General features: G+C 36.3%; 6 protein-coding genes across 9 annotated transcripts; 3 read left to right on the top strand and 3 right to left on the bottom strand.

Moving 5' to 3' along the window:
• Positions 1-1237: 1237 nt before the first annotated feature.
• Positions 1238-25362, bottom strand: LOC117337849 (TBC1 domain family member 20-like). Of its 2 annotated transcripts, XM_033898975.1 has the most exons (10): positions 25176-25362; positions 23704-23883; positions 23381-23461; positions 5752-5846; positions 5165-5256; positions 4941-5042; positions 3769-3910; positions 3279-3466; positions 2836-3015; positions 1238-2772 (listed from the first exon to the last, which is right to left on the bottom strand). In XM_033898975.1, exons 1-10 carry the CDS (start codon positions 25243-25245, stop codon positions 2769-2771), a joined length of 1134 nt encoding a protein of 377 aa, XP_033754866.1. In that variant the 5' UTR covers positions 25246-25362; the 3' UTR covers positions 1238-2768. The 2 variants fall into 2 exon arrangements, with proteins under 2 accessions (XP_033754866.1, XP_033754867.1); XM_033898976.1 differs by having other exon boundaries at positions 1238-3015; positions 25242-25362.
• Positions 25363-25574: 212 nt separating this feature from the next.
• On the top strand, positions 25575-52993 carry LOC117337851 (diacylglycerol O-acyltransferase 1-like). Of its 2 annotated transcripts, none has more exons than XM_033898979.1 (16): positions 25575-25695; positions 28836-28923; positions 32710-32750; positions 32965-33050; positions 41887-41939; positions 43317-43419; positions 43732-43872; positions 45404-45469; positions 45672-45775; positions 46525-46563; positions 47255-47341; positions 47574-47686; positions 47855-47920; positions 49058-49145; positions 49468-49530; positions 49840-52993. In XM_033898979.1, exons 1-16 carry the CDS (start codon positions 25592-25594, stop codon positions 50002-50004), a joined length of 1407 nt encoding a protein of 468 aa, XP_033754870.1. In that variant the 5' UTR covers positions 25575-25591; the 3' UTR covers positions 50005-52993. The 2 variants fall into 2 exon arrangements, with proteins under 2 accessions (XP_033754870.1, XP_033754869.1); XM_033898978.1 differs by lacking the exon at positions 25575-25695 and adding an exon at positions 25722-26732.
• A 2394-nt stretch (positions 52994-55387) lies between these two features.
• Positions 55388-72939, bottom strand: LOC117337850 (SUMO-activating enzyme subunit 2-like). Its single transcript, XM_033898977.1, has 18 exons — positions 72789-72939; positions 70177-70260; positions 69682-69752; positions 69192-69256; positions 68857-68957; positions 67937-68058; positions 65037-65104; positions 64045-64169; positions 62541-62640; positions 61590-61732; positions 60192-60285; positions 59725-59837; positions 59006-59161; positions 58442-58499; positions 58147-58185; positions 57778-57883; positions 57350-57474; positions 55388-56957 (listed from the first exon to the last, which is right to left on the bottom strand). The coding sequence occupies exons 1-18, from the start codon at positions 72930-72932 to the stop codon at positions 56779-56781; spliced, it is 1893 nt and encodes a 630-aa protein (XP_033754868.1). The 5' UTR covers positions 72933-72939; the 3' UTR covers positions 55388-56778.
• A 5158-nt stretch (positions 72940-78097) lies between these two features.
• Positions 78098-82506, top strand: LOC117337509 (neurotrypsin-like). Its single transcript, XM_033898519.1, has 8 exons — positions 78098-78231; positions 78935-79079; positions 79333-79508; positions 79773-79911; positions 80163-80353; positions 81346-81484; positions 81761-81953; positions 82331-82506. Exons 1-7 carry the CDS (start codon positions 78123-78125, stop codon positions 81939-81941), a joined length of 1080 nt encoding a protein of 359 aa, XP_033754410.1. The 5' UTR covers positions 78098-78122; the 3' UTR covers positions 81942-81953; positions 82331-82506.
• Positions 82507-82509: 3 nt separating this feature from the next.
• On the bottom strand, positions 82510-103832 carry LOC117337508 (ubiquinone biosynthesis protein COQ9, mitochondrial-like). 2 transcript variants are annotated; one of them, XM_033898518.1, is made up of 9 exons: positions 103731-103832; positions 96204-96336; positions 90572-90717; positions 89509-89656; positions 89269-89353; positions 88888-88992; positions 88606-88761; positions 83068-83121; positions 82510-82771 (listed from the first exon to the last, which is right to left on the bottom strand). In XM_033898518.1, the coding sequence occupies exons 1-9, from the start codon at positions 103774-103776 to the stop codon at positions 82727-82729; spliced, it is 918 nt and encodes a 305-aa protein (XP_033754409.1). In that variant the 5' UTR covers positions 103777-103832; the 3' UTR covers positions 82510-82726. The 2 variants fall into 2 exon arrangements, with proteins under 2 accessions (XP_033754409.1, XP_033754408.1); XM_033898517.1 differs by lacking the exons at positions 82510-82771; positions 83068-83121; positions 88606-88761; ... (3 more) ...; positions 90572-90717; positions 96204-96336 and adding an exon at positions 99514-102142 and having other exon boundaries at positions 103731-103792.
• A 7928-nt stretch (positions 103833-111760) lies between these two features.
• LOC117337863 (carboxypeptidase B-like) lies at positions 111761-122769 on the top strand. The gene is made up of 10 exons (XM_033898998.1): positions 111761-111871; positions 115830-115914; positions 116138-116356; positions 117369-117470; positions 118024-118131; positions 118549-118659; positions 120371-120455; positions 121312-121511; positions 121845-121929; positions 122210-122769. Exons 1-10 carry the CDS (start codon positions 111792-111794, stop codon positions 122395-122397), a joined length of 1263 nt encoding a protein of 420 aa, XP_033754889.1. The 5' UTR covers positions 111761-111791; the 3' UTR covers positions 122398-122769.
• The last annotated feature ends 16506 nt before the right edge of the window (positions 122770-139275 follow it).

Below are 139275 nucleotides of genomic sequence, written 5' to 3' on the forward strand. Positions count from 1 at the left end.
CATCAAGCCGTTCAGAAGTACTACTCTGACTAGGATTTATATAATTATGTATCTCTTATCTGCTATATTTGCCCTAGTAGGCCCTGCCCCTATGACTCCTGGGAGGGAGAAGGAGGGGAATAAACCTTAAATCAAAGGATGCTTCAGACCATATTTGGACAAAGACTTTTCATTCCTTCAGAAGAAAAAGGAATCGATAATTATTTCTTTATATTTCTCCTATTGGGTCCCATCCATAAGGCCCCTTGGGACCAGACCAAACGTTTATACAAAATCTGTTCCCTTTCAACCAAGGATGCCTCGGACCAAACTTGGTAAAAAAAAAAAAAAAAAAAACCTGTTGGGTCCCACTCTCAGGGCCTTGTGGAACCACCTCCATTAATAAATATTGTTTATACAAATCTGATTCCCCTTCAACCAACCATTCTTAAATGACCATAACTGTTGAAAGGACATAATACAATACTAAACTAAAGCAACCCTTCACCAAGGATGCTTCAGACCAAATTTGGTCAAAATCCACTGTTGTTCACAACCAGTAGGGATTTTTAGAGCAGTAGATGTGGACAGTGGATGACGGACAGCCACACCATGATTAAAGTTCACCTTTGCTTCAGACTAGGTGAGCTAAACTTTTGAGGTGTCAAAATCTACTTGTCCCATGGCATGGTTATTGAAACATTCTTGGCATGGTTATTGAAACATTCTTAACATGTTAACTCCCTCTCTGACAGTTACCTTAAATCATTGAAGTTGGTCAGTATCATTTATAAGTTTTCTCAAAATCAACTTGAGACATAAACGAAATACTGCATGGTTGAGTCAATCAATCTAATACAACAAAAGCTGAATTAATTATACTATTAAGGGAAAGTCTGCCACTAGGCCTGTCTCCATAATCAAACTGGTCAAGTTCAACACCTGTTGTTTTTACATCCCTACAAAGCCAGGAGTCTGAATGTCTCCCCTTGTATATTATATTGTGTATTTACACCAATTTGTAGCAAGACTGTTGTTACAAAATAAATAACACACACACACCATTTTCCCTAATCCTTTTACCAAAATGCTAAGATGAAATAAGTGTAGAAGGGGAGGTAATGCTTATATAAATAAATTAAATGATTATATTTGTGACACAGACATGAAGTACAACTATACCAATGTAATATTAATGCCTCATGAAAATGGGGAATACAATGTTTTATCTCCTATTAAATATAAGCAAAAACAGATAGTTACGCATGATCACAGTTTATTATTACCATTAAATACGACTACAGCAAGTCTACAAAACAATTAGTTTTACAGTTGATTTTTTTTATCAAAGTAACCTCATCCAATTTTCATCAAAATCAGTGTCTACAGGAAACCACAGCAGCCGGTGATTAATTATCAACAGAACATGATGACATTACCTGGTCCTATGTCCCATTTGGTCTGGAGGTCTAGACAGATATACATGTATTTTACATGGGTGCACATACACAAAGAATATTTCTTCAAAGCGATACTGTATCCTTCAAATATACACACAAAAACACAACACATTATTTTAAAGACATTTTTATAGTACTTATTAAAGCTATAGCTGTTCTCGTGAATTAAAACAGTTGTGAATAGGTGTTTATAAAACACATCGTGTGTATGGATGAAAGTGGTGGAATTTCAAAATACTGAAATAGCTGTTTATACAAAACTTTAACATTGACATGCATGTATATAGGGGGAAATAATTCAAAAATAATGAATTCAGTATTAATACTTAAAAACTTCACCCATGTGTATGTAGCTGGATCACACTTTTGGACCTGATCTACTATCATCAATCATCAGGATTAGAGTAACTGCTTTGTATCAAAACCTGTTTACCTTGGAGGACATCTCGGACATAAACACTGTTTGAAATGACTCAAAAAATAAGAATAAACTAAGATTATTTCACAGAAAAAAAAGACCAACAGTTACTCCTTGCATGTGAAATGAATGTGTATGATGTATCTATCACATAATACCACCCAAACAGTTGCTTGACATGTGTAAAAAATAGTGTCAGTTTGGTCGACTCGTTGATTACAAACTCATTATGGTAGAAAGCAGCATGAACCAGGAAAATACAGGGGGGATTTAGGACTGTTTACTCTATTGGCTATACATGTATTCACCTATCTCTCCTTCCATTCCCACCTACCAGTAAATCACAGAATTCACTGACATGGCTAGGAGCGAATGGTCGATTATTGTCAAGAATTACATGGCTATAACAGCATCAACAAAAAAAAAATTTAGCAAATGACTCACAAATTCAATCATAAGGAAAAGAAACAAACATATAATAATAAAAAAACAATGAAATATCAAGTCATAGCCCTAAAAGTTGGACTATACATCACTAGATAAGAGTAGACCATAGACTATAATTCAACATTGTCAAAAGATACAACTGCCAACACAATAATCATATAGCAAGTTGAACACATGGTTGTTATCTCAAAATCGGGTGACCTAAATATCTACTTCACAGCTCTCAAGTGGCCCACATGTTCCATGCAGCTGACGACAGCAGTGCCACAACTACGAATCACCACTCGCGTGTGGCCCACATGTTCCATGCAGCTGACGACAGCAGTGCCACAACTACGAATCACCACTCGCGTGTGGCCCACATGTTCCATGCAGCACGACAGCAGTGCCACAACTACGAATCACCACTCGCGTGTGGCCCACATGTTCCATACAGCTGACGACAGCAGTGCCACAACTACGAATCACCACTCGCGTGTGGCCCACATGTTCCATGCAGCTGACGACAGCAGTGCCACAACTACGAATCACCACTCGCGTGTGGCCCACATGTTCCATGCAGCTGACGACAGCAGTGCCACAACAACAAAGGCTGTGACCCTAAAGTAACCTCCTCCAACATCGGGTGCTAGGTAACGCCAGAACCAGGAACCTTCTGTACCCCTCCTTGTCGCATATTTCTGTACAGATTTCTTACCCGTCACAACCAACCTGCAGACAGACCAATAAACAACATTTAAAGGGAGACAACTTGTGCATGATTTATAATAAATGTTCTTCTTTTAGTGGTTTCATGCTTAATATTTTGTATAAATCATTACTGTAATAATGGAAAGGTTTCTGCATGATGTTTTTTCAACAATGCACTAATCAACTTTCAAGTAAGAGTAAATTTGAGCATAGTAAAATAAGTACACCCTGTATATATCTATGAATAGCTGTGGAGACTGATTACTGTGTGCTGAGAGACTTACGCTTTTCTCTTGTAGGAGTTGACGGCTTCATTGGCCAGCTGAGTAGGTGGGTACTGGATAAACAGGTCACCTGCTTCTCGAATCAGAAGCTCAAATGGTAAATTGTCCGGAATCTTAGACAAAAGTCCATGTAACACACACATATCACACTCGCTGGACAAAATCTCTTTCTCACGGTACAACACAATCTGTAAAGATGGAAAAGCTCAGTGTTAACACTATATGATACAACACCAGTAAAGGTCCTCTTTTCTGGCTGGACCATTTTTAGCTGATCTAGTTTAATGAAAGAAGTTGCAAACTTGAGTAGCACAAACAAACCAAGAAAATCAGCTTAATCAATAATCATGAATAAAAACATAATTCATTTATCACACAACTGCCTTTCATCATTTTTTTCTATGTTACATAAAAACAAAATTAAGATATAAATGCACTATTACATAAACTCAGAAATGTTTGTAGCTGATGGACTCATATATATACTTACAACAGCTGCCAGGTATATGGGCATAAGAGGGTGACATGCAATGAAGAAGTCGTACAACCGTACAATGTGGCGCAGGTCATCTAGTACATGTCCATACCATGTGATCAACCAACTAAGACTGAACACGGACCCAACCTCTGACCTGTACAAACAATATAGATCATGTGATCAACCAGCTAACATGAACACAACTACCAACCTGTATAACAAATACATACAGGTTACCACATGACTAACCGACTAAACAGGAACCTGACATCAGACCTGTACAAACAATATATCTCACATGACTAACTAGCAGACAGAATATGGTCCTGACCTTTGACCTACCGTACTTTGGGATATTTTGGATGTGGTTATATTTTGGTTTATTTGGCGCCTGGGATGAATGAGCCAAAATCAAACACACCAAAATTTCAAGAAAAAAATTGTCTGAACAATATCCGAATTATATCAACTGTCTTTCCGTTCATTTACTACATACCCATTATATTACTAGCTTCCACGATCTGTGTTGATGTGTGTTGGAATATTGTTTTTTGATAAAAACGTGTAAATAAAGGTATGTTTCATCTTAATGTGTCATAAGATTCATTCACGTTGTAACTACTATACATTACAGCAGCTGTATTAGGGTTACAGAGATGCTTTATTTTCGTAAGGATCTGGAATCAGAAATCAATATGTAGACTTTCGTAGCGTAATGAACAAATATATCAATTGCATTACTACAGGTAAGTGCCAAAATTTAACACACATGATGGTAAAGGCCAAAATTTGACACATCAATATTTAACCACTCTATATATTTTGAGCAAAAAACGCCAAATTTTGGCAATGCCAAAATATCCCAAAGTACGGTATATACAAACAATATGTATCACATGACCAACCAGTTAAGACCAAATATGGACCCCAGACTTCTGGTCTGTACCCTGGCTCCCCTCTCACCTATAATTAAAACTACATGTATATACATTGTGTGTTGATCACCTTAGAGAAATGTTGAACCCCACCCCCTCCCCCTTCCGTATTGGAAGTATGCATGTGATCGATCAGGTATACACTAACACAGACTCAATGTTTGACCTATAGAGAATGTCAAATGATCAATAATATACAAAGATGTAAGTATTGGAGTAATCTTAGTAGGTAACATATGTCTCACTTACTCCTCCATAAAATCCCGCAGCTGTGGTTTAGATTTGCCAACAATAGGATACAGGTAATTCAATATATGTTTGGTCCTATCCATGTTGGAATCCATGAAGTCCCTAGAAAACACAAATAAATATTACAGACCATAAAATTCAGACGAAAAAACAGACAAAATTATGTATTTATCAGACATTTGAAGTGAACTGTTGTAGAGTTTAATAAGAACATGTTTACAGACCTGAGATGGTTCACAGATAACCATTCCATGAGGGCAAATGCTACATCCTCCCCAGCAACCAGCAAGAATGTCACACAGATATCATGGTAACCCTTTCAAGAAAATAGAATCATTTCCAATGTGATATATGAACCTTCAACCCGACTACAAAATAATGACTCCAAGAAGACGATACCCTATGCATTCTGCAATACTTTATGTTGCATTAAAAAATTGCCCCCAGAACTGAAATAGATTTTATCTCTTTCATCACTACCTGCTTTAGGCTTCATATTGTTCCAAATGATATACATTTCATCACTTTATATGATGTTTCACTCTAATTATATTTATTTATTATACTTTTAATAGATTTTTTTTTCTTTTGGGGGATTTCAGATTAAGCAATTAGCCTATGTAGTGCAGTGTCACCACAAATACAAATTTACAACAGTATTATTTGTAGGAACTAGAAACTCAATTATTACAGTATTAGAATATTGGATTTGCTGAGTAATTAATGCTTCTTGAGTATTACAGTAGTTGCAGCTTCTAAGACTACAGCTATGATTTATAGTATCATTTTCAAGGGTTATGTGTGAACTTACCTGATAGTAGTGTAATTCAGGGTGTTTGACCAGCACTCTCATGATGAGGTCCACTAGTTTATCCTGTAGTGACATCCGATGTTCCTCCTCCATACCTAACAAAATATATCAACATACATTGAACCTTCGTAAATACCATGGTAATCTAATACAACTTATTAGGATACATTGTACTCAGACTAATCTGCTCTCTACGTGTATACTTTTCCCTCCTTTCTTCTTTTCCTCTAAATAATCTGATATCAAGAACAAGTGGAGCATACATATGAAGTTTGAGAAACATCCCTTCAGTTCTTTTCAAGAGAAAAGAGAAAATAAACTTCAATTATCAAAATCCAAGATGTCCACCAGTCAGCCATTTTGTTATACATGTACTGATAAAAAATCTAAGTTAAATTGGCACAACTTAGGGACCTGAGTCAGGGAACCTAATCATCACATTTGAGAAATATGTCTCTGGGTCTTTTTATGAAATAACAATAACAATATTCAATTATTAAAATCCCAGAAAGCCACCTGTCAGCCATTTTGTTTTGTTTTTTGACCAAAAATCTAATACTGATTTGGCACAACTAGGAGAACTTATGGATTATGGACTCAGGGTGATTTGTATAGCCCACCATCTCATGATGGTTGGCTAACAAGAATTGCACATAATTGTATATCTGGCTTGTCCTTCATTGTCAATGTAGTAGCTTTTATAAGCAGACACCAAAGTTCATTAAATTTTTTCAGTATTTTTCCAAAATCAACCAAAATACATACTCCACATAAAAGTAAAGAAGCACCCTGTATACATGATAGATGTGAAAATATTGATGCATTGCAAAACAAATATCAAATTTGTAAAATCACTTACCGTATTTGACCTAATAAGGGCGCAGGGCGCGGGTAATTGACAGTGGGGGCGCCCTTATTTAAGAATAGTTATTCTTAAGTTTTATGAAACAGACTATACCTTATAGCAGAATACCCAAGGCTGTGGAAACGGTAAAATATTCAGTCATAAAAATATTCCAGATGAATATATCTATTCATTATCATATATTAAGCTTGAATATTCCTGTAAATTTGTAAACGATGCCAGCTGATCTTTAGACCAGAGAAAGTGTGTTCCACCATTTATGTTCAAATGAAACTCTTTTGTGTTGAGTATCTAATTTATAGGCACAGGTGATTTCCCAGATCATATCAGACATCGTTTTCTTTGACCTAATAATTGATTTGCAATGTCTTTTACTAGCTTTCTGTTCTGAACAAAAGTTATTTATCAACAAAAATGAAGTCTTTTACTTTATCTTCAAATAAAGATGGTAAGTTATTATTTGTATGTATGTTTAGTTTCGGGTGCTCTTTGCACTGACATGTCATCTGTAGGAATAGACAAAATGTGGCGAAAACTTGTGTTCCAGTTACTTAATTTGCTAAAGAAAATTGAACACTTAAAGTAGCAAAACTTTTCACATGAATTATTACTTTTGAATACCATTTTGACACTCAGTCAAAGATTTATTTCCTTGAAAAAAGGTAGGGACGCCCTTATTAGGGTAGGTGCCCTTATTAGGTCAAATACGGTATTCTCAAAATTCACCTATGTATGTCCTTTTAGCCAAAATAATATCACACTCTCTCTGTAAAATGAGATATGATAGAATTAACCCAAAAATATAGCAAAATATCAAAATTCAGGTAATCTGTAGGGTGTGATGAGATGTTCATATTATAATGCAACTATATTCCAGGTTTGGTTGAACTGAGCTAAAGACAAAAATTAAATGTCCAGATTACTAGCATCCCTGATTTTCAGAGTCACTGGACCACACATTCTGGATGATATTCCATATATGAAGGCTGTGTTGAGATTTCCATTATGTTATCTAACGATACACCAAGTCTGGTTCAAGTTGGACTTTTTGAGAAAGAGATCTAAACGCAAAACTTCAAAGTGAAATGTTCACATTGTGCTGGAATATTCTCATTTTGATAAAATAGCAGGACCATCTCAAGACCATTGTAGCTAAGTTTGAGTTGAATATCACTGGTGAAACTCGAGAAGAAGTTTGAAATAGGCGTTGTTCAGGAAAATCATGATTGTGCAATCATGTTACAAAATGGCCGCCGTGGCTGCCATGTCAAAGTTTTTACGAGGCTGAAAAATAACAACACTTTGTTGGTTCCCTTTCCTTAACATCCTCACCAACTTCAAGTGGAACTGGGGAAGAAGTTCAAAAGGTGATTTTCAAGGTGGCTGCCATGATTGGGTGTAGAACTTGATGATGTGAATTAAATATGGCTAATATGGTGTGAATATGAACTAAATCTGTTCAGTGACTCAGGAGATATCTGACTATATAGATATAGACTAACCACTGATGTACTAAAGAGGTGGGGCCGGGGGTTAAATCACATGTTTATTTAATGTTAGTTAAGTGTTTGTCACAGAATTTATATGAAGTCAACAGTTTTTCAACAAATGTCTACTTGAGAACTAAGCAAATGATGATAAATGTCTAAATTGAGGAGTGGACAAATCGAAGGTCAACTCTGGTGAGAGAACTGAATAGCACCTGTGGATTGGATCAAATGAGTAAGACCACCGGTCAATGCAGTTCAAAAACATGTCAAGGTCCGATTATGTTCCTGTGTCCAGTAAATACAGTTGTCTCAAGGCCACTGTGGCTAACTGATAAAGACATACCTTACACAATCTAACATCTAGTCCAAGGAAGGCATTCACAAATATGTATGATTTCTGATTACTGTGTGGATTTAACTTTTAATCTCTTGTCACCTTATTTATGGTCAGCTCATGTACCAGATATATAGGCTATTTTAAGAATGTCATGTGTGTAGACATGATTATAATTACTAGCCTTTTTAAATCAGATACAGGTGTTAATTAAAACGACACCTAGCTTCTAAATAACTACATTTTTGTAGTTATCAAAATAATTATTTTACATCAACATATTATGTACCTCCATTGGTCGGCTTTTTTTTTTTACACATGTATACAATTACAATTATTAATTTCACCCCACAATATATTTCACAGGTCAGAAGTAAATGTTGTTATAAAGCACATGTTCTCACACCCAGAGGGTCATCACACTCTTGTTCAAATATTCTTCAAGAAATATACAAATATCAACTTTATTTAATTTACTGAAATCAGAAAATTTGGGAAGCACACATGGATGTCTAAGTATGAGAGGAAATCTGACTGGAGAAAAGTCATATAGTTGTACCATTAGGGATGTCCAACCAGGAAAATGAACTATAGATTTGGTCACCTGATTAGCAGGCATGTGTGCTAAATATAAATACCCAAGGTAGCAGCATCATGTAACACCAGCTCGCCCCTGAGATCAAAACCAAGGCATCCTCTTGATTTTCAGCAATTTCAGAAGTCAAATCACTATTTCTCAGAAATATGAAGGGTCAATACACATATCAAATAGCCATGTCCCTCGAATCTTAAAGACTCACAATCGATATCATTTTGGGGAGTCAAAAACATATACTTCATCTACTGGATGCCCTGAAAATTTGTATGTATGTAAAACCTTTGTACCTAGCAGTCTAGTGAGTTGCCCACCAGTTGTACCCTTGGGCTTAATTACAAATTATGTATTGCAGGATAATCATGATAGGAAATTGATTTTCTCCAGTAATAAGTCATGTATACTTATATAGGGGCTTGTCATGCATACGGTACTTCTGGGCTTACTATGTCAATGTATTGCAGAATAATGATGATAGGAAATTGATTTTCTCCAGTAATAAGTCATGTATACTTATATAGGGGCTTGTCATGCATACAGTACTTCTGGGCTTACTATGTCAATGTATTGCAGAATAATGATGATAGCAAATCAGTTTGATTTTTCACTTATTTTTCCTGAAAAACTAATAACTTTTCGAATTATTGAACTCATTAGATACTTTATTACATTGAAACTCTTGTATGTATAAATAGATCCTCTATCTGTACAGACCAAAATACCTTCATCACTGATAACCAATAATTGATGGTCTGGCAGTTGTCTGTCACAACATCTTACATTAGTACTCTACCTACGTGTCTGTCACAATCCTCTATCTATACAGACCAAAATACCTTCATCACTGATAACCAATAATTGATGGTCTGGCAGTTGTCTGTCACAACATCTTACATTAGTACTCTACCTACGTGTCTGTCACAATATCTATGATCCTCAAGTCAAGGTCAAAATTTGGCAGTAGTCCAACCATTCACACACCCAAGGTCAAACAGGAGCCCAAAACAACAGACTTAAATCAAGGCCAGAACTCAATGATAGACAGACTTAAAAATCTACCTGCCTGAAATTATACACCCAAGGTTGTGTAATACATGTACTTTTAAATCTTGTTATCTGAACAGCATTTCACACTAAATATGAGCATAAATATCTCGGGATTCTTGGTATGATATTTTTCTTAGTAACATGATTATATAGTGACTGCAGTGCCATGATTTTTTGGGATATAGCCTATAGGCTTCCTCATTGAGATGTTCACTGTAGAACTATGAAAGACAACAAGAGGCCCAATGGGCCTGTATCGCTCACCTGGATGGCTCTACAGCAACTTTGAAGTTGATTGAGGTCATTTCTACAGATACTATGCTGATTAACACTTTATTCAAATATCAGAGTAGGATAGGTTTATTCATGTCAACAAATTTTCTAGTCCTTCATTCCAGCATATCATCGGCCTAATATCAGGTCTCGAAGACTCTTTTCTATCGCAAAATCATTGTTTACAGTTTTAAGCCTATTTCACCCCTTTGACCTTGAATGTAGGTCAAGGTCATTCATTTGAACAAACTTGGAAGCACTTTACTCAAGCATGCTACAGGCCTAATATCAAGTCTCTGGGCCTCATGGTTGTTGAGAAGAAGTTGTTTGAAGATTTTAACCTTTTTGACCCATGTGACCTTGAATGAAGGTCAAGGTAATTTATTTGAACAAACTTGGTAGCCCTTTACCCTAGAATGCTATAGCCTAGGCCCAATATCAAGTCCCGGGGACTCTTGGCTATTGAGAAGAAGTTGTTTGAAAATCATAGCCTTTTTGGCCATGTGACCTTGAATGAAGGTCAAGGTCATTCATTTAAACAAACTTGGTAGCCCTTTACTCTAGCATGCTACAGGCTAAATATCAAGTCCCTGGGCCTCTTGGTTATTGAGAATAATTCGTTTGAAGGGCATAGCCTATTTGACCCATGTGACCTTGAAAGAAGGTCAAGGTAATTTATTTGAACAAACTTGGTAGCCCTTCATCCTAGAATGCTATAGGCCCAATATCAAGTCCCTGGGACTCTTGGCTATTGAGAAGAAGTTGTTTGAAAATCATAGCCTATTTGGCCATGTGACCTTGAATGAAGGTCAAGGTCATTCATTTAAACAAACTTGGTAGCCCTTTACTCTAGCATGCTACAGGCCAAATATCAAGTCTTGGTTATTGAGAACAATTCGTTTGAAGGGCATAGCCTATTTGACCCATGTGACCTTGAAAGAAGGTCAACGTCATTCATTTGAAAAAACTTGGTAGCCCTTCACCCCAGCATGCTACATGCCCAAAATCAAGTCCCTGGGCCTCTTGGTTATTGAGAAGAATTTGTTTATTTTCATTTCATGGATTTTATTGACAAAGGAAGAATCCTGAAATATTTTAGAGAAATTGGTTCATAGTTCATAGAAGATATGAAAAATTGTCAAAATTGTTTATGAATTGAGGAAACAGAACACTAGCCTACAACGGACAGCACACCATGCCAGACAGAAAGGAATCTAGACAGGTAATTTGATACTAGGACTTATGTGGCCTAAAAAGTTTTATCTTCACTGACTGCATCCTAGTTATGTCACACGTGGGCAGACTGTCTAAAGACTGTTGATCAACAACTTAACAAGCTTATCTAATACCAGGGTACATGATCCTCACCACACAGTGGTCACTATAGTAAGTCATGTTACCTAATACACGATCCTCACCACACAGTGGTCACTATAGTAAGTCATGTTACCTAATACATGATTCTCACCACACAGTGGTCACTATAGTAAGTCATGTTACCTAATACATGATCCTCACCACACACAGTGGTCACTAAGTCATGTTACCTAATACATGATCCTCACCACACAGTGGTCACTATAGTAAGTCATGTTACCTAATACATGATCCTCACCAAACAGTGGTCACAAGTAAGTCATGTTACCTATTACACGATCCTCAACACACAGTGGTCACTATAGTAAGTCATGTTACCTAATACATGATCCTCACCACACAGTGGTCACTAGTAAGTCATGTTACCTATTACACGATCTTCACCACACAGTGGTCACTATTATATAATAGTAAGTCATGTTACCTAATACATGATTCTCCCCACACAGTGGTCACTAAAGTAAGTTATGTTACCTAATACATGATTCTCACCACACACAGTGGTCACTATTATATAATAGTAAGTCATGTTACCTAATACATGATCCTCACCACACAGTGGTCACTATAGTAAGTCATGTTACCTAATACATGATCCTCACCAAACAGTGGTCACTAGTAAGTCATGTTACCTATTACACGATCCTCAACACACAGTGGTCACTAGTAAGTCATGTTACCTATTACACGATCCTCACCACACAGTGGTCACTATTATATAATAGTAAGTCATGTTACCTAATACATGATTCTCACCACACAGTGGTCACTATAGTAAGTTATGTTACCTAATACATAATCCTCACCACACAGTGGTCACTATAGTGTCATGTTACCTAATACATGATCCTCACCACACAGTGGTCACTATAGTAAGTCATGTTACCTAATACATAATCCTCACCACACAGTGGTCACTATAGTGTCATGTTACCTAATACATGATTCTCACCACACAGTGGTCACTAAGTCATGTTACCTATTACACGATCCTCAACACACAGTGGTCACTATAGTAAGTCATGTTACCTAATACATGATTCTCACCACACAGTGGTCACTATAGTAAGTCATGTTACCTAATACATGATCCTCACCACACTCACTATAGTAAGTCATGTTACCTAATACACGATCCTCACCACACAGTGGTCACTATAGTAAGTCATGTTACCTAATACATGATCCTCACCACACTCACTATAGTAAGTCATGTTACCTAATACACGATCCTCACCACACAGTGGTCACTATAGTAAGTCATGTTACCTAATACATGATTCTCACCACACACAGTGGTCACTATTATATAATAGTAAGTCATGTTACCTAATACATGATCCTCACCACACAGTGGTCACTATAGTAAGTCATGTTACCTAATACATGATTCTCACCACACACAGTGGTCACTATTATATAATAGTAAGTCATGTTACCTAATACATGATCCTCACCACACAGTGGTCACTATAGTAAGTCATGTTACCTAATACATGATTCTCACCACACACAGTGGTCACTATTTAACAAATATTGCATGGCACTGAGGGCAATATGGGAGTTTATGGACTGGTCAGTCACCCAAATATATGTATATGGACCAAAGCGAAGCTGAGGTACATATACATATATTTGGGTGACTGACCAGTCCATAAACTCCCATATTGCCCGAAGTGACATGCAATATTTGTTATATTATACCGAATATGACCAACATGACATGGAAAAAATAAACAACAAGTTTCTATCACTGCCAGACGCCATTTCGCTCAGTGTCTGAAATGATGACGTCATAATATGACGACGTCAACTTGGTATTATGACGTCATTTTCATATAGCGTCGGCCCGGAGTCAAGGACTTCGGCCCTTGACTCCGGGCCATATACTATATATGGACCGGAGCAACTACTAGACTCAAACAGGCACTTAAATGAATGAGGTATAATATTATATAATAGTAAGTCATGTTACCTAATACATGATCCTCACCACACAGTGGTCACTAAGTCATGTTACCTAATACATGATTCTCACCACACAGTGGTCACTATAGTAAGACATGTTACCTAATACATGATCCTCACCACACAGTGGTCACTAAGTCATGTTACCTAATACATGATTCTCACCACACACAGTGGTCACTATAGTAAGTCATCTTAATTAATACATGATTCTCACCACACAGTGGTCACTATAGTAAGTTATGTTACCTAATACATGATCCTCACCACACAGTGGTCACTATAGTAAGGCATGTACCTAATACATGATTCTCACCACACACAGTGGTCACTATAGTAAGTCATGTACCTAATACATGATTCTCACCACACACAGTGGTCACTATAGTAAGTTATGTTACCTAATACATGATCCTCACCACACAGTGGTCACTAGTAAGTCATGTTACCTAATACATGATCCTCACCACACAGTGGTCACTAGTAAGTCATGTTACCTAATACACGATCCTCACCACACAGTGGTCACTATAGTAAGTCATGTACCTAATACATGATCCTCACCACACAGTGGTCACTATAGTAAGTCATGTTACCTAATACATGATCCTCACCAAACAGTGGTCACTAGTAAGTCATGTTACCTATTACACGATCCTCAACACACAGTGGTCACTATAGTAAGTCATGTTACCTAATACATGATCCTCACCACACAGTGGTCACTAGTAAGTCATGTTACCTATTACACGATCTTCACCACACAGTGGTCACTATTATATAATAGTAAGTCATGTTACCTAATACATGATTCTCCCCACACAGTGGTCACTAAAGTAAGTTATGTTACCTAATACATGATTCTCACCACACACAGTGGTCACTATTATATAATAGTAAGTCATGTTACCTAATACATGATCCTCACCACACAGTGGTCACTATAGTAAGTCATGTTACCTAATACATGATCCTCACCAAACAGTGGTCACTAGTAAGTCATGTTACCTATTACACGATCCTCAACACACAGTGGTCACTAGTAAGTCATGTTACCTATTACACGATCCTCACCACACAGTGGTCACTATTATATAATAGTAAGTCATGTTACCTAATACATGATTCTCACCACACAGTGGTCACTATAGTAAGTTATGTTACCTAATACATAATCCTCACCACACAGTGGTCACTATAGTGTCATGTTACCTATTACATGATTCTCACCACACAGTGGTCACTAAGTCATGTTACCTATTACACGATCCTCAACACACAGTGGTCACTATAGTAAGTCATGTTACCTAATACATGATCCTCACCACACAGTGGTCACTATAGTAAGTCATGTTACCTAATACATGATTCTCACCACACACAGTGGTCACTATTATATAATAGTAAGTCATGTTACCTAATACATGATCCTCACCACACAGTGGTCACTATAGTAAGTCATGTTACCTAATACATGATTCTCACCACACACAGTGGTCACTATTTAACAAATATTGCATGGCACTGAGGGCAATATGGGAGTTTATGGACTGGTCAGTCACCCAAATATATGTATATGGACCAAAGCGAAGCTGAGGTACATATACATATATTTGGGTGACTGACCAGTCCATAAACTCCCATATTGCCCGAAGTGACATGCAATATTTGTTATATTATACCGAATATGACCAACATGACATGGAAAAAATAAACAACAAGTTTCTATCACTGCCAGACGCCATTTCGCTCAGTGTCTGAAATGATGACGTCATAATATGACGACGTCAACTTGGTATTATGACGTCATTTTCATATAGCGTCGGCCCGGAGTCAAGGACTTCGGCCCTTGACTCCGGGCCATATACTATATATGGACCGGAGCAACTACTAGACTCAAACAGGCACTTAAATGAATGAGGTATAATATTATATAATAGTAAGTCATGTTACCTAATACATGATCCTCACCACACAGTGGTCACTAAGTCATGTTACCTAATACATGATTCTCACCACACAGTGGTCACTATAGTAAGACATGTTACCTAATACATGATCCTCACCACACAGTGGTCACTAAGTCATGTTACCTAATACATGATTCTCACCACACACAGTGGTCACTATAGTAAGTCATCTTAATTAATACATGATTCTCACCACACAGTGGTCACTATAGTAAGTTATGTTACCTAATACATGATCCTCACCACACAGTGGTCACTATAGTAAGGCATGTACCTAATACATGATTCTCACCACACACAGTGGTCACTATAGTAAGTTATGTTACCTAATACATGATCCTCACCACACAGTGGTCACTAGTAAGTCATGTTACCTAATACATGATCCTCACCACACAGTGGTCACTAGTAAGTCATGTTACCTAATACACGATCCTCACCACACAGTGGTCACTATAGTAAGACATGTTACCTAATACACGATCCTCACCACACAGTGGTCACTAGTAAGTCATGTTACCTAATACATGATCCTCACCACACAGTGGTCACTATAGTAAGACATGTTACCTAATACACGATCCTCACCACACAGTGGTCACTAAGTCATGTTACCTAATACATGATCCTCACCAAACAGTGGTCACTATAGTAAGACATGTTACCTAATACACGATCCTCACCACACAGTGGTCACTAAGTCATGTTACCTAATACATGATTCTCACCACACAGTGGTCACTATAGTTTTAAAGTTATGTTACCTAATACATGATCCTCACCACACAGTGGTCACTAAGTCATGTTACCTATATACACAATCCTCAACACACAGTGGTCACTATAGTAAGTCATGTTACCTAATACATGATCCTCACCACACAGTGGTCACTATAGTAAGTCATGTTACCTAATACATGATCCTCACCAAACAGTGGTCACACAGTGGTCACTAAGTCATGTTACCTAATACATGATTCTCACCACACACAGTGGTCACTATAGTAAGTCATGTTACCTAATACATGATTCTCACCACACAGTGGTCACTATAGTAAGTTATGTTACCTAATACATGATTCTCACCACACAGTGGTCACTATAGTAAGTTATGTTACCTAATACATGATCCTCACCACACAGTGGTCACTATAGTAAGTCATGTACCTAATACATGATTCTCACCACACACAGTGGTCACTATAGTAAGTCATGTACCTAATACATGATTCTCACCACACACAGTGGTCACTATAGTAAGTCATGTTACCTAATACATGATCCTCACCACACAGTGGTCACTATAGTAAGTTATGTTACCTAATACATGATCCTCACCACACAGTGGTCACTATAGTAAGTCATGTTACATAATACACGATCCTCAACACACAGTGGTCACTATAGTAAGTCATGTTACCTAATACATGATCCTCACCACACAGTGGTCACTATAGTAAGTCATGTTACCTAATACATGATCCTCACCACACTGTGGTCACTAAGTCATGTTACCTAATACATGATCCTCACCACACAGTGGTCACTATAGTAAGTCATGTTACCTAATACATGATCCTCACCAAACAGTGGTCACTAGTAAGTCATGTTACCTATTACACGATCCTCAACACACAGTGGTCACTATAGTAAGTCATGTTACCTAATACATGATCCTCACCACACAGTGGTCACTAGTAAGTCATGTTACCTATTACACGATCCTCACCACACAGTGGTCACTATTATATAATAGTAAGTCATGTTACCTAATACATGATCCTCACCACACAGTGGTCACTATAGTAAGTTATGTTACCTAATACATGATCCTCACCACACAGTGGTCACTAAGTCATGTTACCTATTACACGATCCTCAACACACAGTGGTCACTATAGTAAGTCATGTTACCTAATACATGATCCTCACCACACAGTGGTCACTATAGTAAGTCATGTTACCTAATACATGATTCTCACCACACACAGTGGTCACTATTATATAATAGTAAGTCATGTTAAATTACCTAATACATGATCCTCACCACACAGTGGTCACTAAGTCATGTTACCTAATACATGATCCTCACCACACAGTGGTCACTAAGTCATGTTACCTAATACATGATTCTCACTACACACAGTGGTCACTATAGTAAGTCATGTTACCTAATACATGATTCTCACCACACAGTGGTCACTATAGTAAGTTATGTTACCTAATACATGATCCTCACCACACAGTGGTCACTATAGTAAGTCATGTTACCTAATACATGATCCTCACCACACAGTGGTCACTAAGTCATGTTACCTAATACATGATTCTCACCACACACAGTGGTCACTATAGTAAGTCATATTACCTAATACATGATCCTCATCACACAGTGGTCACTATAGTAAGTTATGTTACCTAATACATGATCCTCACCACACAGTGGTCACTAGTAAGTCATGTTACCTAATACACGATCCTCACCACACAGTGGTCACTATAGTAAGTCATGTACCTAATACATGATCCTCACCACACAGTGGTCACTATAGTAAGTCATGTTACCTAATACATGATCCTCACCAAACAGTGGTCACTAGTAAGTCATGTTACCTATTACACGATCCTCAACACACAGTGGTCACTATAGTAAGTCATGTTACCTAATACATGATCCTCACCACACAGTGGTCACTAGTAAGTCATGTTACCTATTACACGATCCTCACCACACAGTGGTCACTATTATATAATAGTAAGTCATGTTACCTAATACATGATTCTCACCACACAGTGGTCACTATAGTAAGTTATGTTACCTAATACATGATCCTCACCACACAGTGGTCACTAAGTCATGTTACCTATGACACGATCCTCAACACACAGTGGTCACTATAGTAAGTCATGTTACCTAATACATGATCCTCACCACACAGTGGTCTTTATAGTAAGTCATGTTACCTAATACATGATTCTCACCACACACAGTGGTCACTATAGTAAGTTATGTTACCTAATACATGATCCTCACCACACAGTGGTCACTAAGTCATGTTACCTAATACATGATTCTCACTACACACAGTGGTCACTATTATATAATAGTAAGTCATGTTAAATTACCTAATACATGATCCTCACCACACAGTGGTCACTAAGTCATGTTACCTAATACATGATCCTCACCACACAGTGGTCACTAAGTCATGTTACCTAATACATGATTCTCACTACACACAGTGGTCACTATAGTAAGTCATGTTACCTAATACATGATCCTCACCACACAGTGGTCACTATAGTAAGTTATGTTACCTAATACATGATTCTCACCACACAGTGGTCACTATAGTAAGTTATGTTACCTAATACATGATCCTCACCACACAGTGGTCACTATAGTAAGTTATGTTACCTAATACATGATTCTCACCACACAGTGGTCACTATAGTAAGTTATGTTACCTAATACATGATTCTCACCACACAGTGGTCACTATAGTAAGTTATGTTACCTAATACATGATCCTCACCACACAGTGGTCACTATAGTAAGTTATGTTACCTAATACATGATCCTCACCACACAGTGGTCACTATAGTAAGTCATGTACCTAATACATGATTCTCACCACACAGTGGTCACTATAGTAAGTTATGTTACCTAATACATGATCCTCACCACACAGTGGTCACTATAGTAAGTTATGTTACCTAATACATGATCCTCACCACACAGTGGTCACTATAGTAAGTTATGTTACCTAATACATGATTCTCACCACACACAGTGGTCACTAAGTCATGTTACCTAATACATGATTCTCACCACACAGTGGTCACTATAGTAAGTCATGTTATCTAATACACGATCCTCACCACACAGTGGTCACTATAGTAAGTCATGTTACCTAATACATGATCCTCACCACACAGTGGTCACTAAGTCATGTTACCTAATACATGATCCTCATCACCACACAGTGGTCACTAAGTCATGTTACTTAATACATGATCCTCACCACACAGTGGTCACTAAGTCATGTTACCTAATACATGATCCTCACCACACAGTGGTCACTATAGTAAGTCATATTACCTAATACATGATCCTCACCACACAGTGGTCACTAGTAAGTCATGTTACCTAATACACGATCCTCACCACACAGTGGTCACTATAGTAAGACATGTTACCTAATACAAGATCCTCACCACACAGTGGTCACTAAGTCATGTTACCTAATACATGATCCTCACCAAACAGTGGTCACTATAGTAAGACATGTTACCTAATACACGATCCTCACCACACAGTGGTCACTAAGTCATGTTACCTAATACATGATCCTCACCACACAGTGGTCACTATCGTAAGTTATGTTACCTAATACATGATCCTCACCACACAGTGGTCACTAAGTCATGTTACCTATTACACGATCCTGAACACACAGTGGTCACTATAGTAAGTCATGTTACCTAATACATGATCCTCACCACACAGTGGTCACTATAGTAAGTCATGTTACCTAATACATGATTCTCACCACACAGTGGTCACTATAGTAAGTCATGTTACCTAATACATGATTCTCACCACACAGTGGTCACTATTATATAATAGTAAGTCATGTTAAATTACCTAATACATGATCCTCACCACACAGTGGTCACTAAGTCATGTTACCTAATACATGATCCTCACCACACAGTGGTCACTAAGTCATGTTACCTAATACATGATCCTCACCACACAGTGGTTACTAAGTCATGTTACCTAATACATGATTCTCACCACACACAGTGGTCACTAAGTCATGTTACCTAATACATGATCCTCACCACACAGTGGTTACTAAGACATGTTACCTAATACATGATTCTCACCACACAGTGGTCACTATAGTAAGTCATGTTACCTAATACATGATCCTCACCACACAGTGGTCACTATAGTAAGTCATGTACCTAATACATGATTCTCACCACACACAGTGGTCACTATAGTAAGTCATGTTACCTAATACATGATCCTCACCACACAGTGGTCACTATAGTAAGTTATGTTACCTAATACATGATCCTCACCACACAGTGGTCACTAGTAAGTAATGTTACCTAATACACAATCCTCACCACACAGTGGTCACTATAGTAAGTCATGTACCTAATACATGATCCTCACCACACAGTGGTCACTATAGTAAGTTATGTTACCTAATACATGATTCTCACCACACACAGTGGTCACTAAGTCATGTTACCTAATACATGATTCTCACCACACAGTGGTCACTATAGTAAGTCATGTTACCTAATACATGATCCTCACCACACAGTGGTCACTAAGTCATGTTACCTAATACATGATCCTCACCACACAGTGGTCACTAAGTCATGTTACCTAATACATGATCCTCACCACACAGTGGTCACTAAGTCATGTTACCTAATACATGATCCTCACCACACAGTGGTCACTATAGTAAGTCATATTACCTAATACATGATCCTCACCACACAGTGGTCACTAGTAAGTCATGTTACCTAATACACGATCCTCACCACACAGTGGTCACTATAGTAAGACATGTTACCTAATACACGATCCTCACCACACAGTGGTCACTAAGTCATGTTACCTAATACATGATCCTCACCAAACAGTGGTCACTATAGTAAGACATGTTACCTAATACACGATTCTCACCACACAGTGGTCACTAAGTCATGTTACCTAATACATGATCCTCACCACACAGTGGTCACTATAGTAAGTCATGTTACCTAATACATGATCCTCACCACACAGTGGTCACTAAGTCATGTTACCTAATACATGATCCTCACCACACAGTGGTCACTATCGGAAGTCATGTTACCTAATACATGATCCTCACCACGCAGTGGTCACTATAATAAGTCATGTTACCTAATACATGATTCTCACCACACAGTGGTCACTAGTAAGACATGTTACCTAATACATGATCCTCACCACGCAGTGGTCACTATAGTGTCATGTTACCTAATACATGATCCTAACCACACAGTGGTCACTATAGTGTCATGTTACCTAATACATGATCCTCACCACACAGTGGTCACTATAGTGTCATGTTACCTAATACATGATTCTCACCACACACAGTGGTCACTATAGTGTCATGTTACCTAATATATGATCCTCACCACACAGTGGTCACTAAGTCATGTTACCTAATACATGATCCTCACCACACTCACTATAGTAAGTCATGTTACCTAATACATGATCCTCACTACACAGTGGTCACTAAGTCATGTTACCTAATACACGATCCTCACCACACAGTGGTCACTATAGTAAGTCATATTACCTAATACACGATCCTCACCACACAGTGGTCACTATAGTAAGTTATGTTACCTAATACATGATTCTCACCACACAGTAGTCACTATAATAAGTCATGTTACCTAATACATGATCCTCACCACGCAGTGGTCACTATAGTGTCATGTTACCTAATACATGATCCTCACCACACAGTGGTCACTAAGTCATGTTACCTAATACACGATCCTCACCACACTCACTATAGTAAGTCATGTTACAAAAGTTATAAGATATTGGCCATGGTCACTCCTTACAATCTGTACAAGATTTAAAGCTTAATACATTCCTACATGAAAAACAGAGCGCAGCTTAAATATATACTGTACCTGTACCTATTCTGGAACAATGTACAAAAGATATATAAACAATCGATATTAAAACCTTCAACACAAATCGGTAGATACATAGCCAAAAATGAATTCAACTGCTAATTGTAATGCTTTGAGTGGAGCATTGAGCTTAATTGAAGGTTTTCAAAGATTTTAACTCGTCTGACTACTGTGACCTTGAAAATTGAACAAAGAAGGTAGCCCTTTACACCAGCATGCTACAATATCATGACCCTAGACATCCCCTGCTGACTGATTACATTTGTTTATCTATACTAGTTTTAAATGGTTCCATAGTTGTCAGTATAAGTGGTTTAGAAATGTTCTCATAAAAGTCCCCATACAAATAATAGTCAGTGCAAGCAAATTAGCGATAAACCTCATAAATCATTATTGGTCATGAATATACACCTCAATTTTGACATGAAAGATAAAGAAATGACCTTCAATCTGAGCTACAATGTAGACATTCTAGTCTAGACAGGTTTTTTTTATCAATATCTGATAACATACATATATAGATCATCCCTCTGAAAGTACAAATGATACAATTTAATCGGTCTGTCTGTTTTTATTTAGTTCAACAGCCAGATGACAACATCAAACAGGCGTATCACATATCAAGGTGAATAAACATAACTTTATATGTTCTTGCAAGTCAAACACGAATATATATACTATAATGCTCCAGACAATATTTCCTCAAAATCCATTCAGTTGTTCAGGATGTATCAATTTAAAGGATTTTCCTCGATTTCCCTTCTTGGACTCTGTCCCTCCAGCCCCAAGAGAATCACACCCTCTGTTTATACAACAGTAGATCTCCTTTACCCAAAAATGCTCCAGACCAAATTTAATTAAAATCCATTCGGGACATGCGCGTAGCAATTTAAAAGAAATGTTGACAGATGACAGATGCTGCACCATGGCATAGGTTCTCCAGATCCAGTCCTTTGCGCCAGGTGAGCTAAAAAGAGTAGGATAATGATGGCCTACCTGGTGGAAACCTTTTAAGTGTTCTGTTGACATCCAGTACAACTTGATTGTAGTCTCTGTGACCATGTAGTATTTCTGTGTCTGTAAATACATTATTCAAATGATCACATACTCTGTGTTTTGCTTCCGTCTTTAAAAATAATACTAAAAACTATATTTCTGTTTTCCAACCGGCAGGATTTCTGATCGGGGACAGATTTCCTTATGTGCCCTGCAGAGAACAACCCATATGACAAATTTGGATGTTGTGCTAGCTATATATGCAGGCTAATAGCAAAAACAAAACAGAATCAAAGCTTGTGAAGTGAACAATTCAAGCTTACCTGGTGTTGGTGTAATGTTATCCACATCTACACCCAGAAGTTTAGGCCAAGCCTTTTTACGAATATCATCACTAAGAAGTCCTCCCCACATGATGGCAAGGTTCTTGAGCTGTCTGGTATCCACTGGGTTGGCATCCATAGCTTTTTGGATGAGTTTGATTTTGTGACGCCTGTTGAAACCTATTTTAAACAATGAGTTTTTACTGAATAATGAAAGTGAACATTTTTAAATAGTACTAAAGGATTATTATATTGCATGCATCATTGAGATATAAATCAGGGCAGTATTAAAAACTGTTTGCTTCTTTACCAACCCACGCTAGAAGGTCACTGGTGTTGTGTAGGTAGGTAAGTGATATATTTTATTTTTTCTTGCTCAAAGGAAACAATTACAGGTACTGATTTCTCTTCCTAACAATTACAAGTACTGATTTCTCTTCCTAATATAAACATGTATAAAGATATTTTAGTAACATGTAAAATGTACTATATGAAGGCAAATCATAAACAATAAAACAGAAATGATAAAAAATATTCATAGTTTTTTTGTTTGGGGTTGAAATATAGACAAGGAAACTTGACTTTGATAGTACTAATTATAATTCCTTGAAAATCAATGGTCAAAAGAACTTCAGGGTTTACACAAAAATACAGGGTTATTATAGTGTTGGCAGAAACACAATTTTTGGGTTGTTTTTTTTTTGTTTAGTTTTTGATGGGCCTTGGTGTGTTCTTCCTAATATTATGGCGTATGGACAAGATTATCCTGTGGAGGGGGCTTTGACATTTATAATTTCATAAATCAAATAATGAATCTGGAAGAGTCAAAATGCCAGGCACAGCTTGTGTTGTGTTCAGTGTTTAAATATAGTCTTTACGTGTGACTCATCTAAAAGAAGACATAATCAGGGAGGAGGATTAAACATTAGAATGTATTGTTGTACGCTAAGATGACACATCATATCATACCTGTGATGTTGTGATTTATGATTTAGACTCTTTGGTTTGTTAGAATTAAAGATTTAGACTCTTTGGTTTGTTAGAGTTAAAGATTTAAACTTTGGTCAAGATCCCATGCCCCTTATGATATCGATATATATATCTATATGTATGTTGTGTGTGTGAGAGAGAGAGAGAGAGAGAGTGCTTGTGTGTAACGAATATATTGTTAGACGTGCTTGTGTAGAACTTATTATGCCCAGGTAGACAGCGACCCTTGTGGGGGCCTGTTCGTTTATGCGGACAAACCGGTTGCGTTTTTAATTTACACGTAATATTTCGGGCTTATATATTGACGGATCTGCATATACAAGTGTATGTGAATACAGGCATTGAAAGGTTTTCGTCAAAGCTTGTCTAAAAAAAGAAAGAAAAGGCATCCGTCCTTGTCTCATAAAGGCAACTCCGACCTAGTCCAACCGGTCCAACCGACAAACGAAAACGGCTGAATCTGTATGACGTTGATATCTTACTTTTACATCCATCGTCTTCGGTCTTTTTATCAACATCATGTTTGGTGTCGGTGCTATCTAACGTACCCATTCCAGTATAGCGACTTCAACATATCTGACAAAAATGTGGTTCATTTCCTTGATCTAGTCATATTTTTCTGAAACGTTCGCCCTAAACGTTTACGTTGTAGACTCGGTAGCAGACGGTTCGTCGCTTAAACCAGTAAAAATAATTATAGTTGACATACTTTCTGTCACGTTTTTTTGTTCCGTCAACGGAACATAAGACTGTTTAAAATTATTTTGAAAAACGATGTTAACAATAAGAATAATTATTATTTTCTATAGATAAAAACATTTATAATTATAATGTTTTTTGTTTATTTTTGAATGATTGAAGCGATTTGTTTACAGGTTCTTTTACTTCCGGGAACAAGATGGCAAGTCCAAAGACGAGAATGCGTCGAACAATAAGTTGTAATCATGTAGAAGACATGAATAAAAATGAAGTTAAAGAAAGATCGAACCAATCAGATAAACCGTGAGTTTATTTTTCATGTTTGTTCCTCTAATCTATGTATAAAGTGTCTACAGAACAACGTGCTATTACCGTGTGAGTTCATGCGTGTTCCACGTGATTATAGCATGACGTTTAGTCGTGTTTTGGAATTGTAAGTCTAATGCTGACGTTTCATTGGCTAGCCGTTCTGTAAATGAGATTGAAGTGTTTACATATCCAAGTACAGGTGGTGCAAGTAAGAGGTCAAAGGAGACTCGGATTGAAGATACTCACAGTTGATTGCATTTGAGTCTACCTGAACCTATACTACGACCCCCTATACTACCTGTTTCCGAAATCGCATGAGCCAGAAGCATGCTGTAATGTTTTGCACGGACCGGCCTATTTACGTTCCCGGTACAATGCCGCATATATAAACGTTTGCTTCTTTGACAGAGCTCAGTGTGACAATGGACTGTGGTACTACAACAGTCAATTTTTGTGCATCTGATACAACACTGAAAATTTAATTCTGGATTTCAAGTTTAGTGTGTGTATAGGGACTTGTCCTGGTGGTAATCAGTGACATTGCTGTACATATTTTGTTTTGAATATATTTTACAAACCAAAATGTTGATTGAAGGAGTTTTAGATGAGGCTATTTCAGATGAGGCTTCTGTAGGCACAGATTCTGGGCACTCTGAAGCCATTGGTAATACAACTCATTTCAGAAAATCCAATGGCAGTAATGTAAATCAGAAATTAAGTAATGAAAAGACTGAACTGATCTTTTCAAAAAAGGACAAGCATTCTGAATCAGAAAATGACACTGAGGAAACTGAGTGTTGTAGTAAATGTCAGTTAAATCAAAGAAAGACTAGGCCAAGAAAACATTCTAGTGATTCTGCGTATTCAGATGTCAGCACATGTAGTGAACAGAGTGGTAAAGATGAACTAACTGGTAAAGGAACTTTATATTCACCATCTAAGTTGAGGCGGTTTATGCCAATATGGTTATCGGAAATACTTGACGAACCTGAATATACTATGGAATCTAAAGATAAAACGGAGAAAGATCAGTAAGTACATCTTATGCTTAAGTAAGTACAGAACTTTTTTTTACATTAAGCTATAAGGAAACATATAGGATAAGGGTTGATGCACTAAAGCTTAAACGTGAATGCATCATTTTTCTCGGACACATTTGTTTAAGTATACAATATAGTGCCAAATAGAAAATGTTACATGTGCATTTACTTTCCAATTAACATACATGTATCTGATTCGATAAATCATTTAGGTGAGATTTATCGTTTTTATTTTGCTACAGTAACTGTCGTGAATAAATACTAAACATACACTAAATAAGGTTCTTCTTTATTATTTGGGGGCTCCGTCAATATTGACGATAACATCATTTGGGTCCTGATGCAGGGGGATGAAAAAGTGGTTATTGATACTGCATTATTTTTTTTTGTTGTTATACAAATACAACTGACATCAGAAGTATTTAAAAAGTACAAGATTTTGAGAAAAAAATGTATTTCCATTTTCAAGCTGATGCAGCAGAATGGTATTGATTAATATGTTTGGCTGGAATATTGTTCTGTTGTTTAGTGAGTTGTTTTCAGCTGTAATCAATGAGTTGAACTAGTACTGGTGGTAGGGTTTATCGTTTTAAAAACAGACTAGACATTTTTGAAAAAGGAGGCTCCAAATATTAATGTACTAGATTATGACCTTTTATCAGATTGGGAACTCCCAAGGAAAATTCAGACTGTCTCAATTTTGCGAGACAACTTAAATTTGTATTTTAGAATATATGTTATTATGATTAAGTTTTGCATATATAAAACATAGAAAATTAGATTTTGGTATATTTGATTGATAACTGCCCCTTTTGCTTATAAAAAGCAATTATTGTTAGAACATTTTTTTTTTTAATTTTCACCAATTTCATAAAATCAAAATTTGCTGTTGTTCAAACAGAAGCTGTATGTAATTAGTGAAAGAGGTACAGTTATCAATAAAATAAACCAAAATCCTAAAATTTGATGTTGTTTCGTAAAATGGAGACCGTCTTGACTTTCTGGGAGAGTTTCCAAACTATTTATATATTGTGCAGTGAATGTGATATTGCATCAGTGAATAACTGTCAAAGTGCACAAATATCTGACTTGATAGGATATCGATGTTCATCCTTAATTAGATTTCAGGATATGCGTGATTTCCAGTGCTTCCTGTTTAGACAGAGGATGTGCCCCGATACAGTAAATATGTTAAAAACAGGCCACTGGTATTACTTACAAACCTACTGGTGAATGTTTTTAATATTTGGCTGTTATATATTGTTTAACAGATTGGGCACATGTTGATTTATTGCTATTATTGCTATACATATATATCACTATGGTAGCTATTTATTGCTATACCAAACTGATGAAAAACATGATAAAAATGTATGCACACAAAACCAACACCTGAAACTTGCTTGGGATGTTTATAAACATTTGATTATGATGCAATCAATTTAGAATCAAAGCAATTAGGCTAATAGTACAATTATTTACCTAATTATCAATATCACTATTGATAGAAGCTATAGGTAATAAATTGACATATTCCTGACCTGTTAAATGTAAGATTTTTTTCTTTTAGAATTATGTTTGATATATGAATTTAGATGCAGTTAATATATCATAATGGGATTAATTTTCAGAACTCTTAGCTTGGGTACAATTTAAATGTTACTATATACTATTTTAAGTAAAAGTTGTAGTGCATATAGCTGTCACTCTGATTTCCACTGACTTTTGAAATAATTTATCTTCTGCTCAGTAAGATAAAAGTAATAATAATGAAATTGATGATGTGTTACAATTTGATGCCCTATAGCTTTATATACTTTTTGTAGATTTTCCTGTATACACTTTGCACATTTGTGTACAATTTCATTGACTCATGCAGGGCTTATATTTTAAGTCACTACATATATTGGATCTTTCTGTACATTTGTCGATAATTAAAAGTAAAGGTTTTGCTAATGTTTCTACCTGATCACTAATAGAAGAGTTAAAGATGGAATTTTACAAAAAATATATGTAACATTAATTTGATAAGTGGTTAATCTGCAAATTGATTTGTATTTTTGGGTAAAAACATGCTTTGAATTACCTCCACAGAATCCACAGACATGCTGACTCTCTATTTAGTACGGCCAGTGGCTTCACCAACTATCGGGGTCTACTTAACCTATGTATTCTACTGCTGGTAAGTTAACATTACTGCTATAATTAATCTAGAAAATCCACTTGGTTCATTTTTTCATTTACAGTTTCATTTTCAACTTCAATACTGCAACATTTGATCCATTTTAAGAGTTGGTAGAGAACATAAATGGCAAATTGTATGGATGAGGGGAAAGATCTATCCACATGTATGGCTGAAAGGAAAATTTTACTTCATGTATGACAGAAAAATTGTACCTTCAGATATATCCATGGTTAGTGGGAAAACTGTGGGAAATTGTACCCTAGCTCAGATAGGGTAACAGGAAACTTGTACCTTCAGATATATCCATGATGAGTGGGAAATTGTACCCTCAGATCTATATCTATGGTGAGTGGGTAATTGTAACCTCAGATCTATATCTATGGTGAGTGGGTAATTGTACCCTCATATCTATATCTATGGTGAGTGGGTAATTGTAACCTAAGATCTATATCTATGGTGAGTGGGTAATTGTACCCTCAGATCTATATCTATGGTGAGTGGAAAATTGTACCCTCATATCTATATCTATGGAGTGTGGGAAATTGTACCCTCAGATCTATATGGTGAGTGGGTACCTGGTAATTGTACCCTCAGATCTATATCTATGGAGTGTGGGAAATTGTACCCTCAGATCTATATGGTGAGTGGGTACCTGGTAATTGTACCCTCAGATCTATATCTGTGGTGAGTGGGAAATTGTACCCTCAGAGATATCCATGGAGTGTGGGAAATTGTATCCTCAGATTTATATATCTATGTTGAGTGGGAAATCGACCCTAAGATATATCTATTGTGAGTGGGAAATTGAACCCTGAGATATCTCCATGGTGAGTGGGAAATTCTACCCTCAGATATATATCTATGGAGTGTGGGAAATTGTACCCTCAGAACTATATCTATAGTGAGTGGGAAATTGTAACCTCAGATATATTTTCGGTTAGTGGGAAATTGCAACCTCAGATATATCTTCGGTTAGTGGAAAATTGTACCCTCAGATTTATTGAATTTGGAGTTATAATAGCACATGTACAGTCCTCAAACTAATTAGGTTCTCATATAGAATTTTCCTTTCCATGATCACGGTCTGCATTTTATTTACCATGCTAGTCATGAAAATAATTTTCTGTCCACTCATCAGACCCTTCTGGCTTCATATAATTGTCTTCACTGCTACTCATGTGGATAGTGTATCTTTATGGTGAAGTTGTCCCACTACCTAAGTAAATTGTTTATATGTAGGAGTCTGACTCAGTCACATCAACTAGATGTTTTATGTATGGTGTGACTGTCCCACTACCTAGATAATGTTATATTTAGGGGTGTGACTGTCCCACTACCTAGATAATGTTATATTTAGGGGTCTGACTGTCCCACTACCTAGATAATGTTTTATTTAGGGGCCTGACTGTCCCACTACCTAGATAATGTTATATTTAGGGGTCTGACTGTCCCACTACCTAGATAATGTTTTATTTAGGGGTCTGACTGCCCCACTACCTAGATAATGTTATATTTAGGGGTCTGACTGTCCCACTACCTAGATAATATTATATTTAGGGGTCTGACTGTCCCACTACCTAGATAATGTTATATTTAGGGGTCTGACTGCCCCACTACCTAGATAATGTTTTATTTAGGGGTCTGACTGTCCCACTACCTAGATAATGTTATATTTAGGGGTCTGACTGTCCCACTACCTAGATAATGTTTTATTTAGGGGTCTGACTGTCCCACTACCTAGATAATGTTATATTTAGGGGTCTGACTGTCCCACTACCTAGATAATATTTTATTTAGGGGTCCGACTGTCCCACTACCTAGATAATGTTTTATTTAGGGGCCTGACTATCCCACTACCTAGATAATGTTATATTTAGGGGTCTGACTGTCCCACTACCTAGATAATGTTATATTTAGGGGTCTGACTGTCCCACTACCTAGATAATGTTTTATTTAGGGGTCTGACTGTCCCAATACCTAGATAATGTTTTATTTAGGGGTCTGACTGTCCCACTACCTAGATAATGTTATATTTAGGGGTCTGACTGCCCCACTACCTAGATAATGTTATATTTAGGGGTCTGACTGTCCCACTACCTAGATAATGTTTTATTTAGGGGTCTGACTGTCCCACTACCTAGATAATGTTATATTTAGGGGTCTGACTGTCCCACTACCTAGATAATGTTATATTTAGGGGTCTGACTGTCCCACTACCTAGATAATGTTATATTTAGGGGTCTGACTGCCCCACTACCTAGATAATGTTATATTTAGGGGTCTGACTGTCCCACTACCTAGATAATGTTTTATTTAGGGGTCTGACTGTCCCACTACCTAGATAATGTTATATTTAGGGGTCTGACTGTCCCACTACCTAGATAATGTTATATTTAGGGGCCTGAATGTCCCACTACCTAGATAATGTTGTATTTAGGAGTCTGACTGCCCCACTACCTAGATAATGTTATATTTAGGGGTCTGACTGTCCCACTACCTAGATAGTGTTATATTTAAGGGTCTGACTGTCCCACTACCTAGATAATGTTTTATTTAGGGGTCTGACTGTCCCACTACCTAGATAATGTTATATTTAGGGGCCTGACTGTCCCACTACCTAGATAATGTTATATTTAGGGGTCTGACTGTCCCACTACCTAGATAATGTTTTAAAGGTCTATACAAAATTATCATTATTTGTATTACTGTTACTGTTACTGTTACTGTTACCATACTATATTGTGTTACTATTATAGTAGTCAGCATTTATACATATATATCTGGAGCAAGGTTAGGTCCTGTATAAAAGATTATAATACACTTATACAATAGTCATGTACATATACCTAACTACCAAGGTAAAGTTCCCTGTGTATATATACATACATCTACCTACTGGTATGTACAGCTAGCTATATAGAGGAACTGTCAGCTTAACACTACTCTACTTACTAATAAAACAAATGCTTTATTTAATGTAAAATCTTTGAACCAAGTCGGTTATTAAGGAAAATTGTTAAACTGTTACAATTGACGTTAATTTTAATTGGTTATATAATATTATATTTTGTCAATAACACAGTGTTGCTGACAGTATCTATAAAGTTTGGTTTTGTATTGACATTGACATTGAACTCCTGGCCAACATTCAAGTTATTCTAAATCTTGTTGAACTTGAAATAAAACCAGTATCACCAGCTGCTGTCATACTTGGGGTAGTGCCAACCCTCGTTGGGTTAATGTACTTGTCACCAAGATAGTGTCCTTGAACTAAACGTTTAAAAGCACCTGTACATACAGAAAGTATTTGTTTTAGTTACAGGTATCCCCAAGTTTTATATGTAATCATATAACTATTTGAAATTAAACCTAAGAGTTTGTTTTATTAGATGTAGTTATTATAAAGACATTCATAAATTCAGCTGTCTTTGCATGTGTGAAGATTGATGTGAAGTCAATTTGTATACAAAATGTAAGTGATACCTTTCCCTAGATAAATGACTGATCAATGAGAGGTTGTCTGTAGATTGATCAGACTTTCTTAAGTAAACCCGTATGAGACCTGTATAGTAAGAATTGTGTTCCGTGGGACCTGTATAGTAAGAATTGTGTTCCGTAGGACCTGTATAGTAAGAATTGTGTTCCGTAGGACCTGTATAGTGAGAATTGTGTTCCGTGGGACCTGTATAGTAAGAATTGTGTTCCGTAGGACCTGTATAGTGAGAATTTTGTTCCATTAGTTATCCTTTATATTGTATGATCGATATTTACATTTGTTTACAGGTTTTGGCAAACACAAGACTCTTCTTGGAAAACATTTTAAAGTAAGATTACTGACAGTCAGTCGTAAGCTCATAATGTTTCATCGTAATTGTTCTCATTGAAATAATACAGAGTACAGAGAAAATCTCTCAACTTCGTATTTCATCATTTAAATATCTAATGATATAAAATATAACTAAGTAAAGGAATCACAATATCGGCCATGCTAGATTGGTACATGTATTTATATAATTTGTTTGTTGACATCTTTAACAGATACGGGATCCTGATCGACCCTCTAAAAGTCATACAGTTGTTTCTGTCTCAGCCCTACAGCTGGCCCAACATCTGCCTTGTCCTAGGTACGTCAATGTCTATATCAATTGTCATGTCACTGGTACCCAGAAAAGTACTAATTTCCTCGTGGAATGCCTAATAATTAGGCATTCCCGATTATATTAGGCATTCCACGAGGAGATTAGGTACAAAATGAGGAAATTAGAACTTCCACGAGGATTTTAGGCCTAACTGAGGAATTTAGGCATTTCGTGAGGAGATTAGGTATAAACCATGAGGAAATTAGGCATAACATTTTTAAACGTACCGGTGTGATCATGTCACGCACCAACGCCCACACAGCGTGGGGTAGCCTTAGGCGAGTGCCGATCAGCCAGTGTTTACCTGTGTTCTGGTCTGACATGGTCACTCTGTCAGTAGGCCTATTATACGTGTAGCTTGATGTTTAGTGTAAAGTCATCACATTTATGTCATCACATTTATGTAACAGTGTCTTATTTTATGTTTCAGGTATCAACAGCAGTCGGAAAGAAATTCAAGTGTATTATTAAACATTAAAATTCAATCTAAAAAACGATCGTGTTCAATTTTTTTCTAGTTTGTTTGCATGTTTCATCACCCGGCGGTCATTACGTAAAATTAAAGATTATAGAGCTTAAGTGGCTTCAACACGGCCCTGTATTTAATTGATTTTGTCATTGAAATATATCATAGCACTCGAAAATGATTCACCTTTGAAGCGATCATTTTGGCCATACGATGCTACGGTCGTAGATTTATGTTGTTTTAATGTTTACCGAAGGCCGCCCTAGAAAAAAAATGAGAATAATCATAGACATCAACTCCTTCCACATTGATTACTCCGTAAATAAGGTGTTGTTTAATCGTTTTGTTTCAATATTGCAGCGTTATGATACCGTATAGATTCCGAAGTAAATTGTTTGTTTACACGCATCAACTTCACGTTCCGAGTCTCAGAGAGCCATGCGGTAATCGATAGATCCCGATAGATGGCGCTTAACAAGAAAAGGTAACTCTAAAGTCATACTTCACGGAACATATGTTTTACTGTACTGTACATACTTCAGGAATAAGAATAAAAACAGAAAATTCAAATACAAATCGTTTGACTTTTTGTTGTTGTGTCCGACCGGACATGTCAACGATCGCATCAAGCCTATACGGGTAAGTTATTGTGTATGTGATTGTATTATATTTGCTTTTCAGAAATTGGACGTATGCGGTACTGCACATACAGACATTCAGAAATTAGTGTCGTTTTATGACCGACACACTTCGATACATGTCCGGGTTATGTCATTGTGCTTGTGTATATGTTTATCTATATTTAATTGCTTAAAAACAATAATAAAATGTGCGTTGTTTTTGTTATTTTATATATAGACAAATACTATTGGTCGAGACCAAATATTATTGAATTAACAAATTAATGAATATGACTGATGTTAAAAAACTAATGAAAATGTGTATTTTTATCAGATTAATTAACAACATGATTCGTCCTCCTTGATAAATAAGAATGAAAATAATTTGTTGAGAAACAGTGCCCTGTATCAACTACGAACACTACTTTAATTGTATATATTATATTGTAAATATGTTTTTCTCTATACATCATGTCAATATGTGAAAAGAGAATAAAATGAATTTGAAATTTAAAAAAAAATTGTTATTATGAGCGACTGGGCATGTCAGGTATACAGGTAAGAGAATTCATGATCACTGTTCTCCGGCAGGCTGACGACGACCATCTGTCAGAAATTGTCCGTCCGTCGTCCAGAGCTACGTTATCGCAGGTAAGTGTGTGTTATTCAAAGGACATACATATGTAATACACGATTCAATATTTTGTCAATCACCAATTAATGTATATTAGTTATGTGTTTACAATTTCTTACTATAAATCATTACTATAAAAAGGAACGCGGCATCATTTTTTTTCTAAAATAATTTGCGATTTTATTCGCAAATTGGTATTCAAATAAACATACCAACAATGAATCAGGTCTGGATACTGGTTTGCGAGTAAAGACGATACACACGTACAGTAAACTAACGCATTATCTGCTTTTAGTCATGAAGGACACTTAATTCATTCAAAAGGTAAAACATATATTGTAGATTAATTATGATGTACAATAGACTAAATATCTCCAGAATGAAAAATCGGTGTTGGAACTTACAATGTACTTCTACAGAAACATATTTTCATCCCGTTTTTAACATGTCATGGTCTCATGGATTGCCGACGATTAAATGGCTGAGAAAGATTCATGTAAAGGTGATTTCCAAAAATTATAACATTATTGATAGTTTGCGTACAGGTACATATCATAGTTACTTATTAAAACAGAGACATATATAGATGTTTATCGTGCAAATGCCACCGCAATGTCGGAATACACCCACCATATATATTTTCGCTGTATACGGCAGTGACGGAAAACAGTTGTATTTTGGAATCTTAGCACGTGCGTAAGTTCGACTGAGCTACTTGAAAGTGAAACTACGTTTAAAAGGCGAACATATTTCAATCATTTTTGACACCATTTCACTTCAAAATGATGACTTTTGATGATTATTTTGATGACTGCTGTAGGATAAATAGAATACATGGTCAGTGTCTTAAAATATCAGCTGTATTTTTGGCTCGGGACAGAAAGACAAAAGTGGTCTTTATTTACCCTCGCCAAAATACAGCTTATATTTTAAGACACTGACCATGTATTCTGTATGTACATAAGTCTCTGATTAAAACCATAGTTTTAACTTGGTTGTTTTTATGATGAAAAAGTATAGGCCTACAATTAAGTTGACCGTGACTAATTACGATTAAAACTAAAACTTATTAAACTCGCAACAATTAAAGTGTATGTGTTTTTGTGTGTGTGGTTTTTTTTTTAATTGTATACATATCGTGAAGTGATTGGGATCCGTGAGATTTTACGTTTCATTGATGTGTCGTAAGTGATGTCTTCTCTTAAAACCGGACTAAAATGATATACAAACATGTTCGGAGAATTACGTAAATACCAGGTGTGAAATAACGGCTCACAAACTCGTCACACACCTGTCACTGCACCACAGGTGTCCGTGATTTTTGGCGGTTTAATCGGCACGTGCTAATAATTGCTTGTTAGTACGTACACGGAGCTTGAAGGAAATGCATATATTGTTCAAATCAAACAGATATATATTTTTTAATTCAGTGAGTTTCGAAGATTTGCCTATAGAATAATTAACCTTAATTGGCTCCTTCATATACCCAAAACTGAGAAATGACAATATTTTATTCTCATAAACATATAAAGTTTAGAGAATTACATTTGTATATACATACAAAATTTGTACAGGACATATGATATAATACATCGATACATTTGTTAAGCAAGAGATTATGTTAAATATTGTTGAGTCGTATACTTGTTTCTTTAATTGATTTCACAAGTGATTTCAATTCATCGTCTACTACAAAATTAAAAAGTGTATTAAATTTTAATGACAAGGTATTTCATAATAGTATCTAAATACATATTTTTTTCTGTTTAATGCTATTTGATGATACAATTTAATAGGTAATGGAATTCGTCTCCTATTTCATTCAGGTTACGAAGACTACAGATTCTATTTTCTCTTAGGATGTTATTCCATCTTCTGTATTCGATTGGTAATTAAATGTTACAAATTCGAAATTTACAATAGGAATAGGCTAGCTTAGAAGGGAGGTCAAGTAGATATGTTGAAAAATTACTCTCGCTGTTTTGGCAAGAAAGAATTTAAGTTCTTCAACATTTTTTTCACATCATGTTTGAAATTAATTTCAAACTTCTATTATGAATGTATTGTCACAGTAAAACTTATAAAGTTCGAACCATAAATGGCCATTCTGAATTTCTCTTCTGTGTCAATTGAACAATGTATTTTTATATATACCATCCGAAGGATATTATGTAAGTCATTACATGTTATAAACGGCCCGTTATAATAGAACATTATTCAAATGTTTGACAAGTTATAAACAACCCGTTAAAACGGGAAATTATTCAAATTTTACATGTTATATATGACCCGTTATAATAGAAAATTAGAAAGATGTTAATGTTATATACGGCCCGTTATAATAGAAAATTATGTCTCTGGTTTCGGTAGCACTTGTTATTAACTTATATATATATTACTCGCAAATATAACTAAAAAATTAATCAGCACTTGCATGATTTTTTTTGTCTAATTCGCATTGATTGCAGGTATAAGTTGGATGCTTCCATGATATTTATATAATTACAGGCTAAAGATCACGATAAATTGAACAATCAGTTGGATATTTAAACAATATTTTATCTATTTGTATATGCAGTTGGATATTTAAACAATATTTTATCTATTTGTATATACATGTATATAAAAACACATTGTGCAATTGACACAGAAGAGAAATTCAAGCATGAGCTCCACTATGGTGCGAACTCTATAAGTTTTACTGTGACAATACATGCATGATATATAGAATATAATTATAAAAAAAAATAATCTAGTTCAGAAAATACCACCAAATTCCAAAATAATATCTGTTCCATTGAAAGGACATCGGATTTACTATATGACTAAGTCTGTTCGACACATATATGTAGGAGGTGTGGCGGGGTATAGCAGTTAAGTATGGGGTTTCAATACAGCCCCGATATTAATGTTGAGTGTGATAAAGTTATTTCTTTTATAATTCTTATAAACGGATATAGGAGAGAAATACGTTTGAAGTTATTTCTTTTATAATTCTTATAAACGAACTTGTGGAGGGAAATGTGAATATTATTTATAATTCTTATATAACGGACAAACATGTAGTTTTTAAATTTTGGCAGTTAAATCATCAGTGACCAAATCAGTGACAGTAACCGATACGTCAAGGTACGGCGCCACAGGACACTCACTAGGTGGTACTGGTACATACTGTAATTGATCGGCATATTTCAAAATCATGTGGCGTGCGAACACCTCGCGGGACACTCACCTTGCATTTAACTTCGCCTGTACAATCAAAATCAAATTTTGCATGTTATAGGTTCTATGTTCATCTGCATGATACAGAAAATATAATCTTAAAATATCACTTACCGAATTGCAGGGCGTGCAAAAAACCTCATAGGACATTAGGTGGACCGCTAATTTCTCAATGCCTACTGAGTACGAATTCAGTACGGAATTATGGCTAACTCGTACCCTTTCCAACCCGTACCCAAACAAACTCGTACCCAAAATTGGCGGAATCGCACCCAACGTTGGCGGAATCGTACTTAAAATTGGCGGGCTCGTACCCAGGGAAATTGGCGAAGTCGTACCCATCTTACAAAATTAATTTAAATGAAAATGACGTCCTTTTAATGAAAAATTGTATAGAATTAAATACATATATCGGTGTCCAGTGACTTTTGCACGCCCAGGAATTCGTTAATTAATATGTTTAGAGTATTCTTTTTCTGTAACATACAAATTGTACTTCTATCTAACATCGTGCGACATTTCATTGCAATCGGACGAATGTATATCGATGTATTTTGTGAATCCAGCCTTCGGTGATCACTTCACTGTCCGTGGGATATGTTAATTACAGAATTTCAAATCTGAAACCTGAAATACAATACTTACAAAATCTTATTATTTCATCATGACCATGAATACATACATACAGTTTCCAAGTGATCAATAAATGCATTAATATTGAATATAACAATCATTGAGACAAGTGATCATCTGACACGACAGATCATCTATCCGTGACTCCGCCCACCTGCGGTGTAGTCTAATTGGATTAGTTTATATAACTTTGGCGCCTGTCTAGCTGTCAACTAACCCGCGTCTCCGCCTACTTGTGTTCATTGGAAGACGGTGACAGGTGACGAAATCTGTCAATAGGCGGAGTCACGTAACTAGCAAATTAGGTGTCGTGCTGTTTGTCCCACATCATCAGTTTGCTTATGTCTTTTCTAATATAAAAAGAATATCCTGTTGATACCAGAAACATAAAAAATAACGTTAGTTTAATACCGAATGTAATATTCTCCATCTTGTACTGCTGCAACAACACGTGTACAAAAATGACCGTTTGTTGCCCGAGTGAAACTACGTAATACGTACGATTGGCGTTTTGAAATATTAGGTTGTGCATTTTCAATTTTTTTCACATTTCGTGAAGAGAGGTCGGCCCTGAAAAGGGCCGTTTTCAGAGGTACTGGTCGTTTACTGTCGGGACAATGCGGTAGGGTAAATTTTATCTAGATCCCAAGAAGATGCTTCTAATCACACTGGTATCAGCCCAATAAGGTCGGATACAAAATAAAATCAGCGGCATTTTTATGTTAGATATTAGGAACTTAAGATTTTTAATTGCTCTGTCCGTGGTTACACAAATGTAGGAGTATGGTATGTCCCTGCATGTACAAATGGCACGAAATATCATCATTTATTTCAGTAAATATTAATCGACCTTTTTTATTATTTAATACGGATCTCGTGTCATGATTCACAATTTGTTTACAGGCTCTAACTTTGAAATACTGCAATACAATTTGACAGGCTATATTTGTATTCGACATAAAAGGGTCTATGAAATAAATAATATATTGAATTAGTTGTGAAGTCGTCATTTTTAACGTGCGGACTCCCCTGTACATTTTTTTACGCTACATAAATGTTTTTTTTTACCGTACCGTACATCAAAGAAAAAAAAATAGCCGTACATAAGTGTTATCCGTGTTCATTTTACGGAAAATGGTTTTGCTAGTGCGCGGTTTTAGTTTACACTGCAATAGCATGTACGACACGTGTTTTCATTACACACACATCATTTTATTTGCCGGTTTCTATTAAAAAGGACAACAACAAAAACAAACAAAAAATTGGTCGTTGTTCATTTTGTCAGATTGAAATCATAGCTGGCTGGTTTCATGTACATACGTGTAGTGTATGTTTCTACATAGATCGTATGTACCTAAAATAACGAGATACATGCTGGAATAGATAAAAACATTTTTATTATCAAACAAACTTTAATATTCTTTATTATTTTAATTGAAAAAGAAGGGTACGGGTTCGCCAGTTTTTGCGGGTACGTCTTCGCCAAAATTTGGGTACGGGTTTGTGGGTAACGTTACGACTTTGAATTGGTACTAGTTAACTATCTCCCTTTCTGAAAAGCAAATGTAACTCTATGCTGCATACAATAATTCATGCATACACAAAAACTTACCTCTATAGTCTTGATGCGATCGTTGACATGTCCGGTCGGACAAAATAACAACAAGTAAATTCATTTGAATTTTGTTTTTATTCTAGAAAATCTAATTCCTGAAGTATGAAGTATGACATTAGAGTTAACTTTCCTTGTTAAGCGCCATCTGTCGATCCGGTGATAAACATATACACAAGCACAATGACATAACCCGGACATGTATCGAAGTGTGTCGGTCATAAAACGACACTAATTTCTGAATGTCTGTATGTGCAGTACCGCATACGTCCAATTTCTGAAAAGCAAATATAATACAATCACATACACAATAACTTACCTGTATAGGCTTGATGCGATCGTTGACATGTCCGGTCGGACACAATAACAAAAAGTCAAACGATTTGTATTTGAATTTTCTGTTTTTATTCTAATTCCTGAAGTATGTACAGTACAGTAAAACATATGTTCCGTGAAGTATGACTTTAGAGTTACCTTTTCTTGTTAAGCGCCATCTATCGGGATCTATCGATTACCGCATGGCTCTCTGAGACTCGGAACGTGAAGTTGATGCGTGTAAACAAACAATTTACTTCGGAATCTATACGGTATCATAACGCTGCAATATTGAAACAAAACGATTAAACAACACCTTATTTACGGAGTAATCAATGTGGAAGGAGTTGATGTCTATGATTATTCTCATTTTTTTTTCTAGGGCGGCCTTCGGTAAACATTAAAACAACATAAATCTACGACCGTAGCATCGTATGGCCAAAATGATCGCTTCAAAGGTGAATCATTTTCGAGTGCTATGATATATTTCAATGACAAAATCAATTAAATACAGGGCCGTGTTGAAGCCACTTAAGCTATAATCTTTAATTTTACGTAATGACCGCCGGGTGATGAAACATGCAAACAAACTAGAAAAAAATTGAACACGTTCGTTTTTTAGATTGAATTTTAATGTTTAATAATACACTTGAATTTCTTTCCGACTGCTGTTGATACCTGAAACATAAAATAAGACACTGTTACATAAATGTGATGACATAAATGTGATGACTTTACACTAAACATCAAGCTACACGTATAATAGGCCTACTGACAGAGTGACCATGTCAGACCAGAACACAGGTAAACACTGGCTGATCGGCACTCGCCTAAGGCTACCCCACGCTGCGTGGGCGTTGGTGCGTGACATGATCACACCGGTACGTTTAAAAATGTTATGCCTAATTTCCTCATGGTTTATACCTAATCTCCTCACGAAATGCCTAAATTCCTCAGTTAGGCCTAAAATCCTCGTGGAAGTTCTAATTTCCTCATTTTGTACCTAATCTCCTCGTGGAATGCCTAATATAATCGGGAATGCCTAATTATTAGGCATTCCACGAGGAAATTAGTACTTTTCTGGGTACCAGTGTGTCAGTACATAGTATTATTGTGAGTATCTGCTATTTAAAAGGACTTGTTCATCACTCTACAGTTATTTTTTATCTTGGCATCATTTATTCATAAAAAAACATGATAGTAGATTATAAACAAAATCTAGGAGTAATATAAGCATTGTTTAATTAGGAAATATTTGGAAATCTAAACATTACACGTCCATGTCTGTTGATAGATATAACTGAATGTTCTATTTGTAGGTGCTGGGATCTTCACATTGGTGGCCTTCTACACAGAATCCTTGCTGGCCAAGGTAATCACAAGTGATGCATATATAATATATATATATAACATGCTGACCTTCGCCTGTCTACCTGGTACTTCTGATATCAGTGATCAAGTGTGGTTTTATAATGGTCTTATAGTTCACCTCAGGTGACTCTGTCTACCTGTACTATCGGGTAACCTTCACCCCACCAGGTATACTTAACAATATATACCTTGGCCTGATAGCTATACCATGTATGGGTAGTCGCATGACTAACATGTAGTTATCAACAGGACGTGACTTCCAGATATGGCCACTAGCTTTCTCTTATCAGTTGTACATAATAGCAAAGATCTGTAAATATATTTTTCAATTTTCAAGGAAAAGGGAACATTAATTACCGATATGAATGGACTTCTATTTCAAGATTCAAGTATTTGCTTCCCTAATACCTTGTGTCTGTGTAAAGACTAATTAGTTAGTTACTGGTTTACTGCCAACATGACTCTGTCCACGGCTTGGCTTCGTCTCACCGACTGTAGTCGGTGTTTTTTCAGCATAGGAAAGACATGATTATATCCTATACCTACATGTACATGTATCGGGCTGAATTGGCAGCACATGCAGGTTGTAAAAATAATCTAATAAATTGGTTAAGGCTAGTCCTAAAGGCCTTTTTGTAATCCATAAGAAATCCAGATTTGGATTAAGCAATGGTTTGGAAAGCCATACCAAATTAAAATAAAATGTTGGCATGCTCACATATCTAAATTATGTAATCTTATCTGGCTAATCCTTGAACACAGATGTTATCTTGGACACTTAGCTGTCTCAGATCACCGGTAGGTACTGTGTACTATAACAGATCACCGGTAGGTACCGAGTACTATAACAGATCAACGGTAGGTACTGTGTACTATAACGGTGCACGTACCAATAGCAGAGAGTAATGTCCAGTCTCTTAGACCAGATAAATAATTGTGTGTACACAATATAATTGTTAATGTTCAGACTAAGAATATGTTATGATTACACACAATGGTAAAGAATTGCAATGGAAAATATCAGTAGCATATATATTACAATATATATTACATGTAATATTATTAATAAAAAATAAATAACTCATTGTAACGTCATAAGTCAAATGAACCTGTGAGTAGGTGCAGTGCTGTATGGCATCAACTTTTGCATTTAAATGAACTTTTCCATTAACCCATAGGCCAACACTTACAGTAGTCACAATAATTGTATGAAATATGCTTGGGTGATAGATTTTTGACTTTGTTTGAATTAATGATCTTATCTATTTTGAAGGTCACAGGTCAAATGTGTTTCATTTTCAATATTAGAAAAAAACTGATGTGTTATATTAACAGGAATATGTGTGATATTTACAGGAGTCTGTGTTGTATTTGACAGGGGTATGTGTCTGAGAAGTTTGGTTTCCTTGTAAATGCCATCAATCTAAGTCTGCTACTGATCATCCCAGCTGGTGTGATACTTTACCTACATCCATTCCCAGGTATGCCTGTAACCATGGTTACCATGTGAGATTTCTGGTAGACTATAACTAGCTATGTCTGACAGTGTCCTTTGTTACCATGATATTAATGCTAGACCATTCATATATACCTGGTACATCTGTGTCCATGGTAACCATGGGATACCATTAGAAGACCATATCTAAGGCACAGGTATGTGCATTTGTTTCTGCATTAGACCATGTAAGAAAGGGGTTAGTGTTAAGTTTCTTTAAAAAAATTTTTTTTCTTTCAGAATCTGATTTTCATGTTTGATGTTGTTCCTTGTGACATGAATCTTGTTTATTCTGCAGCATTTTCCTGCATGACTTGTGGGATATATACTGTGTCGTTCCTCAAACTTGTGTCCTACGCCAGTGTTAATAAATGGTGTCGCCAGAAAAAGGGGGAGACAAAGAAAATGAGACGTAGCAGGTCTATTTCAGAAAGTCCAAGTAAGTTTTCAATAACATATCGTATCCATATGACACCAACTTGACCCATATTAGATCCTAAAGTGTGTTTAGCCCACATAACATAATTCTTGTTTTTGGCAATGCATATTTTAGATTTGTAGATTGAAAATGAAAAATAGTTTTTGTACATTTATTAATATATACTTTTCTGACATGCTCTAGACTCTTTCTGTACAGTTATTATGACAGTGATAGATGTAAGTAATAATCTACACCAAGGCTGTGATACTGGGGTAAAAATCTGTGTCAACACCAAGGCTGTGACACTGGGGTAAAAATCTGTGTCTACACCAAGACTGTGACACTGGGGTAAAAATCTGTGTCTACACCAAGACTGTGACACTGGGGTAAAAATCTGTCAACACCAAGGCTGTGATACTGGGGTAAAAATCTATGTCTACCCCAAGGCTGTGACACTGGGGTAAAAATCTGTTTCTACACCAAGGCTATGACAGTCGGATAAAAATCTATGTCTACACCAAGACTGTGACACTGGGGTAAAAATCTATGTCTACCCCAAGGCTGTGATACTGGGGTAAAAATCTGTGTCTACACCAAGGCTATGACACTCGGGTAAAAATCTGTGTCTACATCAAGGCTGTGACACTGGGGTAAAAATCTATGTCTACCCCAAGGCTGTGATACTGGGGTAAAAATCTGTGTCTACACCAAGGCTGTGATACTGGGGTAAAAATCTATGTCTACCCCAAGGCTGTGACACTGGGGTAAAAATCTATGTCTACCCCAAGGCTGTGACACTGGGGTAAAAATCTGTGTCAACACCAAGGCTATGACAGTCGGATAAAAATCTATGTCTACACCAAGACTGTGACACTGGGGTAAAAATCTGTGTCTACACCAAGGCTGTGATACTGGGGTAAAAATCTATGTCTACCCCAAGGCTGTGACACTGGGGTAAAAATCTATGTCTACCCCAAGGCTGTGATACTGGGGTAAAAATCTGTGTCTACACCAAGGCTGTGATACTGGGGTAAAAATCTATGTCTACCCCAAGGCTGTGACACTGGGGTAAAAATCTATGTCTACCCCAAGGCTGTGACACTGGGGTAAAAATCTGTGTCAACACCAAGGCTATGACAGTCGGATAAAAATCTATGTCTACACCAAGACTGTGACACTGGGGTAAAAATCTATGTCTACCCCAAGGCTGTGACACTGGGGTAAAAATCTGTTTCTACATCAAGGCTGTGATATATATATACTGGGGTAAAAATCTGTGTCTACACCAAGGCTATGACACTCGGGTAAAAATATGTGTCTACATCAAGGCTGTGACACTGGGATCCAAGGCTGTGACACTTGGGGTAAAAATCTGTGTCTACATCAAGGCTGTGACAGTCGGATAAAAATCTATGTCTACACCAAGACTGTGACACTGGGATCCAAGGCTGTGACACTTGGGGTAAAAATCTGGGTCTACATCAAGGAAATACAGTGCCTTGCTTGGTGTAACCTGTATATTGATAACAACATTTTGTTTGGTCTACAGAGAATGGTGTCAATGGACAGGTAGCTACAATCATCATATCCTACCCTGACAACCTCACACAGAGTGGTAAGTCCCATTAGGTAATCCGCTAAAATCAAAGATGAACGTAAATCTCAGTGTCATAGACATGTGGCATACTAATCGCTTATTATGTATACAAAAGAAACCTCTTCTATGTAAAACAGAATACTTTCTTATACTTTACAATAGAGCTTTAATAAAAATGTCTGTGTTTAGTAAATATTAAATGGCTTGATTTTTGCTACAGATTTGTGGTACTTCATGGTGGCCCCTACTTTGTGTTATGAACTGAACTTTCCTCGTTCTCTGAGAATCAGGAAACGCTTTCTCATCAAAAGAATAGTGGAAATGGTAAGCTTCTACTCTTGAGCTCTATATTTTAACTTCTCAAAAACTAAAAAACTTATTTTAAAAGTAAACATGCAAGAACATTGCATTGTGTTTTCCATCAAGGACATATACGTCTGGACACTAACTTTATCCCCATTAGTATGCAGTACAGTAATATAGGCTTTCTTTACCTACAGGATTAAGTTTCATTTTACACCTGTCTTAAATGAAAAAGATAAATTCTTATCTAGTAGTTTAAAGCATGATTGAACACACCTGATAAGGATTATCATTCTTATAATTGGTTACCCTATTTAGATTATGTTTATATTTGCAGTACCCGAAATTAACAAGTCAGCTGATCTTGCTGATAAAGCTCTTTATTTACAGTGTTACATTACTGACATGATTATTTTCCACTTTAAAGCGGAATTCCGCTTTTTGTAAAATTTCTATGTTCACTTCTGCCCCTTGTAATCCCGATGGGGGAGGTCCCTCAGACCCCCCTTTCAGCTTTTTTTCCCCTATGCAATCATGTCTGCATTTAATCAACTATTTTGTTTACTATATATGTTATAATAAGAAACTATAATTGTGTAATGTTATTAAGTACAAAAATATATTTATTATTCATGACCTAGATTTTCTGATATTTGGCGTATGTTTTGTCATGATTTCCGTTGGATTTTTATTTGCGGTGTTAGTATTTTAAACAACGGCATTATCTGTTCATATGTTGATAATCAACTTACTTGCTATTTCTTTTGCAGCTATTTTTGTCACAGTTGATACTTGGCTTAATCCAACAGGTAAAGATAAAACATCTATTATTATAATTGATATAGTAGACTTATAAAGGATTCCCTTTTCATATGATATGAATCAAATTATCCAAAAAGTTATTTTTGCAATCTTCATTTACAACAAGAATTTCTCTAGCTGATATGAAATCCAATATTGGCAGTGTTTGATTACATGCCTCATTCTTGTGACATTACCATGGAAACAATGATAAACTATAATCCTGATGATGAGTGATATCACTGATAATGGTTATATGTGATAGGTGTTATGACACCGAGATAAAACAATATGCTGATTTTCAAGCGATATGTGAGAAACACTTCTCTGATGCTAGGGTCTTAAATACAAAATTATTATCTTGCACCATGCCATATACAGAGTTAAGGCCCTTTGTTTTTTGCCTCTTAAAAAGGTTGTCGGAGATTGGAGACAAAATATTGCTTGCAATTTTTTCTATTGTTTTAAAAATGAGTGAAATCAATGGTAAAGTATAGAACTGTTACATTATCAAAGCAAACTTTCAAGTAGAAAACCAGCCTCACCCTACCAATATGTTTCTGAAGTTTTCTGTCAATATATATATATATAACTGTTTGTAAGTGGAAAAATCATGGAATATTTAAAAAGTCAGGACAACGATATTGTTTTATTGGATTGATGTGAAGTAATTATATATAAATTTTGTGTATGTTACAGTGGATTGTGCCTACAGTACAGAACTCGATGAGACCACTACAGGACTTGGAGCTGTCTCGGGTCCTAGAAAGACTACTTAAACTGGCGGTATGTACATAAACTTTTAACACAAAATTAATTTTTGTTTTCTACACCTTCAAGTTGACTTCTTCATAACTGTCTGGAAGAACCACAATTGTTCAGGTCTTTTATGTGACAAGAAACAAATTTGTTTTTTAAGGAAATGATTGACTGTATAGTTGATTATGAGAACATTTGGAAGTTTATCAAATTGATTATAAAAACATGATCATACAGATATTTGGCTTTTATTTTGTAGGTGCCTAACCATCTGATATGGTTGATATTTTTCTACTGGGGCTTCCATTCCTGTCTAAATGTGTCTGCGGAGCTGTTGAAGTTTGGCGACCGTGAATTCTACAAAGACTGGTGGTAAGTTGTTGTGGCTGAGATACATTTCTATACATTTGGTCAAGAGTTTCGCCATTAACATATTTTGAGAATTCTTGATTTCATAATGTTAAAAGAAATATACAAGTGTGTTAACATTATTAGATAAAAAGTTCTAAAAACAGTGTAGAGTATAATTATGTGTTACAGGAATGCAGAGTCTGTGACCGAGTTCTGGCAGACATGGAACGTTCCTGTACATCGCTGGTGTGTCAGGTAAAACAGCAACTGTCTGCTAGCAAATGTCTCTCTCCACTGCCAAATATAAAATGTTCACTTCTATCTTATGTCTACTAGTAAACATTTCCTCTCCATTTCTATAATGATCTTTTACATCTCAAGTCCACTGCTGAAGATCTTTGTCCACTACTAAACACCACCTCTTCACTGCTGAAGATCTTTGTCAACTACTACACACCTCCCTTCACTGCTGAAGATCTTCATCCTCTACTAAACACCTCTTAACTGCTGAAGATCTTTGTCCACTACTAAACACCTCCCTTCACTGCTGTAGATCTTTGTCCACTACTAAACACCTCTTAACTGCTGAAGATCTTTGTCCACTACTGGACACCTCCCTTCACTGCTGAAGATCTTTGTCCACTACTAAACACCTCCCTTCACTGCTGAAGATGTTTGTCCTCTACTAAACACCTCCTCTTCACTGCTGAAGATGTTTGTCCACTACTAAACATCTCCTCTTCACTGCTGAAGATCTTTGTCCTCTAATAAACACCTCCTCTTCACTCCTAAGGTCCTTCATCCACTACTAAACACCTCCTCTTCACTGCTGAAGATATTCGTCCACTACCAAACACCTCCTCTTCACTGCTGAAGATATTTGTCCACTACTAAACACCTCTTAAATGCTGAAGATCTTCGTCCACTACTAAATGTCTTGTGTCCATGTATAAGGCCTTGTGTCCACTACAGATACATATATGTGCACACTAACAAACACAGAGAGGTTAATTATAGATAGCTTGAACTCCTTAACCTGATTGTTGCGTAAGAAACAAATGGCTTCAAATTTAGTTATAGATAATTTTTATTAAGTGTTTCAAAAATCAGATTTTATCTGTCAGTCTTACAGAAGTTACTGCCACATTTGTTTGTTCAGTTTATGATTAACCTTATTTTATGTTGTTAATAATCTGTAACCAAAAGAAAAAAACTGGAATTATGTTCTTGGCTAACAAAAAGTGCCCAGTAATGAGTAATTGATAATAATGCATGACTGTCCGAGAAGCTGTGTGGAAACAGTGTTAGTAACAAGAGCTGAACAGTTTTTAATGGGGTATGTATGCTGTGACAGTTGTATGATATCTACATATTACTACGTTTGCCTTACAGACACTTGTACAAGCCCCTGGTGAAGAGAGGGTATTCTAAACAGCTAGCTTCCATTTTGGTTTTTGCAATGTCTGCTTTTTTTCATGAGGTAAACACAAAATTTCAGTTTTTCATTAAAATTTTAAAATTTAAAATAAATAAGAAATTGATAAAGAATTTTCCAATCTAACCCATATTTAAATAAAATATGGATTAATTTATAAGATGATAGCTATATGATATATAAAATTACATAGCTTTGCAGAAGAAAACAACATGTACATTTAGATAATATCATACCATATGTATGTTGTATTGTGTAAACATTAATTGTATATGAAGTAAAATAAAAAAATCAATAATAAATGTTGTGACTAATATGATGTTTAGTGTAATGCTTGTAATATTAATATTTGATGTGGTATTTACAGTACCTTGTTAGCGTTCCTCTGAGAATGTTCAGGATCTGGGCTTTCATGGCCATGTTGGGGCAGGTAAGTTTCCCTTATTGAGTTTGAGAAAAGAGTTGTTTTTCTGATTAACTAGATAATGAAATTTTACATATTAAAACTAAAGCTCAATCAAAAATTATAGAAAACATTGTCTTATGAGTAAATATTATATTGTAATAATTCATATTGAAAAAATATTGACATACATTGGGTAAATGTTGTAACTGTTAAAATATCTACACTAATTTGTGTAGCAGCAGATCTAGAGGCAATCTCATTAAAATCATAATTATCTTAAATCAGATTGCAGCAAAGGCATCCATTTTCTACAAACATTTTTTACCTTTGCAGGTTCCCTTGGCACAGTTTGTAAATAAATACATTCATGGGAAGTATGCCAACATGGTGGTGTGGCTGTCGCTAATCCTTGGTCAGCCTATCGCCATTTTCTGCTATGTCCACGATTACTACATGATAAACTTTGCCCCAGTGGCAAACCAGACAGTTACAGTGTAACTGGGCTATAGAAAGATTGATGTCAAAATACACAAATAGTCATTTTACTTTATTAATCCTTGTGTGTATTGAAGCTGATTCTGTTACTGTATGATGAAAGAACTGTTGTTTAGGAAATGCCAGACAACCAAAGGCCTAGCTGTGTCGGATGAATGCTGAATATGTGATGATACACCTGTTTTTTACCGATTGTGTGACAATCTTTATTAGTGTGTGTCTGATGAATTCCATTTTCGATACTCCAGGTGTTTTGTTCACTTTCACTCTCAGCACCCCTGGTGAAATCGAAGGCAAAATTTGACTTATTTGATTGGTGCCTGGAAAAGGTTCAAACCAATCACTAAGCTGATGCATTTTGAAGAGTAGATGAGTGTCAACTCTGTTTTATCCACAAGATGGTGGTGACTGAGCCTTTGATTTTATTATGACGTATTCCTGGGTTGCAAAGAGCGAAACTGAACGTTGACATATTCCAAGGTTGCAAAGAACGAAACTGAACTTAATAACATATTCCAGGGTTGCAAAGAGCGAAAGTGAATTTGATGACATATTCAAGGTTTGCAAAGAGCGAATCCAGGTTTACAAGGAGCGAAAATGAACATACGCCCTGGAGAATCGAGGATAGATGAAATCTTTATGCATGTTATTATGATAATTACAATGGTACAACTGCTGTTTATTGATTGTGGATGTGAGAAAACCAGAGGCATAACTTATTAAGCGTGTCTGACAAATGCTGATCTAAAGTTACTTACATAGTTATTCAACTGCTGATCTCAGACTTCCGCGTTTAGTGTGTAATCCCATGCCATAGATCATGACATTAAATCATTTGTAGTCACTAAGAGTAAGTTGGTAATATTTCGCTAGAACACCAAAGTTACATGTGACAAAATCTTGTAGGTTTCTTTACAAGGATATGCTGGTATCTATCCATTGTAAGTGTATTTTATGACAATCAAAAGACATTGGGAAACATTCAGAGACCTCAAGTACCGAAATATTACTTAAAACTCCCCAGATCCATATCACAGTATTGGAGGTATTATTTTTATGTTAATTAAAAGTTGAAAACTCCTGTTTATTAGGAAATATCAATCTGATTTAAATACATCTCTTCAATACGCCTATGCTTAGGCATATTGAAGAGTTGATTTTAATCAGATTCTAATAAATATATGCACAAAAGTCACTGATCAGAAATTGGTTAGGCCTCTTTGTTTAGTTTTCTTTGGTTCATGTCATAATTTAGAGACTATTTTGTACGATACTCAGGTTGGGGAACAAATTTTCTTTTCTTTGTATAATTAATGATGTTCCTGTCTCTGCTTTTCTTTTCCATAGAAAATATTATATTTTGCTGATTTTTGTATACCATTTAGTATTTATCATTGTACTCTGTAACAGTGTGTATGTGATTTGATTCAAATGTTTTAACTTTTCAATATATAATTACATGTATAATACAATTTATAAATATATAATATATATACATTTAATGTTATGAAGCATGTTGTAGTCAAGGATACTGCCTCCTGGGGCCTGTTTGTTTATGCAAACAAACTGGTTTGTATTATTTCAGGCATAAATCTTGACGGACCTGTAGATATTAATACGGGTCTTGAAAGTCTTTTGTCAAGGCTCATCAAAAAGCAAAATAAAATCACAAGGGCCATCATTATTTCATTAAGAAATAACGCGGTCCAAACCTTTTGTGTCGTGATAAACAAAATCGGCTCGGGTAACTGAGAATAATTTACATCAACAAACTGGATGTATGATTACAAAGAATGCAATTTGTCTTACATAATTGTACTAGGTGTGGAGATTACTGTTACTAAATATAGAAATTTGTTTCCTTGTGATAACTCCCGTAATCACCTAGCTGAGTTTCCTCTGGCCCTGACACATTGTCCTACACCAAACATGGTGTCAGGGCCAGAAGAAACTTGTGCTAATAATCACCCAATTTTCTGCGCAGGTGACGCATCTACTTCCATGGAATTCTTGTTGTATTGATGTAGAACAAGGTTTGTACAGGAATTTAACTGCTAAATTCAATGCCTTATTAAAGGTTTTTTTTTCAATATTATGTCTTCTGTATCACTATTGTTAAATCGTTCCAACAGCAATGGTATAGTATTTTTAGAGATTTTTATTCTTAGCTCTTTTTTCAAACTAAGGATGATACATTTAATAAGGACCTTTTTCATCAAGTTGAGGTGTTTTTTTGAAGTCCAGCGCCCTTGTTTTTAAGGCATTTAAAAGGTTTGTATGAACATCATAATAGATTTGACCAGGTCATTGTCTACCATAAAACTATATACACAAAAACTGTAGTATAATTATTTTGTTGTTAACTATTACATGTATCTATAATTCTACTTAAAACTTGTGTAAATAATTGTTTTTAAACTCACTGTGATATGTCTTCACTGTCTTGTAATATACAATTCAAAGCTCTGAACAGATGGTGATGATCTTGTTTGCTAGACAATAAGTAAATCAAATGATAATTCTTGTAAGCAAACTCAAAATGTTGCCTGTCATGTTGCCACTTTGATTGGGGTTGAAGGTAAACACAGAGCTACTCTGTCAATAGATTTTACATTCCGTTGGTATAAACTGTTTGCCTCATCAATTTGTATAGGCATGAAATGTTGTACGGTTGATTATACAGTGTATATGCATCTCTGAAGGGTTTTGTAAACCCCCCAAATTTTGTTGAAGTTTTGTCATTTCAGCTTGAATTGTACATACTTTTAGATATATTAGTTAAATTTATGTATATACACACAAAAATTACTAGTAAAAGCTGAAATATTTTTGTACAAAGGTGCTATTTTTAATAATAATGCTGTTTGGTAGGTAACTCTACAAAAATGGTGTGACAAATATTTTCACCATGACCTATATAATAATTAGTACAGGCTTCTGTTGGCTGTGTGTTTTGGTGTAATTTCAATAAACAATATTGAATTAAACATTCTACTGAGGCTTTGTTGTTATTCATGATCTGTTATTGACTGAAGGTCAGATGGTAGTCAGTTAAACAGATTTGTTCAATATGCTGCTTAAAAATCATAACTTTTATCATTTTGTATAATTTAGTCACAGTAACAAATGCGACCAATTGTTAGATATTAGGCCAAAACAAAGAGATCTTTGGACAAGATTAAAAAACGGGCAATTATACAAATAACAATAACTCTTTCAAAAAATATTGAATCATGATATACGTTATATACAACAATTATTAGATGAATGTGGTATTAGCTATGTGTGGAATATCCAGTATATCCAGGAATTAGATACTTCTTGGATAAAGTCATATGTAAAACAAACACTCCATGATCAGTTTATACAGCAGTGGGATAATGATGTATTTAATTCTTCTAAGTCTGGTTGTTACAGAATTTTTAAAAACAAATTTGGTTTTGAATGCTATCTAGACGTTCTTACAGATAAAGAAAGAAATACTTTTTGTAAGTTCAGAACTACAAATCATAGACTGATTATTGAAACTGGAAGGTGGAATAATATTGAACGCCACGAAAGAATATGTATTTTTTGTAATAGTCAACAAATAGGAGATGAATTCCATTATCTGCTAGAATGCCAGTCATTAGCTGCGCATAGAAAATTATATCTAAATAAATATTATTATACAAGGCCGAACATATTAAAATTTAGAGATCTTATGAACTCAAACCACGTAAATACATTGAAAAAACTCTGTAAATTCATTAGTATTATCTTTAGCAATGTGTCCTCCATAGCATGATGTTACACATCATGTTCATCTTGACTTGATCGTTTTGTTGATTTGAAATTATATAAAATGGTATCATGCGTAACGATATGGTTAAATATCAGATGTTTTGATAAACTAATTGATACAGTCTGCGTGTGCATACTTTATACACTGGCTGAACAACTGTATATCACTTTTGTATTGTGTAAATATGTTTTCTCTGTACTGTTATGTATGGTTAAAGAGAAATAAATTGAATTGAATTGAATTGAATTGATGCTACTAAAGACCAAGAGAGCCAGAGGGTCTGAATTCCTAAAAGAGCCAGTTAGGAATTATGGCAAAATTAATATTCATAATTTTCATGTTGACCATATCATGTTCGTGATGTTTAGTATATAATGGAATATTTCTTAAGAGATGATATGATTCACTGATGCCTTGGTGAATCATAATGTAGGCTTTTGCATAGATGCATTGTTAAGTCAGTTAATGGTATTGAAATACCAAAAAATTACCTCTGTTGGCGTTTATCTTCAAACATACCCATAGTGAACATGTACATGGTCACTTATTTGAAGTTTCTCAATGTAGACCTTGAAAAATAGGTTGAGGTCAATATGTATGCTGAATCTTTAAAACTCTATCCATGTTACCCTGATGGCAAAATATGATGCATATTGTCTTCTGGAAATTTAAAAGATCACCAAAGTTTTTAACATATCTAACTGCTGTGACTTTTATAAGGTCAAGGTCATTGATATGAGAACATTTTCATATTAGCCCATAGCAGGAACCTACTGGCTTGAGAGTACCCTGTGTCTTTTAGAACTTGAGAATAAGACACAAATTGATTTATAACTACAAATGATATATTTGGCTACTGTGTCCTTGAAAATAGGTCAAGGTCATTGATATGAGGAAACTTTTTACCTCTCTGCCTAGGTACATGCAAACAAAATATTAGCTCTCTGGGACTTTTGGAACTTGAAAGGAAAATTCTTGAGGGTTTTTAACATGATTTGATCCCCGTTACCTTGAATATAGGTCAAAGTCATTTATATCAGAAAACTTTGTACCAGTCTGTCAGTGTCCTAGGTACCCTGCTGGCAAAAAAATCAAGCCTCTTGGTCTTCTGTACATTGGGAAGCAGATTCTTTAAGTTTTAACATATTTGACCCCTGTGACCTTGAAAAATATTTACATGAGGGAACTTTAATTTACTCTTCCACGTGTATCTCTTGGCCAAATATTAGTTCTCAGTTGCTTATACCTTTCTAAAAGTTAAAAGTTGACAGATATATGGAGGACGTACACCTACTCGTGCACCATACCATAAGCTCACTGGCACTTTGCGCAATGTGAGCTAAATCACTACTACATACATGTACATGTATCATGAATGTAAAGCCTATTAAGTTGAAAAGAGATTGGTTAAAATCTGAGGAAGAAGAACTGTGGGCAGACGGATGGACAATGCTTCACCATAATTTATGTGCATTTTACTGTGAAATGTTGATGGAAGAATAACAAAAACCATCAAGAACCAGTCCTATTACAATGTCATTTGAAGGGGAGAAGTACACCAAGTTAATTGATGGTTCAAAATATAAATTCAATATACAAGTGTAGAAAAATTCATGTTTATTTTGCAGTATCAAATTATTGCACCAAATGGTGACCTCGGTGATTCAATAACACTATAACAAATGTGCTTAATACATAACATGAATCTCGATCATTTTATAACAAACAACACTACACAACATTAAATAATTTGGTCCACATCAGCAGACAGCACTAACATGTATTAGATCTTATCCCAGGCTGGAGATCTAATCAGACTGACCTTCCAACTGTAGGTAAAGTTATCTCTATTAATCTGACATAGGATATACGCTGTTCACCTGAAAATATATATTCAGTTTTCAGGGAAACGATTCTAAAGTGGAATAAATGAATTTAAAATGTACTTTACACTGTTTAGTTTTCACTTTCAATATTGACAACTCAATATTATCGTATCGATAGTAATTACCTAACGATTTTCAACATACAAAATTCACATTTCTCTCAAATTTCAATGTAAAACAAAGTTTCAAACGAATTTTCATTACACATAATCCAGTTATATTAATACAAAATGTATCGTAGATCCTATGCTTTTAAGACAATACTTTAAAGCCTTAAAATCGCATTTTCCCCCCAAAAATGTAAAATTATATCATGTGTGATCAAAATCCTAATGTTTAGTACCAAGATAAATGAGGGTCAACCATACGTTCTAAAGAGTTTAACATGTTGCTCTGTGGTGTAAGACACAGGTTCGATCACCAGAGTGCGAGCAAGAAGTCTGACATCACTTTAAATGTAGACTTGGCTAACAGTCTCAAAGCATTATCTCAGAAAATATTACAATGTAAGACAAACTGACTGTTGCATAAACATGCATAAATTGGTACAAGAAAAGGCAATGGCATGTCTTAAAAGGAAAGAAACACATACTGTTGGAAGAAGCATTTGTCCTCTGAATTCAAACCATTATTTAAAGGTAGGAGTAATCAATCGAATCGGAGACAAGTACTCATACCAATTTAGCACTATTGAATATTTGAGTAAGCAATTATCTTCACACTGCAAGATATTGTCTTGATAGTCATCAAAATCCTATCCCGATATTTTACACAAAATGTGTAAAAGAAGTAATGAAAATATGTCTGTCCCTGATAATCGATCAGCTTTCCACCAAAACTATTAGTGGTCCGACCACAACATGTAACAATGACAAATTGGTACACCATTAGGTAAACTGTCCCTCCTGGTACACCATTAGGTAAACTGTCCCTCCTGGTACACCATTAGGTAAACTGTCCCTCCTGGTACACCATTAGGTAAACTGTCCCTCCTGGTACACCATTAGGTAAACTGTCCCTCCTGGTACACCATTAGGTAAACTGTCCCTCCTGCTGCCTTACATTTTCATTGCGTATTGTTCTGGAGATATAAAAAGATAACTACCATCACAAAACTACAATATCATCATCAGCCTCTTGGTTGTCAGACACTTTCACTTTTTTTGGTGTCCCTGTATTGATCAGTTCATCCTCGGCCTTCCTCTTTCTGCTGGTCATTTGCTTAATGACCATTTCTTCATCCTCAGGCTCATCAACTACCATCAGATCCTCATCGTCACTCACATCTGTAAGTAAACATTAATGTTATCTGTTTTTATAAATTTTTGCTTCCTACAGACAGTGTTTCCGAGGAATTATTAAACTTTGTTGATGTAGGTAAACCATGCATACATCTGATACCTTGATTAACACAATCAGTTCAACTGGAATATATGAACTAAGGAAATCAGAAGAAAGACACAGGTAAATATTAATTACCAAAGATATATAAATATACAGGTGAAGGATGGCAAGGGAGACAACTTACCCGAGTTCCAGTGATCTAACTGGTGACAAAATGGAAATGAACAGTTGCGTACCATAATGTTGAACTGTATTTTGACAATACAACAAAGTAATATTCCATTAATTTATAATTCTCTGAATTCAGCTTTGATTGTATAAATTAACCCTTTACCATTGGTCTTTGACTGGCTTTCCTCTTTGTTTTCCTCGCTCTTCTCTTTCTCCTCCTCCTCTTTGGCCTGTAGTTCAGACATATCTCCCACAACTTCAAACTCCTTGTCTTCATCTAATTTCTCCCTATAAGATCAATATTTTAATATATCTAATTTCATAAAGCAGAAAATCAAATGATAGTGATTATAAGTCTATATGTCTTATCTTATAAAGCAATAAATCTTACACAATAGCTCAGTTGGCTAGCTGGCAAGCATGATCTATGCAAAACACGTTAGTTACACAAAACTGAACGGAAACAAAATCTTGACTGAAAACTATAACCAAAATTCTAAAACAAAACATCTCTATTTTAATATCTACGCTACCACATTACCTCGGATAAGTATACATGTAATTGTTTAACTTTCATTGATCTCTAGATACCTGTGGGCCACGTTGAGCACCAGATTGTAGTTCTGTAGGAAGTCATCACACTTTAGTCGGCTACCATTGTTTATACCAAACTCACTCAGGATCTTGTCAGCATTTTCTGTGAAGAGGTGTAGATATCTTTATCGAATAATGCATAAATTTATTACATTCAACCAGAAGATGTAACATTTAACCATTCATTTTTTGCTAAATACTAATGGTAGGTACAATATTAGAATTTTAGATTATCTTTGAAAAGATTGTCAGGATGATTTGGTTCAACTTTTATTTTATTAGCTATCAAAAATCATTTACTTATTTAAATATTGACAGGATTTAATGTGGTTGGTATCCAGTAAAATCATCAGAAAACAAACCTACCTTCTGTTTCCCCTTCTTCACTCGAAATTAGAATGGTTCCTGACAAAAACAATCATAGAAGTAGGTTAGTTTCTGTATTCATTTTTGTTCCGAAGATCAAGATGCATAAAAATATACATTCACATCAGACCTCAAACAGAACACACACATAAATAAGGTAGTAAAGAAAGTCAACTCTGGCCTTAATTCCTACACAAAAGCTTCAAACACTGCACTGATTTTTATAATGTAGAAAATCTTTGGTCAATAATTATGATCTTTATGCGAGAAAGCCACTCAGAACTGTTAAACTCACCTTTACCATCATCAATCTCTACATCAGGAGCTACCATACCTAAAGCCACCTTTAATACCTAAAACAAAACAGAAATCAGTTATTACCATGAAAAGCAATTATATTGTACCCACCTGACAATCAGAACAAAGTTACAGGGAAAATGTTGAGAACGACACGACAGGATTATGGTATAACATGTTCATGCATTACTTTATCTTAATCCTTTTTTTTAATCTTTTGTTTTTTGTGGGTTTTTTTAACATATGTTATTTTCCTAAACGTTCAACTAAGAACAGGCTATTGTAAAATTCATGTAGAAAAAAATGGCTGATTCAAACGAAGAATATTTCCACGCCGAAATAAACGAAGGGCAATAACTCTTTCATCAATGTTAAATCAATGTGCTGCTAAAGTATAAGCCAACCAAGTTTAATACAAAGATGCTGTTTGCATACTGAGAGAGGATATCTATGGACAAACAAGGAGTGTTTTTAAACCAAATTACATTTTCAATTTACATAATTATTCCTGGTTGGATTCCTAGATATTTACTAAAATGTGTATTTTTAATGTGTATGATACCTTGTCTTCTAGAGTCCTAACGGTGACCTTGTCAGTATTGCACACCACAGTAGCCTCAGGTTTGGCCACACACACATAGCACTTAGGGTTGGGTTTATCTAGAGTACATGGCACTAGTAACTTCTTCCTGGGGTTAGGTTGTCTGTTCAGGTAAACCTTAAAGAAAAAAACACATTGAATTTTTACTTAGGAGCTGCAAACTTTATCCCAATTGAAGATAATGTGTATCACATTTTTACCTGTGAAATGTAAACCTTATCACAATATAACTTACATTTTTACCTGTACTATGTGAAGTGCAAACCAAATCACAATGTCTTTTATATTTTTACCTGTGATATGTTAACTTTATCAGAATATTACATTTTTACCTGTAACACTAAATATATGTTTTGAGTTTTCCCCTTTGAAATGTAAACCTTATCACAATACATCTTTTAGTTTTACATGTTTACCTCGGAAATGTAAAATTTAACACAACGTACATGCCTTACATTTTTAGCTGTGAAATGTCAGGTTTGACACAAAGTGGAAAATATTTGTTAAAGATATTTGTCTAAACATTCATTTTGATCAATTTGTTTTACACTTCCCCTGCAGCCCATCATATTTACATTATGTACACCAACATTCTCACACTTTAATATTATTGATATCTCCTTTTGAAATCTCTTTCACTTCAAAGTCAGTTTGATATTTTTATCTTGACAAATACATACTGTTTTACATTTCTCTATATCTCCTTTGAGAATTTTGAGTCCCTCCATCACAATTAGGCCTGCTATCACAGCGTTTGTAGTGGCAATAGCAGGAATGATGTTGCCAGCCATAGCTAAAGGAACCAGAACATTTTAATGTCATCATTAACTTTATTTATATATCATAAACAATCAAAGATTTCAATTTGTAACAGTAATAAATATTAGCTCTATTCTCTTCTTTCCTCTGAATTTCCAATCCAAATGAACATGGTATTGCCAACGATTTTTCTCACTAGAATACCCCAGTAATATTGTTTAATTGCTCTGTGTCATGACAGATCTAGAGGTAAAACTGTCCATTAAATTGAACTCAAACTGAGTTTTTTAACATTCTGTATCGGTGAATTATCATATAACGGAAAAGACGACGTTTGTGATATTTATATAAATAAATGCCGGAACTATGTTTAAACTTTGCTACTTACATTTGATATCAAATCTGGTTTTCTGGGCGATGCTGAATATATAAGCGCGGATGTTCGCTGTACAAGTGACAAAGTCCATGGCCAGTACATCATCCTAGTAAAGACCAAGGGATTAGTATGGGCTTTGAATCCTTCATACTCAAGCTTTAAAATGGTATAGATGTATGGTTTCAAACTAGTCTCCCATCTAACTACTCCAACTTCTTAAATACAGACCTTCTGGATAGCAGATTAAAATATTATCAAATCAAACCATGCAAGACAAGCATGCTCACTCCCTACTGTTTGACCCCATATTTACCTTATCTGGACAAGCATGCTCCCTTCCCACTGTTTGACCCTATATTTACCTTATCCCAGACAAGCATGCTCCCTTCCCACAGTTTGACCCTATATTTACCTTATCCCAGACAAGCATGCTCCCTTCCCACAGTTTGACCCTATATTTACCTTATCCCAGACAAGCATGCTCCCTTCTCCCTGTTTGACCCTATATCTACCTTATCCCAGACAAGCATGCTCCCTTCTCCCTGTTTGGCCCTATATCTACCTTATCCCAAACAAGCATGCTCCCTTCCCACAGTTTGGCCCTATATCTACCTTATCCCAGACAAGCATGCTCCCTTCCCACAGTTTGACCCTATATTTACCTTATCCCAGACAAGCATGCTCCCTTCTCCCTGTTTGGCCCTATATTTACCTTATCCCAGACAAGCATGCCCCCTTCTCCCTGTTTGGCCCTATATCTACCTTATCCCAGACAAGCATGCTCCCTTCCCACAGTTTGACCCTATATTTACCTTATCCCAGACAAGCATGCTCCCTTCACCCTGTTTGACTCTATACTTACCTTATCCCAGAGAAGCATGCCCCCTTCACTCTGTTTGACCCTATATTTCCCGTATCCCAGACAAGCATGCCCCCTTCCCACTGTTTGACCCTATACTTACCTTATCCCAGACAAGCATGCCCCCTTCTCCCTGTTTGACCCTATATCTACCTTATCCCAGACAAGCATGTCCCCTTCCCACAGTTTGACCCTATATCTACCTTATCCCAGACAAGCATGCCCCCTTCTCCCTGTTTGGCCCTATATCTACCTTATCCCAGACAAGCATGCCCCCTTCTCCCTGTTTGGCCCTATATCTACCTTATCCCAGACAAGCATGCTCCCTTCACCATTTGATTCTATACTTACCTTATCCCAGAGAAGCATGCCCCCTTCACTCTGTTTGACCCTATATTTCCCGTATCCCAGACAAGCATGCCCCCTTCTCCCTGTTTGACCCTATATTTACCTTATCCCAGACAAGCATGCTCCCTTCACCCTGTTTGGCCCTATATCTACCTTATCCCAGACAAGCATGCCCCCTTCTCCCTGTTTGACCCTATATTTACCTTATCCCAGACAAGCATGCCCCCTTCTCCCTGTTTGGCCAGCTCCTCCTTTAGTCCATTGAGACAGTTAGAGAAGACAGAGCAGCATTCCTTTATGGTCCAAAGTCTCTGGTCCCTGATTCCTGCCTCGTCTGTACCCACATCTGTCAAACAGTAGTATCAACAGTGTAACTGGAGGAAACCTTTGCCCTTGATGATTCCATTTCAAACAATTGAATTGTTATCACAAATTGATTGAGAAATTGGCTTTGCCTATATTAGTCGTCTTCTAGCCAGAGATAAACTTACAAAGAAAGAAACATGCGTAAACAAATTATTATTGTAAGATGGCCTTCAAATTTCTAAACATCTAACATAGTTATATCACAGCACTCAAGCTACATGTCTGCTTCTCCTGTCAAACACATGTAACAAAGGAAAGTGTCCTTTATGCCCAGACAGGTAAGAAAATAATATGGCAATCTCTGGTCCAGTTTTCCACTACTCTTGTGTCCCGTGTCTGTCACAGGTATCAACAGTGAAACTTCAGGAAACTTTCTTCTCATGTTAAACATACTGGACTGTTTCAGTTCTTACATATGATACATCACATGTTAGTACAGCTGGATCAAGCCCCACACTAGACTTTTTGTTTAACTAAAACCCCTTTTATCTTCCCTGCCAGAACCCCTCTCAAGTAAATAACCAATACTGACAGACATGGAGCTTAATTATCATGTTCTTTTGAAAAAGCTTGAAAAAAATACCTAATTTTCCAATTTGACTCTAATAAACTAATAAACTTTCAGCGAAATGTTAACATCCTGTCTTTTTTCAATGAATGCTGGGCGCGCTTCTCAACCAAAATGGAAGACAGAAGGGTAACATGATTGGCTTCTAGCCATTGCCTTGATGAGGACATCAAAGCATTTCTTCAGCAACTTGATTGCTCTTGTCTATCACCAGAATTACCTGTGTCTGGTAGATTTTCCCAGTCCAGAGGAATGGGTGGTTTCCGCTTTTTCCACAGTGTCTCCATTGACAACAAGTACTTAATGTCATCTCGAAACAACTAAGGAAAATAAAATAAAACAAGCATCACTCTCCTGGGCTTGAACATAAAGGTAGCTGATAGTCCCAGACTAGTAGATTCTCTAGCCGGGCTAGTGGTTTAAAATTTCAGTAGCCTGACTAGTAAAAATCATGTTATATATTACTTGGTAAAAATGTTGGGGTTGTAGAAATCACAGTCACATGTTCAGCAATATCTAACATCAAAATCAGCTACTTGTTTTGATTTGTATTTATTTGTATTTTGCTGAAAAAAACGATAACCCACTTTCAGTTATCACTCGACAACATATTATATATTGAGAGTTCCAAAAGCAATAAGATGACAACATATTATATATTGAGAGTTCCAAAAGCAATAAGATAAGTTAGTCCAAGCATTCTGATGTAGAACATGAGGGAAGTCTTGGACAGGTTCGTGTTTGTAATGTGACTGGTCATCCTTGACTGCAACGTTGAGAACACATTAATAGTGACGTCAAACAGTATTTCGAAAGTCTAGGGAGAACACAGACAATCGCATGGATATGATGAACAAGAGCCCTATGGCCTTAACAGTCATCAGACTCTACTGACACTTGCACTCTTGCAGTATACATACTCAGTAGCAAGCATAGTGGTACTGTTGGCATGGTGCGCCACATTGGATTTCTGACAAACAAGAAATATTATCAATACTTGGTCAGGACCATCTAAGGATCATTGTAGGCAAGTTTGAGTTAACATTGATTCTCACTATAAAAGTTTTACGAGGTCAAAAATATTAACACTCTATCCCTTCCCTTCCTTAATATCCCTACCAATTTTCGGCTAGAATGGAACCAGAGGAACTGGAGAAAAGTTAAAATGTGTTTTTTCAAGATGGCTATCATGGATTTTGTTACTTGTATGTTTGTGGTATCTTTCAGGCTAGCGGTTTCTAATTTTACTAGCCCAACTGGCATGGGGTAGTGACATTTGTATTTGGTCTAATAAAATTTCAGGCAACTAGCCCAACTGTCTAGTGGTTTTAAAATAAAGTTCTACCCAGCGCTCATTTCTAGAGGACTGATAATCACAAGCATCACTCTCATTTTCAGGTAACCAATATACAACAAGCATCTTCTGCATTTTCAACTAGAACATTATGGAGACGGATCAAAGCACAACAGCTTACAGTAAAATACAATTGATAGACTTTTAGAGAATCAACAGTTTTTGCTATATTCTCTCTCTTAGCTGAAAAAAGTAACAAACAATGATTAATCATGCAAAATATATAATATCCCATTCATATATATATAGTATTATTATAATAATATAACTGCTGTTTTTCATGAAACCAAGAACTTCTTCTTTGTATTTTTAACAGAGTAACCAGACAAACACCACAACATAATGAACTTAGGCTATTTCAATACTGTACCTTGTTGAAGAGCTTTTGTGGATCATAGCCGGACTCCATGGCCCAGGCACGGGTAGATTTTCTCTCTACCGATCCCACTGCATCAGAATTGGATTTCTCTTTCAGCGCACCTTCTCCTGCATTACCTTAAACAAAAGTATCCAAATCTACATGACAGCCATGTTAGAATTAAGTTTCAAATTCAAATTCATCATATTAATTACCCTGGACTTGTGCACTGGTTCAATTAGTAATTGTGTGTCATCCAGGGGTGACAGTGTAACAGAAAAACCTTAAAGCTGATACATTGTAAATGTAGTTTGTTTTAGACATCTATACTCTCAAAATATTGAAACAATCTTATTAAGTCTGAACAACATACCTTACAAATCACACCAAATCAATTAATTACTCAAAAGTTTCAAACAGAGATTGTGTTTATATACAAGTAAATGTAAAGGTATGAAGACTTTGGTTTGGTTTGTTTTTGTTTAACGTCCTATTAACAGCCAGGGTCATTTAAGGACGTGCCAGGTTTTGGAGGTAGAGAAAAGCCGGAGTACCCGGAGAAAAACCACCGGCCTACGTCAGTACCTGGCAACTGCCCCACGTAGGTTTCGAACTCGCAACCCAGTGGTGGGGGGCTAGTGATAAAGTGTCGGTACACCTTAACCCCTCGGCCACTGCGGCCCCTATGAAGACCTATGTCTGACACCTAAAAGGAACACAATAAGCTTTCCCCTCCAGCAACTAAACTACTGCTGATTACAGGTAAATTGCAACTGATCATGGGTAAACTAATGTTGATGACAGGTAAACTAACAGAGATGACAGGTAAACTAACACTAATGACAGGTAAACTGACACTAATGACAGGTAAACTAATACTAATGACAGGTAAACTAACATTGATGATGGTTATGACAGGTAATTAACACTGATGACAGGTAATTAACACTGGTGACAGGTAAACTAACACTGATGATTTATGAAATACTGTGTAGAGAACTTACCTGCTAGCTCTGGATCCTCGGTGTCTGGGGATACATCCTGGTCGGGGTCTTCCTCACCAAACAGCTGACTAATAGCCATGAAACATACAGTTAATATTCTAAGTGTTTTATATAAGCATATTTCCAGATGTTAAATAGAGTATATACATGCAGATTTTCATGTTATTCTTTTACTATCTCAATCAAGAACACAAATGTCCCATCAAATATCAAACAAACATTGAGACTCAGTCTACTAAAATATTACTGGTAATGCTGTCTTTAAAAAGTTTTGTTTCCTGTTTTAATTCAGTAAAAATTGGTTACCAGGTTGGGGAAACATTTCTACATGTTGTTTCGGATACAAAAAAAATATTTTTGGTCTTATTTGTACACTATTTAATTATGTGCAATGTTTGCTACAAATCTTCAAACAAGATTTGTCAGAAGACAACAAAGCTCGCTGAGTGTGGTGAAATTTAGAATTAACTGTCAAATATTAAACCTCTATCTCATACGCCTAACATACCGCTACTATGGCCCAGGCTAAAGCATTTTTAAAAAGTAGGTCAAAGGTTGCGGTCACGGTCAGCAGGTCCACAAAGACAGTACCAATGGAAAGATCTTGTTACAAGGAACACACATTTATATATAACAAGAGGCCCAGGGGCCTTAACGGTCATCTGACTCTAAATTAAAACCCTTATATTATTGTAGTATGCATTCTCTGTAGCAAGTATATAGTGGCACTGTTGGCCATGGTGGCCATCTTGGATTTCTGACCGACCCGATAAATAATAACACTTGGTCTGGACCATCTAAGGATAATATCTGGTAAGTTAGAGCTGAATCCCACCAGTGGAATTTGAGAAGAAGTTTGAAATAGGTGTTGTTCAGGAAAACCATGATTGCGCAATCATGTTACAAAATGGCCGCCATTGCTGCCATGTCAAAGTTTTTACGAGGCCGAAAAATTAACCACACTTTGTTGGCCCTCCTTCCTTAACATCCTCACCAATTTCCAGCTCAATGGCACCAGTGGAACTGGAGAAGAAGTTTAAAATGTGTTTTTCAAGATGGCGGCTATGGCGGCCATCTTGGATTTCGGACCAACCCAAAAAATAACAACACTTGGTCGGGATCATAACAGGATCATTTCAGGCAAGTTTCAGCTTAATGGCACTGGTGGAACTTGAGAAGAAGTTTAAAATGTGTTTTTCAAGATGGCGGCTATGGCGGCCATCTTGGATTTCGGACCGACCCAAAAAATAACAACACTTGGTCGGGATCATCTCAGGATTATTCCTGGCAAGTTTCAGCCCAACAGCACTGGTGGAACTTGAGAAGAAGTTTAAAATGTGTTTTCAAAATGGCGGCTATGGCGGCCATCTTGGATTTCGGACCGACCCAAAAAATAACAACACTTGGTCAGGATTATATCAGGATCATTTCAGGCAAGTTTCAGCTCAATGGCACCAGTGGAACTTGAGAAGAAGTTTAAAATGTGTTTTTCAAGATGGCGGCTATGGCGGCCATCTTGGATTTTGGACCGACCCGAAAAATAACAACACTTGGTCGGGATCATCTCAGGATCATTTCAGGCAAGTTTCAGCTCAATGGCACTGGTGGAACTTGAGAAGAAGTTTAAAATGTGTTTTTCAAGATGGCGGCTATGGCGGCCATCTTGGATTTCGGACCGACCCAAAAAATAACAACACTTGGTCGGGATCATCTTAGGATTATTTCTGGCAAGTTTCAGCCCAACAGCACTGGTGGAACTTGAGAAGAAGTTTAAAATGTGTTTTCAAAATGGCGGCTATGGCGGCCATCTTGGATTTCGGACCGACCCAAAAAATAACAACACTTGGTCAGGATTATATCAGGATCATTTCAGGCAAGTTTCAACTCAATGGCACCGGTGGAACTTGAGGAGAAGTTTAAAATATGTTTTTCAAGATGGCGGCTATGGCGGCCATCTTGGATTTCGGACCGACCCAAAAAATAACAACACTTGGTCGGGATCATCTCAGGATCATTTCTGGCAAGTTTCAGCCCAACAGCACTGGTGGAACTTGAGAAGAAGTTTAAAATGTGTTTTCAAAATGGCGGCTATGGCGGCCAACTTGGATTTCGGACTGACCCGAAAAATAACAACACTTGGTCAGGACCATCACAGGATCATTTCAGGCAAGTTTCAGCTTAATCCCACTGGTGGAACTTGAGAAGAAGATTGAAATGTGAAAAGTTTACGCACGGCGGACGGCGCACGGCGCACGACGACGGACGAAGCATGATGACTATAGGTCATCCTGACCCTTCGGGTCAGATGACCTTAAAACCCTATCTTATACGTTTAACATACTGTGGCCAAAGTTAAGTCTTTTTAAAAGTAGGTCCAGGGTCATTGTCAAGGTCAGCAGGTCTGTAAATCTAGTAACAATGTCAGAAGGACCACGAACATCAAATACCTAAGCTGTATCCGTAATAGTACTGACAAAACACTGTTTTATAAAAACCTAGATGTCTACAGACGTCGACAATGCTGATGTCGTGGGTATAACAAAAGCTCCCTTGGACCTTGTCCCGCGAGATAAAACATCGCCTATTGGAGGTAATTCTGTAATTGGAGGATCCTACCATAGATATGCAGCCATCAATTGCAAGCTTTCAGTAGAAACTTGGGACTATGTTTTTGACTCCCAAAACTGACTCTCTTGTGTTTTAGGGAACTTGTCTATTTGATATTTTTTGTCTTTTTAGATTTGTCAAATTGTGACATAACTTCTGAATTGCTAAAATGTCTCAAGTCAACTGGAAGCCCTAACAATATTAACATCAAATAAGATTATGAAAGTAAAATACATGTACTACCATTTTACTTGAAAACAGAGTATTCAGGCTGAGAGTAGGGAGTGTCTTACTTGAATAAGTGTTTTGACCACACAATACAGTGAATGGGTTCGGAGGGAGTGTTCCGAATGGTGCACCCTGGGAATGTTTTCTGTCTAGGTTTAGGCTGACACTCATAGCACTCTGTCAAACTCTGCAATAGTCAAAAATGGCACGCAAAACACAATTAATCAAACAGTATAAAACAATTACACATAAACATATACCTAACAATTACAATACATTCTACCTAAACATTAGAAGAGTAGACAAATCATGAAAGGAGTTTGACAGAGAGTTTCTTGTTCCATAAGGTGATTCATAGCAAATCTGGATGAAATAAATAAACTCCTATCTGCTGTTTCCTAGTGGAGATGCTGGAGGGTGGGGGTTGTGGGGACGGCTAGACCCTCCATTTTAGTGGTGTAACGATTCACTGATGAATTGATGTATTGGACCGCAAAGTGGTGCATCGATGCAACGTCTATCCTTGATTTGTACCACAATACCTGAAAAGTTGTAGATATCTCCTTGACCAAAGTTAGCTTATGTTTTGTAGTAAACAACATGGCTGACAAGGCCGTTCAAGCAACTTATAAAGCTGCCTGTTCCTTCATATCCACATTATGTAAATTCAAGAACGCTTTGAGAGACAGACAAAACAAATGTTTTTTTGTAACGAATGTAGACAAGGACTCAATATTTAGGAAATACCACAAGCACAAACATGACTACTGTACAATGGAATACCAGATATATGACAGGTCATCAGTTTCTCATATATCGTGATTTGTATTGTATTGTGACCCCTGTATCACGATACAAATTGTATCGCTACCCACCTTGCGATACACAGCTCTACTCCATTTACACTAGTCCTAACCATATCCTGTCAGACCATCTCTATACATATACCACTTAATCTTAATCTTAAACTTTATGACCAGCTAACCTTTTTAATGACTGTGACCTGGCCAAGATATCCTGCTGTTCCACTCTCCACCAAGGGGATGTCTGCAGCCAGACACATCCGGTTTACATGGTTCCGTGCAGCTTCAAGTAGAACCCAACATCATTTCAATATAATGTAATCCAACATAAATTGTAAATTAGGGGAATATTGAAATTGAAATACTGTAAGGGCTATTCCAGTAAGATCTATATCCTACCAGAGGACTCAAGACATAAAAAAAAAGTTATGCATGGTGGAAGTTGGAGAAAACCATAAACGCAGCTTATCAAAAAGATATCAATTTAATTAAATCCCTTCTAAGGGTATTAACTTACCTCTGTTATCTAAAGCATTCATGACAATGTCAAATTTTCTGAAGAAATTTGTTCCATAATCCGAGCTGTAAAAATAACAAAGTTTGTTATACACAGGATGTAAATCCTGTACACGACTGTGTTTAGTTATGTATGGAAATAAAGACAAAAACATACATATAGGTACCTTTGCAAGAAAACTCATGTGATAGTTACACAACAGAATCTCCTATAATTCAATACTTGTACCATAAATTTTTTAGAAGAATATATAAAAGTCTCTGGTATTTATTAATCCAGTACTAGTGTTATATACATATTCTGAAATTAAAGAATATGTACATTATGTACACAAGACCCGCTTAAAATTATATATGGTATTTATTTTTTACACAGTTAATTACCCTGACCATAATTATAGACTTTGGATGGAAGCATGTCTATACTAATATATATATACAGTGGTAGGTACTAAATCAAGAGTTACTACTATAGAGTGTCCCATATTTACCTGGTAATATTGTCATGGTAGGCTACGATGTTGGTGTCTGGGTTGAAGGATAAAACACTGTTTTTGGCCACCTATATCAACAATTCAATCATTAATACAATCCTTGTACATTTTTTATATTATCACTAGTGTTTTGGCTTGACATTTGAACACAATTTTAACATTTATCAACACAGAGTCATTTATCTATATAAAACACTATTTTTCCTTTCAGATTACTAATTTTTTACAATAAAAATTGATGGATAAGTTGTATAACCATGTATGTTCTGTATTACCAGTGAAATATAAATGACATCATTGAAGTCAAATAATGAAAATTTGTATGATATAAGTACTTGATTAATGTCAGATCTTCACAAGTGATATCGTGATATCCAATATGAACATACTGATACTGTTGTGTATATCTTTTTTGCACAAGCCTGTTTCCCAAACTCAATTAAATTAAATTTGTTTATTCAATATAAACATTAAACATTCTATCTGACATACCTGGGACTTTGATTTACCAACATGCTCTTTCCGGAACAGGAATTGTCTGTTGAGATTACTGACATCAATGGTATCAAGATCTATCTGAAAATACAAAACATACAAAAAAACTCAGTAGACTGTAAAATCAAATTTTGTATAATTTACTCTTTATTTATCATTATCATTAATACAAGATGTACTGATCATATAGTCATGACTAATGCAGTTAGTTAAAACAATTAATTTCTTTACAAATTAAATCATTAAGTTTAGATAGTACCGGTATATGTAAAACCAAACTTAAAAAATCAATTCCTAAACTTTAAAAGATATTGAATGATATTGAATATCAGCATCTCATTTTGTCTCAACAGTCAATGACACAACATTAAATGAAAAGCATTATGCATATAATGTAATAGTGATGTCAGTGTTCTGTTTATTCTTATAATCATCATGATCAATCAATGAATAACAAGTTAAGTAAAATTAGTAAGTTGGATTATAAACATTTAATTATTTATTATATAATTCATTATTATATAGTCAATTCCTTTTCTCATGAAGACCAGAAATTAACAGATTAATAGAAATTGAAGACTGGCACTACATTTGTATATAAAAGTTATACAGGCCATTTCATTAAGCAGCTGATTTAGTAAATTATGAAAGTTCAATAAAATCAGTAGAAATATGGAATGAAAACTGATGAATATCCCATCAACATTTTGTGAAAAAGACCAACTACTAAAATGATAACAAATAAAAAGATAACATTCTTTTTGCAGATCAATTAACAACTGATCCATAATTTGTTATATATATTTATATTTACCCACCAAGCCTCAGTTCAAACAGTTCTTCAGTTTATTGCATACAGGTAGTAAAGTCTTTAATTAGGGGCCCAAAAGTTTTGATTCTAAACCTTGACTAGCTTGATATTATGGTGCTGTAACAAGGTGTTTTTTGCATTCTTGGAAACGTTTTGTTTGTTCAATGAATTATGCTTGTTTACATTTGACAGACTGGTAGTTCGCTTTGCATTGTCAAGGCTTTCATTACTTAATTAGCAACCTAATTAATTCCATATAATTCTTCTGGATTTATCTCATTCTGCATTCTTAAGCAGACCTGTAATGGTATTAGACTTCTATAAAATGTGAAGTGAACTTATATAATCAATATTGTTTATCAGTATATTACAACCTAATTAATTCCATATGCCTCTGAATTGATCTTGTACTGAATTCTTACAGCATACAATTTTTATATCTTTGTCAGTCATATTCAATAAAATTAATGATTTGTACAATGACCTCTCGTCTTACACTATAACCGTATCTGGTTGAGTAATTTTTTTTTAAAATATAATGATGAAAACCGAAAAACCGTGAAGTGCAGATATATCCTGTGATAAACCCCTTATACTACAATACTTTCAATAGTCTACCGATGTAATCTAGTACGCTAGTAACCCAAAGTAACTTCAACTCGGCGTGGTCATAAGATATGAAAATTAAGTCTTATTTTATAAGTCTACCGCCGCTTGTTCGCTTGTTATGACGCGGAAGCTGACTGTTTCCGTTGACTCATGAAATTTCACCCAAACAAATGCAATATCATATCCATTTCAAACAAACGCACCAAAACAACATACAACTACAAACTGCACGACCACACACTGCAACAAGTCGACGCCAGCAAATATCTAGGACTCACATTACAGAAAAATCTCAAATGGGACACACATCAACAACATCACTGCAAACGCCAACAGATCACTAGGCTTCCTAAAACGCAACCTGAAAATAAACTCACAACATATAAAAGAACATGCATACAAAGCCCTAGTGAGACCCAAACTAGAATACTGCTCTTCCATATGGGACCCGCACAACACAAACCAAATCAACCAGATAGAAAAAATACAACGCAGAGCAGCACGATACGTACAAAACAGATACCACGACACAATGCAAGTTCAGTACAAGACATGATGGATAAACTCAACTGGCCCACACTTCAAACACGCAGACTCAAGACCAGACTTATACTATTATACAAAATCATTCACCATCATGTTGCAATAGACCCACACGGCAGCATGCACCCAGCAGACCCTAGGACAAGGCAAACACACCCCTACACCTTCGAGTGAAACCTCACACGGCAGCATGCACCCAGCAGACCCTAGGACAAGGCAAACACACCCCTACACCTTGGAGTGAAACCTATCTGCCACCAATGACATACAAATACTCCTTTTTCCCACACACAATAACACAATGGAACCTCCTCCCGGTGGCAGCAGTACAATACACTACACTAGAGATCTTCAAGGCACATAATCACAATGCAGCCCTTGATGATCTCAAGCATACACCGTAAACACACCCTCATGTTTTCATCTATAGTTTCCACTAAAAAAAAACTTAATAAAAAAAACCCCTCTCACTGTAACTAAATTCCCTTACTTTTTAAACAGCATCCAACCTACAAACTGACCGTAATCGTCATTTTTGACGGAGGTTGTACGAAGAAGAAGAAGAAGACTACTGTATCGGTACCGATAACAAGAAACAAGACACGGTGACGGTACAGTGAATATGACTACAATGTTGTTTCCTTACAAGCTCAATGTTTTTGAATCCAGTGAGGACAAGGTTTTTCAGAAGCTCACAACCAATACCACCGGCTCCAACAACCAAAAGGTTACATTCGTTAACTCGCTTTTGAAGTTCTGGAGACAAAACGTGAGGCATAGCTGCCGCCATTTTCGAGTGAGTTTTTAAAAACGAATCTAGGTCTCGAGAACGCTTTTCTGAACATACTATAAAAAAACCGGATGTTTTCCGGATAAGATAACAATTGGTGGTCTTATCAATTGAAACAAAAACAAAACAAAAAACATAGATTTATAAGCAGAATTTTGCAACAACAAGGATGAAATGTTAGAAGCAACATTGCATTTAATTATTGGGTCTAAATTAAATTTATTTCAATTTGAAATTCAGACATGTACTGTAGGCCTATTCAAAATAAAGATATCTTTGATTAAATTAGAGATATAGATATAGTTGTATTTTAAATGCAGATATCTCTATTTATGTGTCGAATAGAAATATTTGAGAGATATCTCTATTTTAAATACAGATATGTCAAATAGTTAAATAATTGTGTAGATTTTAAGATATTAATAATGAAATTTACAGCTAGTCTTTATGAAGTTATGTACAACTTGAAAATATATTCATAAATTATAACAGGCAGATCTGGAATACCAGATAATTACAATCCGATTATTAATTTGATCATGCATTTGATTTAAATAGATATGACATTCAAAAAAGAAATGATATGCATTTTCATTTCGGGATCCATATAAAGACGAGGGGCTATCTACATGCAGTGTTAACCCTGAATCTTTGTTAATGTCTAAGTTACGTGGAGGGTAGAAAGGAAGAATTTGTACTAGAATGTCGGAAATTTGGTATTGCAAAATCTTGATCGTTTCTTAGAAGATAACGGACGTTTTGATTTACTCTATTTGGTAAAATTTTATTGAGAAAATCTGGAGTGATGCCATTTTTCATTTGATATAATAACTGCAATTTTCCTCTTTTTCTTCCAGCGGAAAGTTTTTCGTGACCTGATCAAAATACAAACAGAAAAGTTACACACCGGCGGCTTCACGCTGACATTTGTCAAGCTTTTCACTTTCACTTATTGTATGGCCGTCCCATAGTTCACAACAATACGTTATTTAAAATCTCCGTCTAGTTCTATATAGCATTAGAAATAAATAAAACATTGGTCTTACTGGCATTTAAATCAACTGACTATTTCTTTGACCATTTACACAAAGAATCGAGGTCCAGATTTAAGGCAGCCTCAATTTCTAGCCAGGAAAAGGATATATTGTACATGTACCTGAAAGAGAAGTGTCGTCAGCGAACAGTCTGGTGCATGGATGAATGCAATACATCGGATTGATATAGACTAAGAATGATAACAGGCCTAAAATGGAACCTTGGGATCCTCCTGCTTTTATAACACTAGTACGAGAAAAAGAGTTTGAGATAAAACATTTTGTTGTCTATTTGATAGATACTGAGTAAACCATAAGATCGCCAGATAGTCCATACGATTTTAACATGATAATTAGGCCATCGTGTCATACTCTATCAAAGGATATATAATATCGAATGATTAGGTATGAAACCAGATTGGTGTTGATAAAAGAGGGAGTTATCCAAAAATTAGTTATGATTATGTTTAAAAACGACTCTTTCAAAGATTTACCAACCGCTGATAACAAAGAAATTGGTCGGTAATTAGTAGAGAAATGTCTAATTTCCCTTCTTTAACAGAGACATAAATACCACATGACAGAGAGATATCAAATAATACGATCATTAATGGATATCATACAGTACTTGTAGTTGCTTTTACAAATGATTACTATAATACTACCAACGACAGAGGCTTTACCTAGTTTCAGAACTTGAAGAATATCACATATTTCTTCTGTATTAGTTCTTAAAGGATTCAAAATTATTTCTGTCCCATTCTGAATTACAGGCAAATCAGCAGATGAATGATTAAGACTAGTTACACCACAAATATACTTATTTTACATATTTGATTTTTTTCTCATCATTTGTAAACAAAAAAAAACAAAAAAAACCAATCAATTGAAATAGAGTCTAGAAGAGTAGGAATAGCTTAAGACGAGCCCGAAGACTTCATTCATTTTTGAACAAGTCTCAAATATGACCTTGAGTCCGAAGTGGAAAATTTATCAATGAGACCATGTTGAGAATCTAATTTTTTAGTAGATTCGAAATGTTTAGTTATTAGGCACAAACTATTTCAAATGACACCACGTGTGTACAGAGGTAGCTTTCAGATTTCAAAATATTCCGGAGCACCCTAATTATAAATAGAGCCATAGCTTTTGCTAACGGATCAAGGGGGCTTGAGCACAGGGACCTGAATATAGCACATTTTCAATTAAAATCAACACCCTCCTCCCCCTTTCACCTTTCACTTTTAAATTTCACTCCGGTTTATGTAACGATGTATGTGCACATAACAGATTTCTGATTTTAATGGTAATATCCCAGTCCTTGAATTGATGAAAAGCGGCCTCATTGTTTCGTTGAACCCAACAACAGGGGTTTGACATTTACTTATATTTTCACATACACTGTACGAGCATTTATAAATGATTATGCGTGATCCAAGGTTTGGAACTAGACTGGTCTCCGGCCCAAGATAAATTCTAATACAAGTTTATCACCCTCTAGTTTGAAAGTACTCCCGGCATAATGGTGAGTACAGAAAGGTCAAGCCCATATAATTACTGCAACTGTATTGATTTGATCCAGTGTGGTCTGGGGCAATTTTTATTACAATGGACTCCATGGTGGAGTGGGGGTATCGCGACAATGACAAAGCCAATGGCAATTGTTTATAACAAGAGGCCCATGGGCATTAACGGTCACATGAATTTTGATATCTTTTGGTAGATTTGATTCCTTTGAACATGAATATGAGGTAAATGTGTTCACTCCAGCATGCTACAGGCAAAATATATTGTTTCTATGTGTGTTGGTCTTAGAAGACGTTTAAAAGATTTTAGCATATTTGAGCCTGGTGGCCGTAAATGAAGGTCAAGGTCATGCTCATTCATCTGAACAATCGTTAGTCATTTACCCCAGCATGCTATAGGTTCAATATCAGGTTTCTAGTCTTCTTGGTTAACGAGAAGAAGTCGTTTTAAAGTGTTAGCATACTTGACCTCTGTGACCTTGAATGAAGGTCATGGTCATTCATTGGCATTCATTTGAACAATCTTGATAGCCCTTCACCCCAGCATACTATAGGCCTAATATAAAATCTCTAGGCCTTTTGATTAATGAGAAGAAGTTGTTTAAAGATTTTAGCATACTTGACTCCAGTGACCTTGAATGAATGTCAAGGTCATTCATTTGAACAAACTTGAAAGCCCTTCACCCTAGCATGCTACAGGCCTCATATCAGGTCTCTGGGCCTCTTGGTAATTGAGAAAAAGGCATTTAAAGATTTTAGCATATTTGATCCCTGTGACCTTGAATGAAAGTGGATGTCGTTCATTTGAACAGTCTTGATAGCCCTTTACCCCAGCATGCTACATGCGTAATATTAGATCTCTAGGCCTTTTGGTTATTGAGAAGAAGTCGAAAGTGTAAATTATTTACGAACGAACGACGGACGACGACGGAAAAAAAGGCGATTAGATAAGGTCACTCGAGACTTCGTCTCAGGTGACCTAAAAATGGATAACAATACTATAGTGTACAAACAGGATGGACATCAGTATTGTGAATTAATTGTCTCATTTATATCAATAATAAATTTAGCCAATATAATATATCATTAAGTTCATTTTGAGTAACGTAATTGAATAATGAATGTGTTTTTTTATGTATTTGGACTTTCATGATAATAATTAGACATATATTTACGTCTGCTATTGAGTATAAGTTGTTGATCACAGTTAAATATTGAAATTGGTCGACAGGGGGCGTACAGGCAGGGTTGATACAGGCCTACATTGGTATCGGCTAGACACTGGTGGGTCAGTTATGTTATATCTGAATTGGACATGGATGAAGCTATCACTAAATATTAAACTTAAAAACCAAACAAACAAACAAACAAAATAAAAAACTTTTCGAAGTGTACTTGTTTAGAAAAGATATTCTATTTTGTTCACCAACTGGGAGTGTAAATAGCCATGTTTCATGATATTGTACCTTTGGTTTTCAAACACTATGCTTACTGTCCAGACTGATTTTCATTTGATATATACATTTGTATGTACAATATTGTGCCAGTAACCTTCATCATTAAAGTACCTGTTTGTAAAATGAAATGCAATTTATTGACATAAGTTATCTTAAAGAAATATGAAGTGTCATACGTATATATTAAATGCATGTGGGAAACTTAAGAAATGACCGATTAACATTGTATTCCTTTAGTTTAGCAAACTATTTTATATGATAAATATGCGATTACTAAAACGGCACTCTCCAATACATCTACATATTATAACTTAATGACATAATTAGCCTGTTGTTTGGGACCAATATGGCGCTTGATATACCCCATAAAAAGTTAATATTGCATTATCAATCTTGACTGAATATATAAGAAGTAAAGAGCAAAATCAAAATATTCTCTAAAACTTAGTCGATACTTAAAAAACAAACACATTCAAATGAACTCTACGACGGCTTCGATATGTACGTTAAAACAACAATTCATAAAATGCCAGCAATTTTAACACTTTTTCATGGACAAATTGTTGAGACCACTCTTTAATTAGACTGGCTAGAAGCCTGAAAACTATTTCCTTCTCAAGCAGTTTAAGAAAATCTAAAAAAAAAAAAAAAACTAAGGTAGATCCTATTATTACTTTCTATATCCTTGAATTGCTACATATCATATGGATCAGACATACCATAGAGACCAAAATCATAAAGGTCAATTCTTATTAATAATTTTAATATTCTAGAGACAGGGAGCCAGTCCAGTTCGGACCCTGTAGTTAGATATTTCATTGTGGGTCATAGGACGTGTCAAGCCCCTGTGACCCCTCCTAAAATATAAAATGATGGTAAACGCATCAGGATTGGTCATGTTCGGCCCCGGTGGTCTAGTATCGAGATTAACCACGCATTCTAGATAATAGGACATGCTTTGATCATCAAAGTGGTACCAGTCACATCACGGTCACTAATCAGAGGCCAGTTTCTCTCTGTAATTTGACTGTAACCAGTTTAAACAGATGTTAGAAATGTTTGACATTTAGAATTAAGCAATTATAGTCACGTTATTAATATTCTCGTTGTTAATGCGGGGTTATAGAAGAGTACCCAGTGTATCTTTTATTGTGAAATCGGGAGTCAGTCAACATGTACTATCGGTCACTGGGGCTTGTGGTCCTTACTTTGGTTGTTTTAGAGGGAGCTGCCAACCCCACCGTGTATGATGTGTTACTGAAGAGGCGACAGAACGTAGAAGGTATACATATTGAACCGGAAATTGTGTTACTCCAACGTTAAATCTGTCTTAGAATTGTATTTATAGCGTGTAAGCAAATAAACTACCTCGGTATATCGTTTGGTAATAGGATGTAACTTACACGTAATTAGTGTTTTCATATATTTGATTTTCTTCATGGAAGCGGTTCGAGGAATAGGCGAGAAACTCTTTCAAAGGGTTTAGATGTTAAGTTAAACCTGAAAGTTTTAGGGAAATGTCAGCCAGTTTGGGACTCATTTTCACCGACGTTTAAAGAAGATGCATAAAGCTTAGTTTATCTCCAGAAACTATATTAGTATTACACAATAGACAAATTCTGTGTGTATATCTCAATCAATAATATAAGGGTCTGCCATTTTTAGATCCAATTTTCTGGTTCTAAGCATAATCTTCTGATGATTTTTGGAATCGTCGACAATAACTCCTTCGATACCTTTCCGATTGAATTCTCATCTTTCCTCTCCTTCAATTAACATTGTTCGTTGACCCGTATAACAGGTATCTGGTTTATTCGATCAAATTTGTTAGCTTGCATTCTATTCTGACATGTTTTGGAACCGTGTTTTCTTCGAGATTCAAAGCGGGGACATATCACGCGGAACCTCACTTAGATGTTTTCTCAGAGAAGCAACAACATGGCCCTTTCGCAGGCCCAAATTCATATGTAATCTATATTATGCAGGCGACGTCCGCCTGGTCAATGGGTCGACGGCTTTAGAGGGTCGACTGGAGGTGTACATGAACGGAGATTGGGGGACTGTGTGTGACGATATGTGGGACTACGTCCCCGAGAACGCGCACGTGGTGTGTCGTCAGCTAGGATACAGGTAGCGTACATTTTATAAAGTTACAAGTCAGCTATCCTTATAGTTCAGTATATTTAGCTTCCTTTATCGATATTAGCGCCTTGTAATTAATATCCGCAGCGACAGCGGCAGAAATATACTAAATACGTCATACAATAATATTGATATCATATCTGGCAATAACACATATGTGTCTAAACAGAATTATTAATCATTAATTTCAAGACATCACAAAATAAACTGTTATTGAAAATGAACATTCTGTGATTGCTAGCGGAGGTGAAGGGCGTACCAACGTAGGATGGTCGCCTTACGGAGCCGGAAGTGGGTCTATTCACAAGTTTGGATGTGGAGGAAGAGAGAGTCGATTGGTGGAGTGTGATCTCATTAGAGGTGGCACGTGTTCCCACCACGAGGATGTGGGCGTCCGTTGTCAGCCCCATACAGACGGTAAATACCGCTTCTCACTCTCTCTTTTCTGTTTTGCTTGTTGTGGGTTTTGTTGTTTATAAATTAAATGACCTACACGAATAAATAGCATTCGTGTGGCAACAAATGAAGCTGAGACAGTTTTATTTTGATTGTAACCGTTACAGTAATATTATGTAAATATTAATTGTGTTCATGTCGCTATGATTCTTAGAATATGAAGCACTAACTGCGTTCATATGACAGTGAACATCATCAATAAGATATATCGTCAATTTCTGACAGGCACTATACGTATGGTGGGCGGACCGACGGAGTTCGAAGGTCGGCTGGAGATCTGGCGAGGATTAGAGTGGGGGAATGTCTGTGACATTGGTTGGTATCCAGACAACGCCCAAGTGGTCTGTAGGGAGCTGGCTTACTCGTAAGTATCACCTTATAATATAACTTGTATTCTTGAACATTCATACTAACGCATGATCGATATAATAAACATGTAAGCACTGTGGGGCATAATGTTAGCGGTATCATTGTTTCATATGGTTACGCAAATTTTAGTCTCGCGTGTCTCACAAGTTTGGACTAAAATATGCCAATTTAGTCTGCTAAAGGACTGTTGGATGTATTGATGGATTGAGAGTACACTTTGGTGATGTGCCGTAACTTGTGTTTTAGGGGAGGGACATCGGTTGATGGAGAGTCGGACTATGGGCGGGGGCGTGGCCCCACGTGGACAGATGACATCATCTGTAACGGAGATGAAGACGAATTGGTGAACTGTAACTTCCATTCGAGTCCTGACAGAGATTGTTCCGTCACTTCCGTGGGAGCAATTGTAGGGATACAGTGTACACCATATGAAGAAGGTTGTTTGTTTATCTATACAGTGTATAAACAACAAGAACCTGGGAAAAACAACTGTTAACATGCGTACACACTCGGTTATCGACTTAATTGGAGAAAAATTACAGTACATTCTTTAATTGAGGAAATATATACCGTCCAGTACTATTCATACTATCAAATATTGATATTATACTATGTAAATCAAGGATTTTCCCTTGAGAGTAAGACGTGAATCTTCTTTAAAAGAGAAAGAAAAAGAGAAAAGAAATATATTTACACAAACACACACCAAGGTACATAAACAGAATATATTGTCACCCATACATCTCCACACTTTCCCATTTATTCCACCGTTACAGGTAGGGCGTAATGACCGTAGAGGAGACTAAATTTGGGATATTTTCTCATCTTTCTAAACAACTTAATAATTATTCTTCCTAATGTCTCCCTTGACAATGCCTCATTTTCGGCCTTTAGTTGAGCGTTCGCCCATGTGAGGATTTGCTGTGTTAGGACAGGTATACTAAAGGCATGGTTTTTGCTGTGTTAGGACAGGTCTAATACAGACATAGATTTGTTGTGTTAAGATAGGTATAATATATACACGGTTTTGTTGTGTTAGGACAAGTATAGTATAGACACGGTTTTGCTGTTAGGACATGTACAGGTATAATATTGGCACGGTTTTTCTGTGTTAGGACAATTATAATATAGTCACTGTTTTGTGGTTAGGACAGGTAAAATATAGACACGGTTTTGCTGTTAGGACAGGTATAATATAGACACGGTTTTGTTGTGTTAGGACAGGTATAATATAGACACGGTTTTGTTGTGTTAGGACAGGTATAATATAGACACGGTTTTGTTGTGTTAGGACAGGTATAATATAGACACGGTTTTGCTGTTAGGACAGGTATAATATAGACACGGTTTTGCTGTTAGGACAGGTATAATATAGACACGGTTTTACTGTGTTAGGACAGGTATAATATAGACACGGTTTTGCTGTTAGGACAGTTGCGCCTGGTGGATGGACCGTCTAAACTTGAGGGCAGACTGGAGGTTTACCACAACGGCCAATGGGGTGTTGTCTGTAATCGGCGCGTGGACAAAGACATCGCCACGGTCGTCTGTCGACAACTCGGCTTCAGGTAACCGTAAACATTGTTAGTATATAATATATATAGCTGTGTCTGTGGGCGAACTAGTAGGCGGGTGTGAGAGGAACGTAAAAAAAAGTTTGCATATGGCGCGAAACCTAATTTATCAAACGTTCCCCTCTTTTGCCAATCTCATCCTCTTCATATAATAGTTTCTTTAATTAATACATTGAAAACTGCTTATTCAGTAGTCCGTAATATACAATAATAACTTGTTAATGGAAATAATTACCTGAAAATACTATTCTTGTACGTGATATTTCATAGTGGAGGTTTTCATGCCGGAGCCAACGCCTACGGGTACGGCCATAACCCGGTGTGGATGGACAACGTTAGATGCCGAGGAGGCGAGAAGAAGCTTACTCGATGTAGACTCTCACAATTTGTGGAATTGGGAGACGAAATGTGTTTCCGCTGGGAGGCAATGGGCGTCAAATGTGATCCATAACACATGGTACAGGTAAGTTACTCCGATATATATGTCGTTAATGATCATGAGATGCATTATCTTAGTGGAAAACATGGACCTGAATGTTTAAATATATGATTTCAGGCATAAATCTTGGCAAGCCTACAGATATTATAGTAATACCAGTACTGTGAGTCTTTGTCAAGGCTCTTCTGAAAGGGAAATAAAGTCATTATATCCGTCTTTATAAACGTACAGCTGTGGTCCAACTGCTTGGACAACGATAAACTAAAAAAGCCCATGTGTTTGTGCTCCTATAGGCCATAGATTCCATACCGCATACGGGGATGGGAATGTCAACTTCTTCAGCAAAACCATCATCAAGATCATCACCGATTCATCTTAATTTTCTGTGGTTGTGTTTACAGGGTAGACTATACAACCAGGGACCTAAAGACTCCTCCTCATCAAACACTATGGCTAAGATGTATTTCTGTCTATATTCCAGGGTCAAAGCATGTTCACATACATTTTTGTGTGTTCCTTATTACACTGTTAGTCAACATTTCTTGATATAAAACGAAATAAAACAAAAGAACGACAATCCTTTTATTCATTTGTTCTTTTAATTCAACAGAAATAAGTACCATACAAAATCAAAATCAAAGAAGGAAACGTGATAATCTAAATCATCAGCACAGTCCAAGTCATCCTTGTCCATGAAAGATACATAATATATTTTTAGATTCACAACATCACTATCTCAACAAAAGTGTAGCCTTTGACGACTTCCTGGAGCTTATTACACAGAATACGAGATCACTTCAGCTAGATCGGGATTTGAAGTTCATACCCAGGATGTTTTGTCCCTGAAACCAAAGGAAAAGTGTGGTCGACAAGGGGATATTCTTGATGTCCAGATCTACCTAATAAATGCATCGGTATCACTGTAAATAAGTCACTAAAACGGATATCTAATGAAAATTGCTAAAACTGATATAATAAAGGAGAATATATCCTTACCCAGAGAACTAAATCAGTCGGGATATCATATAGGTCCCTGCCTTACCGAAACTTTTATAGTAAGTTTCAATTAGATAATCGGAACCATTTGTTTTACTGATTACAGTGCTTTAAAACATGTTTTATCATATAAACACCTTACCATCTTAAAAATACCGGCCAGGCCCTCGGTCGTCATCCCAGACACGCTCTTAGCCTTAAAGGAAAATAGCAGTATATCAGCGGTATATCAACGTCACAGTAAACATCGTACATCAGCTGTATATCAATGTCATAGTAAACATCGTACATCAGCGGTATATCAATGTCATAGTAAACATCGTACATCAGCGGTATATCAATGTCATAGTACACATCGTACATCAGCGGTATATCAATGTCATAGTAAACATCGCACATCAGCGGTATATCAACGTCATAGTAAACATCGTACATCAGCGGTATATCAATGTCATAGTAAACATCGTACATCAGCGGTATATCAACGTCTCAGTAAACATCGTACATCAGTGGTATATCAATGTCATAGTAAATATCCTACATCAGTGGTATATCAATGTCATAGTAAACATCGTACATCAGTGGTATATCAATGTCACAGTAAACATCGTACATCAGCGATATATCAACGTCACAGTAAACATCGTACATCAGCGGTATATCAATATCATAGTAAACATCGTACATCAGCTGTATATCAATGTAATAAACACCGTACATCAGCGGTATATCAATGTCACAGTAAACATCGTACATCAGCGGTATATCAACGTCACAGTAAACATCGTACATCAGCGGTATATCAATGTCATAGTAAACATCGTACATCAGTGGTATATCAATGTCATAGTAAACATCGTACATCAGCGGTATATCAATGTCACAGTAAATATCGTACATCAGCGGTATATCAACGTCATAGTAAACATCGTACATCAGCGGTATATCAATGTCACAGTAAACATCGTACATCAACGATATATCAATGTCATAGTAAACATCGTACATCAGCGGTATATCAATGTCATAGTAAACATCGTACATCAGTGGTATATCAATGTCATAGTAAACATCGTACATCAGCGGTATATCAATGTCATAGTAAACATCGTACATCAGCTGTATATCAATGTCATAGTAAACATCGTACATCAGCGGTATATCAATGTAATAAACATCGTACATCAGCGGTATATCAATGTAATAAACATCGTATATCAGCGGTATATCAATGTCACAGTAAACACCGTACGTCAGCGATATATCAATTTCATAGTAAACATTGTACATCAGCGGTATATCAACGTCACAGTAAATATCGTACATCAGTGGTATATCAACGTCATAGTAAACATCGTACATCAGCGGTATATCAATGTCACAGTAAACATCGTACATCAGCGATATATCAATGTCATAGTAAACATCGTACATCAGCGGTATATCAATGTCATAGTAAACATCGTACATCAGTGGTATATCAATGTCATAGTAAACATTGTACATCAGCTGTATATCAATATCATAGTAAACATCGTACATCAGCGGTATATCAATGTCATAGTAAACATCGTACATCAGCGGTATATCAATGTAATAAACATCGTACATCAGCGGTATATCAATGTCATAGTAAACATCGTACATCAGCTGTATATCAATGTCATAGTAAACATCGTACGTCAGCGGTATATCGATGTCATAGTAAACATCGTACATCGGCGGTATATCAATGTAATAAACATCATACATCAGCGGTATATCGATGTCATAGTAAACGTCGTACATCAGCGGTATATCAATGTCATAGTAAACATCGTACATCAGCGGTATATCAATGTAATAAACATCATACATCAGCGGTATATCGATGTCATAGTAAACATCGTACATCAGCAGTATATCAATGTCACAGTAAATATCGTACATCAGCGGTATATCAGCGGTATATCAATGCCACAGTAAACATCGTACGTCAGCGATATATCAATTTCATAGTAAACATTGTACATCAGCGGTATATCAATGTCATAGTAAACATCGTACATCAGTGGTATATCAATGTCATAGTAAACATCGTACATCAGTGGTATATCAATGTCATAGTAAACATCGTACATCAGCGGTATATCAATGTCATAGTAAACATCGTACATCAGCGGTATATCAACGTCACAGTAAACATCGTACATCAGCTGTATATCAATGTCATAGTAAACATCGTACATCAGTGGTATATCAATGTCACAGTAAACATCGTACATCAGCGGTATATCAACGTCACAGTAAACATCGTACATCAGCTGTATATCAATGTCACAGTAAATATCGTACATCAGCGGTACATCAGCGGTATATCAATGTCATAGTAAACATCGTACATCAGCGATATATCAATGTCATAGTAGACATCGTACATCAGCGGTATATCAATGTAATAAACATCGTACATCAGCGGTATATCAATGTAATAAACACAGTACATCAGCGGTATATCAATGTAATAAACACCGTACATCAGCGGTATATCAATGTCATAGTAAACATCGTACATCAGCGGTATATCAATGTCACAGTAAACATCGTACATCAGCGGTATATCAATGTCACAGTAAACATCGTACATCAGCGATATATCAATGTCATAGTAAACATCGTACATCAGCGGTATATCAATGTCACAGTAAACATCGTACATCAGCGATATATCAATGTAATAGTAAACATCGTACATCAGCGGTATATCAACGTCACAGTAAACATCGTACATCAGCGGTATATCAACGTCACAGTAAACATCGTACATCAGCGGTATATCAATGTAATAAACATCGTACATCAGCGGTATATCAATGTCATAGTAAACATCGTACATCAGCGGTATATCAATGTCATAGTAAACATCGTACATCAGCGGTATATCAATGTCATAGTAAACATCGTACATCAGCGGTATATCAATGTCATAGTAAACATCGTACATCAGCGGTATATCAATGTAATAAACATCGTACATCAGCGGTATATCAATGTAATAAACACCGTACATCAGCGGTATATCAATGTCATAGTAAACATCATACATCAGCGGTATATCAATGTCATAGTAAACATCGTACATCAGCGGTATATCAATGTCACAGTAAACATCGTACATCAGCGATATATCAATGTCATAGTAAACATCGTACATCAGCGGTATATCAATGTCACAGTAAACATCGTACATCAGCGATATATCAATGTAATAGTAAACATCGTACATCAGCGGTATATCAACGTCACAGTAAACATCGTACATCAGCGGTATATCAACGTCACAGTAAACATCGTACATCAGCGGTATATCAATGTAATAAACATCGTACATCAGCGGTATATCAATGTCATAGTAAACATCGTACATCAGCGGTATATCAATGTCATAGTAAACATCGTACATCAGCGGTATATCAATGTCATAGTAAACATCGTACATCAGCGGTATATCAATGTCATAGTAAACATCGTACATCAGCGGTATATCAATGTAATAAACATCGTACATCAGCGGTATATCAATGTAATAAACACCGTACATCAGCGGTATATCAATGTCATAGTAAACATCATACATCAGCGGTATATCAATGTCATAGTAAACATCGTACATCAGCGGTATATCAATGTCACAGTAAACATCGTACATCAGCGGTATATCAATGTCATAGTAAACATCGTACATCAGTGGTATATCAATGTCATAGTAAACATCCTACATCAGTGGTATATCAATGTCACAGTAAACATCGTACATCAGCGGTATATCAATGTCATAGTAAATATCGTACATCAGCGGTATATCAACGTCACAGTAAACATCGTACATCAGCGGTATATCAATGTCATAGTAAACATCGTACATCAGCGGTATATCAACGTCACAGTAAACATCGTACATCAGTGGTATATCAATGTCATAGTAAACATCGTACATCAGTGGTATATCAATGTCACAGTAAACATCGTACATCAGCGGTATATCAATGTCATAGTAAATATCGTACATCAGCGGTATATCAACGTCACAGTAAACATCGTACATCAGCGGTATATCAATGTCATAGTAAACATCGTACATCAGCGGTATATCAACGTCACAGTAAACATCGTATATCAGCGGTATATCAACGTCACAGTAAACATCGTACATCAGCGGTATATCAACGTCATAGTAAACATCGTACATCAGCGGTATATCAATGTCACAGTAAACATCGTACATCAGTGGTATATCAATGTCATAGTAAACATCGTACATCAGCGGTATATCAATGTCACAGTAAATATCGTACATCAGCGGTATATCAATGTAATAAACATCGTACATCAGCTGTATATCAACGTCACAGTAAACATCGTACATCAGTGGTATATCAATGTCATAGTAAACATCGTACATCAGCGGTATATCAATGTCACAGTAAATATCGTACATCAGCGGTATATCAATGTCATAGTAAACATCGTACATCAGCGGTATATCAATGTAATAAACATCGTACATCAGCTGTATATCAATGTCATAGTAAACATCGTACATCAGCGGTATATCAATGTCACAGTAAATATCGTACATCAGCGGTACATCAGCGGTATATCAATGTAATAAACATCGTACATCAGCTGTATATCAATGTCATAGTAAACATCGTACATCAGTAGTATATCAATGTCATAGTAAACATCGTACATCAGCGGTATATCAATGTTATAGTAAACATCGTACATCAGCGGTATATCAATGTCATAGTAAACATCGTACATCAGTGGTATATCAATGTCACAGTAAACATCGTACATCAGCGGTATATCAATGTCATAGTAAACATCGTACATCAGCGATATATCAATGTCATAGTAAACATTGTACATCAGCGGTATATCAATGTCACAGTAAACATCGTACATCAGCGGTATATCAATGTCATAGTAAACATCGTACATCAGCAGTATATCAATGTCATAGTAAACATCGTACATCAGCGGTATATCGATGTCATGGTTATCATCTTTATGGTCAGTATACCAACGTCATAGTAAACATCGTACATCAGCGGTATGTCAACGGCATAGTAAACATCGTACATCAGCGGTATATCAATGTCATAGTAAACATCATACATCAGCGGTATATCAATGTAATAGTAAACATCGTACATCAGCAGTATATCAATGTCACAGTAAACATCGTACATCAGCGGTATATCAATGTCACAGTAAACATCGTACATCAGTGGTATATCAATATCAAAGTAAACATCGTACATCAGCGGTATATCAAGTCATAGTAAACATCGTACATCAGTGGTATATCAATGTCACAGTAAACATCGTACATCAGCGGTATATCAAGTCATAGTAAACCTCGTACATCAGTGGTATATCAATGTCACAGTAAACATCGTACATCAGTGGTATATCAATGTCATAGTAAACATCGTACATCAGCGGTATATCAACGTCACAGTAAACATCGTACATCAGTGGTATATCGATGTCATGTTTATCATCTTTATGGCCAGTATACCAACGTCATAGTAAACATTGTTCATGACCGCCAGTTGACTGGTATACAAATGTCAAAGTAAACATCGTACATCAGCGGTATAATTGTCATAATATCATTACATATACTCACACTCCTGGCACACTCGCCCACTGTAACTAAGTTGTCAATTCTGTTATCGAGGAACTCCCACGTGTCCTGGAGATTGGCTGATTTGTCCTGTATCATGTAGATCTCGGTTGACTTGTACACGCCAGCTAGACTCACACGCTTGGTGTACCAGTTAAACTATATAAAACATGTTCATATCATTACAAGACAGTACAACAGGTATGAATGAAGCACCAACAATAAATTCATCAAATAAAGACAGAAGACTATCAAATTTGCCTTTGTTTATCTCTTTTATCTTACGTCATGTGACCTGTCTCCAGCGTAGTACCAGATGTCGTCTGTGAGTTGGAGTAAGTTTGTCCAAGCATACGGGATATTCTCTGGTAGTGCCTGTATTGCCATGGCCTGTAAACATAACATAACATTACACAGTTTCACTAGATTTCATTGTGCTATGGATTACACAACTAACAGTGGTTATGTCAGAATGGTAATGAGCACCTAGTTAGGAGCCAACACACCTAACACACAGTTAACACACCTAATTAGGAGCTAACACACCTAACACAAAGTTAACACACCTAATTAGGAGCTAACACACAGTTAACACACCTAATTAGGAGCTAACACACCTAATGATAAGTTAACATACCTAATTAAATGCAGACCAGTAGTACCTACCTGGTGCCAGTTGTCCAGGTAAGGCATCACCATCCTCAGTCTGGTCTCCACTGCATTTGTGATAAACACTCGTGTTGATGGTTTCCTGATAAATGAATGTTAGGCATTAGGTAATGAACAACCAGAATCCACCACCAAATAGATTATTAGTGAAAGAAGAGACTAAATAGCCATTATTTCCAACACATGACATATGACCAATACCCAAATCAATCTCTCCAACTAATTCTCCATACTTACGCCTCCCCCTCCTCCTGACTTTCCACCTCTCTCTTAAGTTTGGCTGCCAGCTCCTTGTTACAATTCTGGTAGAAAAAGGAAGCCAGGTGAGCTCCTCCGCGAGGGAACATCCCATGGGCTACTGAAGGCAAACCTTCCACTGCTGCACCTAGTACAGAAAACAGACATTTTATGGGAATATATCAATTTTGGTTTGTTTGTTTTTGTTTAACGTCCTATTAACAGCCAGGGTCATTTAAGGACGTGCCAGGTTTTGGAGGTGGAGGAAAGCCGGAGTACCCGGAGAAAAACCACCGGTCTACGGTCAGTACCTGGCAACTGCCCCACGTAGGTTTCGAACTCGCAACCCAGTGGTGGAGGGCTAGTGTTAAAGTGTCTATATATCAAATAAAGAAGTGCCAACATTAATCTCTTGGGAAATATAAATTAGTTTGTTAATTAAAGCATTCACCTTATCAGAAATACTGTACAAAACTGCTAAAAATGGATGAATGAACATGTATCTGTAGTTATGGTTGTTGTAGCGAGTCTATTTCTGTCAATGCCATGGTGTCAGGATGAGATCAAATGATTTCTGGGTATTGTCAGGATAAGTCTACCTTTGTCAGGATGAAGGTGTCCACACAACCTTTCCGGGTATTGTCAGGATAAGTCTACCTTTGTCAGTATCAAGGTGTCCACACAACCTTTCTGGGTATTGTCAGGATAAGTCTATACCTTTGTCAGTATGTATTGTCAGGATAAGTCTATACCTTTGTCAGTATGTATTGTCAGGATAAGTCTATACCTTTGTCAGTATGTATTGTCAGGATAAGTCTATACCTTTGTCAGTATGTATCGTCAGGATAAGTCTATACCTTTGTCAGTATGAAGGTGTCCACACAACCTTTCTGGGTATTGTCAGGATAAGTCTACCTTTGTCAGTATGTATTGTCAGGATAAGTCTACCTTTGTCAGTATCAAGGTGTCCACACAACCTTTCTGGGTATTGTCAGGATAAGTCTATACCTTTGTCAGTATCAAGGTGTCCACACAACCTACAAGTGTCCTGTCATGTCCTTACCTGCTGCCAGTGCTGTCTTTGACCAGCCATGCTCTGGCACAAAAGCCATAGAAGCAGTCAGTATCCGGTTTTTTATATCAGCTTCAGTCTCACTCTCTTCTTGGTCACCTCGGTAATCCTCTTCCAAAGTTGTGTTGAACGGTTCACTGGAACATGCATGGTATATTAACTTTTTTAGAATCATTTTGTTTATAAAACTTCAAGTACAAAATCTATATCATAACTCCCATAAAATGAAAACAAGATCTGTTCCAACAACATACATTTCAGACTTTCTGTATTTAAACAAGCATTAACAAGGCATCGCAAACGATACAAATCCCCTCGCGTGCTAACACATGAACTCTGACGCAAAATGGGGGGTGGGGTTATTGCAGGACATTGAAATAACATCAGTTGTTATTTGCACTGAACTGCAATAGACATGACCTTATTCCCATGCTGGACCAATATATGAAGTTTGGTCAGGATCCGTTCAAAAATGAAGTCGCAAGAGTGCTGACAAAGATTTTCTATAAATAGTAATGGTGACCTTGACCTTGACCTTGGCACCCTGAAACACAAACTCGTTCGAGGTATTCCCATGCTGGACCCATATATGAAGTTTGGTCAGGATCCGTTCAAAAATGAAGTCGCAAGAGCGCTGACAAAGATTTTCTATAAATAGTAACGCTGACCTTGACTTTGACCTTGGCACCCTGAAACACAAACTCGTTCGAGGTATTCCCATGCTGGACCCATATATGAAGTTTGGTCAGGATCCGTTCAGAAATAAAGTTGCAAGAGTGCTGACAAAGAATTTCTATAAATAGTAACGGTGACCTTGACCTTGTCACCATGAAACACAACTCGTTCGAGGTATTCCCATGCTGGACCCATATATGAAGTTTGGTCAGGATCCGTTCAGAAATGAAGTCGCAAGAGCGCTGACAAAGATTTTCTATAAATAGTAACAGTGACCTTGACCTTGACTATGGCACCCTGAAACACGAACTCATTCGAGGTATTCCCATGCTGGACCCATATATGAAGTTTGGTCAGAATCCGTTCAAAAATGAAGTCGCAAGAGCGCTGACAAAGATTTTCTATCAATAGTAGCGGTGACCTTGACCTTGACCTTGGCACCCTGAAACACAAACTCGTTCGAGGTATTCCCATGCTGGACCCATATATGAAGTTTGGTCAGGATCCGTTCAAAAATGAAGTCGCAAGAGCGCTGACAAAGATTTTCTATAAATAGTAACGCTGACCTTGACTTTGACCTTGGCACCCTGAAACACAAACTCGTTCGAGGTATTCCCATGCTGGACCCATATATGAAGTTTGGTCAGGATCCGTTCAGAAATAAAGTTGCAAGAGTGCTGACAAAGAATTTCTATAAATAGTAACGGTGACCTTGACCTTGTCACCATGAAACACAACTCGTTCGAGGTATTCCCATGCTGGACCCATATATGAAGTTTGGTCAGGATCCGTTCAAAAATGAAGTTGCAAGAGTGCTGACAAAGATTTTCTATAAATAGTAACGGTGACCTTGACCTTGGCACCCTGAAACAGGAACTCGTTCGAGGTATTCCCATGCTGGACCCATATATGAAGTTTGGTCAGGATCCGTTCAAAAATGAAGTCGCAAGAGTGCTGACAAAGATTTTCTATAAATAGTAACGCTGACCTTGACTTTGACCTTGGCACCCTGAAACACAAACTCGTTCGAGGTATTCCCATGCTGGACCCATATATGAAGTTTGGTCAGGATCCGTTCAGAAATAAAGTTGCAAGAGTGCTGACAAAGAATTTCTATAAATAGTAACGGTGACCTTGACCTTGTCACCATGAAACACAACTCGTTCGAGGTATTCCCATGCTGGACCCATATATGAAGTTTGGTCAGGATCCGTTCAAAAATGAAGTTGCAAGAGTGCTGACAAAGATTTTCTATAAATAGTAACGGTGACCTTGACCTTGGCACCCTGAAACAGGAACTCGTTCGAGGTATTCCCATGCTGGACCCATATATGAAGTTTGGTCAGGATCCGTTCAAAAATGAAGTCGCAAGAGTGCTGACAAAGATTTTCTATAAATAGTAACGCTGACCTTGACTTTGACCTTGGCACCCTGAAACACAAACTCGTTCGAGGTATTCCCATGCTGGACCCATATATGAAGTTTGGTCAGGATCCGTTCAAAAATGAAGTCGCAAGAGCGCTGACAAAGATTTTCTATAAATAGTAACGCTGACCTTGACTTTGACCTTGGCACCCTGAAACACAAACTCGTTCGAGGTATTCCCATGCTGGACCCATATATGAAGTTTGGTCAGGATCCGTTCAAAAATGAAGTCGCAAGAGTGCTGACAAAGATTTTCTATAAATAGTAACGGTGACCTTGACCTTGGCACCCTGAAACAGGAACTCGTTCGAGGTATTCCCATGCTGGACCCATATATGAAGTTTGGTCAGGATCCGTTCAGAAATGAAGTCGCAAGAGCGCTGACAAAGATTTTCTATAAATAGTAACAGTGACCTTGACCTTGACCATGGCACCCTGAAACACGAACTCATTCGAGGTATTCCCATGCTGGACCCATATATGAAGTTTGGTCAGAATCCGTTCAAAAATGAAGTCGCAAGAGCGCTGACAAAGATTTTCTATCAATAGTAGCGGTGACCTTGACCTTGACCTTGGCACCCTGAAACACAAACTCGTTCGAGGTATTCCCATGCTGGACCCATATATGAAGTTTGGTCAGGATCCGTTCAAAAATGAAGTCGCAAGAGCGCTGACAAAGATTTTCTATAAATAGTAACGCTGACCTTGACTTTGACCTTGGCACCCTGAAACACAAACTCGTTCGAGGTATTCCCATGCTGGACCCATATATGAAGTTTGGTCAGGATCCGTTCAGAAATAAAGTTGCAAGAGTGCTGACAAAGAATTTCTATAAATAGTAACGGTGACCTTGACCTTGTCACCATGAAACACAACTCGTTCGAGGTATTCCCATGCTGGACCCATATATGAAGTTTGGTCAGGATCCGTTCAAAAATGAAGTCGCAAGAGCGCTGACAAAGATTTTCTATAAATAGTAACGGTGACCTTGACCTTGGCACCCTGAAACAGGAACTCGTTCGAGGTATTCCCATGCTGGACCCATATATGAAGTTTGGTCAGGATCCGTTCAAAAATGAAGTCGCAAGAGTGCTGACAAAGATTTTCTATAAATAGTAACGCTGACCTTGACTTTGACCTTGGCACCCTGAAACACAAACTCGTTCGAGGTATTCCCATGCTGGACCCATATATGAAGTTTGGTCAGGATCCGTTCAGAAATAAAGTTGCAAGAGTGCTGACAAAGAATTTCTATAAATAGTAACGGTGACCTTGACCTTGTCACCATGAAACACAACTCGTTCGAGGTATTCCCATGCTGGACCCATATATGAAGTTTGGTCAGGATCCGTTCAAAAATGAAGTTGCAAGAGTGCTGACAAAGATTTTCTATAAATAGTAACGGTGACCTTGACCTTGGCACCCTGAAACAGGAACTCGTTCGAGGTATTCCCATGCTGGACCCATATATGAAGTTTGGTCAGGATCCGTTCAAAAATGAAGTCGCAAGAGTGCTGACAAAGATTTTCTATAAATAGTAACGCTGACCTTGACTTTGACCTTGGCACCCTGAAACACAAACTCGTTCGAGGTATTCCCATGCTGGACCCATATATGAAGTTTGGTCAGGATCCGTTCAAAAATGAAGTCGCAAGAGCGCTGACAAAGATTTTCTATAAATAGTAACGCTGACCTTGACTTTGACCTTGGCACCCTGAAACACAAACTCGTTCGAGGTATTCCCATGCTGGACCCATATATGAAGTTTGGTCAGGATCCGTTCAAAAATGAAGTCGCAAGAGTGCTGACAAAGATTTTCTATAAATAGTAACGGTGACCTTGACCTTGGCACCCTGAAACAGGAACTCGTTCGAGGTATTCCCATGCTGGACCCATATATGAAGTTTGGTCAGGATCCGTTCAGAAATGAAGTCGCAAGAGCGCTGACAAAGATTTTCTATAAATAGTAACGCTGACCTTGACTTTGACCTTGGCACCCTGAAACACAAACTCGTTCGAGGTATTCCCATGCTGGACCCATATATGAAGTTTGGTCAGGATCCGTTCAGAAATAAAGTTGCAAGAGTGCTGACAAAGAATTTCTATAAATAGTAACGGTGACCTTGACCTTGTCACCATGAAACACAACTCGTTCGAGGTATTCCCATGCTGGACCCATATATGAAGTTTGGTCAGGATCCGTTCAAAAATGAAGTTGCAAGAGTGCTGACAAAGATTTTCTATAAATAGTAACGGTGACCTTGACCTTGGCACCCTGAAACAGGAACTCGTTCGAGGTATTCCCATGCTGGACCCATATATGAAGTTTGGTCAGGATCCGTTCAAAAATGAAGTCGCAAGAGTGCTGACAAAGATTTTCTATAAATAGTAACGCTGACCTTGACTTTGACCTTGGCACCCTGAAACACAAACTCGTTCGAGGTATTCCCATGCTGGACCCATATATGAAGTTTGGTCAGGATCCGTTCAAAAATGAAGTCGCAAGAGCGCTGACAAAGATTTTCTATAAATAGTAACGCTGACCTTGACTTTGACCTTGGCACCCTGAAACACAAACTCGTTCGAGGTATTCCCATGCTGGACCCATATATGAAGTTTGGTCAGGATCCGTTCAAAAATGAAGTCGCAAGAGTGCTGACAAAGATTTTCTATAAATAGTAACGGTGACCTTGACCTTGGCACCCTGAAACAGGAACTCGTTCGAGGTATTCCCATGCTGGACCCATATATGAAGTTTGGTCAGGATCCGTTCAGAAATGAAGTCGCAAGAGCGCTGACAAAGATTTTCTATAAATAGTAACAGTGACCTTGACCTTGACCATGGCACCCTGAAACACGAACTCATTCAAGGTATTCCCATGCTGGACCCATATATGAAGTTTGGTCAGAATCCGTTCAAAAATGAAGTCGCAAGAGCGCTGACAAAAAGTGAACATACGTACGTACTTACTTACGTACGTTCGAACGGAACGCTATATCCCCTCCCCGACTTTCGTCGCGAGGGGATAATTAAAGCCTAATTAAAATGCATGCATTTTTTAAATTTCAAATAAACAAATAGAATAGTGACCATGACCTTAAATCATTTAAATGTGATAGTGCAATCATTTGAGATTCAGAAATTTTTATTTCTAGATTCTTGGGTAATATTTACTTGCAGCAATGAAAGTTGACAATGACCAGAATGTTACTTTAATTTTGGGCAACTACATTTCTACTGCAGAACTTTGACGACAAAATTAAAACATGTATCTTAGATACAGGTCACAGTTTAAATCACAGGGGCTTGGTTTTAGGATTTTGAGTAACATATGACATCCAAGAACAACCACATACACAGGGGAAACTCCAATTTTTATAAGGTTTCAGAATGTATATGAATACTGAATTTATAGTGTTGTGATTGTGAATTCAAACTTCTGTCATATGTTATTACTCAAAATCCAGAAACCGATTCTGTGTAGTTAAAATGTTTTAAAAACAAAGACAATAGTGTCCTTACTTGTTTCCATTATCACCAGCTTGATGTTGTTCATCTGTTCGACTGCCACTAAAGGATTTGCCCTCAGTCTCATTACCAGGTGTGGTGTGTGTGGACAGGTAGCGCAAGTTCCCCACTGCCAGTCGTCGAAACACTGTTTGTTCAAGGCAAATAATATGCATTGTATTTAAACAAATTCTAATTCATTGTATTTACTTTTAGCTTGGCACCACATAAATAATATCCATGTAATCTTTGAACAAAATTGAATCAAGATTTTCAATTATCTCCTTTTTTTTGTATTTTTTTGTTTGTTTGAGTTTTTAAATTTTTTTTTTTTTGGTGGTGGTGGTGGTGGAGGGGAGAGAAACCATAATATGCCCCAACAATGTAACTCAAAGGATGTTCACACATTCCTTTATAAACACATTGGATCTATGATATTTTTTCACAAAAAATTGTCTGTTTTAATTGATGTAACAGTATAATATAGATAATTGGAAGGTAATTAATATTATAGGAATAATAATAATGAGTCGGCGGAAAACAATTTTCAACATCTCCTATTTATGATTAAGACAGTGAAAAGAAAAAATTATAGTAGATATTATTGAATGGTTTCCCATTTAATATAACATATATTTCACTCGTATGACAGAATATTTCGATATTTTTCACTCATGAAAATATACCAAAAACTTATATTTTCACTGCTCATCGCTGCAGTGAAAATTTAAGTTTTGTTAGTTTGATAAATTTCTATATTTCACTGGCAAAAATGCAACAAAAGTTTATTAACATTGAAAGCCATTTCCCTCAAAACTGGGTATGTAGTTTTTTACATGAATGTTGTAGATCCTATATGACGCCTTTATACAATATTTCAGATTTTGCAAATGCACATGTTAAACTTTGAAGATTGAATGATCTAATTTACACAATTTTGGGTCTTACCCTTTTAGCCCTTTTCTCCAGTGCATTAATTGCAGACTTCAAATATAAATATTTTTAATTCTTTTAATTACTGATTTTGAATAGTTCTGTTCTGGTCAGCCAGCCCTTTAGGTATAAGGTAGCATTTAAAAGACTGAAATTCACATTTTCTCCCTACTGGACTGTACCTTTTATATATGTCCTATATGTGAGCCACTCCCTTTGTTTAAATACTGTCTGATCATCCGGCCCAACATTGTAACAGAATTTAGTTGAAATCTGATTAGTCATTCTTGAGAAGTAATTATGTAATTGACAACAATTATAAGACAGTCATGGCTATTTCAAACTCACCAGATCACTCATCATGACTATGTTAAGCTTGCTTTGTAATACAAAAGCTGTTGGAGAACAGCATAGCTCGTCTTGCAAATGTTTGTCAATAAATAATTAAAATATATTAATTGGAATGGTTTCGCAAATTGCATTAATAATATTTATATTGTTTACTTGATCAGGTTGTGTATTGTGTATTCATGCATATATTACTTATTGACAAACATACGGGAGACAAGCTATGCTGTTGTAGATTGAATAAATATATTAAATAATTGCTTTTGGACCTATTTCTTTAATTTTTTGATAAAATATTATCCTAATGAAAGTTGTCTCCCTTGTAAAATGTGGAGCCATATAAATTGTCTAATGCGAGCATTTTGAAAATGTTTTTTTTTTTCAGTTTCACTCCAACAAGGGATAGTGTAACTCCAGAGGGACTTTTTTTTACCAAATATCAGCACCCTAGTACAATTATAAAGTGATGTATTAATAGCTTTCAACACTTGCACAAAAACCTATCAACATGTATAAAATTTGAGATTAAGCGATAATGACTGTCTGTTGGCCATGTTTTTTTCCGACTGGTCCCAAAATGCAATATGCATAACAAGGGACCAAGGGGAACCTACATATGAAATTTGAGAAAGATCCCTTCAGTACTTTCTGAGAAATAGCGATAACAAACTTCAATTGTCAAAATCCAAGATGGCTACCTCTCGGCCATGTTGTTTTCCGATTGGTCCCAAAATGCAATATGTATAACAAGGTACCAAGGGGTACCTACAGATGAAATTTGAGAAAGATCCCTTCAGGACTTTCTGAGAAATATCAATAACAAACTTCAATTGTCAAAATCCAAGATGGCTGCCTGTCAGCCATTTTGTTTTCCGACTGGTCCCAAAATGCAATATGTATAACAAGGTACCAAGATGAACCTACATATGAAATTTGAGAAAGATCCCTTCAGTACTTTCTGAGAAATAGCGATAACAAACTTCAATTGTCAAAATCCAAGATGGCTGCCTCTCCGCCATATTGTTTTCCAACTGGTCTCAAAATTATATATGCATAACAAGGGACCAAGGGGAACCTACATATGAAATTTAAGAAAGATCCCTTCAGTACTTTCTGGGAAATAGCGATAACAAACTTCAACTGTCAAAATCCAAGATGGCTGCCTGTCGGCCATGTTGTTTTCCGACTGGTCCCAAAATGCAATATGCATAACTAGGGATCAAGGGGAACCTATATTTGAAATTTGAGAAAGATCCCTTCAGTACTTTCTGAGAAATAGTGATAACAAACTTCAATTGTCAAAATCCAAGATGGCTGCCTGTCGGCAATGTTATTTCTGATTGGTCTCCAAATGCAATATGCATAACTAGGGACCAAGGGGTACCTACAGATGAAATTTGAGAAAGATCCCTTTAGTACTTTCTGAGAAATAGCGATAACAAGAATTATTTATGGACAGATGGAGGGACGGACGATGGACCACGGAAGCAGGGCAATTTGAATAGCCCACCATCTGATGATGGTGGGCTAAAAACTTAACGCAGAAATATTCCAAAAATTTGAAAAATCTGTTTTTTTCCCCAAAAAAATCTTTTGGTTTAACTCTTGCAGGGGATAGTTTAACTCCAGAGGGAATTTATTGCCAAATATCAGCACCCTAGTAAAATTATAAAGTGATGTATTAAAACTTTTCAACACTTGCACCAAATACTTCACGCAAAAAAAAAGTCCAAAAAATTTCAAAAATCTGTTTTTCCCCTCAAAAACATTTTAGTTTTAACTCCAACAAGGGATAGTTTAACCCCCACAGGGACCATATTACCATAACTTAATATGCCTTTCAACACTTGCACCAAAAACTTAACATTTGAAAAACCAATGCCGACGCCGACGTGACAAAATAAGCTCTCCCTTGACACCGCAACCTTATAGGTAATTTCCGATCTTCTGAGTATCTTCTGTGCATTAGCTTTGATACTTCATTGGGCACAGAGTTGATAGTTACATATTCATTTCTTTTTAAATACTACAAGATGACAGGTAATTTCAGTTAATTGATTTTTAATTAATCTTCCTTCAAGGAGCAGGAACAGTTGTACAATTCAATACTTATGATCAGGTTTATCATATTACTTCTATTAATTCTATATGTATAAACTATCACTATCATGTTTTACCAACTCAATATCAGGTCTATACAGGTGTAAAATATTACTGTCAACAATTCAACTGTTATCAAACACTAAACAACATTGGCTGATATTACAAATGACAATACATTTTCTGATAAACAGGACATATTACAAAATTCATGAAGATTTAAATCTAAAGCCATGCATACACATGTACAAATGTAAGTATTTCCAGTGATACAAAACACCACATTTTATATAATGTTGCAACAAAATAAAACATGTCAGTTGTTACACAGATATTGATGTTTTTAGACGTTTACAAATGACATCCTATTAAGACATAATTTGAAGGTAAAACTCGAAGTCATACATAGTGATGTATGCAGAAGTAGTTGATTGCAGATGACAAACACAAACTAAAGATATATTACTTAAGTGTTGTGACAATCAAAAAAGAAATTATACCATACTGTCCACAAAAGCCACTTAAAAGCACTATTGTTTTAATCAAATTATTGAAATCATATATACAACTTGCAAGTAAAAATGTTGAATATAATCTTGGTGTGTCAGTTTGTTTATAAGAAAAGGTAATTGATCTCAGACTTTAATTTCTGTTTTTGAAGCTTTCAGCTGACTATCTGCCAGCTCAATAATTCTACTGAGCAGGCTGTCAATCAGGTCAAATGTATTGAGTGCTGATTCTACTATCTGGATTTGCTGACTTCGCGGGACCTTAGGCATGGGCATCCCCGCTACACTGATATTGACACCCAGTTCCATCCCTTTCTCAACAGATGCTTTCCCTTCCTTGAAATTTTGTAACTCTAGCTTATAATGACTCTTCGAAAAATCCAAGGCAAGCCTCAGAGGGCCGAAGAATTCCTTCTCCAAGTCCTCATAGTAAGACCAGAACCCTGTTACATTGCATGCTATCGGATCACGGAGAATCAAGTATCGTATCAGATTTAGAGTGGGAATGACTCGATCAGATGACTCCAGTAGATCAGACTCTGCTCCTTCTTCGAGTTGTGATACAAACTTTAACATCCTTTTCAGGTTTAATCCAAGGAATTCTGTGTCGGGATTTTCCTGTTTCAGAGTGGTGTCTATTTGGTCTTTCACTAGCTGTATGCTGTACCCTACAACACCTGAATGTCTACAGGTGTTGAAAATCATTTCATATATCTGAACACGGGCTGGTAGTGTAAACATTTGAATGTAGGTAGAAAACATCTGAACAGCAGCTCCCCTGACCTCCTTCACAGGACAACGGATCATGACGTTAATGAGACAGTTCAGAGTCTTGGTGTAGTTTGGATTGTCCAGGTCTTCCACTGTGAATGTAGCTGGAGTAATTCCTCGGATAAGAACCTCCAAGAGTCTTACACCTTTACTGACAATCAGTGACTCCTGTTTCTGGAACAGCAGTAACACAAACTGTAAATTGAACTCAAGAAGATATTTGTGAGTGTAAACAACAGGAAAGTGTTCCAAACCCAACCCTTCCACCAGTAACAGATAGGAAAGGCAGGCCAGGCTGGGCAGGGGAATCAAACCCTCGTCCTTGCACTCTGCCCAGTTATCCACAAAATCAGACACCTCCTTTTCATCCTCTTCTTTTTTCTCCACACTTCTCTTAGCACTCAACTTTGATAGTTCTATGTCTTCCAGGGAATCTGTAATTGTCTTGAAAAAGTTAGGACAAAGTTCACAAAGAAACTTCATGGTTTTTTCAACACACATTCGAGCATATCCTTTAGCTTTCCTTTCCTGCTGCTTTTCACAGAAAGCAAGATCGAGAAAGACTAGAGGATGATTAAGCAGCGAAAGGAGATATTTCTGCAACATCACAATCTGGTGTTTGCTTTTCTGTCTGTCTACAGCGGAATTATTCATGGAAACTTCCAACACAAAAGGTTCCACAAAGGCCAGGAAGCCTAGCAACACATCTGTGATTCGCTGAACCTCAGAGTCCAGTTCTAGTAGTTTGTTTTCTTCCCCTTCCAACTCGTGATCAGTTGGCTCAGGCAGACTTTTAATATGCGCATGGATTGTGGACAGTGCAATGTCAAGGGAGTGATATCTCTTGGATGGTAACTTAAGCAGTGTCTGCTGTATGCCGTCCAGTAGAGCCTTCCACTTGACATCGTCGTTGAAGGTATCTGTCTGTTCCAACAGTGCTAACAACAGTTCTTTAGCATTTCCAGTCTTGACCAGATAATTCAAACATCTCTGACAAGACTCAAAGAACACTGTATACTTTTCAAAATTTTCTGCTGTTAGATGTTTAGTTAGTTCTGTAGCAACCTCCCAGTATATAGACTGGTCAGACAACTTTTCTTCAAGGATAAGAGTTTTCAAACCTTTTGAGTCATAAAATTTCAGACTTTCTTTGATGAGATGCAGTGTTTCCTCTGCAGCCTTAGCTTGACCATCGATACTAAGAACATTATCGGCCATTTCCTCACTCTCAGCCATGTTGGGTTTTTTTCTGACCCAATCCGTATATTACGTCTTCCTCAAAATATGTTCACGCTGCAAGAAAAAATGAAAAAACCTTGCTGGATGCGATATATACATTAAAGCATATTGTATCATGAAAATAAGAAATAAATTTAACTACATTTATGCTATCAATTAATTTGCAATCATTGAATGGAATGCGACTAAATCAAAACATATATTTGAATATATATTTCCACAAATTGTATCCTGTTTTCATTTTAATTATTGTGTTGAAACCACAGCACTGAATGTCTCCCAGGATTTCTCTGTTATGAACAAGAAGATTTTTTTGTTATAACGGATTAACCTGAGTAATGAATATGTTATGCACTATCTAACTTATGAAAATGTAAGTATAAATGTATCTCAGCAAGATTTTTTCACAAATGAACTTAAAACTATTATGATATTTTGCTTGGACTAGGAAAGACACTGACAGAGGAGTGAGTATTATGGAACTCATTTGAACAGAAATTGATGCAAAATCTTAAAAAATGTCCTTGAGAAAAAGCTGTGTACATGTATGTCAAATCACAAATTTTACTATGCAGTGGTTAAGAATTGCGGCCCTTAGTACAGCTCAATATATGCAATCACAATATGTATTAGAGATCATGTTTCATTTGCTAACTGTTGCTACAGTTACTAGTTTCAAGTGAATATGGGGGTTTGACAATCAAGTATACGGTAGCTTGTATACATCAAACTAATTTTATAAACTCAACACTTTCTGGTTTTAAAACTGACATGAAATTTATTTTATATTAATAGAGTATATTTGAATATTTCATAACTACTGCAATGGGTATTTCAAGCACTTAAGGAGGATGAATGATAAAAAGGTACTGGTAGAAATACATGCAATATATATATCACTTCAACTGGTTACATGCAGTCATGGATTTCCAACAGGTCTATTTGATATTAATTTGGAATTGACAATGCAAATGAACAACAAGGGATTAAGCTAGGGTCATTTTACAACCGTTATTGGGTAGTTAGCCCTGGTTCCTAAAATTCCCCATGACTTTTCTCTTTTTAACACTTTTTCAGTTAATTTCCCTCATTTCTCAAGAAATTGCTTTATCATAGTTTATGTTATTTTCAGCTTTGTTGTTTTTGTATAAGAACTTAATACATTGTGTTTATTTAGATCTTAAACGTACTATACTCTCCATCCCTTTCAGGAGAGCCAACTGCACAGTGATGGGAAGCTGTTTATATCGATTTCAAATTTTGGCCTGGGAGGCTTGTTATAAACGATTTTTAACTCATTTATTCTCCATTACACTACTGTCCATAAGTACATGTAGAACTACATTGTGTTTTTAACCTTAGTTGACCGATATAGAGTAGGAATAGCAGAGTAGGGACATACATATTTAAATAGGGCTGTTGTATTTTCGAAGCAAACCCAATCTCAGTGGATTTTTTACACCGGCTAGCTAATGTTAGGCCTACATTAACAACTGCAGATAATGTATTACATCACTTCAGTGTGACGGCTGAAACACAGACGAATGTATGATTAAACGTGTGGCATTAGTTCTGACAAATATAAAAAAAAAGTGTCATTAGATTAGATTGTAATGTTTGCAATAGACACTCAAATACCTACACAAACTCGAAATTACGGCTCTACATCTTGCGCATGGAGCAGCCATCTTCTCTTATTTGAGATGAACGTGAAAAGTACCGAGACATCCCGATCGCGAATTGGTAGAGGCTAACCGAAATACCGGCGCGTTCGGTTGTAAAACGAAAGTTTATCTATTTTTGTATCCTTTTTTTTTTCTTGGTGATGATAAGTCCAATCAATTTAATCAAAATGTTACCGAAACGACGACATAATTACAACATAATATATTTCTTGGCTTTTAGAACGTTGATTTACCTACATTGGATTGGTGGGCACGTGCACCCAGTCGCTACAGGTTTAGGAATCTAATGATCATAACAGGGAAAAATCGACCTATTGAAAACTTATTTGAGACATTCTAGGAGTAAAATAAAATAAAATCAAATCATTCAATCATGTTTAAAACTTCTATGAAGTGTTATATTGACCTCTTGTTTAATAATGGATATGGGAAATTAACAGTATAGTAAGACCAACTAGACCCCTCATGTATCATATATGGCTTACAAATATGTATATATAAACTCATGTTTAATATAACGATGATGGACTTTGTTGTGTTTTTAAATGTTAAATAAATCATCAGATAATCTCATAAACAAAACAACTCTATATTAAACTTTTAACTGGCATATAACTGTTTTTAGTGTTATGCTTTTGTTGAAATTGAATGATATACCTATTTCTGAAACCTGTAGTTTGAAAAAAGACAAGCTAATGTTCAAGCGCTTATGTGCATTACTAATTTTAGGAAGATAGGTTTATCCGCCGAAGGTCTGCAGTAAAAACCATTACATGCAATATTTCCTGAACAGTGGTTTTGCTGATTTGTATTAGTCATTCACATCATGTGCAACAAGCAATTATATATGCTTATCTTTTTACCCCAATTAGAGCGAAAAAAGATCCAAAGGAGGACTTTGGCAGACTTTTTTTTTTCTGTTACGACATGATTTATACACCAATAATAAAGTTACAATTATGTCAAGGTCAAACCATATAGGTGCTTAGCACGTTTATAAGTCCAAGACCGATTATAAACTAATATATAGAGAAATATATATATTAGTCTATACCCGGTCTTGGACTTATAAACGTGATAAGCACCTATGGTCAAACCCTATACATTGACGCCCAGCAGGGACATATACTTTTTGTTTGTTAATTATCCCCCCCCCCCCCCCCCTACTCCGCCCAGATAATTCTTCAGATGAAGTCTTGTTAATTTTTTATTACCGAAAGAAAGTCAAATAAATTGTACATCAGGAATTAACATTTAAACCGTATCAAAATCAACGGAGCTAGCTACAAATAATGGAATTTCATAATCTAAGTCTGAGGTAATTCCTTTTCAAGAACTGGATCTGATTGTTGTTATATTATCTATGCTTTTTAGACATATTGTTTGCAAAAGCAGACGGTTTGGTCTATAATGTAGAACCCCCCCCCCCTCCCCCCCCCCCCCCCTAAAAAAGGGGGGGGGGGGGGAACGCCCGCAAGCGGAAATCGTAGAAATATATGCCTACAGAACTGGCAACTATCCTATAATGTTCTGAGAACAGTATCCCATGGCCAACCAGTGACTTCTTTGCTAGCTAAGGCTTCTGACTACGTTTCACAATGTGAGCCAGTTAGTGCCGAGACCGTCATTATAAACCATCAAGAAGCTGACCAGCTAACCATATTCGTGAAGGATTCCTCGATGCTGACGCGTTGTTTCACAAGATGGAGAGACACCGGTCTGATCCTATAAATTATAACACGTTATTCAGACAGTGATACGAAAAGTGATCACCCCTCCATGTTCTAAGGACTCCGCGACAACAGCCTCTGGCGACAGTATAATATTGCTAATCACACTCATTATGCTAATGGCGACAAAATGTTGTCCTTCTTCAGAAGAACGATGCTTTGAGAACGTGGTGACCGTACCGTCAGTTAAGCCAGCGGACTGGCAAGACGCCGACGTTCTCCCCAATCTGATGAAAATCATCGCTTCGCTACCAAGGAGTGTAGTTTACTGAACGAGAGCATTATGGCAAGCCAACTTAACATTTATTCAAGGAGCAATGCCAATCTTGTATTTCAGAAAAAATATATCAGATATCTTACATAGCATATGAGATATCTTATATACTATATAAGATATCTCATATGCTATATAAGATATCTTACATAGAAATTAAATCAGATTCTATATAAGATATATTAATTAATATACAAAACACTGTATAAGATATCTCATATAGTATATGAGATATCTCATTTAATTTTCTATATAAGATATCTTATATAATATATAAGATATCTCATATGTATATAAAATATCTTATATAATCAAAGATCTCGTTCATATTATCTTAATTATCGTCAATTTATATAGGGCATCATTGGTATCGATAGACCGTGACCTCTTGTACGCATGTTCTTAATCAGACTCGCACCCCAGGGGCAATTTCGTAATACCTTACTGATAATAATGTTAATAAAAAATCCATCAGATTTTCGAAATTAGACGTGGGGTGCGACGATGGTTCTTACCTTGGCAAGGGAAGGTAGGGGAAGGAGAGCAGCCACCGCGGCAATGGACTGATCAATGATCTGAGGAGCAAGAAGTTAAAAGTATCAACTTTCCAGCAGACCATCGGCTTTAGGATACCACTTCCACAGGAAACCATTCGAATATTAAGAAACAATAAACTATCATGAAATATACACTGTATATCAGAGTTGATCTGGGAAATGTTGAGCTAGATGTATTGATATCAGTGATTTTTCTTTTACACCAATCCCAATAAAGATGACATTGGAATTATCTATTATCTTGTGTCATTTATAAACCACTCAAGTGACACTGTCAAGACGTGTCAAAAGAAGTTATAAAGAAGCTTACGAGGCGCCAATAATTTTCATAGAACTATAAAAAATACCATCTTGATATAAGTAACTACCAGTGTGTAAACACATTCAATCGTACTCCTACAGGTTTTAAGAGACTGCTGAATGGTAATAATTTTTTGAGATATTTCGAATTCCATGTTGTCTACAACTCTATTGACAGGTATATGACTGCTATAATGCACACGCTGGAGGACAAGGGAAGTGCTCATATGGTCAAATGAATTGTACAAAGATATACACGTTAAAAACACCTTAGTGACACAGTATAATGCTGTTGTGAAACTGCCATACAACTGTTTCGTCCTTTAAGGACTTGTCCGTGATGCTAGGGACATCATACAGACGCTTCGTTCTTTAAGGATTTTTCAGTAATACTATGGACATCGTACAGCTGTCTCGTCCCTTAAGGACTCGCCAGCGTTGCTAGGGACATCATACAGATGCTTCGTTCTTTAAGGATTTTTCAGTAATACTAGGGACATCGTACAGCTGTCTCGTCCTTTAAGGACTCGTCAGTGATGCTAGGGACATCATACAAATGCTTCGTCCTTCAAGGAATGTTCAGAAATGCTAGGGACACCATACAGCTGTTTCGTCCAATCTTATCAAAATTAGACTTGTAATTTCCACTCCTCTACGATAGTCTACGATACACTGCAATACATTGAATTATATCGTAAAGCATTGTAGAGGAGCTGAAATTACAAGGCTAATTTTAATTAGATTGCTGTTTCGTCCTTCTAGGACTCGCCAGTGATGCTGGGGATATCACACAGCTGTTTCGTCTTTCTAGTACTAGAACTTGTTAGTGACGTTAGGGACATCATTCTGCTGTTTCGCTAGGACTCATCAGTGATGCTAGGGACATAATACAGCTATTCCGTCCTTGTATGACACGTGATTGACATCAGGGACATCATGTATATGTGTCGTCTTTCTAGGACTCGTCATTGATACAAGGGACATCATACAGCTGTTTCATCATTTTAGTACTCGTCAGTGACGTCAGGGACATCATACAGCTGTTTCGTCCTAGTAGAACTCATCAGTGACGTTAGGGATATCACAAAGCTGTACCGTCCTTCGAGTACTCGTCAGTAATACAAGGGACACCATAAGCTGTTTTGTCATCTTAGGACTCGTCATTGATATCAGTGACATCATACAGCTGTTTCGTCCTTAAAGTACTTGTCAGTGATGCACTTGACATAACACAGATGCTTCGTCCTGCAAAGATTGGTCAGAGCTGCTACAGACATCATACAGCTGTTTTGTCCTTTCATGACTCGTCAGTGACGCCAGGGAATCACACAGTTGCTTCGTCCTTCAAGGAATGTTCAGTAATGCTATGGACATCATACAGCTGTTTCGTCCTTATAGGACTCGTTAATGATGCTAGGGACATCATGCTGCTGATCAATCCTTCCATGACTCGTCTGTGATGATAGGAACATCATACAGCTGTTTCGTCAATCTAGTACTCGTAAGTGATGCTAGATACGTCATAAGCTGTTTTGTCCTTCTAGGACCCGTCATTGATATCAGGGGCATCATACAGCTGTTTCGTCCTTCTAGGACTAGTCAGAGATGCTAGGGACATCATGCAGCTGTTTTGTTCTTCTAGTACTCGTCGGTGATGCTAGGGAAATCATACTGCTGTTTTGTACTTCTAGGATTCGTTATGATGTTGGGGACATCACCCAGCAGTTTAGTCCCTCTAGGACTCGTCAGCATCGGACCAGTCAGCGATGCTGGGGAGATCATACTGCTGTTTTGTCCTTCTATGACTCGTCAGTCATGCATTGGACATCACAGAGATGTTTCGTCCTTCGTGGACTCGTCTGTGATGCTAAGTACATCGTACAACTCTTTCATCCTTCTCGGACTCGTCAGTGATGCTAAGGACATCGTACTACTGTTTCGTCCTTCTAGGACTCACCAATGATATCAGGTACCTCATACAGCTGTTTCGTATTTCTAGAACTTGTCACTGATGCTAGGGACATCATACTACTGTTTTGTCCATCCGTGACTCGTCTATGATGTCTGGGGTAAAAGGTGTATCAATAAATAAGGGCACTTAGGATCATCAAAACGGGCAAAACGAAATTATTATTGACTGATTTCACTCTTTCGTGATATGAGAGCAAGTATTCATATTTAAGGCAAAATATTTCGGTGTTTTTATTCAGTTATGACTTTGAGAATAATTCCAACGTCGATTAAAACAATGTACTTTGTTGTCATCCAGACTAATATGCTATTTATTAGATATACGAGCCAGGTCCTCCATTGCGTACAACATCTTCCCCTACACTGTTTGAGGAATGTAATGATATAATATTAGCTCAAAGAAAACACAGAAATGCTGATGAGATCTTTGGTGGGGAGGGTGTGGTTAGTAGTGACTCGTCCTGCTAAAGACACAAACGAATGGTGTTGATTGAATACAGAAATAGGGAGTGGGTAATGTCACGTTCTCAAAATAAGGCTTATCAGCAAGCATCGACCCTGTCTACAAACAAAAGTAGAATTCAGACACAGAAAGAAATGTGCTAAGTCTATAAAGCGAGAGCTAAGCATTAACACAATATACAGACAGATTTACGGAGACTATTGAAACAAAACAAGAAGAATTAAACCAGATGTTTTGGAATTGTCAGTGTCTGCTGCTTTATTGACAACACCGGCCTTGTTAATCTACGTCAAGCTCAAGTAATTCAATGTCCCTAAAATGAGAACCGGGACAGGGACTAAGAAACCATAAGATATGTCAATGCATGTCGAAAAATTTAAATTAAAGTCGCACAATGAAATAGAATCTTTTCTATAAGATAATAATAACGAGCATAAAATTTGCTCATAGTTTTCATTAACTTGCATTCCATGAAACCTAGATGTAAGTGTTTTTATCTGTCATCAGTGAACATCTTTCAAGATATGATGTTGGAAACAATCGCAACGACCCAGTTTCTACCTTCAAATGAAGCAGACACAATTGGTAAACTCCAGACACAAGGAAGGTCCTGAGCGAGGTAGGCTCTATTTCTGAGTGGCCGAAACCGCCCATATTGCCAGAGCAACGTATCAGGTGTGTGGCTTATCAGAAGGACGCTGGCGCACGAGACATACTAGGCCATGTGACATATATAGCCGACATGTGACAACACTGACTTTACTCAGGTATACTAGGGTACTACGATGGCCGATAGCGGCCGTACATATAATACACCTATTTATACATAAATTTGTACTAAATGAAGTTTCATTAAGTACATTTAAAACTTTCAAAAAGAAAATATGTACAGAATGAAAAATGTACAGAATGAATTATGTACAAATAATACTTTCAAAAAGAAAATATGTACAGAATGAAAAATGTACAGAATGAATTATGTACAAAAGTTGATGTAAAATGGAGTGATCTAGTAAGAAATCCTGACCTTAAAGCTTTGTAGTCTACCTATGTATTTCACCAGTTCTATATTCAAATGACCTCACGCTGATAGAAATAAGGATCACTTTTAGTACACTATAAATAAGACACTTATCAAAAAATGAAATAGCATGGCTCAAGCTCAAATAGATTTCGTAACAAGTAAAGAGATTTTACACAAGTCTCTGCGAATAAAATTGTCGGATGGATATTGCAGAACAAGTCACCATAAAGAAAGTGAAAAGTCAACTACGTCTGTCAATCAGAGAAGGTAAGTAGACTGTGTCTATATCTGGAGATTTGTTAAAAAAACCTTTTACTCCTAAACATCCCTCGATGCTTCAAGTTGTCAGCCGTTTGAACACTTTTAAAGAATGGCCTCGTCATATACGACAAACTCCATATGACCTTGCATGTGACGGTTTTTTAACAATGGAATTAGTGACCAAGTTCAGTGTTTTATGTGTGGAGTGATCCTTAAACCATGGGACTATCTATATATCATCGCAATGGGGCAAAATGGTCGAAAGACCATCTTTGTGTTGATTAAACGAGAGGTGATCATTGATAGAGGAAAGCTACAGTAGTCTTTCAAAAGAGGTGGACATCTCTTTAAAATTTTGGAAAACTTTGAACAGAAGACAACTCAATCTACAAAAAGCTTATTGGAGAATATCTAAAAATTTGTTGCGCCTTTCTTATGCGTATATCATTAAAGCAAAGATAAGTGAGGTTTTCGTATGTCCAGGGTGTAAAGATGGTCAAGCTAATCGGCTTGTGTGATGTTATCTGATGACGATATTGTGGATTTACAGTTCAATGAAGCTTTGAGCTTTGTTAACTAGTTGGAAGTCGAAAAGACCTGGTGTGAATTTGCCATACAATCGTGCATTCCATCTGGGTTGTTACATTATTTAATGCAAGATAAATTTAAATGAGATGAAACCCATGTAAATAAATCTATTGTGAATAAAATTAAATAGAATGTGAAAAAAATGGTGATATCGAAACACATCTGTTTATTTAATCGCAACACACTTCTTGCAGATGGACATTGCTACATTTCACTCAATGCAGCAACAAATGGCAAGGTGTGTTGATCGGTTGATAACGTTTTTTCATTGGAATTGTATGCTTCGTCAAATCCCATATCAACTTACTTCCAGTGGATTTTCAACTTTTATAAGTGTAAGACAACACTCAGTTGAGAAACCAGCGCTTAAATCGTGTTATCTACAATGGCCGACCGTGCTCCGGAGCATTCAATACATTCTTTCAGGATTGTTTTATGTACATAATCAATTCTCTACATATTTTCTTTTTGAAAGAATTATTTGTACATAATTCATTCTGTACATTTTTCATTCTGTACATATTTTCTTTTTGAAAGTATTATTTGTACATAATTCATTCTGTACATTTTAAATTCTGTACATATTTTCTTTTTGAAAGTATTATTTGTACATAATTCATTCTGTACATTTTTCATTCTGTACATATTTTCTCTTTGAAAGTTTTAAATGTACCTAATGAAACTTGTCATTTAGTACAAATTTATGTATAACTAGGTGTATTATATGTACGGCCGCTATCGGCCATCGTAAGGGACTGGTTATCTGTAATACATACTAGCTATCTCTATTGTAATAAACCAAACTATTGTATATAAGTAGATTAAGTAGTGAGAAGACTAAATATCCACCATGATGAGGGTACACACATTGGTGCTGGGTGTCCTGGCAATACTCACCTTGGCTCACTGTTCACAGATCCGATATGAAGGGTAAGGATGATAACTATACCACAAATAAAATATAAAACGGGACATGTTTGAATACGATATATAATTCCTCGTTAATGTTATTTTCATATTGATTTTACCACTGATTGGTGGTGCCTCAAATGTTCACTTCAACCTAGTTCCATTACAGTATAGAGAGGATATTGAATGGTTTCCCGTTTATATAACATATATTTCACATGACAGTATGACAGAATATCGATATTTTCACGAGTGGTTCTGTCGTACAGGATGGCACATTCTTTACAAAGTATATTCGTGGATATATCTTTATTATTTTATTCTATAAGATTGCACATTTGTGGTTATAAATATAGTATATATTTGTTTATTATTATTATTATTTTTTCCCATAAGAAAGCATTACTGGATTTTAGCAAAACGTTTAAGATAAGAACCTTCCTAAACTCCCGTAGTGTTTTCCTGCGGGTAAAGTTTAAGCTAAGAAATGTCCTTAGTTAAGGAACGTTGACGAAAGCAGAACCGCATATTATACAGCATGGAGCATTCATGGTATTTTGTTAAGCTTCATAATTTACCATGTAATACATCCTTATGGTTTGTTAAATATATCAGTACTTGTCACGCAAGCAACCGTAATTCCAATTCAATAACAGGCACCGCAAAATAAGTTATACAATCATAGACACCACAAAAACAAGTACATCAAGTCACAGATACATGCACCACGAAAATAAGTACATATATACATCCAATTATAGACACCACAAAAATATGTACATCCAGTCAGTCACCACCAAAGAGTACATATAATCGCAGACACCACAAAAATAAGGATATCCAATTACAGACACCACGAAAATAAGTTAATCCAATCACAGACACCACGAAAACAAGTACAATAAATCACAGACACCACCAAAATAAGTACATCTAATTACAGACACTACAAAAATAAGAACATCAAGTCAAAGACACGACAAAAAAAGTACATAAATCGCACCACAAAAATACGAGTAAGTACATATGACCACATACACCACGAAAATAAGCTTAATCATCTATTTATTTCCTTACCAAACCATGATGAATTAATTCTGCAGCTTAACTCAATTCTTTCCGCATTTTTGGTGGTTTTATTCAGGAATGTCAGAATAAATATAAAAACAAATTTTGGAAGGATGTGTTTAAAGCATGGATAAGGTTCAATACTTCAGACACAGTAAGGGAAAAACAGGAAAGCGTCATGCTGACCATGGCATTATGGTATAATAGAAATTTAGTTATTGGGAAAAACAATTTTCTACAAAGTTTGGTACAATAGAGGAGAAACAATAATTAATTATCTGGTAAAAAAATTACATTACGAGCACTTTCTTTTCATTCCAAGAATTGACCGAGATCTACCAAATAAACACAAACTTCCTTCAATATCAGGGTGTGATTGCTGCTGTCAGAACATACCAAGCAAAGATGAACTTTGAAAAACAGTTGATAGTCTACCCAATCATTCCTAATGATATAGTACTACTCATGAAATGTGTGAAAGGGAATAAGGATTTACAGGAGAAAATATTTTTGAAGATGGTGAATTGAACTGGTCTGACATTTAGGGTTACACAAAACACAAAACTACAATGATTTCAATACAGAATAGTTCAACATATATCAACAACAAATGCTTTCTTGTTTAAAGTAGGCCTGGTGAATAGTCATATATGTACTCTTGTAATTTAGTATATGTGAGTTAGAGCGAGAAACAATCCTTCATATCATATGGGAATGTCGAGAAACACAAAGATTTTTGATGCGCTTTTTATCCCATTTCAATTTAACAAAAAAGTTTCCATTTTGGTGTATTGTAAACAATAGGAATATTACAACAAATTGATTGCATAATGAAATGCTGATTATGATTAAGTTTTATATATACAAGACAAGGTATCTACATAAAATATTAAGTCCACTTGCTCTAATAAATTCTATTACAGATTTCTATATTTTTCAAAAACACATTGCTAACAGCAAGGGCGACCATGTACAGCAGAACTTTGACAAAGAATGGAGAAAATGGGGGAAATTATTGAAATTGGCTGACAGTTTCTCTGAATTGATATGATGTCCAGTGTATTATTCCTATTATTCTTTATTTTAATGATGTTTCTCTACTTACTTTCCCGGGAGACCCTAGATTATATTGATATAGCTATGTAAGATGTTCGTTTGGTAAGTCTCAGTTCTAGCCCAATCTATCTCTCTTACTTTCTGTCTCCTCTAGCTTCTTTTCTCTCGCTGATGATGACCAAATTATGTACGGATATGTGTGATGATGATAGTGATTTTGTATCACTATGTGAAATAATTATTAATTAGTGCAAGTAACTGAATGTATAGCATGAAAATAGTGATATACCGAGTGTGGATGATGATAATGATGATGATGGAGAATTAGGCCCTAGTCGTTATCTAATCACATATTGAGCGGCCATTGTGTCCTGAGGTAAACAGCCGAGATGATAACATGACCAGATTTTATCATCGATCGTCACGTGACTTGTTTTGCTTACAATAATCTTCATATTGTCGAGTTTTTGCAGGATAAAACGTTATCATGCAAACCAAGTCTGAACATAATTAACTTCATTTGAAATATAGCAAACAAACTACAAATGGAGATTTTGTTTAGAAGCAGTAAATCTACGAAAGCTTTACTACGCTGAATATAAATGACAACATTGTTATCAGATATATACATACAGCTCGTATCTATATCAGGTAGGCGATAACCTCGCTGATGAAAATAGTGTAAATCAAAGCCGAGATTTTCGCCCTGTTACTTAGATGTATGATGTTGACTGGCCTGTATTTATCCACGTGATGATCATATTACGTAAGACCTCTTAAATGAAAATGTAGTAAAGGTCTGAGGTGTTTAGCTATGCTACTACGGGTGTTTGTTAAGGGGGCATCCCAATTATGTTACAGTGCGGATACTAAAATAATGTTAATTTGCAGATAACTCTTATTGATCGATATATCGATACGGGAGGGCAAGTGTTTCGGATTGTTAACAAGCTGAATAAGATTGTGCCACTACATTATATTAATGACGAGACCAGGAGAGAAAAATATTTTTTTAATTGTATGTAATTGAAATTCAGATATAAACAAAACTATATCAAGACTAAAGTAAAATTCTAAATGCATCCCTGAAGTGTGTTATTAGAAAATACACAGTATACTATTTTTACCATTTAATTGGAATTCGCTTCCATATATATTAGGATGAGGAAATAAGGAACGTCTAAATACAGTCATATTTATGTTAATGCATACGGCCATACCTCCACCAATTCTATCTGCCCGTGAGTTAAGAAATAGGTCGTGGAATTTAGAATTAAAGATTTAATAGGCTTCTTATGTTGTGACGACCAGGACTCAGTTAATGGTTAACTATCGTATCGGTAGAATTCACTAAACGTAGTATCAAGCTCTAGACATTACAGTGTGCCTATGATATCGTGGTAAAAGATTGTTCATGGCCCGGGTTACTTTCAATATCCCCACCAAATACAATTTATATCTTAATGTTAAACGAATATGAACATCACATAATATTTTCAAGACAAAATACTATTACAACATACAGTGTACATTATAGTCATGTACATGACGATGACAAATACATGCATACCAAAGTAATATCTAATTCATCGTCGATTTTCTCATATAAACTTCTAGAGAGAATTGATGAAGGAAACTATTTAAATCACGAAAAGTGAGTGGATTGATTGCCAGAATACAAAATCAGTTCACTGTCTGTAATGTGATGATACTTGGTAACTGTAAATAATAGACGAACATGACCCTGATGTAAATACACTGGATTGCGTACAATTAAACATAGTTATATAATAAAACAATAATAATTAAAGTTTAAAGCATTGATTTCAAACTTTTTATTTTTATTTCTCTGCAGCTACAAGGTAGTGAGGGTTGTTCCACAGAAAGGTGAACATTTGTTGGCTCTCAAATCTCTTCAAGAACAAACCGGGCATGATAAGGTATTTCAGATATATCACACATACCCATATCGAAATTGATATTCAAACTGTTCTGACCACAGCGAACAACATGGTACTTGAATTAAAATGGCTCATTTAATCATCGTTATTTGGAATACAGTGTCAATACCAACAATTGGATTAATCAGAATTAAAGCGGACAGCATACCTTAAGTACAGCTTTTATGACTTCTGTTTCACTTTTTCTATTTTGATTATGCAGATAGATTTCTGGATCGCGCCTCGCCAGGTAGGTGTACCCGTAGACATCAGTATAGCCCCAGCGCTGTTTCAGCATCTGTATGCCTCCTTCACTTTGTGGGGAATCTATCCCGTTGTCCTCATTCACGACCTTCAGGAGAAGATAGACGCCCAGAAACAACATGTCCAAATTGGTACAGAGGCTGACTTCGAATATAACAAGTATCATCGTCTAACCGAGGTATGCCAGACTTGTTGTTGGGGTTATTGTATAAAAAAAATCATAATTTGAAGTTTCCTATATGATTATTGAGGATGCATTTGACAGTATGCTTAGTGGGAATCACAATACAATAAAGGAGCAATGATATATCATTTGGGTAACATATGAGTATTTTAAATATCAAAGTCTATCAGCTGTGAGTCTTGCGGTGATTTCAACAGTCTTTAACATTGTTTATGTGCTCAACTGTCTGGTCACCACAGTAAACAGACAATATCATTTTATCCCCAGGTCGTAGTTATTAGCACCATAACAAGATGAATACCTCTGCCCGGAAAGTTTATTTTACTTTCAAAAAAAGTTTACAAAAAAATAAATAAATAAATAAATAAATAAATAAAAAACAAACAAACAAAAAAACTACAAACAAAAACATCTCAATTAATATTCTTAAATGATATCGTGAACAGCACCAAGACCACGGGTTGCGAGCTATCCTTTTCCAGCTAAGAACAGAAAACAAATCCATTGCTACGTAAAAACACAAAAATAAAATCATAGAAATATTAATATATGTCTGGATATTAACTCATATCTTTTCATGACAAAAACTGTAAATTGATTTACTTTGGCGCACGTAACGTTTAGCGCCTAACGGAAAGCAGCGCAGCGCTAAAATAAGGTTACGGCTAAAACATGTATGTTTACGGTAGTCCGTTTCAAGTAAAAGTACCCAGCTGAATTTGTTGAAGCAAACAGTTGTTTCCTTCAATGTCAGGCATTAAAATTAACATTACGCACTAGTACGTGTTTCTAGATATATAGTTTAGACGTTTACAATGGGCACTACAGATACTCTAGATACTCTGGAACAACGCGGACTGAAGGGGTGTTATTATGTGGACAAATGATCTTTTAAAGTGAACTTTTGAGCTTGTCGCTATCGTAGGTAAGGATGTCAAAACACGAGATGATTTATATTAATTGGTACATGAGAACATGTGTTATGCTATATGTTTCCTTTTATAAGATTGAGTCGTGGATGAAGAACATCACTGATACGTACAGCGACAAAGCTTCATTGTTTGAAATAACGAAATCCTACGAGAATCGTACCATTAATGGCATTAAGGTAATCTAAGACACGCATTTTCAAGGACAGATTCTCAAGATTTGGGGAGAATTCTTTAATGTTAAATGACTGCTCAGGAACAATTTCAAGATTATGCATGTCCTTCTTAAGTAGAGTTTCCTAAATTTTACAAGAACTTCTTAACGAGACTTTCTAAAGAAAATTCGGGAATGTAGGCGTTATCATTTGCTGCCTGCCTTATACGAAGTATCTGTTTTATTGCATTTCAATCTGTCAAATTGTGAGTAACTAGTCTGGACGATTGCCAATTTTGAATTACAGAATCTAAAAACTTATAATCTAACAAAGGAATGTTTGATAGTGTAAAATTTGAATTGTTCATTGAAACGAATTCAAATTAGACCTTTTTTGATCAAACATATAATGATGGCTGCAAATACCATTTATTGACGCGAGATGATTAAACTTTTCAATGCATTTATTTATTCATCTTTTCTTTATAGCTCAGATGTGTTATTTGTTATGTTAAATCTGTTTCATGTTACTTGACATACGTATATACTATATTTTGAATCAATATATAAATGTGTAGATCAGCACCAAGAACACTCCTAATCCTAGACCAGCATTCTGGATGGAAGGAGGGATCCACGCTCGGGAGTGGATATCACCAGCCACTGTTGTATACATGACAGCACAGGTAAGTTGTTTCTCTAACTTAACATGTCACAAACAGGTATTTCATCATTTATTCTACAGGCTCATTCGGCAATTGTTTTGTTGTGTTGCGTTTTTCAGCTTTCTCGATCTTCACCAATGTTTTGTTATCGCATTTTTCAGTTTTCTCTTTGACATTGGTATGTTGAGTGGCGATGTTCAGCTTTCTCTTTACCAATAGTTTATAATATTGACGTGTTCAGCTCTCTCACTCTCGTCTGTTTTCTCTGTTGTCGGTAAAAATACCATTCCGGGACATTTTGTCTTATTCTTCTTGTACTTTATCATGGTCTTCATGTGAATTCACATTATGTTTACATTTTGCCTTGTTGTATCGTGTTTTTAAGTCCAAATTAATGTTCCGTTGTCATGACGGCATTCTGTGTTTGTTTTGTTGCAGATGCTGGACACATACGACAGTGACTCGGCTATGAAAGAATTTGTTGACAGCTATGACTGGTACATACTCCCTGTCTTCAATGTGGACGGATACGAACGCACCTGGAACGGGGTACTGTTATCTTTATGACATCTATGATATGTATCTTTATAATTCAAAATTATTTGAATAATTATTCAGCTATTTTGAAGAGTAAACTGCAGCAAATTGCAGGTTGTCTGTCAGTCTGTCCGTCTGTCTGTAGATACATTTTGTCAAGACAACTCCTCCTAAACCGATGGGCCGATTCCAATGAAACTTCACACAAATATTAATGATCATGTGTAGATGTGCATGCCACTTTCTTTTCCTCAAAATTATGGTTGCTATGGCAACTGGTCATTATAAACAGGTTTTCCGATAAGAACCATAACGTTAAGTTTGTCCGGACAACTCCTCCTAAACCGAAGGGCCGATTTCAATGACACTTCACACAAATATAGAGGATCATGTGTAGATGTGCATCTCACTTTCTTTTTCTTAAAATTATGGTTGCTATGGCAACTGGTCACTATAAACAGGTTTTCCGATAAGAACCATAACTTTGAGTTTGTGCGGACAACTCCTAAACCGAAGGACCGATTTCAATGAAACTTCACATAAATATAGAGGATCATGTGTAGATGTGCATGCAGCTGTTTAATTCAGAAAATTTGGTTGTCATGATAACTGGTCACTAGTAACATGTTTTTCTTGTCCAAATAAATTCTCCTAAACCTGTGAACCGATTTTCACTAAACTCCACATTCATGTTTGGGAACATGTATAGATGTGAATACGGCTGTTTGAATTCCAGAATTCAGTTGCCATGGTAACTGGTCATAATCAGGTTTTCCTTGATTACATTAAAAAAATTGTTATCGCCATGACGTATTGCGGGGGTATTAGTCAGCCATCCTGGCGACAGTTCTAGTTGAAACATGCTTAAACCAGAAAGTATATCTAGAAGGTAACAAGCAAGGAGTTGTCATGTTTTTGTTTTGTTAAGATTACTAGGATGCAATGATTATCAATATAGCAAGGAAATAAACCCTTTGGTACCTTTGACACATTTATTCATAAATACTGGATTATTGAAAATTTAAAGCAGGCATGGTGATTTTTAATGACATCATTATTTATTACCTGTTGGATTTTCTTTGATACATATACAGTATTTCTTTCATATATATGCCATGTTCAGTTTGGCTATATACGATTATTATGTAAGAAACATCTTTCATATCTCATGAAAAGAGATTGCCTTTGTAAGATTGCTATGTAAATAGACTATATCTTCATAGCATTTCAGGCGCGTGGTTTGGTTTTGGTTTATTGCTTTAACGTCCTATTAACAGCTAAGGTCATTTAAGGACGGCATCCCGTGCGTGCGACATGCATGCGTGTGGCGAGTGCGAATGTGTGTTTTGGGAGACTGCGGTATGTTCGTGTTAAGTCTCCTTGTGATAGGCCGGAACGTTTGCCGATTTGTAGTGCTACCTCACTGAAGCATACTGCCAAAGTCACCCAGCAGCACACCCCACCCGGTCACATTATACTGACAACAGGCGAACCAGTCGTCCCACTCCTAATATGCTGAGCGCTAAGCAGGAGCAGCAACTACCATTTTTAAAGACGCGCGGAGTAATCTGAGTTAAGACAACTCTTACATCTGTCAGTGGTCATCGTTGTGTCAGGTTTACATTACTGAAAACACCATGCGAGATAAGTGTCCAATTCTCTTATAATAAACACACTTGAAGTATACTAACATCTAGCAAATCTTTGTCGAATGGTGCTGCAGGACCGGATGTGGAGGAAGACTATGTCTAAACACGGATTGTGTACCGGAGTGGATCCGAACCGAAACTGGGATTACAAATGGTGCGGTAAGTGTTGGTGATGTTGCAGTGTTTGTGTTTACTAAAGTAACACCAAATCGTAGATTGTGATAATCGTTGTTATCAGACGGATAGCTAACAAGCAATACCATTAAAACACTTTAAGCATGATTTAGTAATGGTAATGAAGATATAAATATATCTAATAATCCTTCCAACTGTATCGTGTAAAGATGTCGTCCTTCAAGGAGTATTCCGTGATGCTAGGGATGTGATGCTTAACGTGTGGAAATCAAAACCGACTTAAGCAACGGACACTATCGATGTATTAACGAAACTGTAATTCTTACTTAGGATCGTTTAACGAGTGCAAAATAAGAACAAAAAGTATAAATTTGCATGGTAACTCGTGAAAAAATATAAGGAGAATAAGACCAGGGCTGAGTTTTACTAAGCATCTTAAGCTACGATTTGTATCGTAACCTTAAGTTTTGTTAAATCGCCGACCTACTAAACTTCCTTTAAAACGTGTCTGTCTTCAGCATTACTAGGTTTTTAACTCACTATTTTCTATGTATTAAAAAAGCATCAAGAATTAAAACATTTGGTTTCAAGAAATTAATTTGGATATTCAACGTGTAGTTTTTTTTCTAAAAAATACGAAAATCAATTTTTGAAAGTAAAGTTTAACTTATTTTTAATATTATTTTTTTATCAAAAAAATCATTTTTATAACAAGAAAAAATCTTTCGGAAGATAAGCGATAATTCCTGCTTCATCGACGTCACCCGCCATACAAATCCAGCTCAAATCCGGTCATACCCTCAAAATGAAATCTAGGTTGACGCATAGGTTAATACAAATGTTTACATTTCCTATGTTTGCGCATGTCCTGTTTTGACAGAGGAGGGAGCAAGTAAAGACCCGTGTTCTGACCTATACTGCGGTCCTAAACCATTCTCCGAGGTCGAAGTCAAAGGAGTTGCGGACTACATCAAGACAATCAAAAATGTTAAAGGATTTATCGATTTCCACAGCTATTCCGAGCTTTGGATGAGTCCCTGGGGGTGGACAACTGAGCTGCCAGAGGATTATAAAGATTTGGTATGAAAAACGTTGTCCCTAGTTTCCTAAAGTATTCAAGTAAGAAAGTTGTCGATACCGAAGAAAATATTCCACCATATGGCCATGGATAGATAGGACATGGAATTTGTTGTCAGTTATTTTTGTTGAAGTTCTAGCTATTCTTCCTCTGTGTCGTATACATAAGTATTTCCCCAATAAAATACCTCAATTGGATTAATGTCAATTAAGCCTACTTATAGGACACTCATGTTTATATTCTCAATCCGGACATAGAAGAAAACAAAGAACAATAGAAGTCACTCTCGCTTATCAGTATTGTTATCTTATCATTCGAACATATTTCCTTTCCAGGACGCCGGGGGGAAGGCCGCTTGTGACGCATTGGAAGCCGTCCATGGAACAAAATATGAACACGGCAGTATTGCTAACATAATATGTGAGTATATTGTCTCACATTTTGTAATGGTAATGTGAGCAGCAATATCTTAAAACTGTATTTCCTATGGTCACTGCACTGCTGGTTTCCTATGGTCACTGTATTGCTATAGTCCTATTGTTACTGTACTGTCGTTTTCCTATTGCTTCTGTATTGTCGTTTTTCTATTGTTACTGTATTGTCTCATTGTCTTTCACCAATCGTTGCTATATAACGTTGGTTCCTATTGTCCATGTATTGTCCTTAATTGCACTTGTTTTTGATTTTTGTTTATTCACAGACGTGTCAAGTGGCAGCAGTGCAGACTGGACGTACGGAGACCGGAAAATCAAGTATTCATATGGAGTTGAGCTGAGGGACAAAGGTCAGCACGGATTCCTACTGCCAGAGGACCAGATTCTTCCTTCTGGTCAGGAGACAATGCAAGCCGTTATAGCGCTAGCTAAATTCATCACTGAAAATCCATAAATATCATAGGATTAGTGACATCAGAATTATCTGGTGGAAATATTGGACTTGTGGAGAAGAACCAGAAAATGAAGACGTGATGTTCTGCTCAACCGAAAAGTAGTCACAGAGGATAATTCTTGTTGGGATTAATATGAAGACAATTTTAGGTTAATGTTTTATGATATACCGATGATGTTAAGAAAGTTATTGGTATTTGATCGATATATGTTTTTTCCAAAGTGTACCAACGTGTTAGTTACATGATTTCCAGTCAGTTTACTAATTAATATACCATAGCAAAAATACAGATAATTTATTGTACAGTAATTTTCAACTGTATATTGATTTTGTTTATTAGTTTGTTGCATAATAAAATGTTTTGATTTGACATTTGGTTTATTATGATAATCATATTAACAAATTAACACACAAAACGAAATACACAGCAGTATTTAACGGGATTTATGCAAGCGATAAAGGTGATGTACCCTGGCTTTAAGTTTAATGAAGACTCTACAAATATCATCCGATAACACCGATCTCTCGTTACAATGCGACTGATGGATATAGCATCACACCGACCACTACTTTCAACGTAATGAACAGGAACAATCTGTAACGTAATTGTAATGTTTTCTATTTTGCTATTATTGATTGCCTATTTCTAGATAGTAACATTCCTGCTTTGTCAGCCTATGGGGTGTAAGAATCACAGTTGATTAAATGTTCAAGCCTATAAAACCAAAATGTCACCAACTGGTCTTCACGGGCTCAAATTATCAAGATTTTCCAATCTGATGAAAATATTGATCTTTATTATACACTTCGTTATGAAATGTATAGTGATGTGTATTTTAATCAGGTTGAAGATTTTCTTGATAGATGTTCACAGCCGAGGGGAAATATTTCAACACAGGGTTTCATGAGATGCACGTTGACAAAGACAAAAATATATGGTTGACAAAATAATCACATTAGAGAATATCTATATTTTCGTTTTGGTATGAAGTTTGACTTGTCATTGCGGCAACATTTTTAGAACATGACATTGTTTTTTTTTTATTTAAATTAAAAGGTGGTTCATCTTTTAAGTCGCAGAAAACACTTTAGTATCTTTCCCGAACATCTATTTGACCCCGAGTAAATATTTCATTTATAGCATTGTTGTACTTTTATATTTTTTATCAAACCTATTAACTTCAATGACGTTGATTTGTACGTTAATAACAAGCAAATGCATTTACTATATCTGGAAATGGCGACTGTACAAATTCTGGGTACACGACATATCCGTCAAAGCGTGGTAATGCTTGACAACCTTTTGTCACCTGGGAGTTATATTATTTCATGTCAATTTTGAATGGAACAATCTTCGACCTAGTCACACAATTATTGAGTAGGAAGAGAACAATAAAACACGTTTTATTGTGCAATATCAAGAGCCAGAAGTTGATGTATGGCCATGTTACAATACTCTCCAGCAGGAAAACATAACATGCATCATAAACTTAAGTAATTAAGGTCAGTATTTACTGTCGGTGATTATGTGAAGCACCGACAAGTAAGTATCACACTTGATTACAGGTAACGACAGCGAGACAGCTGGTAATGAATGTATCATACCCTTACCTCACGCAACCAATAGCGACCCAATAAACAAGTGATGCTGACAGTGTTGTACCGATCAGGTAATATGAACATACTTAAGTATCAAGAATATTGGCCAGGCTGAATATGTTCACGTGACTGCGGTACAATGTCAATGGTATATTACATTCCGTTATAGCTACTTTATATGGAAGTGTACGCGTCAGGTCATATTTGTTATTGTCGTGTTAACTTCATCACTTTGATGTAGAATATATATCAGGTGTTTCATCAGTGATCGGAAACTACAGAGAATATATAATGGATACAGAAAGTATATAATGGAAATTGATATCGAATATGTGATGGGCGAATGGCACCTGTGAAGCAAGTGTATTTTAGTGATGGGGTCAGCCTGGATTACCATAATAGCGATCTGTATCGTAACTTACAACTTTAAAGGTTGGTATGCGTCTAATTGTATCATACCGATCTTTTGTACGAAACAAATATTCAGCAACAGGCAAAGTATTAAAAGTCGTCATCTTATTCCTCCCGAGATAGCAGTCGATACATATTTACTTTGCAATATTAAATGTGTTATTTAAATATATAGATATGTGTATATGACTTATAAATATTAAAAATTATCAAAATGATAAACGCCATGCGAGAGTTGTAACAAATCAATTTAGATAGACTCGATTCTGTCATATATTGCTGAAGGTATATACGGTGACTGTTTTCCAATGTTTCTATTGGAGCATCGAAAAGTGTATTCGGGTGAGTCTGACATACTCGGTGTTGGTATTTATGAACTGCTTGATTGAATCATAGATGTTAGGGATGAATCCGTTATCAATGAAATGTCTTCTATTACTAAAAACCCATGGCCTTTAAAATAAAACAAATATTACGTGCTTAATAATATACTCTAAAACTTCATATACATTTCACAGAACATTTTGTCATAACTACAGTTATTACAGCTATTCAATGAATATATAGCAATTTTTACATTATAAATAAGTAGGTTTTCAACCAACTTTACCATCGTCTTAGCTTATATATATATAAATAGCAACAATGATCACGATATAACTATAGATTATGTGAAGCAGAGGTAACGAATTATCACCCTTGTAATGAGTGTTGTGGGTTAGTGATCGAATGAAATTGAGCAACGTTTGCCGATTAATTTACATGGTATTCTCATTATATATGTTTGGTTTTTGTTATTTTAATATATTTCTAGGTTTAGGTATTTTCAACAAAATCCTCAACATATGTTTTGAGTTTTCGGCATTCTCCTTGTATGATTATGGTTCTTGGAAATACATATTTAAAATTCGGACGAAATGACGACATGTTTTCATTATGATAACCTGACAAGAAATCATGTTTGAAACATAACTGAATACAATGATATGTTTACAAGAAACATGAAAAAACTAAATATCACATATATGCAATAGGGATAGGGAATTATTAACTCTTTGGGGGGACCATTTATCTTAGTTAAAGTTTGAATTGCCGGAGCAGAAAATCAGGCGTTTTCTGTCAAACACATGTTGAACTACTTCCGGTTATAGTGAGCTTTGAAATCGGTGACTAACGACATAAATCCGGAATACAACTATAAAACAGGACTGGTAAAGGGAGTATCTCCTCCATCTAAAAGCGTAAAATAACCAACAATATTAGTAACAACACTATGACAATATACCATTGACAGAATTAACGCATGAAAATCTCTCTGTCAATATACCGTTGATAATATAAACACATAACATAACTATTATGACAATATATCGTTGACACACGGGACTCTCTCTTTCTTTTGGATTCTATATCATACACACAAATGATTTGCACCTACAGTAATGTAAAACAAATAAATCGCAAAAGACATCATAAAATTGCCTCGTCGAAATACCATTAAGAAAAAGAATAAGTAACTAAGTCTTAAGGCATGATCGACTGAAAGCAATAAAAGACTTTTGTGTGTTATATACTATCATAAGTCTTACACATTGTATCATATATATTATCGCCCTACTTAAATTTGAGCTGCTGTTATTTCGAGTTCAAAGTAAATTACCTATGTTGGTGTGTTTACCCAGTAACAGATTCAGCGTCCACACGTCTCGCCTGTGATGGGGATTATTTCTCTTTAGCTTGTTCCGACGGTCTTTCGATACATATCCTTGATGCCAATTTCGGTCGAACGGAAGTGGCGCCATGTGCCGGGAACACCTCTGTGACGAACTGTTTGATGCCGGGAACTGAAGATATCACCATAGAGTTCTGTGAGACATCCTATACCTGTAAGATCCTGTCATCAGCTACCGTCTTCGACGATCCTTGTGTGTAGGGGATAAGTACGTTCAAACTTAATAATATAGCAATTATAAGGTTGGATATAATCGAAGTTATATAACACAACCAATATGATATTTGAGTACAATGTCACCTTCATCAGACTAATAACCAATGTGAAACGTTCTAGCACTGACATAGGTAGTGTCCGAGATGCCAATAAACTCGACTGACTTTTTAGGAGGTTTCGTCTCTATCATGATCCTTTAGACACCAAGTTCGAAAACAGTGTGGCGAGATGGTAAAAATAAATTAGAATCAAAAATTTGTACAAGATGATATGATGTACTGTAGTCGAATCGTGCTACACTTTGCGTATCCAGATGGCCTCCCTGCCAACTACATGGACAGGTTGTTTTCCCTGTAGACGAGTTTTGAATTTTTCCAGCCAATCATGTGATTTTGCTGCCCAAAATGGTCTGTAAGTGCCTCCTTACAGGTGAACTTGATGCTGTTGGTGATATCTACGGTGTTATAATATGTGTAGTTCTGTGACCCTTTCTTGACTATATTCAATATGTCATCAACATATCGTTTCATAGACTAGGTTTGAATTGCACGGGGCCGTGGTTTTAGCCCCCTTTCCAAGTGCTTCATGAATACGTTGGCCACAATCGGAGACACTAGACTATCCATGGCTGTACTAAACCGCTGCTGATAGATGGGGACTCTAAACACAAAGCATGTTGTTGTGAGTACGAATTCTAGCAAATCCATTATGTCTTGGATATGGAGACTGGTGTTCTTAAGCAATGACCGGTCATGCTTCAGGCGGCTCCGACTGATCCGAAGTGTTTTGTCAAGGGGTGTACATTGTGTTAAATAAATTCCTGATCTTTTTGGATGAGTACTTTCGGCAAGGTTTTTCGAGTTTTTGACATAATGTTCTGCTGTCCCCACAAGTGGTCCTAGAATGTCTGCTAGTGACCTGGTTATATTGTAACCAATGGAACCAGCATAGTCCACTATGGGCCGTGGAGAGTTTTCTTTGTTATGGATCTTTGGTGTGCACTACATTCTTGGGGTGTTCTCTGCAGTGGGATACATATGTCTTAATTGTTATTCAGTGATATCATTTTCTTGCCTACGTTTTGATAAGATAGCAACCAGTCGCCGTTTGAATCGTTTTCATATGCGTTGTTGTCGTTTTTTTCCTATTCGGCAATGTCCATGACAACTGTGGCTTTGCCCTTGTCTGCTGGTAAAATCATGATTGATATTTCTTTGCTTAATTGTCTGAGCGCCAATCGTCCTTCCTTTGATATGTTGTCTGCTGGTAATTCTTTGGTAGATTTTAAGACACCGGCCACTCAGTGATCTCAGTTTATCAGCCTCGGCATAGCTCAAATCCGTACACGCCTGTGCTGTGGCTACAATCAACTGGAATTTTGTCTGGGACGATGTCATAGCTGAAACCCTTAACAAGTAGAGTTTTGTCGTTATCTGTAAGCTGTTTGTTAGAGATGCCAATAACTCACTTATTAAACATGGTTTCATTCAATTCTCCATTTGTGCTATTGTTGGTAGATCCCTCTGTCATACGTTTCAACTTCGTCAAATAGCGTCCTTTGTGGTGTTGAACGATCTTTCCCCTATTCGCTTCATATGCGTGTTCATATCGCGAGTATGTCACTCGATAGTGACTCGGTAGGCTTAGCGGTAAGTTGTGTTTTCTTGCTATTAAATGCGTTATTTATGTTGTTAATAACGCGTTTTCTTTCCCTCACTAGATTCACTTTACTAATGATCTTCCCCGCATTGATAATGTAATATATATCGGGCATCTAATATTAAGACTTAAGAAGGTATTATTTCTAAAGCCCTACAACGTAGCGTAAACACTACGTGGTTTTGTGTCTCGCTAACTTCTTTTCAAGGTTCTCGAGCTTTCGTACATCTATGACAACAACTTGTCAAAACTTACATCGAATATTCTGGAACATTTTCTTCAGGTTGGTACTAGTTCTGACATATGTAGTGTCCGAGATGGTAAGAGTCTGGTTAATGTGACAGTATAGACATCAAAACGTCACGCTCTCAAATATCATATTGTTTGAGTAATATAACTTCTATCATATTAATATTATCAACCTGAAGAAAGCGTTCAGCAATATGAGGTTAATACATTTTTTTAACAACTGTAGCATATAGTATACATATATATCATGGGTCATGCAATAGTCTAGAATCTTTGACATCTCGACCTTTCTGTAAGTCTAGAAGTCACCATGACTGTCGTCGGCAGTGTTGACATCTGAGTGACTTAGACGCTTGAAAGGATAGGACGACATTCCGAAACGTCACAGGTGTTCAATAGTTTGCATGTGACTAAATTCCAAAGCGTCACTAGTGTTCAACATTTCGCACGTGACCGTGCAATAGTCATTTTAGCCGTGCAGTAGTTCAAAACACACCTTATGTTTATAGATACGGAAAATCATACGCATTATGTAATAAAACTGTTTAGTGCTGATTACTGAAATGATGCTAAATAAATGTTTTATGTTCGATATGATATGAATACATATTGTATTTCGTACACAACATAATGACAAAATTGTTATGTTTTCTCACATACAAGGGATTACAACAGAAACAACCAGAATACCAGATCTCACCACAACACCGGATGTGACGTCATCTGTTCCTACGCCATGGAGTGATTTTAACACAGACATATCTCTGCCAGCTGCCCAGGATGCTTCACAAGGCCAAACTACATATTCCTGTGCAGGGTGTTGGAAACAGTCTAGAAATCAGCTGTCTTCAGTAAATCTGACAGCTAGCTCAGAGATAGTTAAGCAATTAACCAAGAATGTCACAGCGGAATTGAGGATAGATAAAAAGACATTGTCTTCCACCAAAAGACGGACGACATCCGTTTGAGACGACAGGATTAGCGCCACCTTCATGGGGTACATAGGCGTCGGAGTTCTGACCGTCGTACTCGGACTAATTGTCTTCACTGATATCATCAACATTGTAATACCGTGTGTCCTTGGCCAGCAGACTCTTCTATACGAACTCGACATCTAGTTATCAACGTTATCATACCCAATACAGTTGGCAAATAGAAGACCATGTGTCTTTGGAGAGTTGACTATTGCCATTTCATGCATTCTTTGAGAGTTGACTATTTCCATATCTTGCATTCTTTGAAAGTTGACTAATGCCATAATGTATGTCCTTGGAGACGTTGACTAATGCCATAATTGTATGTCCTATGAGACCTGAATATTGTCATACCATGTGTCCTTTGAGAGCTGACTGCCGTCATACAATAGTAAGTGTTGCGAAAATGTTTGCCTGCAAACTGTGCAATATATTGAATCTACATCTTTTCGATATTTGTATAAAAACTGCACCTTACGTCGCAAACTATAGGATTGTAAAAGACGTCTGTAATATTTATTTCTTTTCGTCTTGGACCACATTTTTTCTTCTTATGTCTCATCAGTTATTGGCTCCAAATTGGCACTTGAGCCAAGCGTTCACCTTGTGTTTATGGCTATGGATTATGTAACCATGTCTTATATGCTCGTCTAGCCTTTCTGAATAACTACTTAGTATCCTGCTAGATGTATTTAAATGTATGTATTTGAATAACCCAATTCAAGTTGGCACACTCTCAAATAACCTTATGTATTCATGTTAACCATAGCTTTCCCCAAAGGACGCTTCTTTTTGTGTTGTAAATTAGATCAATTACCGTATAGCGGGAAATTTTAGCGGGGCTTTAATTTGGCGATTTGGCGGGTCCGTATAAAGATCGCCAAAATTTAACCCGTCAAATTTTAACACCGCCAAATAAAAAGACGCGAAAAATTCAATTTCCCTAATAGTTTCCGTTCCGACCGCCATTTATCTTTGATAACTCAAGAGAGTAACGACTGGTGCATAACGTTGGTTGTTGCCTGGCAACTGTCGTCCAAAATGCCGATAGGTACATGTAATACGAATAGCTAGTGAACAACTACTCACGTTACATGTATAGCAATACAAGTATGATATATATCGCATTATTATTTTTTTGTGAAAACAAAGCCATCTACCCATACCATTCAATGAACTGATGTTAACACTTTACCTGTAGACTAATTGTTTAACTTACTTGTACGTATACACATCATACAATAGATGACCACGGCGATATCTTACGGTTGATTAAATTCTCTTTGTCTGTTGCTTGTACACATACTCATATAAACACTAATTTGACAAATCTACATGTATGTGTTCGTCTGAAATTTTTTGGTAATAGTTTCCGGTTTCGAGACAGAGGATCGATAATACACAACACACTTAATCAACATGAATTGGATGTATGGACATAACATAATTATCTATACATATCAGTAGGTAATATATATGCTCAACGCCAAATTAAAACCCTAGATTTAAGGGAAATCGCTAAATTTTAACCCGCCAAAATTTAACTTTCAGTTTTCATGACCAAATCGCCAAATTTTATGACCGCTAAAATTTCCCTCTATACGGTAAAATAGGCATATGATCTTGAAGTGTTCAAATTTCTGTATGTTTTATCAAGCCAAAGATTAAATCATATGTTTTTGTTTACAGATATGAAACTTTATCAAGCTTATCTTCATCATCCCCTATGGGTACATCTTAATCTAATTTCCTTAAAATCTGCCAAGTAACGGCAACTATTCATAAGTAAAGTATGTCATAAACATCTAAAAAGAGACCATTAACCGCAAGATAATACACGAAAGCATGGGTTTGTATATCAAATATCGAAATGTTACGCTGCCTATTTATGGTGGCTTTTCACGTTTAACATATCTTTCAGTTTGTTTTGTTTAATAGACTCACGTTGATACAGATGTTTTGATTTTGTCCACTCCTGATCGCCATTTCCCCATTCTTCAAGACAAACCCGCTTTGCATAGGCGTGTATGACTTATTGTTTTCGCGTCTGATTGTTCTATAGAGATTTGAGCACCACATTAGAGATGTCCTGTTATCACCGGGTAGTTTCCCGGTTTTTATGGCTGTGTGAAGTTAGCTCAACATACGACATACGACATTCAAAACTTCATATCTTGTGTTTTTACCAGCCAACGAGGTAACTTTTGAATGTTCAGCGGCTCAACATACGACATACGACATTCAGATTTTGAATGTTCAGCCGCTGAACATACGACATACGACATACCACATTCAAAACTTCATATCTTGTGTTTTTACCAGCCATCGAGGTAACTTTTGAATGTTCAGCGGCTCAACATACGACATACGACATTCAGATTTTGAATGTTCAGCCGCTGAACATACGACATTCAGATTTTGATTTTGAATGTTCAGCGGCTCGACATACGACATTCAAATTTTGAATGTTCAGCCGCTGAACATACGACATACGACATTCAGATTTTGAATGTTCAGCCGCTGAACATACGACATACGACATTCAAAACTTCATATCTTGTGTTTTTACCAGCCTTCGAGGTAACTTTTGAATGTTCAGCCGCTGAACATACGACATACGACATTCATATTTTGAATGTTCAGCCGCTGAACATACGACATACGACATTCAAAACTTCATATCTTGTGTTTTTACCAGCCAACGAGGTAACTTTTGAATGTTCAGCGGCTCAACATACGACATACGACATGCAGATTTTGAATGTTCAGCCGCTGAACATACGACATCCGACATTCAGATTTTGATTTTGAATGTTCAGTGGCTCGACATACGACATACGACATTCAAATTTTGAATGTTCAGCCGCTGAACATTCAAAAGTTACCTCGTTGGCTGGTAAATGTCGTATGTCGTATGTTCAGCGGCTGAACATTCAAAATATGAATGTCGTATGTCGTATATTCAGCGGCTGAACATTCAAAATATGAATGTCGTATGTCGTATGTCGAGCCGCTGAACATTCAAAATCAAAATCTGAATGTCGTATGTCGTATGTTCAGCGGCTGAACATTCAAAATTTGAATGTCGTATGTCGTATGTCGAGCCGCTGAACATTCAAAATCAAAATCTGAATGTCGTATGTCGTATGTTCAGCGGCTGAACATTCAATATTTGAATGTCGTATGTCGTATGTCGTATGTTGAGCTAACTTCACACAGCCGGTTTTTATTGCAATTATTGCAAACATACGGCACTGATTCGCACATTATATCATCATTATGGCACGTATATATTCTATCATTCGACATATTTTTGTAATTTTTTCATAATTTATATGTTACGAAAACTATAAGATAAACTTTAATTCACATATAATCTTCAGTGAGTGAAATGAATTATGATTTAAATCTTAAACAATACATAAAAGAATGATAAACAAAATCTGTCAGAAAGTTCTAATTAAGAGAAAGGAGGTTAAGTGTTGGTATATTTTCACCACTTTATCAGATAAGAAAAAGGGTCTGTGTTAACTTGAAAATGTACATTAAAACAGATTAACTTAAACATATAAAATCTAGAATATTTCCTCACAGAAACGCCGCCTGTTTTGATTGATATAACCATTTAATGTGTAATGAACATTACGAGAGAAATGCGATTTTTGTATGTTGAAAATCTGTAGGTAATTATTATTGGTACGATAATAATGAGTTGGCGGCAAACAGTTGTATCGAGCACTTACTCTTTTAATCTTAATTCTTATTTTGATTGTCAAGACTCTCAGTCAATTAGGCCATTTTCCATTAAAGTTCCCAGTATGACCCTTCCGATGTCTTAAGAGTTGTGTTTATCTTTGAGGTACGAACTGAGTATGGGGAAGGAAACCTATAGTAGTACAGAGAGAAGGGTGTTACAAAGTTCGTTTAGTACATAGAGAAGGGTGCTACAAAGTTTGTTTAGTACATAGAGAAGGGTGTTACAAAGTTTGTTTAGTACATAGAGAAGGGTGTTACAAAGTTTGTGTAGTACATAGAGAAGGGTGTTACAAAGTTTGTGTAGTACATAGAGAAGGGTGTTACAAAGTTTGTTTAGTACATAGAGAAGGGTGTTACAAAGTTTGTTTAGTACATAGAGAAGGGTGTTACAAAGTTTGTGTAGTACATAGAGAATGGTGTTACAAAGGTTTGTGTAGTACATAGAGAAGGGTGTTACAAAGTTTGTGTAGTACATAGAGAATGGTGTTACAAAGTTTGTGTAGTACATAGAGAAGGGTGTTACAAAGTTTGTGTAGTACATAGAGAAGGGTGTTACAAAGTTTGTGTAGTACATAGAAAAGGGTGTTATATAGACTGGTCAGATATTTTTTCTACAAGGATAAGAGTTTTCAAACCTTTTGAGTCATAAAATTTCAGACTTTCTTTGATAAGATGCAGTGTTTCCTCTGCAGCCTTAGCTTGATCATCGATACTAACAGCATTATCAGCCATTTCCTCACTCTCGGCCATGCTGGTTTTTTTCTTGCTAGATGCGATATATACATCAAAGCATATTGGATCATGAACATAAGAAATAAATGCTACTACATGTATGCAGCTATTACACTAATCAATTGATTGACAATCCTTGATTGGAAGGCGACTAATTTAAAACATACCATTGATTATCTATATTTTACCAAAATGCATACTGTTTTCATTTTAGTTATTGTGTTGAAACTACAGCACTGAATGTCTCTCAGGATTTTTCCGTTATGAACAAGAAGTTTTAGGGAGCAAAAATATTATGTTGGCATTTCAAACAATATTACAGTCGGGATAAAATATCTTTCATATGATTTACTTATTTCTATAGTGTAAAAGGATTTGTTTTGTTACTTGAATTATGAATATGTTATTCACTATCTAACTTATGAAAATGTAAATTATAAATGCATCTCAGCAAAAATTTTTCACAAATAAACTGAAAACCAATTATGATATTTTGCTTTACAATTGGGTATGTTAAATCAGAGAAAATTTACTATGCAGTTGTTTAGTACTGTAGCCCTTAGTACAGCTCAATATGCAATTACAATATGTAGAAAAGATCATGTTTCCTTTCCTAACTGTTGATACAGTTATCAGTTCGAGTGTTTCAAGTGAATTTTTAGGTTCGACAATCATGTGCACTGTATACACTTTAATACAGAAAATCAATTTCATAAACTCGAAACTTTGTGGTTTTAAAACTGACATGAAATTGATTTTTGTAATTATAGAGTATATTAAAATATTCCATAACCATTGAGTGGGTATTTCAGGAGAGCCAATGCTTGCACAGTGCTCGGAAGCTTTTAATATTAATGTCAAATTTTGGCCTGGGAGACTTTTTATAAAACGATTTTTAACTGATTTATTCTCCATCACACTCCTGTCCATATGTACATGTATATCTACACTGTGTTTTAACCTTAGTTGGCCGATATAGAGTAGGATTAACAAATAGGGAAATAAGCATTTCATTAGGGTTGTTGTATTTTCGAAAGAAAACTAATGGCAGTGGAATTGTTTTATCAGGTAGACCTACAGTACAGATAATTTACTTCATCACTTCAGAGTGACGACCCAAACACAGACGAATGTAGGCCTAAACTTTGATCACGTCATTATCATGGGAAACATTTTGTGACAAAACATAAACGAAAGTAAGCTCTGTCAGATTTAATTTTTGGTTCACGGTTTCTAATCTGAGAGAGGGGGACTTGGAGTCATGGAAGGCGAAGGTGTGGCACTTTTAAATTAATTAGTCAAATAAATTTACTCAAAAGATCACCGAAACGAGGACATAATATTATGGAAGGCGAAGGTGTGGCAATTTTAAATTAATTAGTCAAAAAATTTACTCAAAAGATCACCGAAACGAGGACATAATTACAACAGAATATATTTCCTGGTTTTTGGAACGTTGATTTACCTACATTGGAATGGTGAGTACCTACATGTCTAGGAGTCTAATGATTGTAAGAGGGAAAAATAGACCTATTGGAAACTTATTTTATGCCTTCTAGGAGATAAAGAAAATAAAAAAATTCGTTAAAACATGTTTAGGACTCCAAAAACTAAATAAGCCAATCAGCTGGTGTTTCACCTGATCCAAATCCCTGAGGAAAATGTGTTTCTTAGATTTGTAGATAACATATGAAATGGATACTTTCTATATACGAGAATAAAGAGTAGGATCTTGAGATATGGAAAATCAAAAATATACACTCCTACTGAAAATAGAATGACGTAGGATTCGAGGTGTAAAAAAGCGGGAATTTCTCAGGTGGGGGTTGGGTTTCCCAGTGCACTGTTAATGTCAAGGTTACTGTCTTTCGAGTACCCGTGTGCTCTTATATGCTATTAAACATATACAAAAATGACATTTATCCGATGGAAAGAAACCTTCAAACTTTAAGATGATATTTTCATATCATTCAAACGAGAGAATGAGGAGATGGGATCACTAGTAATAACATTTAGTTAATTATTTAGTTGTGTGTGTCCTTTAAACCTCATTTCAAGTATACTATCGACCTCCTTTTGATATGGAATATTAACAGTAAGAAGACCAACTAAAAGACAGCTCAGACTTGCTATTTTTCCAACTGGTGTATTGGATTGAAAAAAAAATGAACTTGACTCTACATGTATCAATATGGCTTAAAATCATTTTTAACCTTCGTTGATAGATTTTGTTGTGTTTTTAAATATAAAATATATCATCAAATAATCTCATAAGCAAAATGAATCTATATTACACTTTTAAATGGCATACCAGGTATAATTTAATTTTCATAATTATATGACCAATGGTTCATGCACATAATAGAAATATTAAGCATTACATTTGGACAGTTGTACTGATTTGGTGTTATGTTTTTGTTGATATTGAATGATATACCTATTTCTGAAACCTGTAATTTAAAAAAAGACAAGCAAATGCTCAAAAGCTTTTTACAACCATGTATGTGCATCACTAATTTTAGGAAGATCTGTTTATCTGCCGGAGGTCCAACAGTGAACAACATCATTACATGCAATATTTCCTGAACAGTGGTTTTGTTGATTTGTATTATACATAGAACGGTCTTGCCAAAATATAGTCATTCATGCTATGTCCAATAAGAAATTATTCTTATCATTTTACCCCAATTGGAGCGAAAACAAATCCGATGGAGGACTTCTTTTCTGTTATAATACAATTCATTCCCCAATTATCAAATTGCAACTATGTCAAGGGCAATCTCTTTACATTGACTCTTAGCAGGGACAGTTTGTTGATTATTTTATCTCTCTCCTCCCCCCCCCCCCCCCCCCCCCCCCCCCGATAATTCTACAAATGAAGCCTTGTTTATTCTTTAAGACCGAAGTGAAAGTGATCTGAGGAGCAAAAAGCATCACATTTCGACAGACCATCGTCTATAGGATACAACAACTACGGGATACCATTCAAATATAAAGACACAATTAACCACCATGAAATATATAACAGAGTTGATCTGGTAAATATTGAGCTAGATGTATTGTTATCAGTAATTTTTCTTTTACAACAATCTCCATTAAAGATGTCATTGGAATTATCTATTTCCGAAGTTGGTACCATAAATGTTATAAACCACTCAAGTGACACTAGCAGGATGTATCAATAGAAGCTAAAATGAAGCTAAAAAGAAGGACGTCAATAATTATCATAGAACTATAAAAATAACCATCTTGATATAATGTAACTACCAGTGTGTAAAACATTCCATCTTATTCCTACAGATTTTTAAAGACTGCTGAATGGCAATCATTTTCGAGATATTAAGAACTATGTTGTCTACAACTCTATTGACAGGTATATGACTGCTATAATGCACACGCTGGAGGACAGGGGAAGTGCTCATATGGTCAAATGAATATTGTACAAAGGTATACTATTAAAACACCTTAGTGACACAGTAGAGGCCGAATGATGACGTGAAACTACCATACAGCTGTGTCGTCCTTCTAGAACTTGTCAGTGATGCTAGGGATATCATACAGCTATTTCGTCCTTTTCGGACACGTAAGTGATGCTAGGTATAGGGTGCAGCTGTTTCATTCTTCTAGGACTCGTCACTAATGCTAGGGATATCATATAGCGGTTTCTTCTAGGACTCGTCAGTGACGCTAGGGATGTGATACAGCTGTTTCATCGTTCTAGGATTCGTCAGTGATGTCAGGGACATTATACAGCTATTTCATCCTTCTCGGATTAGTCAGTGATCTTAGGGACATCATACAGTTGTTTCGACCTTCTAGTACTTGTTATTGATATCAGGGACACCATAAAGCTGTTTCGTCTTTCTAGAACTTGTCACTGATGCTAGGGACATCATACTAATGTCTCGATCATCAAAACTGATTTCACTCTTTTGTGACATGGGAGCAAGTTTTCATATTTAAGCCAATATATATCGGTGTTTTTATTCAGTTATGATTTAGAGAAGAATTCCAACGGCGATTAAAACAATTTACTTTGTTGTCATCCTGACTAATACGGATGTAGGTTACTGTTGCATTTATAATTAAACAGATAAAAAATCGTTATGTTTTTAAATAAATTCATTATTTAATACTTTTCCCGCTAGTTCTGTTTGTTTTCCTGACCGGATTTTAATGTTAGGTGTCCAACGTCCTTATCGGGATGCTTTCGGCGGTTCTCGTGTTCTCTCGTGGTAAAACACTTGGTGGTTGAATATTGCCAGAGTACCCGACTAACGTATTTTGCCGTACAAACAAACCTGATACACTTGTTCATCGTACTTAGAAACCGAGGAAAAGTGCTGTACATTCTTCTATTTGTTCACGTACAGTAACATAACGGCGTTATAAACTGGTATTAATTGACAAATTGCCGATTAATTGACTACTTTTTAATAATGTTGACGATGTTTGTCATTTTCGTAAGAATGTATAGCACTTTTCGTTCTTCTCGTGAAATTTCCTTCACGCTCTTATCTGTTTCATAAGTATTAATTTTGGGTAGTCGAGTGCTCTAGGACGATTTATAGAGCAAGTGTTAATGTTCATGCTTCAATATTGGAACTCTTCAAGGTTTTAAGTATCGAAATCGGCATATAAAACGAAGAAACGCTGATAGACTAATGCAATGGATCGTAATGAATTCAATCAATTATTTACAGATGTTTCCAAAGACATAAGGTGAAGTTTTCTACAAGTTTGTAGATTCAACACTGTGGTAAAATCCCCGTCCTCGTTGTTGCCATGACAGCCGATCTAAGAAGTCTTTTGCGCAACATGCCGTTTTTTCTCAAAATTACATTCACACCTCATATTGATTGAGGTTGTTTTACCATACCTGATCAATTGAAATGTAAGAAAACTAACAAAAACACTAACAAACACAGTATGAAACCTTCCTGTCAGGCAGTGCAGACACAACGCGGGATCTGTAAATAATGTGACGTCATCGGAATGTACAAGTTGTAACAATGTACAACAATGTATATTTTGCATGAATACGCTAATGAGCAACAAAATGGGACGCAACATTAAACCACATGCGTATGATATATTCATTAGATATACCGGGCCAGGTTTTCCATTGCGTATAACTTCCCCTCCACTGTTAGAGGGATGTAAGAATATAATAGCAGCTGAAAGAAAACACAGAAATGCTGATGAGATTTTTGGTGGGGAGGGTATGGTTAGTAGTGACTCGTCCCGCTAAAGACACAAACAAATGGTGTTGATTAAATACTGAAATATGGGGTGGGTGCACCCAGGTGATGTTACGTTCTCAAAATAAGACATATCAACAAGCATCGACTCTGTCTACAAACAGAAGTAGAATTCAGACACAGAAACAAATGTGCAAAGTCGACAAGGCGAGAGCTAAGCATTAACACAATATACAGACATTTTTACGCGGAGATTATTGAAACTAAACAAGAAGAAATAAACCAGATGTTCTGGAATTGTCAGTGTCGGCTTGGTAATCTACGTCAAGCACGAGTCAGCTAATTTACC

This window comes from Pecten maximus, chromosome 11 (genome assembly GCF_902652985.1).
Source record: "Pecten maximus chromosome 11, xPecMax1.1, whole genome shotgun sequence".
Taxonomy (NCBI): domain Eukaryota; kingdom Metazoa; phylum Mollusca; class Bivalvia; order Pectinida; family Pectinidae; genus Pecten; species Pecten maximus.

Bases quoted from the DNA above. Each gene is read 5' to 3' on its own strand.
- LOC117337849 (XM_033898975.1), bottom strand. From the start codon at position 25,245: ATGGGTACGTTAGATAGCACCGACACCAAACATGATGTTGATAAAAAG. The intron at 5,257-5,751 runs GTAAGTTCACAC...TTTTCTTGAAAG, and splicing joins CTGAATTACACTACTATCAG to GGTTACCATGATATCTGTGT. The intron at 3,911-4,940 runs GTAAGTGAGACA...TTGTTTGTACAG, and splicing joins CTGCGGGATTTTATGGAGGA to GTCAGAGGTTGGGTCCGTGT.
- LOC117337851 (XM_033898978.1), top strand. From the start codon at position 26,284: ATGTTGATTGAAGGAGTTTTAGATGAGGCTATTTCAGATGAGGCTTCT. The intron at 41,940-43,316 runs GTAATCACAAGT...TGTATTTGACAG, and splicing joins CAGAATCCTTGCTGGCCAAG to GGGTATGTGTCTGAGAAGTT. The intron at 49,531-49,839 runs GTAAGTTTCCCT...TTACCTTTGCAG, and splicing joins TCATGGCCATGTTGGGGCAG to GTTCCCTTGGCACAGTTTGT.
- LOC117337850 (XM_033898977.1), bottom strand. From the start codon at position 72,932: ATGGCGGCAGCTATGCCTCACGTTTTGTCTCCAGAACTTCAAAAGCGA. The intron at 69,257-69,681 runs GTAAATATGGGA...TTATTTTTACAG, and splicing joins TACCATGACAATATTACCAG to CTCGGATTATGGAACAAATT. The intron at 68,059-68,856 runs GTTAGCTGGTCA...TGACTATTGCAG, and splicing joins AGGTCACAGTCATTAAAAAG to AGTTTGACAGAGTGCTATGA.
- LOC117337509 (XM_033898519.1), top strand. From the start codon at position 78,123: ATGTACTATCGGTCACTGGGGCTTGTGGTCCTTACTTTGGTTGTTTTA. The intron at 80,354-81,345 runs GTTGTTTGTTTA...TTTTGCTGTTAG, and splicing joins GTGTACACCATATGAAGAAG to GACAGTTGCGCCTGGTGGAT. The intron at 81,485-81,760 runs GTAACCGTAAAC...GATATTTCATAG, and splicing joins TGTCGACAACTCGGCTTCAG to TGGAGGTTTTCATGCCGGAG.
- LOC117337508 (XM_033898517.1), bottom strand. From the start codon at position 102,085: ATGGCTGAGAGTGAGGAAATGGCCGATAATGTTCTTAGTATCGATGGT.
- LOC117337863 (XM_033898998.1), top strand. From the start codon at position 111,792: ATGATGAGGGTACACACATTGGTGCTGGGTGTCCTGGCAATACTCACC. The intron at 116,357-117,368 runs GTATGCCAGACT...TCCTTTTATAAG, and splicing joins AGTATCATCGTCTAACCGAG to ATTGAGTCGTGGATGAAGAA. The intron at 118,660-120,370 runs GTACTGTTATCT...ATGGTGCTGCAG, and splicing joins ACGAACGCACCTGGAACGGG to GACCGGATGTGGAGGAAGAC.